A 144,179-nucleotide genomic window follows, 5' to 3' on the forward strand; every position below is an offset into this window, starting at 1 on the left:
CACATATGCACGTGAATACTTCTATAGAGATATGTACCCAGCACATCTCACTGCACCAGTGCAGAGCATCTGAGTTTCACATAGACTATGCGATGAACAAATGACAAATATCCTGCCCGCTATCAACATCACCTATGTGCCTCCAAACCCAGAGTCCACATCCTTACACCAACATTCACATATGCACACTCCAAATCAAAAATGTGCTTTACACACACACACCACACCAGCACACATACTTGAGTTTTATACAGAACTTTCCCACGTTACTCTCATCACTCATATACATTCATCTACAAAAGCACAATAAATGCACATTTACATCTTGCAGATGAGGGACCTTCTTGTGTTCATCATGACCCCACATCTCCCACACATTCACACTCCACTCCCTGGCCCCCGTGCCCCATTGCCCCCATCCCTCACACACTGTACAAATCTATACAGTCTATGCCTCACGTCTCATTGCTCCCTGTGATGCACATACACACGCATTTATGCCAGTGAACACATACACACCCTTGTTTACCCACAGGGACACTGCTGGCTGGTTGGCTGCAATGAAGAGAAGCCCTTTGATGCTATAGCAAGCAAGATTTGAAAACGATGGTTTTGAACAGCCACCTGCTTGAAACCAGGTGTGTGAAGCATTCACACCCGACTGAAGCTTTTCTGCTGCTAGGAGCTCCTAGAAACACAGAGGACAGCATACGGTAGGCATCTTTGTGGTCATCAAAACTGTCACTTGGTCATGTGTTAAAATTCACTGAACATGTTCAAACACATTATTACATTCAATCTTTTGATGAGTATTCAAGAAGGGACCTGGGTGTCTGAGGAAAAAAGTGACTTGTCATGTGATACCATCTGCCCCATGATGGGGCCAGAATCAGGGGATAAGGTGACTGTCTACCTCCATGTTCCAAAGACCAGTGATGGTTAGTTGGGGAGAGAAGGCACTTTGCTGACCAGGAAATGTGTGGCAATGTCTGAGGACATCTTTGGTCGTCACAACTTTGAGGGCTTCCCCAGTGGCACAGTGGTAAAGAACCTACCTGCCAATGCAGGAAGCACAGCTTCAGTCCCTGGGTCAGGAAGATCCTCTAGAGAAGGACATGGAAATCCACTCCAGTGTTCTTGCTTGGAAAATTCCATGGACAAAGGAGCCTGGTGGGCTACAGTCCATGGGGTTGCAAAGAGTCAGACATGGTTTTGTGACTGAGCACACACGTCAGAGGTGCTCTGGAGGTCTTGCTGTGCCCAGGACAGCTCCATCCCGCAGAGGCTCATGGGCCCCCAAATGTCAATAGTGCAGAGGCTTGATCTGGGGAGCTCCCTGACACCGTGTGCAGGTGCTGGGTGGGAGCTGGCTGGCCAACACTGGTGGGCCCTTCAGATGACAACTGAGGAGGGACACTTTGCTTTTCTCAGTGGGCCACGCAGACATACACCCTGGCTGAGGACAAAAGCCAGGGAGACAGCAGATACAGAAACGGCTTCTCTCTGCTGACATTATTTCTACACGTGCCTTCCAGAGCCTTCTCTTTAAGAAACAGGACTTTTATTAAAGTAGAAACCTTCTGAACAAGAGCCATTGTTGAGCTGATGAATGACTCTCTTTCCTCTTAACGCGATACACCTTCCTTCCCTTCAGTAGCAATTACAAAAGGGACCGGGAAGAGCGGAGTTTCTCCTGTGTTACATAAATCAGGCGGATGGGCCCCTGTGGAGCTGGAATACCTACATCAGTGTCTCCATTAAATCAATTAGCCAGTATGAAGGAGGGCAGAGGGGCCAGCCACGTTCCTGGCAGCCTTCCTAACAAAAGAGCCCACCATGCTGGAGGCCCATCCTCCCCTTGCCCTTCTTTCCCTGGGCGCAGAAACTCCGGGGAGTCAGGGGAAATGAATTACTTTACAGGGGCAAACACAGAAGGCAACTTTCATTAGAAAGTTTCTGCACTATCAGAATTGTACTCTGACTCATGCTTAAACCCAGGGCCTTCTATGGTTTGCCGTGAAGATGGTAGGGGCCCTCCTTGTCAGAAGATAAGTAGCTTGTTTATGTGTTTATTTCTGGAAACAGCAGTTCTTTGCTTCAAATCACCCCCATTCTTTCCTCTGGGCCTTCTGCTGAATGAGGAATCTCAGCAGGTGGGTTTTAATAGCACCTTAAGATGTACACGGCAGTATCCTGTTCATAGAGACCATCCAGGTTTGTCTCATAGGAATCCGATAAGGTAGGTGACATGACTGCTATTATTCTTGCTTCATAGGTGATGAAATGAACTCAGGCTGTGAGGTATCAAGTGACTTGGACTCGGCTCCTCAGAGTGACAGAAGATGGATTAGAATGTAAGGATATTAAGGTTTTGAGGAGAGACCAGTTAATATCTTACATTCATGGCCTAAATCAGAGGTTCTTGGGGTTACCTGCAAACTGCAAATAGAGGACCCCTGTCTGGGTCCCACTTCCAATTGCCGTTGTTTAGTTACCAAGTCATGTCCAATTTTTTTTGTGATGCCATGGACTATAAGCCCTCCAGGCTCCCCTGTCCATGGCATTTCTCAGGCAAGAGTACTAGAGTGGGTTGCTATTTCCTTCTCCAGGGGATCTTCCCAACCCAGGGATTGAATCTCTTATGTCTCCTGCATTGGCAGGCGGAATTGTTACCACTGTGCCACCTAGGGCTTCCCTGATAGCTCAGTTGGTAAAGAATCTGCCTGCAATGCAGGAGACCCCAGTTCAATTCCTGGGTCAGGAAGATCCCCTGGAGAAAAGATAGGATATCTACCCCAGTATTCTTGGGCTTCCCTTGTGGCTCAGCTGGTGAAGAATCCACCTGCAATTTGGGAGACCTGGGTTCGATTCCTGGGCTGAGAAGAGCCCATGAAGAAGGGAAAGGCCACCCTCTCCCGTATTCTGGCCTAAAGAATTCCATGGACTATACAGTCCATGGGGTTGCAAAAAGAGTCAGACACGACTGAGTGACCGTTACTTTCACCAGGAAGCCCTGTGCGTTTCCTTAAAAAGCAAAGTTTGGGATAAACTTTCTATTTTTGTTATTATTTTTTTTTTGATTGACCCGTATTTAGCTGCAACAATCAAGTACATTGTTTAGTGCCTTTTACTGTCTAAGGAACTAAGAACAGTTCCTGGGCCACTGTTGTCAGAGCAAGGGACCTTGGGCAGTTGTGACACATCTGTCGTCAATTCGAGGGAGTGTTCCTCAGCAGGGTCATCTCAGAAAGATGGATCAGAGGGTCAGGAGCCGTGTCACTGCAGCCACGTTTCTATTATATAAAGCCAAAGGCTGCAGAAAACGGGCTTTTAGATGAAGCAGCAATAATTAAAATGTATCTCTGGCCAGATGCAAGGCCCAGTGCTGTGGAACTTGTCACTGCACTGATGCTACATTAAGCCATTTCTGTTCATCCAACTGGAAATGATCAGAGCAATTTTTCTTTAAAAAAAAAATCTTATTACTTCATTGTTTATGATCCCTCAGTGATTCCTAAATGATCCAGGATTAAGTTAAGGGGTCTTCAAGATCTCATGAAACACCTACCTGCCTTCTCCAGTTTTAGCATCCTCTGCCCTGGCTGAATTATTGCAGTCCTTTGCAGGATTGCACGTGTTCTTACCTGCACGATGCTTGTACTTTCAACCTACTCCTATGGTCTTAAAAGTGAAATAACAACAAAGGTTTGCTAATACTTAATATGGACAAGTCTCTCTTGTAAGCTCCTTACAATCATTTATTCATTTAATCCTCACAATATCCTCACACTTTAGAGCAGAGGAAACTGAAACAAAGGGTGAATAAAGTAGCATATTCAGGAGACAAACCCACACTTAACTGATAGACTTTACCGCTTCTCTAAGAAGAGACAAAATACCAGTTGGTCCCATCAACCCAAGCCAGATGTGCTGTGCATGAGACTTTCCCTTAATGTGTCAAGTGCAGACACTGGGTCACTCTGATCTCAGCTGATGCTAACTTCCAACCAAAATAAAAATGAAATACATATACTAGTCTTCAGACTCTGAGATCATGGGTTCTGTGAGCCAACCCAAGTGTTTTCACTTTTCTGTGACTCAGTTATTTTACCTACAAAATGGATGTACTACTTATATGATCGGGGGCTTCCCTGGTAGCTCAGACGGTCAAGCGTCTGCTTACAATGCGGGAGACCTGGGTTCGATCCCTGGGTCGGGAAGACCCCCTGGAGAAGGGAATGGCAACCCACTCCAGTATTCATGCCTGGAAAATCCCATGGACCAAGGAGCCTGGTGGGCTACAGTCCATGGGGTCGCAAAGAGTCAGACACAACTGAGTGACTTCACTTCACTTATATGATCACTTTGTTTTGAAGTGGAAATTGGTTACTACATATAAGGTATTTAGAATGGTGCCTGGAGCATATTTAGTATGTATTATTTCTTTGGTAACACTTTCTACCCTTATTAATATTGTTTGTGTTAGGATATTAACATGATATGAACAAATGTAAGGCCACCTGAAGCAGAGTAGAGTGAAAACCATGCAGTATGGAGGAGAGACCAGTGGCTTTTCAGTTATGAACCAGACCCTAGCTCAGCTCTCTCCCTGGATTTTTGGAGAATGTTATCCCAGGCTGGACAAGAAGCTAACCTCTCCCCACACCTGAAAGTGAGACATTCAGACCGACGACCTTTGCAAAGGCACTGTGGATACTTCCCTCTGCCCACATTGGGTGCTGTAGAGGTGCTAGGTGAGAGGAAGAGGTGGAGAGTGGCTGGAACAGGTGGGGGCATGGGCTTCACTTGGAGACAGACTGTGGTGTAGGTGCCTCCTCAGTGTTTGGGGACAAAAGGCTGGAGCTTCCGTATTCATGCTAAGGTGTCACTGTTTTGTATGCTATGAACAGCTTTGGTTCTAGAAACCTTCTCCCCCAACTCTTTTCAGTCCTACACGAGGGTGAGGGTGCAGAGTGGAGCACAGGGAGACAGGGACTTGTAAGTTCTTAAAATTTGAGAATCGAGCTCTTTAAATATTTTGTCTTTTATTTAATAAGAGATGAGGCTAGTGATATTTTACGTCAGATGGTCCCTCTATGATCTGGGGCCCTTTCCAAGCCATCACGAACATTCACGGAAAACCAAGGAAGCAATTATGGTCCTTGCTCTGTCGGGTGCTTTTAATATGTGATTTATTATTGTCAGCTGAGCCCAAGTTTGCTTCCCCTCATCTTCCACCCACAAGAACAGGGGCCGTAAGCAGTTCTGAGCCAGTCCTTCTGTGGGGTTTTATGTTGAAGTATCATTCGTGCTTCATTTGTACCTGGTGCTGGTCCTAGGAGGGTTTCAGTTGGGAGGACACAACAAGGCAATAGTCCTAAACACGGCATCCCAAGCAGCTCCGATGCCATTCCAACTTGGGGGGACTGCGTACTGAGCAATCCCTTGTGCTGGACTCTGTGCTTAGAGCGTGATGAGCCTCACTGCACTGATCCCTCCTGACACCCATGGGAGGTAGGTCTTCTCCATCCTGTACTATGTACAAAGAAACTAAGGCTCAAAGGGACGTGTTGGCGGGCTCAACTTCCTGTCTTGGATTTCTCTCTGAGTCCGTTAACTGCTCTTAACTGCTGCTTGGTTATATTGGATAAAGTGATATAGACATGGGCTTGACTTCGGGCAACTTACATGCCAATTCTACGCCTCCGTTTCTTTGTCTTTCAGTAACCATCCCAAAGTTTATGGTGAGAACTAAATAAGTTTTAATAAAATGTAAGATATTTGGCACATACAAATACTGAATAATTTCCTTTTATCTCTGTCCTTTCTTGCCTCCTCCAGCCCCCTTGTCTTCCTTCTTTTCATCCACATGTATGGAGCCCTTATCCATATAAATCAGATTCCCCACGCTACAAAGGCATCCTTTCTTCAGCACTTGCCCTAGGACAGAGAAGCTCTTATTAGCCAGAAATCTGAGCAATTTAGCCTCTTCTGCTTGAGAAATAGCAGCATTGACTGCATTAAACCTAACACACAGAACTCAGTTTTAAAAATAGTAATAGCATATCATGACGTTGGTCCAATCAGCCTTGTTGCAGAATCAGGTGATCACCTGTCTCTTTCCTGCAAACAAATCTGTTGCATTACCTTGGATAATTTTAGCAACAGAATTAACTTTCAATTTGTTGACACTTTACCCAGGAGAAAAAGTAGAGAAAAATGAGACATCAAAATTAAATTAGTTCCAACGCTGATATTCTAACCTTAATATCAGGTACACAGTGTCCTCACACCTACGGAGCCAAGAGTTAATCAAATTCCTAATAATAAAATATTTTTCTTCAGGTCAAATGGATTACTCATCAGCAGATGAAACTGGGTGGGAGAAAAACCCACCCAGTGTCTTCTGATGCAGACATGAAAATAGACATATGCCAGCTGTTACTCTCCATCGGCTTTAGGAGAGGCTCCATTGAGGGGGAGCATGTTCTCTGCAGGCAAAGTCCTTGGACCTCTGAAGATGTAACCTGGTACCTGCCCTCAGGGTCTACACAGTATGTTCCAGAAACCAATAAAAGAAAAATTCCATCCCTGAATGGGCAAGCTGGGACTGGAGGTCAAGGGAATGGGGACACGTGTATGTCCTGGGCAGGCAGGAAGTCTTCTTAGTGGAGGGGACGATGCTGTGAGCAAGAGACCAGTTCAGGCAGTGAGCAGTGTTAGCTAGCTCACTTTCCTAAAATCTAAGAGGGTGGAAGGCAAAGGGTTTTCCCTGCGCATGACAAGTCTCCAAGGCTGGCTGCCTCCACTCTGTCCCAACACCAGGAAAAGGAAGATTTTCTTCTTCTTATTGTTGTTGGTCAGTCTCTCAGTGGTGTTTGACTCTTTGAGACCCCATGGACTGCAGCTCCCCTGGCTTCCCTGTCCTTCATTATCTCCCGTAGCTTGCTCAAACTCACATCCATTGAGTCGGTGATGCTATCCAACAATCTCATCCTCGATTGCTCCCTTCTATTCCTGTCCTCAATCTTTCCCAGCATCCGGATCTTTTCCAATGATTGGTTCTTCACATCAGGTGGCCAAAGTATTGGAGCTTCAGCTTCAGCATCAATCCTTCCAATGAAGCATCTGAATTTATTTCCTTTAGGATTGACTGGTTTGATCTCCTTGCTGTCAAAGGAACTCTCAAGAGTCTTCTCCAGCTGGATAACCAAGAATTTCTTATCTCAAAATAAAATTTCTGCTTACATTTTTGTGATCTAAAAATCAATTTCCTTAGGACATGCTCTTTTGTTCTGCAACATCGATGTCTCCTTAAACCTTAAATCACCAGAGTGAGACCCTCCTAGACCTCCTGGATGTTTCTGTATCAGTAGGCTTTTCTTCCCAAACTAATTCCTTGATCCTGACTCAAGTTGCTGCTGTCTCGAGGTTTTCAGCTCAACTGATATCCTGAGATTCACTATCACCCATCTGAATATTGACTTCCCCAGGGGCTCAGCTGTAAAGAATCTGCCTGCCAAGCATGATATGCGAGTTCAGTCCCTAGGTGGAGAAGATCCCCTGGAGAAGGGAATAGCAACCCACTCCTGTATTCTTCCCTGGAAAATCCCATGGACAGAGGAGCCTGGTGCGCTACAGTTCATGGGATTACAAAGAATCAGATATGACTTAGCTGCTAAACAACAAGACCATCTGAATATTATACTTTCCCTCAAAAATTCCTACTTCCTGGATTTTCATGTCATCTGGACTCCAACCATATTCATTCAAATAAAGCCTTTCTGCTTTCTGAGCTCACTTAATTGCCCCATGCTGTCTGTCATATTGTTTTATATTGCAAATTAGGTTCTCAGTGCCTCCAGGAAACAAGAGAACTCACCTATTGAGTCTTTGAACGCTGATCATTTTTGACACGTCTGATTTCATCTCCCTTTCTGAGGCTCAGAGTCTTGACCTCTGAAAGTCCAGTCCACTCCTGCATTTGGAAATAGAAGATGATAATTAATGAGCAGAAAGACTGGTCAAATGAATGAACTGATCACCTGAGGAGGTTTTAATAGGGACGTCCCAGGTGTCTTAGTGGCTGAGACTCCACACTCCCAATGCACGGGACCCAGATTCCATCCTTGATCCAACCTAGATCCCATATACTGCAGCTAAAGATCCTGCATGCTGAAAATAAGACCTGGTGCAGCCAAGTAAATAAATAAATTAAATACATAAATAAATATTTTAAAAAGACGGCTTTAATAAAATGACTAACTGCCACCAAAATATTAGAGAATTGTTCAGGAAATCTGAATGCTCATTCTTAGTTTGTGTCCTAATTCACTAGTCACACTTTTTAGGTTAAAATTGTCTCTACTGAGACTGTCACCCCAGTCCCATACCACGTATTTAGACTTTTACAGGTAGCATTTTGAGCTGTATCATAGTCAATAATTCATTTCCAGGAATAAGGGAAATCATCAATCAACTATTGACACATTCATTTTAGACCTAAGAAATAGGTGCCACAATAATACATTGCCCCAACGATGTTAAATTCTGAACTTCACAATAATCCTTTTTATTTCAAATGGATCTGTTTGTAAAAATACAGGTTCAAAGCCATGTGTTTAAACTCCTTGGAGCCAGATATATTTTGAAATGCTTTTTTTTAAAGTTTTTTGAAGTAACAAATGGGTATACTATGTCACATATTTTCCAAGGGACCTGGGAGAACACTTTGCTGTTAAGCACAGCAATCTTCTTGACATGGACTTAGGGATGTTGACAACAAGTAGGATGAATAAAGGTTATAAAGAGCCTCTTGCCAGGCTGCAGTAGTTAATGCCACTAGATAGGCTCAGGTTGGGTTAAATTGTTCCATTAAATAGTCTGACCAAAAGCTTCAGATTTCAGAAATGTCGCCATGGGATTTTGGACTGTTTTATCATCATCGTCACTACTGAAGCAATTTATGTTGTAGTGAGCTCTTTACAGTGAACCTGTATTGTGCCACTGATTCCTCATGAAGTGGAGGTGTTGCCACGGTACTGATGAGCATACTAAAACTTAAAGAATGTGAATTTCCTCATGCATGTGGTAATAGGCAGAGCCAAGATTTGAACTCTGGACTAAATATTTGACTTCAAAGCCAGTAGTCTAGTGATGGTGCCACAGATAACCTATATTCTGTAATTCTATAATAACCTATATTCTGGGACTGTCAGTTTTCAGTATTTCTCATTTCAGAGGATCTTTTGTCCTTGGCTAGAGATATTTCTTTTTTGTTTGTTTGTTTGTTTTATTTTTTTTAAATTTTATTTTATTTTTAAACTTTACATAATTGTATTAGTTTTGCCAAATATCGAAATGAATCCACCACAGGTATACCTGTGTTCCCCATCCTGAACCCTCCTCCCTCCTCCCTCCCCATACCCTCCCTCTGGGTCGTCCCAGTGCACCAGCCCCAAGCATCCAGTATCGTGCATCGAACCTGGACTGGTGACTCGTTTCATACATGATATTATACATGTTTCAATGCCATTCTCCGAAATCTCCCCACCCTCTCCCTCTCCCACAGAGTCCATAAGACTGATCTATACATCAGTGTCTCTTTTGCTGTCTGGTATACAGGGTTATTGTTACCATCTTTCTAAATTCCATATATATGTGTTAGTATATTGTATTGGTGTTTTTCTTTCTGGCTTACTTCACTCTGTATAAAAGGTTCCAGTTTCATCCATCTCATTAGAACTGATTCAAATGTATTCTTTTTAATGGCTGAGTAATACTCCATTGTGTATATGTAGCATAGCTTTCTTATCCATTCATCTGCTGATGGGCATCTAGGTTGCTTCCATGTCTTGGCTATTATAGAGATATTTCTTTAAGATAAGAGGATTGTGGTTTTCTCTTCTGACAAAGAAAGAGAAGTGAAAGTTTTCTCTAAACAATCACACTATCACAACACTTTCAAATATGTCATTCACAACTCAAAATCTGACCACCCAAACCTCATTTAATTAGTTCCTTATCTGCCCAACTTATAGGATCTGCCAGAATAGTCTTTAATATTTAGATAACCCCTCCTGGTTGGCATGTCAATTATTTATTAAGTATCTAATCTATGACAGACATCATTTGAGACACTAGGGATACCGTAGTAAACAAAACAGGCAGAATCTCTGCCTTCATGGAATTTATAGTGGGAAGAAGGATAATCATTAAAATTAAATAAATGTGTGTATGCCTGCATATATAGATATGTGTGATTAGATGCTGAAGTGTCAGAAAAACTTAAAGCAGGGAGAAGGATGGGATGCAGAGGGGCTGTAATTGTAAATAATATATTCTTAGAAAGCCTCATTGAAAAGACAGCATTTGTAAGACAAGCAAGTTGTTGGTGTTTAGTCGCTAAGTTGTGTCTGACTCTTTTGGAGACCCCATGGACTCTATAGCCTGCCAGGTTCCTCTGTCCATGGAATTTCCCAGGCAAGAATACTGGAGTAGGTTGTCATTTCCTTTTCCAGGAGATCTTTGAGACCTGGGATCGAACCCGTGTCTCCTACTTGGCAGACAGATTCTTTACCACTGAGCTGCCTGGGAATCCCAGAGTAGCAAGCGCTGAGCCCCAAAGAGAGAAGTGTACTTGTAGAGTTTGTGAAATAGTAAGAGGGTCAATGGCTGAATAAAATGAGAAGAATATAAGAGGTATGGTCAGAGAGCTGAGGAAGGCAATGGGACCTGGTCAAATTTGTGTTTCTACTCAAAATGAAATGTGCACATTTAGATGGTTTTCTCAGAACGGTATCTGCCTTTGGTGTTAAGAAGAAACTGGAGGAAACTGAGGGCAGAATCAGAAAGGCAGTGGGGGACCCCCACCTCATCCACCTGCCTGAATCTTCATCCTGCAGATGGAGCATGGATGTAGCTAGATTTAAGTCTGAATCTCAAGTGAATGTTTCCTACCTGAAGCTCCCCAGATATTCACAGTTGTGGAGATCAGAGAAGTCAAAGCAACAGAGGAGAATTAGGATTTAAATTACAGGAAAATCACTCATCACAGGAACATGACTCAGAAACCCCCATGCCCCCAAGTCTCGGTCCATAAACAGAACCAAACTTGGATTTCCAAGCTGGGACCCAGAGTCAAGTTTCAATGAGATGAGATGAGGTCTTGTGAAGACTTTGCATTGTCAAAAAGAAAAAGAAGGTAAATTAGAAACTAAGGGAAAATCTTCGTTTTATAGATTAAAATGAAGAAGCCTTAACATGCAAAGGATATGAATAGAGAGTTTGCATAAAAAGGTTCTTAAACATGAAAAGATGCTTTAGTATTGCTTACAGTGAGACACATGGGAGTTAAAATTATACTTACTATTTTTACTCACCATTTTGTCAAAGATGGAAAAGGTAAGTTAATGGACTCTTTGGCAAAACTGTGGGCAAACAGGCACTTTCACGTATTGCTTGTAGAAATACAGAACCCCATACGAAGGGCAGTGTCAATCAGAATTATAAATTCATATGCTGTTTCTTCCAGAAATTATACTTCTGGGAATTTATCTTATAGCATTACTTACTTATGTGCAAGATAATTAAAGCATAGGATTATTCACTGTGACATTGTTATGTTGCACAACATCATTGTACAACAATTAATCATGATACTTTGATGCAACCAAATTCTAAGTTGCTATAAAAGAGGATGAGAAAATGTCCATGTGGAAATATCTCTAAAATATAGTAGTACATTTGAGAAAACAAATTATGTAGCATTGCATCTTTTTGTGGAAAGTTGAAAAAATCAAGAATATATTTTCATTTGCTTTTTTATGCATAGGGAAACTCTGGAGAAAAGTTAAGACACTGTATTAATTAGGGTCACTTGTCGGGGAAGGGGGGACATGGAAGAGAGATTTTTCACTGTAATACTTTTATACATTTGATTTTGAACAAACTTAATGGATGACTTATTCAAAACTAATTAACTGTATAATTAAGTTTGAAATGCTGCACTCAATTCATATGTTATTATAATTATTAATATTAAAATTGATATTAATATTAGATACCCTGAGTTCTAGTCAGACTCTGATACAAACTGACTGTTAGATTCTGGCACACTCTCCTAATTTCTCTAAACTTTCCTAATTCATAAAATGTTAATTTTTGAGGGCCCTTGGGCATTTAATATCATAGTGACAAGAAGCGAATTGATACTTGAAGAACAAGATGGAACGTGCTGGGGCTTTGAAAATGAGCTCTATGGGAATGTGAAGTGTTTTGTTTCCTTCATTTTAGAGATGAGAAAATTACAACGCAGAGAAGTTAAGGAGCTTGCGGGGTGCTCCAAAGCCACCGGGCGGCAGGACAGGGCTATGGACCCACACTCTGAGTGAGTGCAAACCTGCTGAAGGTACCGCTGCCTAGGCGATGTTCTCTATCCTGAAAGGTCTGGCCAGGCATCAGAGGCCGGCGCCAAGTAAAAGAAGCACTGCAGTTCCAGGTTTCCTTCCTGCCTTGTGGTTGCTCAGTCGCTCAGTCGTGTCCAATGCACTGTGACCCCATGGACTGCAGCACGCCAGGCTCCCCGCCCTCACTGTCTCCCGGAGCCTGCTCAAACTCTTGTCCATTGAGTTGGTGGTGCTATCCAACCATCTCATCCTGTCGCCCCCTTCTCCTCCTGCCCTCAATTTTTCCCAGCATCAGGGTCTTTTCAAATGAGTCAGCTCTTCACATCAAGTGGCCAAAGTGTTGGAGCTTCAGCTTCAGCATCAGTCCTTCCAATGAATATTCAGGACTGATTTCCTTTAGAATGGACTGGTTGGATCTCCTTGCAGTCCAAGGGACTCTCAAGAATCTTCTTCAACACCACAGTTCGAGAGCATCAATTCTTTGGTGCTCAGCTTTCTTTATAGTCCAACTCTCACATCCATACATGACCACTGGAAAAACCACAGCTTTGAATACATGTACCTTTGTCCACAAAGTGATGTCTCTAGGTTTATTGCCCTGGTCCCACTCAGACTGGAAGACTGACAACCAGTCATTGTCAGGAAGAGCCCTCTTAGGTGTCTGTGTTTTCCTATTAGTCACAGCAATTTATTGACCATGTCATCTAGGGCAATAGGGCTCTTACTTGAATGGAATGTGGATTTAGTCGGGGAGGGGGGTGTTCCCCCTTAAATTGAAGACCTACATTTTAAGCGGCTCCCTGTTTCAGAATCAGACAAAACATTCCTAGAACTTAAATGACGCCTGAACCGTGCCGGACAATTTAGATACACTTAGAAGTGACAGCACCTGTGTGTCCAGCTGTCTCTGAAAAGGAGGTTTCATTTATCAGAATGGCTTCCAAATTGCTCTGTTTTGTGCAACCGTGACCCACAGGTTCCCATCAGTGTGGAAGCTGAGTGGTGTGGGGAATGCTTCCTGGAGTGGCTTGGTTTCCACTGGAAACTCCAGAATAATTTTCTGGTGGTGAGCGGAGGCCCTTATATGCTATGATCCTTTGAGGGGGGCAGTGGTTGCTGATGTTTTTTAATCTCAGCCTCAAGCATGTTTTGGAAACCAGCATACGATTAATTTCCCGATTGCTGCAGGGTTGTTTTAGGACTTTTTTTTTTTTCTATTTTAATTTTATTTTAAAGCTGGAACACTGCAAAGCTCTGTAAACAAAGTAATCGATCAGTTGCTATCAGCAGTTCTTGTGAGAGGGCAGAATAATTTGATGGATTCCGGACAATAGGAAAAGAATAGTGCAAGCAGCTTGAATAAATTAATGGACATGATTATAAGTGGAGACTGGGGTCCCCACAGGTGTTCTTAAAGGAGAACATTCATTCTGGCTCCGAGGTGCCTGCATCCCTCAGGCCACATGGAGTCAATTGTGGGTGGATGCTTCTCATTTACAGCCTCCAGTCCATTTTTGAATCTTCTTGCTTTTGCAATCTGATGCTTTACCTGGACTGCAGGTAGCAGAGATTTAAAATGGTTCCTTGTTTACTTTTAATTTGCATCAAGCTACTAAATGTTAGTGCAGGGAGAGACGCTTGGGTTTTTTGTGTGTGTGTGTGCCCTGACTCCCTTGTGTGAGAAAGCAAGACTCTGGATCCCAGAAAGGAGACGTGATTTATTCAAGGTTACGACTGCTTGTTGTCAGAACCAAGCCTCAAGTTCAAGTTCTCTGCCTTCAGGTTCAGCGCTCCTTTCTTCATCGCATCACCTTGCCCCCAGGTGCCATTCAGGTAATTGTAACAAGAACAACATTGTGGTTGTGACCGCTTCCGGCACCTCCTTCTTCCTCCCTCTTCACTTTCTCTTCCACCTTTCGTAGCACCTCCTGTTTACATTCCCCCAGACACAGTTTCCGAACCAGAATTCTTTGCTATCTATGTATTGTTGACTATTTTAAATGCTATTTATACTTAGGCTTTTAAATACTACCTACGCCCCTGCGTGGTTGTTCCAGTATCCAAGTATTGATCATGTGTTTTCTCAGCTCCAGCCAGGACTTTCTGCTCCCGTGCAGAGTGTTAGGTTGGCTCACGCTCTTACTGTTGCTCTCCCTAATGTGGATGGGCCTTGTGTAATCAGTTGAAGGTCGGAGTAGAACAAAACCACTTGTGTGCTTGAACAGGAGATCATTCTCCCCCAGACTGACTTCAGACTTTGTCTGCACTGTTGACGCTCCTCTGGTCAGGTCACCAGCCCACCCTGCAGGTTTGGGGCTTGCTGGCACCCGTACGCCATGTCTTTATCACTTTCAGGAATCCTCTTTCATCTGCCTCTTCTTTCCCAACCGAGGAACTCCAGTTCTTCATGTAACACCCAATTCAGCTTTCATCATCTCTCAACTCCTGGCAAAATGTCCCCTCCGTCTCTCACTTCCTGCTGTTTTCTCTAAGACACATACATTTTTACTTCTCTTTGAAAAATTCATTCTCTCCTGCTCATCTTTCATAAAAGTCAGTGTCTTTTCTCCACTGTAAACACCCTGAGGGCAGAGGATGTGTCTTTAGCATTTTTCTTTCCCTGAGTCCTACTGTGTGTTGTTCCAGGTGCATGCCACATGCTTACTGTTAATAAAAGCTCACTTAGTCAATGAGTCAGCAGATGCTAGAGCTTGAACATCTCCACTGAACCCCGTACGGACATGCCCAGTGACTCCTGCCAGCTCTCAGGGGTGTTTAGTCAGTTTCCTTCTCACGTCATCTGTTCAAAACAGGCATCTTGAGTTGCAGCTTGCATCCCTGCTCTCCGAAACCCATTCTTCCTCTAATCTCCCTCATCTCAGGAAACGGTGTCACCGTCCATGCTATGGCTCAGACAAAACTGTTCTGCCTTTATTTTCTCTTACCTCTAGTCTGGCTGCAAATCTTCTGACTCTAGTCATCCCAAATGTGGGCACATCTTCTTTGTGACCCTTGCCTGGCACTGTCATCTCTGGCTAATAGCACCTGACCTGTCCTCATCATATTTATTTCCTTCCCTGTGTATCAGCCCATCTGAGTGTTCCGTCTGATTGTTTGTAATGTAAAGCTGTTCCCTGAGCACCTTCTATGGTTCCTCTTTTTTTTTTTCTGCTGTTATCTTATTCTTTTTGCCGGGGGGCATGCCTCATAGTATGCAGTTCCCCAACCAGGGATTGGACCCCCTGAAGTGGGAGGGCAGAGCCTTAACCACTGGACCACCAGGGAAGTCCCCTGGTTCCTCTTAAATTATCCATTCATCTCTCTTAGGATAAAAGTGATTCTTACCATGGCCTAGGAGGTGCTGTGTGACCTTCCCTTGCTCCTCTCCAGGGTCACCACCTACCCCTGTGTTCTTTCTCATTCTTGTGCAATGTAAGGATTGCTGTTCTTCAGAGACCCCCAACAGGTTCTAATATTGGGAGCTTCACTGCTTTCTCTCTACCTGAACTGCCCTTCCAAGAGCTTCCTATGGCTTTTTTTTTTTTTTTTTTGACTGCACTGGGTATTAGCAGGACTCAGGATCTTCTATCTTTGTCTCTGCTTACAGGATCTTTAGTTGTGGGGTTGGGATCTAGTTCCTGGACCAGGGTTCATACCCTGGTACCCTTCATTGGGAGCTCAGAATCTTAGACACTGGACCTCCAGGCAAGTCCCTCCTGTGGCTTGCTTTCTGAGCTCATCAAGTTTAAACTCAAAGACCACTTCTGCAGAAAAGGCTTTCCTATTCTCTCCCTGTCTCAGGAAGCTCCACTCTCTTCCCATCAGTCTTTGCCATTAATACTTCTGGTATGAATAGCCTTCAGTATTGGGCTGCAGGGTTGGACACGACTGAGTGACTTCACTTTCACTTTTCACTTTCATGCATTGGAGAAGGAAATGGCAACCCACTCCAGTGTTCTTGCCTGGAGAATCCCAGGGACAGGGGAGCCTGGTGAGCTACAGTCCATGGGGTCACAAAGAGTCAGACACCACTGAGCATTCAGGCTAGCATGTAGTGGCTCAGATGGTAAAGAATCTGCCTTCAATGCAGGATACGCGGGCTTGATCCCTGGGTTGGGAAGATCCCCTGGAGAAGGGAATGGCTACCCACTCCAGTCTTCTTGCCTGGAGAATCCCATGGACAGAGGAGCCTGGTGGGCTACAGTTCGTGGGGTTGCAAAGAGTCAGACATGACTGAGCACGCATGCGTACATGTAGTGGCTCAAGTGGTAAAGAATCTGCCTCCAATGCAGGTCCCCGGGTTCAATCCCTGGATGGGAAAGATCCCCTGGAGAAAGGAATAGCTACCCACTTCAGTATTCTGCTAGTTGAAATCATATTGCTTATTTGTTTGCTTGTGTCCCTCCCGGACTCAAGTAGGAGCTCCATTAGAGCAGAGACTTTAAAAAAACAAGATGTGTTTCCTGAATGCCCAGAACATACCCAACACGTAGTAGGTAGACAATGATTATTTGCTGTATAAATAAATAAGAGACCCAATGTTTATTAGATTTGGATGCTTTGAGTGGTTATTTTTCCCTCTTTAAATGTACTCAGCATGTTCTTGGCAAGAGAACACAGGAGGGTGAATATAAGTCAGATGATATACGGGGAAATGAGAAAATAAAAAGGCAAAACTGCTGAGCTACTGAATAGCGAATCTTAAGGGGAACTTTCTTATTTTCAATATCTTTATTTCCTGGAATAGAAATAGAATATCTTCGTTGGGAAAGGAAATCCCAGCGGAACTTGCAAAACATGAAAGAGAATTGCTTTGCCTTTTTGGACTTTGTTTTGCTTTACTTTGCTTCGATGTATGAAACGAGGTTTCTGTGCAACTTTATTAGGTCAATGTTTACAATAACATGATCCTCAGGGCATAGGAGAGAGATCGGAAGCATTAGAGAAAGGTACTGGGCAAGAAAACTACCAGGCTTTCAGACCTACTCTGTGCTTTATGGTAATTATAATAGTAGCTGAAACTGATTGAGGATTCATTGTTGTCCTCTGATACATGCACTGTCTGATTTGATGCTGTTCAATCTTTATGGCATCTGGATAAATTAGTACCATTGTCATGATTTTGTTGATGGTGAAACTGACTCAAAATTATTTCCCTTTCCAAGCCACATGGTTCATGCCTGATGAAGGCATCCCTTCCCCTCCCAGGGACTGTAACATCTTCATTAGCTGATTTCCTTGATCCAGTCCCTCTTCCTCTAAGGCTTTCTCAAGACTGGACTGTCAGGCTGTCACTGGGTGGTCGGGTGTGTTCTCTGATTCCTTCTGACCCACCAGCTTCAGGACATGGGATCCTGCTGGTGTCCAAGCACCCATGGGATGTCTGTGGCGTGGTGGAGAGAGCGTGAGCCCTTTGTTTAGAGTTCAGAGGGAACTCGGCAGGCTTGGGACAGGGCACGGGCTTTGTTCATCTCTAGACTCCCAACGCTTGACATGGTGCCAAGAACAGAGAACATAGTCCATGATTTCAACTTTCCCATGAACCTGCTATTTTACTTGATCTCTCAGAAAGCCTCTTATAACTCTGGTGGATGGATCTGTCAGGCAAGTAATGGCCATCTGGGACAAGGCTGGTAATGGTGCATATTGTGGCTAAAAATAGCGTGTCATCTCTATAAAGCACTTGGCAGAGCATGGACCAGAGGGCTACAGTCTCTCACTTTCCTTGTGTGGGATATGGAGATAAAAAATATCATAGTGACCATGTGAGATTTCTGTGGGGTTCCATGAATTAATGTGCAGAGCCTCTTAATAGTGCGCCAGGCTTATCATGAATACTTAATAAATGTTAGCAAGAGCTATTGAAGTTCTTATGCAAACCTTATGAGGAGATCATCTTGCATATGCCCATTTCGTGGATGCTATTACTGAGCCTTGGCTGGTTAAGTGACTTTTCCAAGTCCTCACAGGTAGGAAGCAGAAGTCCTTAGGTTTGCCCCAGTATCTGTTTGTCTCCAATCCTAGTATGCTGAGTCCTCCAAAGGATATTTGACAGCAACAGGAGACATTTCTGATCGTCACCCCTGATGGGTGTTGCTCTTGGCACATAGTGTGTTGAGGTGTAGGGTGTCCTGAACATTCTCCAATACACAGGGAAGCCTCTACAACAAAGAATGCGCTCAGTCACTTCAGTCATGTCCAACTCTGTGTGACCCCATAGATGGCAGCCTACCAGGCTCCCCTGTCCCTGGGATTCTCCAGGAAAGAACACTGCAGTGGGTTGCCATTTCCTTCTCCAAGGGTGTCCTGAACATTCTCCAATACACAGGGCAGCCTCTACAACAAAGAATGCGCTCAGTCACTTCAGTCATGTCTGACTCTTTGCCACCTGACTGTAGCCCGCCAGGCTCCTCTATCCATGGGATTCTCCAGGCAAGAATACTGGAGTGGACTGCCATGCCCTCCTCCAGGGGATCTTCCTGATCCAGGGATTGAACCTGCATCTCCTGCATTGCAGGTGGATTCTTTACCCACTGAACCACCTGGGGAGCCCACAACAAAGAATAATCCTGCCCAAATGTCATTAGAGCCACGGTTGAGAAATTGGGCTTTGACCAGTGATCAATTCCATTGATTCACCATAATGCTGTAATCACAATCTAATAACCGCAGAACAGACACCCATAGGCAGTGCTGCCAACCTTATTCCAAGGGATCTGGTTACCTTCAGTTGCCTGGACGCTGGTGTTGTTAGCAGAGATGGGGCACCAGCTCCTCTCTAAGCCATAATGAAACTCCTGGTAACAGTGTTATCGTTGAAGGAAAAAATTCTATTTCGATCACAACCCCAAGATTACCCTTTATGATGTTTGCCACACCTATAGTTAATTAACCCTATAGTTAATTAACCCGTGATATTGTCTCTTTATGTCATCTTCCTTTTTTACAATATAAACTCTCTGATGACAGGGACTGTGCTGGGCTTGTCCACTGCTTCCCCTTAGCTCCTGGCAGAAGGTTCTGGATGATAGTCTAAAATAGGTCCAAGTTGGAGACATACTTGTATAAATAAATAATCCAGGCCAGCAACTGAAAATATAAAAACAGTGTCTAGTGCCCAGGAGAAAAGTTTGTGCTATTTAAGATGTGTTAGACACTATAGAATGTTTGAAGGATTTGAAATCCAATGTTCATTCATTCAAGCATTCATTGACTAGTGCTGTGCTTAGTCACTCAGTTGTGACTAACTCTTTGCGGCCCCATGGACTGTAGCCCACCAGGCTCCTCTGTTCATGAAAATTTCCAGGCAAGAGTAGTGGAGTGGGGTTGCCATTTCCTTCTCCAGGGCATCTTGCTGAGCCAGGGTTTGAACCTATGAACCTGCATTTCCTGCATTGGCAGGAGGATTCTTTACCACCAAGCCAAACCAACTATTGTCTAATATAAAATAAAAATCTTAAAAAAAAAGATCATTACAGGGTTATGTGCAGCTTCTGGGCACAGAGGGTGTTCAGTCAATGGGTGATCATACGTGGTGGCTTTTAAACATGTCCACACATTCTTGGACACACCATCCATTAAGAGGGAGCATTTCTGTCCCTCCCCCTAAACCTAGGCAGGCTTGGGGAGTCCCTTGGCTAATAGAATGTGGCAGAATCGAAGCTATGTGACATCTGAGGCCAGGTTGGAAAGAACCTCCTTTAGCGACCTTGTAGAGAGACCAGAGCATCAGAGAAGGAGAAAGAGACACACGAAGAGACAGAGAGAGAGAGAGAGAGAGAGAGAGAGAGAAAGATCCACAAAGCCTCAGGTATTCTGTCCAGGTGTGTGGGTGAAGATGCCTGGGAGCCAGACACATCCTGACCGCAGACACATCTCCTTCTTCAGGGACATCAAGTAGGGAAGGGTAAGGAGACGGGGAGACATATTTTGGAAGTTGAGTCTTGAATATTTTATTGGAGTCAGATTTTGTAAAAGTCCTATATGGTTTATTCTGAAGACTGGTCCGTAATTGGGATTTTTGTCCAGGGTAGGGGAGATACAGTCAACATTTGAGAAGATTCAAGGCACTGTGAGCCATGACTTCAATATTTTACCCTGCAGTATTCAGACTCATTACAGGTTGTATGGAGTAAAGTATCATTACCTGACCTATATGGAAGAAAGGCGGTTAGATGCCCATCAAAACCATGTACATGCAGTCATTTTGCTGTTATTATTCTAGAAATAGATTATCATTTTAATCGGAATCTTTTCTTTTCATTAAAGTATCTCTGATGTACAATATTATATGTTACAAGTGTACAATATCAGATCAGATCAGTTGCTCAGTCGTGTCCGACTCTTTGCGACCCCATGAATCGCAGCATGCCAGGCCTCCCTGTCCATCACCAACTCCTGGAGTTCACTCGGACTCACGTTCATCGAGTCAGCGATGCCATCCAGCCATCTCATCCTCTGTCATCTCCTTCTCCTCCTGCCTCCAATCCCTCCCAGCATCAGAGTCTTTTCCAATGAGTCAACTCTTCACATGAGGTGGCCAAAGTACTGGAGTTTCAGCTTTAGCATCATTCCTTCCAAAGAAATCCCAGGGCTGATCTCCTTCAGAATGGACTGGTTGCATCTCCTTGCAGTCCAAGGGACTCTCAAGAGTCTTCTCCAGCACCACAGTTCAAAAGCATCAATTCTTCAGCGCTCAGCCTTCTTCACAGTCCAACTCTCACATCCATACATGACCAGAGGAAAAACCATAGCCTTGACTAGACGAACCTTTGTTGGCAAAGTAATGTCTCTGCTTTTGAATATGCTATCTAGGTTGGTCATAACTTTCCTTCCAAAGAGTAAGCGTCTTTTAATTTCATGGCTGCAGTCACCATCTGTAGTGATTTTGGAGCCCAGAAAAATAAAGTCTGACACTGTTTCCAATAAAGTCTGACACTGTTTCCACTGTTTCCCCATCTATTTCCCATGAAGTGATGGGACCGGATGCCATGATCTTCGTTTTCTGAATGTTGAGCTTTAAGCCAACTTTTTCACTCTCCACTTTCACCTTCATCAAGAGGCTTCTGAGTTCCTCTTCACTTTCTGCTATAAGGGTGGTGTCATCTGCATATCTGAGGTTATTGATATTTCTCCTGGCAATCTTGATTCCAGCTTGTGTTTCTTCCAGTCCAGCATTTCTCATGATGTACCCTGCATATAAGTTAAATAAACAGGGTGACAATATACAGCCTTGATGAACTCCTTTTCCTATTTGGAACCAGTCTGTTGTTCCATGCCCGGTTCTAACTGTTGCTTCCTGACCTGCATACAAATTTCTCAAGAGGCAGATCAGGTGGTCTGGTATTCCCATCTCTTTCAGAATTTTCCACAGTTGATCCACACAGTCAAAGGCTTTGGCATAGTCAATAAAGCAGAAATAGATGTTTTTTTGGAACTCTCTTGCTTTTTCTATGATCCAGTGGATGTTGGCAATTTGATCTCTGGTTCCTCTGCATTTTCTAAAACCAGCTTGAACATCAGGAAGTTCACGGTTCACATATTGCTGAAGGCTGGGTTGGAGAATTTTGAGCATTACTTTACTAGCGTGTGAGATGAGTGCAATTGTGCGGTAGTTTGAGCATTCTTTGGCATTGCCTTTCTTTGGGATTGGAATGAAAACTGACCTTTTCCAGTCCTGTGGCCACTGCTGAGTTTTCCAAATTTGCTGGCATATTGAGTGCAGCACTTTCACAGAATCATCTTTCAGGATTTGGAATAGTTCAACTGGAATTCCATCACTTCCACTAGCTTTGTTCGTAGTGATGCTTTCTGAGGCCCACTTGACTTCACATTCCAGAATGTCTGGCTCTAGATCAGTGATCACACCATCGTGATTATCTGGGTCGTGAAGATCTTTTTTTTTTTTTTTTTTTTGTGAAGATCTTTTTTGTACAGTTCTGTGTATTCTTGCCATCTCTTCTTAATATCTTCTGCTTCTGTTAGGTCCATACCACTTCTGTCCTTTATCAAGCTCATCTTTGCATGAGATGTTCCTTTGGTATCTCTGATTTTCTTGAAGAGATCCCTAGTCTTTCCCATTCTGTTGTTTTCCTCTATTTCTTTACATTGATCGCTGAAGAAGGCTTTCTTATCTCTTTTTGCTATTCTTTGGAACTCTGCATTCACATGTTTTTTTGCATTTCTTTTCTATGGGAATGGTCTTGATCCCTGTCTCCTGTACAATGTCATGAACCTCATTCCATATTCATCAGGCACTCTATCTATCAGATCTAGGCCCTTAAATCTATTTCTCACTTCCACTGTATAATCATAAGGGATTTGATTTAGGTCATACCTGAATGGTCTAGTGGTTTTCCCTACTTTCTTCAATTTAAGTCTGAATTTGGCAATAAGGTGTTCATGGTCTGAGCCTCAGTCAGTTCCTGGTCTTGTTTTTGCTGACTGTATAGAGATTCTCCATCTTTGGCTGCAAAGAATATAATCAATCTGATTTCGGTGTTGACCATCTGGTGATGTCCATGTGTAGAGTCTTCTCTTGTGTTGTTGGAATAGGGTGTTTGTTATGACCAGTGCATTTTCTTGGCAAAACTCTATTAGTCTTTTCCCTGCTTCATTCTGTATTCCAAGGCCAAATTTGCCTGTTACTCCAGGTGTTTCTTGACTTCCTACTTTTGCATTCCAGTCCCCTGTAATGAAAAGGACATCTTTTTTGGGTGTTAGTTCTAAAAGGTCTTGTAGGTCTTCATAGAACCATTCAACTTCAGCTTCTTCAGCGTTACTGGTTGGGGCATAGACTTGGATTACTGTGATATTGAATGATTTGCCTTGGAAATGAACAGAGATTATTCTGTCGTTTTGGGGATTGCATCCAAGTACTGCATTTTGGACTCTTTTGTTGACCATGATGGCCACTCCATTTCTTCTGAGGGATTCCTGCCCGCAGTAGTAGATAAAATGGTCATCTGAGTTAAATTCACCCATTCCAGTCCATTTCAGTTCGCTGATTCCTAGAATGTCAACATTCACACTTGCGGTGGCGGGGAGGAGCAATCGCACGACCGAGGCCAGGGGCGGTGGCAGGGAGGACCAACCCCACATCCAAGGAGCCGTGGCTGTGTGGGCGCAGGAGGGCCTAGAGGAGCTATCCCACATTGAAGGTCAGGAAGGGCGGCGGTGAGGAGATACCCCTCGTCCAAGGTAAGGAGCAATGGCTGTGCTTTGCTGGAGCAGCCGTGAAAAGATACCCCACGCCCAAGGTAAGAGAAACCAAAGTAAGATGGTAGGTGTTGCAAGAGGGCATCAGAGGGCAAACACACTGAAACCATACTCACAGAAAACTAGTCAATCTAATCACACTAGGACCACAGCCTTGTCTAACTCAATGAAACTAAGCCATACCCATGGGGCAACCCAAAACGGGCGGGTCATGGTGGAGAGGTCTGACAGAATGTGGTCCACTGGAGAAGGGAATGGCAAATCACTTCAGTATTCTTGCCTTGAGAGCCCCACAAACAGTATGAAAAGGCAAAATGATAGGATACTGAAAGAGAAACTCCCCAGGTCAGTAGGGGCCCAATATGCTACTGGAGATCAGTGGAGAAATAACTCCAGAAAGAATGAAGGGATGGAGCCAAAGCAGAAAGAATACCCAGCTGTGGATATGACTGGTGATAGAAGCAAGGTCTGATGCTGTAAACAGCAATATTGCATAGGAACCTGGAATGTCAGGTCCATGAATCAAGGCAAATTGGAAGTGGTCAAACAAGAGATGGCAAGAGTGTACAATATAGTGAATCACAATTTTTAAAGGTTAGACTCCATTTATAGTTATAAAATTTTGGCTATATACAATGTATCCTTGTAGCTTATTTTATACATAGTTGTTTGTACCTCTTAATCCCCTACCCCTATATTCTTTTGCTTCACTTCATTCTCCCAATAAAGTGTATACAATGCAATTAGACAACATTTCAGAAAGCCCCTTCTCATTCACAGTAAAAACAACTATTTTAATGAATATCCAAAGATTAGGTTTGTTTTTAAAAATTGGAACTTATTTCCCATTTTTTCTCTTACAAAAGAGAACAAGGGGAAAAAAAATGTCAAGAAATGAAGCCAAATAAGATTCTCCTAAGGCCATGATCTTCTCTACAGCAATCAAGCATTTGGCAGCATATGAGGTATCAGGGGAGACCACAGATGTCCACATCCAAAAAGCAATCTTTCCTCCCAGTATTGTGACATTTGGCTCCACCTTCTGCCCTTTGGATAATAATATTCCAGTGTGATCTGATGTCATCTACCATTGACAGTGTTTATTTTTACTTCTTTCTGGTGAGAGAGAAAATGGTATTCCAGGTTTAAGACTGACTGCTTCCCACCTGTTGGGGAAAACAGTTGCCTTGACAAGACTGCAGAGGGTTGAAGGGCTATGAGCCACAGAAAGGGCAGTGTTCTTGCAAAACAGTAGACACTCAGCTTCTCTGGCTACTTAAATTATTGATGGTGATTTCAGCACTGGGCTCACGATGCCTGGAGCAATTAGGGCTCTGGGCTAGAAAAGCTGGAGAAGCTGTGTTTCAGAGTTGAGCCAGAGGGGCTTCTGCCTTGTGGAAACCCTTGCGGCTGAGCCAGGAGGGCTCTCCATCTGACTCTTTTGAAATGTGTGCCATTGTGGTGGGCACCCAGGGGGCTCGGAGAAGCCAAGAGCTCTAGAGCGTGTGTCCAACTCCTTGCAATCCCAGGGACTGTGGCCGGCCGGGCTCCTCTGTCCATGGGGTTCCTCAGGCAAGAGTTCTGGAGTGGTTGCCGTTGTTTCCTCCAGGGTGGATCGGATCTGCGTCTCCTGCGTCTCCTCCACTGGCAGGCAGATTCTTGACCACTGTGCCATGAGGGAAGCCCCAAGAGCTCTGTATGTGCTCATTGCTTCATTGGCTTATTAAGTCCCTGGGGCACAGAGGACAGGTACCGGCTTGATGTCAGTTGTCCCTGGTGAGTTGTGTGACTTGATGGGGGTCCTTGAAGCTCTTTGAAGATTAGAAGTGACTCCCAAATTCCTCGGTCATCATTATATGCCTAGAGTTGGAATTGGCAAGTCAGAGGATGCAATGCCTGTCTTCCCTGAGTTCTAAACAAGCTGAGGAATGAAGAAAAGAAATCCACACTGGGATAGAAAAGTCAGAACATCCCCCTGGCCCTGCATCAGTGCAGGGAGATGGCAGGTCTCAGTCATTGAAGCTTCTAACTCAGATCCAGGGAATGAGTCGGGCTCAGTTCCCTGGTCACCAGACTTCGAGGTCTGGCAGTCTTCTCAGCCTCTACTGCCGAGTTCCCTGGGTCCAAGAACAATCAAGACCTCCAGCTATCTGCTGGCAGCCTGCTCTCAAGAAAAGAAGAGACAGTGCATGAGCTAGGCTGGCTCGAGTTTCTCCTTGTAACTTGCTCATAACGTGTCTCTAGACTTGCCCAAGGAGCAGTGAAGGAGACACTGAAAAGAGAAACCGGCGGTGTGACCTGCCTTCACTTGGAGGAAATGGCAGGTGTGGAAAGCAGCTTTCCTTCCTGCCCACCAGCATCTAGCAACATGCATCTTTATGTCACTGAGAGGATCAAACCGAATAATAGTATCTATATATAAAAACACTGTGCTAACCAGGGACTTCCCTGATGGTGCAGTGTTAAACTCTTCCCTCTCAACGCAGGGGGCACAAGTTCAATACCTGGTCCAGGGAACTGAGATCCCTCTTGCCACATGGCACGGCCTAAAAATAAATAAATAAAAATAAAACAACAGCAACACCATGAAAAAAATAAAGGGGGCAGAGAATGCAAGTAGATACTTAAATAAATGTTGAAAAACAAAACAGGTATTAACCAGGAAACCTTTCATAACTATAAGATGGCACTCTCTTTATTGTCCAAAAAGCCCCAGTTCAACAAGTCTTTGTAAAATAAACAAATGAAAAGCTTCATCCAAACAGATTTATATCCAAATATTTTTACTGACTTTCTGTCTTCACTAAGTAGATGGTTATTGGAGTCAAATTTCAAAGGTTGGGATTTTATTTCTACTATTTCTCAGCTGTGTGACCTTGGGCAAATTGCTTAACCTTTCTGTGTCTCAGATAAGAATAGTTTCTTAGGAGAGTTGTAAGAATTAAAGATGTTAATATAAGCTTAAACCAATATCTGACATGTGGGAAGTATAGAGTAAAAGTTACTAATGATGGTGATTATTAATAAAGTGTAACAGAGCCAGAGTGGTGAACGTTAATCAGATTACAGCATTCTAACGCTTGAAACCCTGCCAGTGCTTCCTGTTGCTCTTAGGATAAAAGCCTCAGTAGAGCCCCTGTGTAACTTAGCATCTGCCTCTTCTTCATCCTCATATCACACTCCTAAACTCCTTGCTCGAGATGCTCTGGCTACATGGCAATCATGTGTGTTCCTTGGTTTCACCAAGCCTGCATCCATCCTAGAGGCATGCTTGCTGCTCCTTCTGTCTGGAAGCCTCTTTCTCTGCTTCTCTTCTGCCTGGCTTTTTCTCATCCTTTGGGTTTCTGCTCAAGGGTCATGCCCTTGAAGAAGAAGTCCCTTTGTAAAGAGGTTCTGCTCAGCTGTGACAGAGCCCAACATCTTTTTTTTTCATAGAACATATCACAGTCTATTTTTTTTTTGCCAGTTTGTTATCTGTTTCCTCCTTGGAACATGGAAAGGGCAAGGACTGAGTCTGTTTTACTTACTTCTCCATCCCCAGCATCTTTCAGAGGGCCTAGCGACAGGAACTAATCCAAAAAGCACGTGTTGGTTAAATGGATGGGAAGGACAGGTTCTCAGGCATCTTGGAGCAGAGCCCAAGTCCTGCTGCCTGAGGCCATTGGAACCAGAGAGTCATTTCATCACGTCGCTCAGACTCGGTCTCCCCACCTGCAAAAATGAGAGACGGGACACCTGTGTTCACAGCAGCATTTTGCACAATGGCCAGAAGATGGAGGCTCCCAGGTGAGCATCGGCAGATGGATGGGGGAAGAAAGGCAGTCCATCCATGCGATGGAGTAGTAGTCAGCCTCAAAAAGGAAAGAAACGCTGACACATGCTACCACCTGGATGAACCCTAAGGATGGCAAACGAAGTGAGGGAAGTCAGTTACAGAAAGCAAATGGGGTAGGGTATGATTCTACTCATATGAGGTGTTTACAAGAGTCTCATTTATAGATACAAAGAGTAAAATGGTGGTTGCTAGGTCTGGAGGGAGAGGAAATGGGGTATTGTGATTCAACAGGCATGAAGCTTCTGTCTTGTAAGATAAAAAATGTTCTGTGGAAGGATGTTGGTGATGGCTGCACAACTGTGTGAATACATCTAACACAGCTGACCAGTGCACTTGGAAATGGTGAGGATGGTTCGCTTTATTCATGTGTGTGTGTGTGTGTATATATATATATATTTTTTTTTTTTACCACAGTTAAAAACAGAAAATAAAGGAAAATTTTAAAAAATAGAAGAGAGGAGAAAATGCTTTGTCTTACTGAAAATAGAACTTGGATAATCAAAAGCCTCACAGGGGCCTATCCAAGCAACCAAGTAAACTCTCTCAAAGACAGAGCAATTGAGTGTAGGATTTGAAATCAGAAAAGTGAGGCATTGAGAGCTGGATTATAAAAACCAGTATTGAAACAGAAATATAAACTTGCAATTAAATACATGACATTAAAAACAATTATAATGGATAAAAATTAAGGACTTAGATTTATTTCTCCTTTTTAGTACATTCTGTATGTATACAAAGCATATTTTATTTAGCTTACTCAACATTTCAGATGATCTTCCTATAGGAAGCTACAGAGGGCATTTGGTGAAATTCCTTCATTGCAAAAAACCTCTTTACTGCACATTTTTAAAAAAGCTTCAGAAAGAAATCATATATATATATACATTTGTTGTTGTTCAGTTGCTCAGTCATGTCCGACGCTTTGCAACCCCATGGACTGCAGCACGTCAGGCTTCCTTGTCTTTTACCATCACCCAGAGCTTGCTCAAACTCACGTCTGTCGAGTCAGTGATGCCATCCAACCATCTTGTCTTCGGTTGTCCCTTTCTCCTCCTGTCTTCGATCAATATCTATCTATATATCTGATTCACTTTGATGTACAGTAGAAACTAACAGAAATTGTAAAGCAACTGTACTTTAATAAAATTTAATACAAAAAAATTAAAAAACCTGAGAGAAGAAAGCCGAACACCTGTTCCAATGAGTTGTTATGTCCCTCAGTTTAATAATTGTTCTGTCTCCCCACCTACATACTGAAGGTTATTTTCATTTTAATGTGCATTTTGGTAATAATATTTATAATGTAACTGTGGCGAGGCTAGTCTTGGCTGCAGTTGCTGCCTTGCTATATTAAACCCACCTGTCACCTCATTTATTTACAGCTAGGACTGCTGCTGTCTGGTCCCTTTCTCTTCATCACTCACCATTTCCTTAGCCTGAGGCCTGTCTGCAGAAAATATCTGGGACTCTAGCTGAGTCCTTTCCTCCCCAAACTGCTGGGCAGAGGCAGCCAGATTGCTGGGGTGCAGCTCCCCTGAGGAAAACCCTCAACTGATGACATTCAGAAGTGGTGGATTTTCACCTCAGTGTCCTTAACTTTGGGTGACATAACTCAACAATAATTATCTCTGGACCTGTTCAGTCCTCAGTGGTATGGACTCCCTCCTGCCCCACCTCCCACTTGCTTGCAGAAGTGACTTGCTCATCAATGCATGATTCACTGTGTTCCTTCCACCCTCACCTCAATTCCCCATTCATTTATGGTGCTTCCTGAGAACTCTCCCCATCTGAATGGAAAGGTGCATGCTCAGTTGCTCAGTTACGTCCAACTCTTTGCGACCCTATGGACTGTAGCCTGCCAGGCTCCTCTATGGAATTTTCCAGGCAAGAATACTGTAGTGGATTCCCATTTTCTCCTCCAGGGGGTCTTCCTGACTCAAGGATCAAACCTGTGTCTCCTGTGTCTCCTGCATTGCAGATGGATTCTTTACCACTGAGCCAATCTTTGTTCAAGGTGTGCTTCTGGGACCACCAAGTTGCAGACATCTGTCTGCATCATCTGACTTTTGCATTATTTTTGGAAGGTTGCTCTTTCATTGCAAGTACTGTTAGGATCTTTCACTTGACTGGAGTAAGGTTGGTGAATATGGATGGTGTGGTTCCAACAGACCCATCCCCTCCAAGAGCATTGTTTCTGCAAGATTCCCCATCTGGCTATCAAGTCAAAAGGTTGTGAGAACAATGAATATGTTGCCTTAATTTCTCTTCTTCTCTTCACATGGATAATTTTATTTAAATTTTTTGGAAGGTTGTACTATCAGAGCTATCAGTTATGGAAACCTGACTCCTCAAAGGAAGAAGAATAAGAATGAATACTTCCTCAGTACATACTGTGAGAAAAAGGCATTGCTTGGTGGTTTAGACTTAATTATTGTAAATTATCATCAGAATTTGGAATATATTATTGCCCTGCCTGATGGTTAATTTTATGTGTCAACTTGACAAGATGAAGGGATACCCAAATAGCTGTTAAGATATTATTTCTTGGTGTGTCTGTGATGGTGTCTCCAGAAGGGATTAGAATTTCACTCTCAGTTGGTAGACTGAGTAAAGATCACCCTTTTCAGTGTAGGTGGGCATCATTTAACCCTCTGAGGACCCAAATAGAACAAAAAGACACAGGGAGCACAAGGTCATCTTCTCTCTTCTTGATCTGGGGCACCCATCTTCTCCTGTTCTTGGTGATCAGTTATCAGAGGTTCAGTTGCTTGAGCCTTGCAATCTGGACTGAATTACATCACTGGTTTCCTGGTTCTCCAGCTCACTGGTGGCAGATTGTGGGACTTAGCTTGTATAATTATGTGAGCCAGTCCCCATAATCAATCTCCTCTTATCTCTCTCTCTATATATATCCTATTGGTTCTGTTTCTCTGGAGAACCCTGACTAATATCCCTTGTTTTATAGGCAATGGCGTTGAGAGAAGGTGTGTTACCCAATGCCTCAATATGTTCCTATGTAAAATGGAGACAGTGTTATGACTTTATTACCTTGTGAGAATTACAGGCAATACCACAAAGGTACTGAGGACAATTCCCAGCAACGAGCATGACATCAGCGCATCTTAACCGCTGACTTTCTTGTTGCTATGACACGACTGGTAAGTGACAAGGGCAAGGATCCCTCTTGGGTCCTCCTAGAAGCCATGCATGTTTCATCATTTCCCACTAGGTACTCTGAAACTCCAACCTTTGGGAAGAGGATGATATTATCTAATAAACATCAAGCCAAGGCTTACAAATAACAAGAAAGCAGTTAAGAGATTTTCCTGGTTAATGAAAATCTTAACCAGAGGTTAAGACTTCACCTTCCAATGCAGGGAATGCAGGTTTGATCCCTGGTCTAGGAGCTAAGATCAAAGCATAAAACAGAACAATATTGTAACAAATTCAATAAAGACTTTAAAAATGCTCTGCATCCAAAAAAAAAAAAAAAACTTTAACAAAAGTGGTTAAAAAATTGTATGTTGCAGATTGTCACTGTTTGTAAGGTACAGCAACATCTACGTCTTGTATAATGTATCCTGAGAGTGGTGTGTGTGTGAGCCAGAAATACCCATGTACAGGATAATCAAGCATTTACATTGCTATGTGGTGGTGCTCTGAATACATTGATTTTATTTTTTGTCATTTTCTCTGCTTTTATATTTTTTGAGAATGAGCAGCTAATTTTTGTACAACTGTAACTATTAAAAATGCTCACCAGATAAAGTTTGCGTGAGGGACAAAATAAAATATTCATTGGTTTCTATGGATGAGACATGCTGGCATTGAGACCCTCTCCTTAAGCCCATCTGCAAATAGATGCTATAAAGGGAAGATCCAAGTCACTATGGGCCTTCATGTTTTTATTAATACTCAGAAATATGCATCCCAGTAGGAGCCATTTCCATAACTATGAATAGAAGCATGATGATGCTTAAGACGCTGTGGAAGTCTCTCAGTAAATAATGCATTGAGCTCAATGACTTATTTCTAGATTCCATCAAATAATTGGCCTCAGGTCACAAAGTACTTTCCATCTTGATCAGGGTTGGCCTGGGCCCTGGAACAGACCTGAACACGTGCATCATGCCATGTGTGTGTCCCAGACAGAGGTCTGACTCTCAATGAGCAGTGGCCTGGAGTGTGTGTGGAGCTTCTCTGCACATCCATTCATCCTGCAGAGTGAGCAGGATGGCCGTTCTGAGATTCCAGAAAACATGGTGAGCCAAGAAGATGTACTAAAATGGAAATAGAGGAAAGAGAGAGGAATCTATAAATGATAATTATTGACAAGGATGTAGGGAAACATCCTTGTTTTCCTAATATGCTATTGGAAGGATAAAATGGTGTAGATAGTAGGGAAAACAAGTTACCATTACCTAGTAATGTTGATCAGACAAGTAATACTTCAACACACATGCACATCACACATACACACACTTGTACCAATTGACATGTGTAAAAGTGTTCATTCTTTATGTCTTCAATTATCTCTTTTCCCAATCTGATTACATGAACCAACATTATAATCACTCCCTTTTGGATACCTCCAACTCTTTAGACCTGGGGCAGGGTCATATGTTTTGTAAATAAAGTTTTATTGGAAACACAGAACCAGGCCATCTGTTTACATATTGCCTGTGGCTGTTTTCATGCTGCTATGGCAGAGTTCAGTGGTCCCTATAGAGACCCTGCGGCACACAAGGCTTAAAACATTTACTGTATCTCCTTTTACAGAAAATGTTTGCTGACTCCTGATACCATCTCCCCTCTTTTCCAAAACAGAACTAAAATAAGCCTGCCTAAATCCAAGTCTTTTCTTCCTATCTCATGCAGCTCAATATCTCTGAAGAAAAACACACAGGCATATTGCCCTGTCTCCCTTTACATTGTTAAGTGTTAATCCCAACTGAGATCTTAAAATAAGTGATTTTTACTGAATTCTTTGTTTTCTCTCTCATCCTTCTAGATGAATAATTTATACCTCCCTTCCCTGGTGGCTCAGATGGTAAAGCATCTGCCTACAATGCAGGAGACCCAGGTTTAATCCCTGGGTCTGGAAGATCTCCTGGAGAAGGAAATGGTAACCCACTCCAGTGTTCTTGCCTGGAAAATCCCATGGACCAAGAAGCCTGGTAGGGTACAGGCCATGGGGTCTTAAAGAGTCAGACACGACTGAGAGACTTCACTTTCACTCACTCAAAAACCTCCTTGAAAGCTTGGTACCTAATCCTCATTCTCAGTCACCTTCCTTATTTTCTGCCTCTAAGAACAAGTAGAAATAAACAGAAAAGGTTCTCACTAACACGTCTGCTCTGTCTTCATACGTAGATCAACTAGCTAATTCTGCTTACCAAACTGATCCAAACCTTAAAACAGTCATGATTTACTATGTTCTCATATGCCTATAGATCAACAGAGCAGTTTTGATTATTTGGATCCGGGTTGGCTTATTTCATTTCATGTATTTGTGGTCAGCTGGTGACCAGCCTTGGTGGCATGGGCTTCAGTGACAGTTCTTTTTCACATCTCTCACATCCCTCAAGCAGGCTCATCCAGACTTTTTGATAGGCTGGTGACCAGGAAGCATAAGTATATAAGCAGTTTTTCGATCTCCTTTAATCTCAACCTGATACTATCCTATTGGCTAAAATAAGTCAAATGTCAACTTCAAAGTCAATGTCAGCATGGACACAGGAAGATATGAAAAGTCAAACCCACTAATACATCAATATCCTACTGTATTTATATAATTGGATTACTTACCACTCTAGTGGTACAAGTCACCATCATCCTTGAAGTTTATTTTCACAATAACCCCCAACCAGACTCCTTGATTCATATCTGGATTTTTGATGTTCACACTCATCACAGCAACCAGAGTGACTTATTAAAGAGTAAATAGCACCATGCCACTCTTCTCATCAAATCTCCCCACGGACTTCCCATTCCATTTAGAGCAAAAGCAAAGATGCTTATCCTAACCATCAAGTTCTGCATGCCTCTACTTCCCTGTAGCATTTTTGACCTCTTTTCTCCACTCTTTCATAGTCTCTCTGATCCAGGCACCATAGCTCACTTACCATGCCTCAAATAGTCCAAAATCCTACTTACTTAGGCCTTTATATTCTGCTTGGAATACTTTTTCCTCCAGAGAGCACCAGATTTAGATTGCTATACAAATGGCCACCTTGTCAATGAAAATTGCCCTGACTATGCTGTGTAACATATGACTACACTACATTTTCTAACTGCAACAATCCTAATCTCCCTTATCCCACTTTGTTTTTTGTCCACACCTGACATACTGAGTATTCACATTTATTTTTGTTTGCTTCTTCACTCAAGAATTTAAGCAGTCTAAGGGCACTGCTCCATTGGTTTACTAGTGTTCCTAAGGGCATAGAAGACTGCTTGTCACTGAATAGGCCCTCAAATACTACCTGTTGGATAGATTAATGGATAAGCAAATTAAAAAAAAAAAGAAGAAAATTAGAAAAACCTGATTATGATTATGCAGTGTCTAGAAATTCATCATGTGGATTAATTCATTATGGTACCCTCTTACAAACGTAACAGTGAAGCAGAGCAAATCACCGCTATGCATATCAACAAGGATGAGTCACATTATATGATGCTGAGCAAAAAAAGTCAATTGCAAGAGATTCCTAGTGGCTCAGTGGTAAAAAATCCACCTGCCAATATAGGAGACGCAGATTCGATCCTTGGGTCTGGAAGAGCCTCTGGAGAAAGAAACAGCAATTGGCTCCAGTATTCTTATGGGGCTTCCTGTAAGTGGCTCAGTGGTAAAGAATCTGTCTGCCAGTGCAGGAGATTCAGAAGATGTGAGTTTGACCCCTGGGTCAGGAAGATGCCCTGGAGAAGGAAATAGCAACCCACTCCGGTACTCTTGCCTGGAGAATCCCATGGACAGAGAAACCTGGGGGGCTACAGTCCATGGGGTCACAAAGAGTCAGACATGACTGAACATGCACACTCCTTGTGGAAATTAACCACACAAACAATCAGGTTGGATTAACAGAAAGTTTTAGACTCCCTTTCTTGACTGTATCCTAGAGGATGAACAATAGATTCATGGCAATTGTACTGCAGCTTCGGTGGTGGGGTGCCTGGGGAAATATAACCCCCTGACTGAGCAGGTTCTGGGATCTTACAGCTGACTGTTGGAGTAGCCAGTCATAAAGTTATCCTTCAAATTAAAAATAATACATTCTCTTGTGTTTAAGCAGCATTCTGCTTTAGCTAGTATCTTTTTTTTAGAACATGCATTAAAAGGAAAAGTCAACAAACAAGGTCAGTACAGGAAACAATTGGTCAAACTCTAAGACCAGGGCATAATTCCTTAACTGTATCAGGCAGTTATGCAGGAGATCTCTGTGTTCCTCTGAGTCATCTAATGGAAGCAATGAGCAATATGTCTAACTACCTATTTAAAAACCACTTTAATAATGTACTACATCATGATCAAAACAAAGCAAACAGGACAATATGTCCCCCAAACACTGTGTAGAATCCACAAACCATGGGCTTTTGGGTCAGAAAGACCTGGGTTAAAATCCTAAATGTACAATTTATAAGCTGCATGCCCTTAAACAAGTTGTCTAAACTCTCTGAGCCTCAGTTTTCAGTTTTTCTTCTGTGAAAATCGAAGCATTGATAAGTGTAACCAAGGTTTCTGCAATGATTAATTGGAAAACAAAATATTAAAATTACCAAGTATAAGGCTGGCATTAAACCTTGAGTCATTGCATGAATAAATAAACTCTACAGTCAAGTGTGCGAGACATGCAATTAACTATAAGTCAAAGTTTGAATGTGATAAAGGTACCTGCATCACACTCGGGAGAGTAGCGCCAATCCCTGTGTTAGGAAATATGTCACTGGGGAGTGAATTTGGGATTTGCAATATGGTGAGACTTTCAGGTTATGGAGAACAAAGGAGGTTTCTATGTTGACAGGGAAGAGAGGAGAGGTTGCCTGGAGACCCAAGACAAAGTTGGGGTTTTTACCAACTTGGCATTTGGTCATCTATCTACCAATGGAACTCAGGGTTTAATATTAATCTATATCCATACAGTACCACCAACATAGAAGCACCGTTTCTCAGTCAATATCTGGACGCTTTCGAGCCTGTGCTTTTGAAGTCCCCCCTCTCTTCTTTCTTTCTTCTTTCCCTCTCTCCCGCTTTCCTTCCTCTTTCTTTCTTTCCTTTATTTTCAGAAAGGTCATGTCCTCAGTGGGGTCAGGGACAAGAAGTATAGATATTTATGCACTAGCCAAAAAACCCATCCACACTAGAGGGATAAAGACTGAAAAAAGCCTCCTGTCGAGTCAGGTAACGTTTTACTGCAAAATGCTTATAAAGAAGCCTTCAGAATTTCAGGTTTCAAAATTGCAGAGCAGTGATAGTCTCTACGGGTGTTGAGAAAGGAGCCTGACCACACAAAAACACACTTGACCACATCTGCGATAAACATCTTATAAAACCACTTAGAGCAAGGGGTCATGCAGAGGAAATGTTAGGTCCATAGCCACTGGCTGCACAGTAGATTTGTTTCTCCTTGCCTTAAATAAGCCATAAGAATTGGAAGGTCCTCTGGAGGAATCCAAGCTGTCACATGCTAATTAACACGAATAGCAATCCTCACAGGGCTGGATTATGTCTGAAAAATCATCCTTGACAGTGCACATCTAAGTATCATAGGAAAGTGATGACAAATAAGTGTTTTCTCTCTCTAATGGCTTGAAATGCAAGATATTTCAAAAACAAGATCAACAGAATACCAATTTGTCTGACAAGGGAGAGAAAATGTGAGGCATGTTTTTCTATTTTTTTATCTCTTGAGATGTCAAAGATTTAACTCAAATCTGCAGCTCTTTGGCTTATTACTAATGTAATTCCAAAAGCAAGGCTTAATGCACCAGGCTCTAATGTGGTTAACGTGATGAGAGCAAAAAGCACCATCCCATCATGCTCATTTCAAGAAGATCTCTTAATTTCTACTAAGAAATCTTTGCAAAGGAATTGGCAGGCAGGCTTGTGCCAGTCGCCAGTTCTGATGGATGGATGTGCCCATCAAGATATTGGATTGTCTGAGCTTCAACCTTTTGTATTAAAATCAAGAGAGTCAGCACTTAGTGTAGACAACAAAAGACCACATGTGGACCCTGAGAGACCATCACTGAATTTGTCTTAATAACTTGATTTCACCAATCCAGTTATACAAACATTCTCATGTTTTCTACTTGGAATGAGAATTAGAGTGGACTTGGGACTCTGTCCAGGGTGGATGAGACCACAGGAGCCAGATGTCAATTCCAAGCCACAGTCCTTGCAGGAAAAAAGAGTAGGATGAAATGTCCTACTCCAAAAGGTCGTGATAAACTGGAATTCTGAAGATGTAGTCAATGGTCACAAAATGAGAAAATCTGGGATAAAACCAGAGAGTAGACTCCTTGTGGAAAGCACTGCCTTTGGGTTCAAGCAGAGCTAGATTTGAAACCCACTCCCTCACATCTCAGCTATGTCCTTTTGAACAACTCATTTGAATTTTCTGAACTCTGAGCTGCTGTCTCTCCATCTGAAAAATAAAGAAAATGGTGTCAACTTGCTCTCATTGTGAAGGTTAAATAAGAAAGTGGCAGAATGTCTGGCACATGAAATGTGTTTGATAGAAGCAGCTATTATTGTAGAATGGTGGTGTTGCTTGTGCTGATAAACATTGCTGGTGGGGATGATGGTCATGATGGTGGAGATGATGGTGACAATGATGTTGGTGATGATGGTGGTGATGGTGATGTTGGTAGTGCTGATGGCGATGGTTAGAAGTAGCAGTAATAGATGAATTCAGATCCAAGAAGGTCTGGAATTTAGACTGATCAGAGCTTCATTGTCTCATAGTCTTGTGGTGCATGAAGGTTTAAGACGAACATAAAGGTGAACAAAACAACCTGGGGACCTAAATGTTGATTAGAAGAATTACCTACTTAGTGGGTAACCAAACTAAAATTTCCTCTCTTATTTGGGCCATAAATTCCTCCACGTGTTGAGGACATGGGGGCAGATGAAACAGAGAAAATTCCCAACATAATTTATCTACCAGAGAGGGAAGACAAATGACAAACAGGTAGACAAATGAATTCAGGGATAGGTCTGGATACTGATAAAATCTCCGAAAATGATACCAGGAATTATATACAGAGGGAAATAAATTTTATTCTGTGGAGATGAAAGATCCAGCATTGTCTTACCTAGAGTTTTCAGAAAAAGTCTCCTTGAGAAACAGGTTTTCAAATGGAAACTGAAAAGGTTAAAAACAAAAAGGAGAATTTAGTTTATTACCTAGGACTGTGTAAAGCAGGGTAAGGATTTTGGAATTTTTTTTTCCTAAATAGAAGGGAAAATGATTCAATGGTTTTATTCAAGGGATGACATAATCTGATCATGCTTTAGAGAGATTACTGTGTTTGCTGAGTGCAGGGCATTAAGCTGGTTGGGGTGGAGGTGTTGAGTAGGAGAAAGCAGTTTCAGAGGTTGGTTTGGAAATCCAAGAAGAAAGTGTGTTAGCTTCATGGTCACGGAGAAAAGGATGTGGTCAAATTTGGGGATACAATTTGGAGATATACTGTCATGCCTTATATGCTTGAGTGACAGAACTCTTGAAACCAGGAATCAGCAGCCTCCTGAGCTTGGAAAAATCCAATCAGATGCCAACTAGATAAGGAAAGTTTATAGCCTTTCAGGGACTTGCCTTGCACAAAGGATACATTCTAAAGTCTGTAACTGAGCCTCAAATTCTCTTCATTACCTTGCCCCTACTTAGCTCTGTGTCTTTCATTTGCACCGATATTTCTGGTGCCTAAGTTATTGTTTATGACATCCTCTCTCCTTGGAGTGCTCTAGGAAACTTGTCCAGAACTCTTCACCTAACTAATCCTCACACTTTCTCCAGGTCTTACTTGATTTTTTTTTTTTTTTACTTTATTTTAGAAAATGTTTATTTTTGGCTGCATTGGGTCTTAGCTGTGGCACAGCGGTTCTGTAGTTGTAGTGTTCAGGCTTAGTTGCTCCACAGCATGTGAGATCTTAGTTCCCTGACCAGGGATTGAACCTGCATCCCCTGCATTGGTTAGGCAGATTCTTAAGTCCCAGCAGATCTTACTTTAAATGCCATTTCCTTGGAAACCTGACTGCACATGCTGGGTCTATCCCCTGGTACACACAAGCCTGGTGCCCTACACTTCCTGGTTATACTAACAGCATGATTACTAGGTAACTTCTCCTGAAGGCTCACTCGGTAGCAGTCTCTATTGGCTGGTTCACATGAAACATCTACCTTCGTTCTCACAGCAGCATGATTAAGTAGATGTATTAATTTCATTTTACATAAAAAGGATCTGCATTTTGGGGATAACACGGGGCTCGAGCAAAGCAGGCTGACTCAAACAGCATAGTGCTATACTTAACTATAATAATTCTGTACTTCACTCTCAGCCCCTTTCACGAGAGATGCTGAGCCATCATCTCCCTGCTGAGCAGTGTGGACATTTTGATCCAGACCCTCTCCTCATGTGTAAGTTTCCTTCCTGTGCACACAGCTGGCACTCCTGATGACCCCAAGTGTTGCTGTGCCACCAACACCTTCTCTCTCTCTCTTTTTTTTTTTGCAGAAGAGTTGGGAATCCACATGGGCTTTAAATGGAAGGGTAGGTTGGGAATCTGGACTCCACCACTTAACTAGCTGCACATGTAGAGTTTTGAACAAGACTCTTAAGTTCTGTGAAGAATAAACTCCTCACCTGCACCGGGAGATGACGTCATTGGAGATGCTCTGAGAATTAAAATAGACGGTGTGGAACACATCAGCAGTTGTATTCATGAAAGAACAGCTCTTCACTTTTACACATGACTTTTCAGCTTCTAAAACTAAATCATGACCGTTCTTCATTTGTCCTTAACATAGCAGTTGATTGTCTGATTTTAGGATTCAAGCAGATACTTATAACACACTTGTTTTGACCTATGTTATTAATAAATAAAATATATGATGGTGGTGGTTTAATTGCTCAGTTATGTCCGATTCTTTGTGACCCGGTGGACTGTAGTTCGTTAGGCTCCTCGGTCCATGGGATTCTCCAGGCAAGAATACTGGAGTGGGTTGTTCCCGGGGTCCAGCCCCGGTGGATCCAGGGAATTCGAAGCGGGGACGGCATCGGTGAGGATCAGGAAACAATTGCTTAATTAAACGTTAATTAAGGATATAAAGAGTGGTTAAATCAGGATAGCTCAGTGAGGAAATTCAGTGGGGAAAAGAGGCTGAATAATTCAGCCAGAAGGTGAGAGAAAGAACGACATGGGGAGATCAAGCTTTGGTGAACAAGGCCCGCACTTTATTTTCCGAAGTACTTTTTATACCTTAAGTTATGCATAGAGGATAATGGGGGAAGGGGTGGAGTCATGCAATAAGCCAGGCTTTCTTCCTGCAAACTTATCATATGCAAAAGTTTAGGTGATTTGCATCATCTTCTGGCCTGGAGGCCTGTTAACATTTTAAGACCCTTTCTTCAGAAAACTTATTTTTCTCTAAAGGTGATTAGTCAGGCGCCACCCTCCAAAAGCATTAGATAAAGTTGCATTCCTACAGGGCAAAGGTGTGGTGGGCTATAACAAGAAAAAGAATTAACTCAAGGGTCCAAGGTTACAAACATTAAAGCTACTACTTACACCAATTATATTAATCAATACACTGCCAGGGACACAGCAGGTAAGGGATATGGAGACGTAGCAGCAAACATTGGTCCAACAAGTGAAAAACCCTTCACCAATACAATTTCTAATCAATCTTTTAACTGCTCACAGGAATCTGTATTCAGACAGTTTAGAACATCTCATGCCTCTCACAGTTGTGAACTAAAACACTCTTGTCACGCCCAGTACAGCCCCCCATAAAGTCAGAGGTGTAGGTGAGAGCACAAAGCAGTAAAGTAGGCAGACTCTGGTTTTGGGGGTAGATGCTCGAGAATTTCCAGGGGGACTCCTGAGGCTCGATCCCGCCTTTGCGTATGCCGAGCCTCCTTCCTCATGACCTTTGCCACGGGTGGAGTTCCTCACGCTGGCTCCCGGCAGGTTGCCATTTCCTTCTTCAGGAGATCTTCCAGAGCCAGGAACTGAACCCACATCTCCTGTGTCTCCTGCATTACAGGTGGATACTTTCATCACTGAGCCACCTGGGAAGCCCAATGGGTATAATAAAGAAAATATAGACTATGGTGTAGTAACAGCAACAACGGTCTGAAGCAACATGAAACCTCAGTGGCTTAACACGGCAAAGGTTTACTTTTGCTTCCCCCATAGTCTTGTGTGGGTTGAATGTGGTGAAGCAGAGACCCAAATTGCGTCTAACTTGCGGACACAACCACCTCAGGGGCCTCATTTCCAGTCTCATGAATGGGAGTGTGGAAAAGTCTAGATTAGCCAGAACCATCTCTCCCTGGAATTGGCCCATCGCTTCTGCTTGTGTTGCACGGGAGGACAGAGTCATGTGACATCCCCTAGCTGTGTGGCTGCTGGGGAAAATGAAGACCAGTGCATGGACCTTTGAGGACATTTACAGCCTCTGCCAACCCTACTACGTGCCAGGTGCTAAGAAGGAAGACTTGCATGAGCAAACCGTGTTTTCTCAGTATAAAGTTACACATTGTTTTCCGTCTTAGTGTTATGAAATTGGAGTGTGTTTTATAATCAATACTTATATTTCTCATGGAAGGATTTTTTTTAATCAGCAAAACATTGTTATTAAACTAAGGTTGTGTTTTACCATCAGCGATATATTAAAATAAAAAATTCCTTCAAGAAACTCCCGTTCTAGTGGCAGGAACAAAATTGAAGATTTTTACAACAGAGTTGTATGGAGTTTGCTGTCCAAGAAAGCAAGATAATATCAAGGCAGTATTCTTACACTTGAACCTCGTTACTTACCAGGACATGTCCAGAAGACCACACCAGACCAGACCAGACTAAGGCTAGAGCCTTGTTTCTGTTTTATTTTTTTAATACAGAACTGAAAGCACTATGAGCCAGTGATGTCTGGTCATTGGTCAGTATCTGGGGCTGTTGCTGAGACAAAGATGCTTGGGCAGCTGCTGGACAGGATCCAAGAGCTGCCATTGACCAGGGGCCCATGAGCCTAAGCAGAATGCCCACTCAGAACTGCTGTCCTTTTGTGTTTCAAGTTTATGGAACAAATCTTAGGTCCAGTTGCATCATATGTGCAAGCTCAGTGACTTCAGTCATGTCTGACTCTTTGCAACCCCATGGACTGTAGCCCACCAGGCTCTTCTGTCCCTGGGATTCTCCAGGCAAGAATACTGGAGTGGGTTGCCATTCCCTTCTTCAGGGGATCTTCCCCACCCAGGGTTCAAACCTGTGTCTCCTGCATTGTAGGCAGATTCTTTACCTCTGAGCCACCAGGGAAGCTCCCTGGGCCCACTTGCCCTTGCACAATAAAATCAATCTACTGACACATGATTGTAGTGAAGGAAAGTGCACCTTTATTTCAGGGCATCAAGCAAAGAGGGGAGTGGTTGACTGTGATCAGCTTGTGGACATTGAGAAATGGAATATTTTCTGCCATATCAGTAAACAAAGATGTCACAGGCATCAGTAATTGCAGCCCTCCACTGTCAAAGGGAATTCAGGAAGGAGAAGAAGACCTGCTGTATAGCAGCCATCAGACTAGAGCCTCTCCCTACAATGAACTCTGAGGAAAGGAAGCTCAGGATTTGAGAACAGGATACTGGTCCCAGATAGCAGAGATACATATGAAAAGAATGATTTCAGATAGCCCAGACTCTTGCATCTTCCTGTACACAGAAAAGGGGGCTTCTCTTTCAGTGGTAAAGAAACTGCCAGCAATGCAAGAGACCTGGGTTTGATCCCTGGGTTGGAAAGATATCCTGGAGATGGGAATGGCAACCCACTGCAGTATTCTTACCTAGAAAATCCCATGGACAGAGGAGCCTGACAGACTACAGTCCATGGGGTCGCAAAGGTTTGGACACGACTGAGTGCAAAGAGTCGGACACGACTGAGCGACTGAACTGAACTGAACTGGAGTGACTAACACACATACATAGAAAAGTGCTAAATTCCTTAACTTGGAATACCTGATTTTCTTTAATTACCAATGATCTTTTGATGTTCAGACTACTCGACCTTTGTTGCAAAGCTTCTATGTAACCTCGGTCTTCCCCTCATCTCCTCGGAGCAGTTCTCTCAGGGTTACCTGACATGCTGCCTCCCAGGCCTGCTGCTGCTGCTGCTAAGTCACTTCAGTCATGTCCGACTCTGGGCGACCCCATAGACAGCAGCCCACCAGGCTCCCCTGGCCCTGGGATTCTCCAGCCAATAACACTGGAGTGGGTCACCATTTCCTTCTCCAATGCATGAAAGTGAAAAGTCAAAGTGAAGTTGCTCAGTCGTATCTGACTCTTAGCGACCTCATGGACTGCAGCCCACCAGGCTCCGCCGTCCCTGGGATTCTCCAGGCAAGAGTACTGGTGTGGGGTGCCGTTGCCTTCTCCGCTCCCAGGCCTAAGCCCTAAAAATTTCTGCCAAATACAGCAAAAGTCTCAACTTCTAGGCTGTGAATATTTTTTAAGTTGACAGCATTCTGATTGGTTGGTGGCAAGGTAAGTGGGCATCAGCGTTGTCAACCCTCTGATTCCAGTTGGTCCAAGTTCTATGTGCTGGTGCTCAGTTAACTTCTTCCACCTGGGGGAGTTTCTGAATCTGAAAAACAGCTCAAAAATATGGCTCAAAATATCATCTATAGTCTTTGAAGGAGAACTAAAGGCCCTTGATTTTATTTAACGGCTAAGCAATTATCATTGTGTGTTGCTTGACTGTTTTCCTTTGTTTCTACATTTTCCTCACTTTTGTGATTAAGTTTATTCTTTGGAACTGAGGGAAGGCCTAGGGGCCTAACCATTTTCAATAAACAAAAGGCAGGCTGAGGAAGTGGAGGTCTGTCCTAGAAAGACTCCATGGGGTCCCACTTGGTTATAAAGGTGCAGTGCAAAGGAGCTAATCCAGCCTGGGAAGGGTCAGAGGGGCTTCCTGGAGGATGTGGTGTCAGATTTAAAGAACAAAAAGCTATGGAAAAGGAGGAAGACTTGATCACCATAAAGTCGGAAAAGAGCATGGCCCTTTTTTAAGAAATGCAAATAATTCTATACTGAGAACAGACATAGACGTGAGGGAATATAAGGGATAGAAAGAGAAACAGACAGACCCAGAGACAGAGAGAGAGACCAGAACCAAAGTGATCCAAGTCATGATTCAAAATGAATAAATTAAGAGCTCTTACTTCAATATTAGGGGCTTCCCAGGTAACTCGGTGGTAAAAAATCCACCTGCCAATGCAGGAGATGTGGGTTTGATTTCTGGGTTAAGAAGATTCCCCTAGAGGAGGGCATGGCAACCCACTCCAGTATTCTTGCCTGGAGAATCCCATGGACAGAGGAGCCTGGTAGGCTACAGTACATGCAGTCACAAAAAATCGAACATGACTGAGTGACTGAGCATGCACTCATGCACATTGCTATTATCTGAGATGAGGTGAGAGATCTTGGCCTCAGTATGGAAAAGATATGCTGCTCCCATCCTAGGAATTAAGTTCTGGATCCTTGTGTGACCTGAATTCCTGCAGCCTCAGATGTGAGTAGGAATAGAGCAGGGCAGCTGTGTTTTGGAGTGTGGGGAGGTGATGGGGAAGGCGTTTCCTTTGTCTCAAGTCATCTCACAAGAGCCAGAAACTCAAACAATTCAGCGTTTAGGGAAGCCGGGCTTGGGTAAGAGCCTTGGTCTCTCCTTCAGGGGACTGTGGTTTGTAGTAATGCTCTTGTCAGCCCCTCAGGAGCTGCCACCATCCCTCTCCTGGATTGTAATCATGTCCTCCACCCTCTCCACTGTGCCTTATTTAGCTGCCTTTGCCAAAGAATCCCTCCACCTCCTTGCTTTTGCTGAAGTCCCCACGAAGCACAAGGAGCCATCTCAAGAGCCAAGAGTGAGCTTGTACCCACATCACAGTAACAACGGCTAGTGACTGAACGTTAACTGAGCCAGACCAGTTCACATCCTTGTTGCACATGCCTGTACACAGATATCCCATGTATTTTTTCTACCATTAGACAGGCTGAGATGCCAGACTCACAAAGCAGCCACACCACGCCCCTCCAGCCTGGGGTTCAGAAGTCACTACCCAAGCCTGTGTGCCGGGGGGCAGTGGGAAGGCCAGACCTCTGATGCCGATGGCAGGCTGTGACATTCGAGGCTGTGATCTGTGAGTCCTCACCAGGGACCTCTTCTCTTCACACATCAACTCTGCTCACACTTAGGGAATCTAAGGCAGGGCTCAAAAAAGGAAATGAGAAAAGTTCGATTTCAATGAGGTTGTACAAAATTATCTGCTTCAGATAAAAACCTAGAAAGACATTTTAATTTCGCCATGGATATAGTTTTTTTCTAATTTATGTCATAATACTGTATTTATATATACCTTTGAATCGTAGCTAAGAGTATGGAGGAATAAGTATTAATAGCCTTTTTAGGGTCTGGGAAGTCTACGGGAAATAACCCTGCTCTGTCCACCCGCACTGACTTGCATCCATCCCAGTGTCTACAGGCCCCCGTTCCTGTCTCACTTGATTCCAACCCACTGTCTCCACTGACACCAGAATCATTTTCCTCTAACTCATGCCTGATGTGGCTGTTCTCCATAAAACCACCAGCTCCAGGCTAACGCTCCAGGTCTTCACCTGGTATGCAGACCACGTGTGCATTCCTCCTTCCTGTGTCTCTCACACACACCTGCACCATCTAACGGGATGTCTCTCCTTCCTGTACCCCTCCTGGTCTTCCTGGTGAGAGTCGAGACCTCCTTTTTCTGAGCTTCTGCCTAGCATGCTGGGCACACCTCTGTTATCAGGCTGTCACTGTGATCATTCGTTTTGATGTACCTGTCTTCCCCAGTTAACTATTGGGAACTCAAGGAGGAGAGGTAAATTTCACTTACCTTTATGCTCTGGCATGAAAGAGGGGAAGAACAGAAGGAAGGAAAGACGGAAGGAAGCAAGGCAGGGAGGGGGAGAGGAAGGAAGCAAGGAAGGCAACATCATAGCCTGTGAGTGTTTAGAAAAAAAGGCTCCACTGTCACCCCCTCTTCCATCAGGAAACCCAGATGACTCCACTTTGGCCAAGGAACCCCAAAAGAAAAAGTCCTCTACACGAAGACAGAGGCGTTTCTGACTGTGGCTCTCACAAATGCCTCTGACCCCAGGGTGAGCATCCGTTCTGACACTGAACGGAAACAAGACAAAAGGCAAAAATAGAAGCATGGTTAATGAAGTGTGGGGAAGCCGGCCACGCTCCCACAGCAGCCTGTGAAGAGAACACCACTGTCAGAGGCACATCCTGGGGCTCTGGGAAGGCTCCGATTGCTCATATCAGAAGCTAATGTTGTCAGCCACAACGCTTCCTGCTGCCTCTCCAGGCTTCAGGGTGCAGAGTCAGACGTTGATTCTACAAAGTCAACTGAGGAAGACGCAGGGCATCCTACAAACCCAACTGTCACTGAGCGTTAAGACACCCTTTCTACACCTTCCTCCAGGTACTTAGTACCTGTGATTTGTTCTTTTTTAATTAATCAAGTAGTTAATTAACTGATTAATTTCACTGCACTGCGCCTTTGTTGGTACACGGGCTTTCTCTAGTTGCAGTGAGCAGAAGCTACCCTCTAGTGTGGTGCATGGGTTTCTCATTGTGGTGGATTCTCTTGGCATGGATCATGGGTTCTAGGGCTCTCGGGCTTCAGTAGTTGCAGCTCCTGGGCTCTCCAGCAAAGGTTCAATAGTTGTGGCTCATGAGCTTAGTCACTCTGGGCATGCGGACTCTCCCTGGACCAGGGACTGAACTTGTCTATTGGCAGGTGGGTTCTATACCACTGAGCTACCAGGGAAGTCCACCACTATTTGTTCTTAATGTAATCTTGGTTATCTACACACAAATGTAGAACAGCACAACAGGCATAATTGCAATTTTCAGTTAGTTTGCATGAACTTTTTCACTAAAAATTATGGAATCAATTTAGACACTGACTCTACCACTTTGATCAGTGATCAATGCAAAGAAATAGAGGGAAACAATAGAATGGGAAATTCTAGAGATCTCTTCAAGAAAACTAATACAATTATGTAAAGTTTAAAAATAAAATAAAATTTAAAAAAAAAAAAAGAAAATTAGAGATACCAAGGGAAAATTTCATGCAAAGATGGGCACAATAAAGGACAGAAATGGTATGGACCTAATACAAGCAGAAGATATTAAGAAGAGGTGGCAAGAATACACAGAAGAACTCTACAAAAAGATCTTCATGACCCAGATAATAATGATGGTGTGATCACTCACCCACCCAGAGCCAGACATCCTAGAATGTGAAGTCAAGTGGGCCTTAGGAAACATCACTACAAACAAAGCTAGTGGAGGTGATGGAATTCCAGTTGAGCTATTTCAAATCCTAAAAGATGATGCTGTGAAAGTGCTGCACTCAATATGCCAGCAAATTTGGAAAACTCAGCAGTGGCCACAGGACAGGAAAAGGTCAGTTTTCATTCCAATCCCAAAGAAAGGCAATGCCAAAGAATGCTCAAACTACTGCACAATTTCACTCATCTCACACGCTAGTAAAGCAATGCTCAAATTTCTCCAAGCCAGGCTTCAACACTACGTGAACCATGAACTTCCAGATGTTCAAGCTGGATTTAGAAAAAGCAGAGGAACCAGAGATCAAATTGCCAACATCCGTTGGATCATGCAAAAAGCAAGAGAGTTTTAGAAAAACATCTGCTTCTGCTACACCAAAGCCTTTCACTGTGTAGATCAAACAAACTCTGGAAAATTCTTCAAGAGGCGGGAACACCAGACCATCTTACCTGCCTCCTGAGAAATCTGTATGCAGGTCAAGAAGCAACATAGAACGGGGGGACAGGGAGCAACAGACTGGTTTCAATCAGGAAAGGAGTATGTCAACGTTGTATATTGTCACCCTGCTTATTTAACTTATATGCAATGTATATCATGCAAAATGCCAGGCTGGATGAAGCACAAGCTGGAATCAAGATTGCTGGGAGAAATATCCATAATCTCAGATATGCAGATGACACCACCCTTGTGGCAGAAAGAACTAAAGAGCCTCTTGATAAAAGTGAAAGAGGAGAGTGAAAAAGCTGGCTTAAAAGTCAGCATTCAAAAAACTAAGATCATGGCATCTGGTCCTATCAGTTCAGTCAGTTCAGTAGCTCAGGCATGTCTGACTCTTTGTGACCCCATGGACTGCAGCATGCCAGGCATCACTGTCCATCACCAACTCCTGGAGTTTACTCACTCTCATGTCCACTGAGTCGGTGATGCCATCAAACCATCTCATTCTCTGTCGTCCCCTTCTCCTCCCACCTTCACTCTTCCCCAGCATCAGGGTCTTTTCAAATGAATCAGTTCTTTGCATTAAGTGGCCAAAATACTGGAGTTTCAGCTTCAGCATCAATGCTTCCAAAGAATATTCAGGACTGATTTCCTTTAGGATGGACTGGATGGATCTCCTTGCCGTCCAAGGGACTCTCAAGAGTCTTTTCCAACACCACAGTTCAAAAGCATCAACACTTCTGCGCTCAGCTTTCTTTATAGTCCTACTCTCATACCCATACAAGACTACTGGAAAAACCATAGCTTTGACTAGACCAACCTTTGTTGGCCAAGTAATGTCTCTGTTTTTTAGTATGCTGTCTAGGTTGGTCATAACTTTTATTCCAAGGAACAAGTGACTTTTAAGTTCATGGCTGCAGTCACCATCTACTGTGATTTTGGAGCCCAAAAAGATAAAGTCTATCACTGTTTCCACATCTATTTGCCATGAAATGATGGGAACAGATGCCATGATCTGTTTTCTGAATGTTGAGTTTTAAGCCAACTTTTTCACTCTTGTCTTTCACTTTCATCAAGAGGCTCTTTAGTTCTTCGCTTTCTGCCATAAGGGTGGTGTCATCTACATATCTGAGGTTATTGATATTTCTCCCGGCAATCTTGATTCCAGCTTGTGCTTCTCCAGCCCAGTGTTTCTCATGATGTACTCTGCGTACAGGTTAAATGAGCAGGGTGACAATATACAGCCTTGATGAACTTCTTTTCCTATTTGGAACCAGTCTGTTGCTTCATGTCCCATTATAACTGTTGCTTCTTGACCTGCATACAGATTTCTCAAGGAGCAGGTCAGGTGGTCTACTATTCCCATGTCTTTAAGAATTTTCCAGAGTTTGTTGTGGTCCACACAGTCAAAGGCTTTGGCATAGTCAATAAAGCAGAAATAGATGTTTTTCTGAAACTCTTTTGCTTTTTCTATGATCCAATAGATGTTGGCAATTTGATCTCTGATTCCTCTGACTTTTCTAAAACCAGCTTGAACATCAGAAAGTTCACGGTTCACATATTGCTGAAGCCTAGCTTGGAGAATTTTGAGTATTACTTTACTATCATGTTAGATGAGTGAAATTGTGCAGTAGTTTGAGCATTCTTTGGCATTGCCTTTCTTTGGTTTTGGAATGAAAACTGACCTTTTCCTGTCCTGTGGCCACTGCTGAGTTTTCCAAATTTGCTGGCATATTGAGTGCAGCACTTTCACAGCATCATCTTTTAGGATTTGAAATAGCTCAACTGGAATTCCATCACCTCCACTAGCTTTGTTTGTAGTGATGTTTCCTAAGGCCCACTTGACTTCACATTCCAGGATGTCTGGCTCTAGGTTGGTGATCACACCATCATTATTATCTGGGTCATGAAGATCTTTTTTATATAGTTCTTCTGTATATTCTTGCCACCTCTTCTTAATATCTTCTGCTTGTATTAGGTCCATATCATTTCTGTTCTTTATTGTACCCATCTTTGCATGAAATGGCCTCTTGGTATCTCTAATTTTCTTGAATAGATCTCTAGAATTTCCCATTCTATTGTTTTCCTCTATTTCTTTGCATTGATTGCTGAAGAAGTCTTTCTTATCTCTCCTTGCTATTCTTTGGAACTCTGCATTCAAATGGGCATATCCCTCCTTTTCGCCTTTGCCTTTTGCTTCTCTTCTATTCATAGCTGTTTGTAAGGCCTCCTCAGACCACCATTTTGCCTTTTTGCTTTTCTTTTCCTTGAGGATGGTCTTGATCCCTGCCTCCTGCATAATGCTAGGAGCCTCCGTCCATAGTTCTTTAGGCCCTCTGTCTATCAGATCTAATCCCTTGAATCTATTTGTCACTTCCACTGTATAATTGTAAGGGATTTGATTTAGGTCATACCTGAATGGTCTAGTGGTTTTCCCTACTTTCTTCAATTTAGGTCTGAATTTGACATTAAGGGGTTCATGATCTGAGCCACAGTCAGCTCCCAGTCTTGTTTTTGTTGACTGTATAGAGCTTCTCCATCTTTGGCTGCAAAGAATATAATCAATCTGATTTTGGTGTTGACCATCTGGTGATGTGCATGTGTAGAGCAGAGTCTTCTCTTGTGTTGTTGGAAGAGAGTGTTTGCTATGACCCATATGTTCTCTTGGCAAAACTCTGTTAGCCTTTGCCCTGCTTCATTCTGTACTCCAAGGCCAAATTTGCCTGTTACTCCAGGTATTTCTTCACTTCCTACTTTTGCATTCCAGTCCCCTATAATGAAAAGGACATCTTTTTTGGGTGTTAGTTCTAGAAAGTTTTTAGGTCTTCATAGCACGTTCAACTTCAGCTTCTTCAGCGTTACTGGTAGGGGCATAGACTTGGATTAGTGTGATATTGAATGGTTTGCCTTGGAAACAAACAGAGATCTTTCTGTTGTTTTTGAGATTACATCCAAATACTACTGCATTTCAGACTTTTTTTGTTGACTATGATGTCTACTCCATTTCTTCTGAGGGATTCTTGCTGGTCCTATCATTTCATGGCAAATAGATGGGGAAACAATAGAAACAGTGAGAGACTTTATCTTTTGGGCTCCAAAATCACTACAGATGGTGACTGTAGCCATGAAATTAAAAGATGACTACTCCTTTGAAGAAAACCTATGACCAACCTAAACAGCATATTAAAAAGCAGAGACATTACTTTGACAACAAAGGTCCGTCTAGTCAAAGCTATGGTTTTTCCGGTGATCATGTATGGATGTGAGAGTTGGACTATAAAGAAAGTTGCGTTTTGAAGAATTGATGCTTTTGAACTGTGGTGTTGGGAAAGACTCTTGAAAGTCCCCTGGACTGCAAGGAGATCCAACCAGTCCATCCTAAAGGAAATCAGTCCTGACTATTCAGTTGGAAGGACTGATGTTGAAGCTGAAACTCCAATATTTTTGGCACCTGATGCGAAGAACTGACTCATTGGAAAAGACCCTGATGCTGGGGAAGAATGAAGCCAGGAGGAGAAGGGGATGACAGAAGATGAGATGGTTGGATGGCATCACCAACTTGATAGATATGAGTGTGAACAAGCTCTGGAAGTTGGTGATGGATAGGGAAGCCTGGTGTGCTGCAGTCCATGGGGTCACACAGAGTTGACGTGACTTAGTGACTGAACTGACCTGAACTAACACTTTAAAGGCCTGCATTCTTGTAAAATTTCTTTCTGCTCTCTAGCTTCTAAAAATAATAATAAAAATAGATTATATTCTCTCTAGTGGTCTTATAAGGTTGTGGTGAGAATCAATATAGCAGGCGTGGGATTGTTCAGTGAACTGTAGATGGTTATTATTCCTGTGTTTACTTTGCATATTTAAAATCAGAGTTGAAACTCATCAGTTCTGACTTCTCCCAAGCACACTGAGAGATGGAGGGAGTGGATTGGGTGCCCACTCTGCTCCAGGAGACTTTCTTCATAAGAACTGTTGCCGACCACAGCTCTGGTGTGGCTCAGTGCTCATTCTCTGGTGCATATTATTATAGATGATCACATGCAATGTTCAGAGCAACACACTTTGTCTAAAATGCTGTAAGTGCTAGAGGAGACTTAAAACTTTAACAGAATTTACCTTCACCTGGAAGTTCTGGTCACAAATCTGCAGAGGAGCCAAAAGTTTCACAGCAAGAGCGCTTTATCACAGAGAAGTTTTGCAAGAGTCGGAGTTGAAAGCTTCACCTTTCCTTGACCCTTCTTCCCTGCCTCCCTCCTCGCCAGTGTATCTCATCATGTGTTTATGAATTCTATGTCCTCAAGGACTGTCAGTACACCTTTCTATTCTGCAAATTGAACCTTTGAACCAAACTGCCGGGCCAGGGTTGGAGGATGTGGTGGTAGTCCTCTTGGAGATCAATCAAGTGTGTTAGTTGCTCAGTCGTGTCTGACTCTGTGCAGCCCCATGGACTGTAACCCACCAGGCTCCTCTGTCCATGGGATTCTCCAGGCAAGAATACTGGAGAGGGTTGCCATGCCTCCTCCAGGGGATCTTCCTGACTCAGGGATAGAACTTGAGTATCCCACATTGCAGGCTGATTCTTTACCAACTGAGCCACCAGGGAAGCCTCCCTTGGTCAAATGGAACCTCTTATTAGCCACCTCAATGGGCTTCTCTGGTAGCTCAGATGGTAAAGCATCTGCCTACAATGCGGGAGACTTGGGTTCGATCCCCGGGTCGGGAAGCTCCCCTGGAGAAGGAAACGGCAACCCACTCCAGCACTCTTGCCTGGAAAATCCCATGGATCGAGGAGCCTGGTAGGCTACAGTCCATGGGGTCGCAAAGAGTCGGACATGACTGAGCGACTTCACTTCACTTCAGGGCTGTTGTCAGCATCCTGAGTAGACAGCACTCAGCCCAATTCCTGGTGCTCAGTAAACACTCAATATATTGAAGGTGAGACGGATTACTGACCCTCTCTGCTGTCTTCGAGGCTGCCTCCCATGTGGCAGTGACATCAAAATTCTCAGATGAAACACTATAGTTACATGGAATAATTTATTTGCTTCTAGTGGCTAAGACAAATTCACACAGGCAGAAGCACCGCCAAAATTGGAAGAGACAAAGGTGGAAGGTGGACCTTTAGTCCTCCTCCCAGAGGGTTTACATGGCAGGTAAGAGAATACATTCTCTTTTACATTGACCCACAAGACAAAGAGTGAGAGAGACCTAGGTGGTGGAATTTATTTTATTTTTTCAGGCAGCCAATGGTAACTTGGTCCAATGGATTAAACGTGCTTTGTTGTCTTGGAGACCGAGGAGAATGGGAATGGAGAGAAAGTAGGGGCACCCGCCTTCTGTCTGCACTTCAACATTCTTCCTAGTACCTCAGCATCCTTTTTGGTATTTTAGTATCTTCTCCTAGTACCTGTGGGAATGTGCAAAGGGACAGAGAAAATCCCTTTTGTATTAACCAAGATGGGGAATGTGAGAGGGAAAACAAAGAGTTACCCTCAGGAAAAAAAAAAAAGCTTGATTTCTGAAACAGAACTGCCAAACGAAAAATACCAGGTAGGCAGAAGTTGTCCAATAAATTGTAGCTATTATTATCTATTTCAACCTTACATTCCAGTGATTTATGGTTTTTTTATTTCCCCTGCTTAAATTTAAATGCCTGCCAACAGGGTATACATGTCTGATTTATCCTTTTATTGTCTATAAAACTTTGCACACAGAAGGAGCTGAGTAAATATTTGTGTAATATGTCATGTGTATGTGCGTGCGTGTGTGTGATCAAAGGAAACCAAGCAGCACTTAGTTACTCATCTCTAAATATGATCTAGAGACTCTGAACTGAGACTTCACGTGCTGGGTGTTGATGGTGGTTATGACAGGTTCAGAATGATGAGCTTTGAGGCAAAATTTTAGATGACCAGAAATCTCAAACCCTAAGATTTGCCACCAACAGTTTTTTTCAGAGTCTGCCAAGATTTACTGAATTCTATGTGTTAAGTGTTACGTTAAAAGATTCTGTATGATATTTACAGTTAAAGAGGCTCTGAAAAAAGACGTCATCACCTCCATCTTCTAGATAAGAAAACGGAGGTTTAGGGAGGTGAAATAATTTGTTCAAGGTCATGTACCTTGTACCAAGTTGAGCGGAGATGCTGAATTCAAACACATATGTTTCTTGGGAAAGACTATGAATTTGACTGCTATAAGGAATTAATTGATTATTTTTAAGTCAGGAAAAAAGTAAATATGCAAATATTATATGTCAAATGTTTATTTTCTATGAAAAAAAGTTTCTTCATTTTCATGAGATAATATTTATAACTGTAGGATTGCTTCACTGATTAGTATTAAAAATTTGGGTTAATATAAGAGTCATAGAATCATATTGATTAAAATAAAGGGATTCATTCAAAGGGACCTAGGTTGAGAAAACTTTAAAAAAAATGAGTATACTGCAGTGGGATTCCCCATAACATGATGAAGAAAGACACATTTCTCTCAGAATATCCTATTAATAATGACAATTGCTTTAAGGTCTGGGGAGCCACTTGTGGCTCAAACGGTAAAGAAACTGCCTGCAATGCAGGAGACCCTGGTTTGATCCCTGGGTCTGGAAGATCCCCTGGAGAAGGGAATGGCCACCCACTCTAGTATTCTTGCCTGGAGAATTCCATGCACTAGTGGGCTACAGTTCTTGGAATCGCAAAGAGTTGGACACAACTGAGAAACTAACACTGTCACTTCATTATATGTGGGTTTTCTTGTCTAATGCAGGAGACCATCTCCTTGAATCAGTTTAAGTTTCTTCTCTCCTCACTTCATCACACTTTGTACCTCCAATAACTCTGAGCATCCTGCCTAACTGTATGCAAGTAAGATATGATGTTTTCTACACACAGACTCTTCAGGAGACACAAAGGCAATATATGTGAAACAGAGGCAGGTTACATGGTTGAGATTAAGTGCTACATTGTAGAAAGCCAATGGAAGTGACCCTTCTGGGCTGTGTATTGAGAATCAAGGTTTTAGGTTTAGATGCTAAACAGACCCAGATATAATCTCCATCTCTCTCTACCTGGGGAATTTGCCCAAGTAGTTTTCCTCATCTGCATGCCTGGCATAATAATATATTAGGAAGAAAGTGCTTGTTGTGGTGATATGAGGACCTTATTAAAATACCTAGCAAGAGTTTGGTTCAAAGGAAGCCCTCAAACATACATGCTTCCTCACTGCTCTGTCCCCTCTGGGCCCATTTTGGGGAAATCTAGTTGGTAGTTGAAGAGGTTTCTCGAAAGGAATCTTACAGACGTTGAAAGAGGCAGGAGAGATTCAAGATTAAATTATGGGAAGATGGTTATTTTGAACACCTAGCCAACCTAGGAACATTAGTGGTTTATTCACAGCTATATGTGATCTATTTAAAAGCAATTAAAAGTATCTGATGGAGAAGGGAATGGCTACCCACTCCAGTATTCTGGCCTGGAGAATTCTAAGGACTGTACAGTCCATGGGCTTGCAAAGAGTTGGACACGACTGAGCGACTTTCACTCACTTACTCATTCAAAAGTATTTGAAACCACATCATACTCGACTCAGCTTAACTAGGTAATGAACTATAATGTCTGCCTTTCTTGTTATTCTAATAACTAGTCCTGCTGCCTCAGACCTAGTAAATATTTGATTATGTGGTCCATCCAGGTCTGGTACCTGGAACTGTAACAGGAGGAGTGTTAGGGAAGCATTTTCGTTATCGGTTAACTCTTAGAGTTAACTGATACAGCAGCAATGGGTGTATCTTGGAAACTGAGATGAAACCCAGCAGGCAGTAAAGTGAGAAGGATGGTGTAGTTCAGTTCCTTATCCCCAAAGAACAGCCGCTGAGTGCTAAGTTGCTGGCGTAATTCAAGTCCCCCGGGAATCAGTAGAGATGGCTCATCAGGGGACGGTGGCCATTCAGCCAACTCAAGAAAATCAAGTTAGATGTGTCAGGTCTGCTGAAAGAAGCAGCAAGCCTTAGAGGGAAGGTGGAGGCAGAGGACACTGCAAACTACTCCTTATTCCTTAAGTGACATCATGAGATAAGAAGTGCTTGACATTTCGCCTCCCTCAGGGATTGGAGAAAAATAAAATTTAGAGTAGGAATGGACCCCAAGAACTTCTAATTCTAGTGCCATTTTCTCGGAGTCCCTTCCTGGCATTTGTGACTATATCAAACCTATTTTTTTATACCATTAAGACAGTGCATGTCTCTTTCATTGCTCTTATCTTCCTCACTAGGAGCTGAATCCGGTTTAATTTCCCACTCTGTTCTTAGCACCCAGAGAAGCACAGGCCCATGGTAGGTGTTATGTATGTGTTTGCAGAAACAAACTTATAAAATTATCTTAGAGGGAGCTCACATGAAGCAGGGTTGTTGTTTTTATTATTATTTTTAATGATTTCCTTGATAAGAACACTTTTTAAGAGTTTATTAAATTTTGTTACAACATAAAGCTTCTGCTTTATGTGTATTTTTTTTTTTTTTTTGGCTGCCAGGCAGGTGGGATTTTTAGCTCCCTGACCAGAGATCAAACCTGTACTCCTTGCATTGGGAGGCAAAATCTTAACCTCTGGGCCACCAGGGAAGTTTCAGCGTGGTTGTTTTTAATCAAATCCAATGACACTTAAAAAAAAACCAAACAGACAAATGTCAGAAAGCAAGCTAAAAATATATTAGGTGAAAGTATAATATCCTAATTATTTTGGATGAATTAATTAAAATCCGGAAAGCAGTGATGCAGTTTAACATTATAAGTAAACTAAACCAGAAAGCCAGTGAGTAGCAGTACATTTCCTTCCTTCAATGCCTTCTGCTTCATCCTGCAGATGAGTGCTGGTTTTCTGAAGATGGTGCATGGAATCCAGGCACCTCTGAGGTTAAGTTGTCTCCATGTTGGACTAGCTCTGATTCAGAAAAATCCCAGGAAGCACTCTGATTGGGAAGCACTGGGTCGTGAGTCAACACACGTCTAAGGCTTAGCCTGCCTTTAACCTTTTCTGCCACAAACCATGAGGTAGGAGGGGGCAGAATTGCTCCCCAAGAGAAGAGGATGCTGTTGTTGAAGAGGCAAAGGGCACCAGGCAGGAATGAAGCAGAATGAGTACCCAAGTCAGCCATAGAAGCACTTCAGCCCTTCCCTGGTGGCTCAGTGGTAAAGAATCTGCCTGCCAGAGCAGGAGACTTGGGTTGGTTCTCTGGGTTAGGATGATCCCCTGGAGAAGGCAATGGCTACCCTCTCCAGTATTCTTGCCTGGAGAATCCCATGGACAGAGAAGCCTGGTGGGCTGCACCAGAAAGAGTTAGACAGGACGGAGCAGCTAAACAACAACAAATTTATCTCCCTCTCAGAAAGAAGCTTCTCTGAAGTCAGGAGAAAAACTCTTTGTCTCCTCAGACCACATTTCCCTTTCTTACAAGTAAGGATTTAGTACTATGGACTCTCTCCTCGGTGCTAACTTTTGGACTGGATAGATTTTATAAACGTATGTTTCTCTGTATATAGCCATATATTGGGTTGGCTAAAAAGTTTGTTCAGGTTTTTCCATAAGCTGTTACAAAAAAGCCTGAATGAACCTTTCGGCCACCCCAATGCCCAGCATGTGTGTATATGTCATATGTCACTTTCTCCCTCCCGTGTGTTCACTCCCTCCGCAGCTCCTTACATTACGGCAGTTCCCCTGGTGACAGGTCATTGGTCCCAATACAACATGTCCTGCCCTACAGGAGTCCACTCTACTACAAGGATAAGGTAACAAAGACTCCGTGGAACCGCTGAGTTACATGCACATCGGGCACCATTGTGTGACCCAAGAATCCTTTTCCAGACTCAGTGGGAATTCCTCCAAGGACTGTGGGTCCTTATCTCTGTCCTTAACATAAAATGTAGAACACAGTAGCTAGATCATTAGCATGTAAATGAATGAATGGGTAAAATCATACAACTAAAAACCACACCCTTCCTAGTTGCACTCATTTAAAGTTTTAGCAATTATCTATATCTGATGTATGACTTTTATTGTCAAATCTGATTATGTTTTATTATAATTAAACTTTTTAGTTTCATAATTAACAAATTTTATTTAAATTTTAATAAAATTTAATAAGCCTAATACCTTTCATAAAGTTGATTAGCTTCTGCCATTCAATTTGCTAATGGAATGTAAAGCCAATGAGTTCCACTTTTCTACAGTATAACATTCAGAGGCGATACTTAGTCTGCAGGAGTTTGTTTCTTACAAAAACATCTATAATAAAGAATAAAGTTTGTTCAGAATAACTGCATATTTGGAATTTATATTGAATCTTAAATTATACATGGACATGTTAATATCCTTTTCCTATGGTTGAGAGTTGCTAGGATTTTGACTTTAGAAAATATATTTCTGCTTTGAATGACCAAACTTTGGTTAAGTTGATTTAGTTGAAATTTTAGGCAGTTTTTGATTGGAGACAAGGTAGTGCAACTTCATATGGAAGTTATTTTTCAGAATAGATGAACTCTGGAGTTGACATTTGTTGGCATGAATGAAGCAACAGACTATGTGAAGGAGACTGGCTGGTTCTGAAGCCTTTAGAAAAGGAGTGTTTTGGGAACAGAGGTGTTTGTCTCAGAAGTAATGGATGGCAAACAGATTCTCGGATATTGGTTTCCGGTTACTTCCTATTCTCGTTGAAAGAAAGAAAACTAGATAGACAGGCAGATGGGGCGGCAGGGTGGGAGAACAATTACCCAAACCCAGCAGCAACTTAAACTGCATGTATGCTCAGTCATGCCTGACTTTGCAACCCCATGGACTGTAGCCCTCCAGGCTCCTCTGCCCATGGGATTTTTCAGGCAAGAATACTAGAGTTGGTTGCCATTTTCTCCTCCAAGGGATCTTCCCAACCCAGGGATCAAACCCACCTGTTCTACATCTTCTGCATTGGCAGGCTGATTTTTTTATTTTTATTTTTTTTAACCACTGAGCCACCTGGGCAGCCCAACTTAAACTGCAGTATTTGCTAATAAAGATGTGTAAGGGTTATGTTTTTCCTTTTTTTTGGCAGAGCAGAACATTGAGGGCATTCCAACTAGCCTTGGGATAAGAGCATGTATACTGACATCTGTTTCTAAGGAAAGCTCACAGGATAGAGATCCACAGGAGGTCAATGAAAGGATGCACATTTGATACACTTTCTCTAAATGGAAAAATTAGTGTTGTCTTCACCAGAATACCCAAAGCCTAGCCCTGAACTCCTGGGATGGTTCTCAGAGAGCAAATGATATGAATCTCCTTCCAAAAATGCACACCAGGATGTCACACCCAAGAGAGGATGGAGAAGGGAACAGTGGAGACTGGCATGATCCAAACACATTGGGAGGTTAGAACCAAGAGTGCAATGTCTCAGGTGCTTGGGGCCTGTAAGAGGCAAGGAACAGGAGGCAAGGACATCCATAAGAGACCAGAGGGTGAGCAGCAATGTGCCATGGAGCAAACCAGGACATTCCTATTTCTTGGATCGGTGGCTTGAATTCTCCCTGGTGGCTCAGTGGTGAAGAATCCACCTTCAATACAGGAACCCCGGGTTTGATCTCTGGGTTGAGAAGATTCCCCTGGAGAAGGGGAATGACAACCCACCCTAGTATTCTTGCCTGGAGAGTCCCATGGTCAGAGGAGCCTGGCAGGCTATAGTCCCTGGGGTTGCAAAGAGTGGGACCCAGCTGAGTGACTAACACTTTAGTCTAATATAAAAGCCAGATTCTACACATGTAGGCTGTTTGATATCATATAAGGAGACAAACAGTACTAGCTTGATTTGCAAACTAGACATTTTACACTCAGAATACTTGGCTTAAAATATTTTCTTTTCACCTTGCTTATAGTTTCCTTTGTTGTGCAGAAGCTTTTTAATTTTAATTAGATCCCATTTGTTTATTTTTGCTTTTATTTCCAATATTCTGGGAGGTAGGTCATAGAGGATCCTGCTGTGATTTATGTCAGAGAGTGTTTTGCCTATGTTCTCCTCTAAGAGTTTTATAGTTTCTGGTCTTACGTTTAGATCTTTAATCCATTTTGAGTTTATTTTTGTGTATGGTGTTAGAAAGTGTTCTAGTTTCATTCTTTTACAAGTGGTTGACCAGTTTTCCCAGCACCACTTGTTAAAGAGATTGTCTTTTCTCCATTGTATATTCTTGCCTCCTTTGTCAAAGATAAGGTGTCCATATGTGCGTGGGTTTATCTCTGGGCTTTCTATTTTGTTCCATTGATCTATATTTCTGTCTTTGTGCCAGTACCATACTGTCTTGATGACTGTGGCTTTGTAGTAGAGCCTGAAGTATTACGCAGCCATTAAAAAGAACACATTTGAATCAGTTTTAATGAGGTAGATGAAACTGGAGCCGATTATACAGAGTGAAGTAAGCCAGAAAGAAAAACACCGATACAGTATACTAACACATATTTATGGAATTTAGAAAGATGGTAATGACAACCCTGTATGCGAGACAGCAAAAGAGACACAGATGTATAGAACAGTCTTTTGGACTCTGTGGGAGAGGGAGGGGGGTGTGATTTGGGAGAATGGCATTGAAACATGTATAATATCATATAAGAAATGAATCGCCAGTCAAGGTTCGAGGCAGGATACAGGATGCTTGGGGCTGGTGCACTGGGATGACCCAGAGGAATGGTATGGGGAGGGAGGTGGGAGGGGGGGTTCAGGATTGGGAACACCTGTACACCCGTGGCAGATTCATGTTGATGTATGGCAAAACCAATACAATATTGTAAAAAAAAATAATAAAAATAAAATATTATTTTCTGTTTAATGCATGAGGAAGGAAAGACTGGGAGAACTAAGCTTGTGCAGGATTCCAAAAGAATCAGCCTTTCAGTTGCAATTAGAGCCCACTTCGGTCTGATTCTTAAATCTTAGTCTGCTGCCTGCTCCGTGTTGCCTTCACAGATGAGGAAATAAGGGGCCATTGGTCAGGGACCAGAGATCATGAATAGAAAATGGGAGGGAAGGGAGGGAAGGAAAGATGAAGATTATAGCTAAGGGAAACTGTGTGTGTGTTTTGGGAGTGGGGTTTAGGAAAGCATGTTGGCTGGCCAAAATCTTGGCTTTCTCTGCCCACTGAAACCAAATAAAAAATACAGAGACAGAGTCTGGAGGAAATAGAAAGTCAGCTTTAATTCTCAGCTGGTAGAGAGTGGGCTCATGCTTTAAGAATGGTGTCCCCCCTCCCTGAGGAGTCTGAATGAATGAAAATGAAGTTGCTCAGTCATGTCCAACTCTTTGCGACCCCATGGACTGTAGCTTACCAGGCTCCTCTGTCCATGGGATTTTCCAGGCAATAGTACTGGAGTGGATTGCCATTTCCTTCTCCAAGGGTTCCCAACCCAGGGATCAAACCCGGGTCTCCTGCATCATAGACAGACGCTTTACCATCTGAGCCACCAGGGAAGTCCAAGTCTAGGGGCTTATATAAGATGAGGGCTTGCAGTCAGGAGTAGGTGATGGGAAACAAAGGTGTTAGGATCTTGATTTCTTCCTCTTGCATTGTTTCAAAGACAGTCATAAACTGGCCTCAGTAACCCAGTAATTGAGTCTGGCAGTTCGGTGGCTCTGTGGCCTTCTTTCTGATATGTAACTACAAGGGGAGGGGTGTTGTAAGGGTAAATACCAGATATAGGATGCATTTAGCATACGTCAAAGGAAAATAGGTGTAAAGTGTAACTCCTGCAGAGTTAGGGGGCTGGAAAGCAAACTCAGTTACAGACATGCAGAGTTAGGAGCAGTTAAAGTAGAAAAACTAGGAATGTTCAGATCTGCTCACTGTTGTCATTATATTTCTTGTTCTCAGGGAAGAAAACAAAAACCAAAAAACTCTTTCCCCTTCTTTCCTTTTCACTGCAACAAACATTCCTTTCCAGTTTCTGGGACATGGTTGTTGTGCCAGGAATCTGTGAATTCTCTGACCTGAATGTAGAAGAGAAGATGGAAATCAGTCTCAGGTTTTATTTTCTCAGAGCCTGGAGTAAGCTGTCTGTCCTCCTGTGACCTAAGTCATCAGAGCTCAAGGTGCTCAGTGGAACTGTGTGAGTGGACCTCACGTCACCAGGAAGTGGAGTCAGGCAGATTTGAGCTCCAGCCTTCGCTCTGCAGCTTGTTGCTTAAGGGAAACTGGACACACTTAAACATTCCTTGAGCCTAAAGTTGCAAAATAAATACGAATGGATATAATTTGTTCCTCAAAGCGTAACTGTGCCAATTCAATTAGGTAGTGTATGCTAATAAGCCTAGTACAATGCCTGGTGCATTGCAGGCTCTTAATATATATTAACTCTTCACTCTCTTAAACTTCTTTTTTGTTGGAGCGTAATGGCTTTACAGTATTATGTTAGTTTCTGCTGTAAGGGGGAGTGAATCTGCAATATGTTTTACATATATTCCCTCCCTCTTAGACCTCCCTCCCCTGTCACCCCCACCCCACCCCTCTGGGTCATCGCAAAGCACAGAGCTGAAATGCAAATCAAAACTACAGTGAAGAATCACCTCTCACTGGTCAGAATGGCCATTATCATAAAATCTACAAAAATAATACATGCTAGAGAGGCCGTGGAGAAAAGGGAACTCTCTTGCACTATTGATGGGAATGTAAATTGATACAGTGAAAGTGAAGTTCGCTCAGTCATGTTCGACTCATTGTGACCCCACGGACTGTATAGTTGCTGGAATTCTCCAGGCCAGAATACTGAAGTGGGTAGCCTTTCCCTTCTCCAGGGGATCTTCCCAACCCAGGGATCGAACCCAGGTCTCTCCACATTGCAGGTGGATTTTTTACCAGCTGAGCCACAAGGGAAGCCCTAAGAATACTGGAGTGGGTAGCCTACCGCTTCTCCAGCTGATGTTCCTGACCCAAGAATTGAACTGGGGTCTCCTGTATTACAGGCAGATTCTTTACCAACTGAGCTATGAGGGAAGTCAAACTAAAAATAGAACTATCATATGACCCAGCAATCCCACTCCTGGGCATATACCCTGAGGAAATAATGCAATGTACCCCACTGTTCATTGCAGTACTATTTACAATAGCCAGGACTTGGAAGCAACCTAAATGTCCATCAACAGATGAACTCTTCACTCTTTTTAACAAAATGATGTCACTCCAACTTCAGTCTTTCCACTACACTCTCAACCATTCACATCACCTAAAGCAGTAGGCCCATGGCAACTATTTGATTGATAGGATAATAAAAAAGATTACCTAGATGAATATCTTGGTGAAGTTGGAGAATGGACAAAGATTGATTTCAGTATAGTAGCATATCTTTCATGAATCATTTTTTCTTTCAAAAAAACTCTCTCGAACCACCTCATCTGAAGAATGTATTTCTATCAGGCTCTGTCTAAACTTCCACCTAACCAAAAACTACTGAAAGACATGCTTTACTATTAGCCCTGCTAAGTCACTTAGGTGGTGTCCGACTCTGTGTGACCCCATAGATGGCAGCCCACCAGGCTCCCCCATCCCTGGGATTCTCCAGGCAAGAACACTGGAGTGGGTTGCCATTTCCTTCTCCAATGCATGAAAGTGAAAAGTGAAAGTGAACTCGCTCAGTCATGTCCGACTTTTAGTGATCCCATGGACTGCAGCCTACCAGGCTCCTCCGTCCATGGGATTTTCCAGGCAAGAGTACTAGACATCTTTTATTGTGATTGTTTTTATTCATAGCATAAATAATGATTGTTCCTAGCAGTATCATTTTCTTCATTCTTATCACCCCTTGGAAAGAGATGCTCTCACTGTAGTTAAACACTTAATATATTTTCGTGCAAATTAGGGAACCCTTGTGGGGGATGGCCAGAGCACTTTCCTTACAATTATGACACACAAGGGATACAGCACTAAATGCTAACCCATTCTGAATGAATGGATTTTCTTTCTGCACTGCTCTCTGGACCATTCATTGGCCTTTAAGACTGAGCAAGCTTGAGGATCAGAATTGTGTCACGGTGATAATGCTTTGACTATCCCACTCCAGTAAAGAGAGCAGATTACCTCTCGTTTGAAATGAGGACAATGACATCTTCCATAAATTGATATTGAATAGTTCGTGTAATAGCACTTTGCACAATTGGATACTTTACAAAACCTATGAAGAACGGGTTTTTTCTTGATGGGGCGATTATTTGTCCCTAGACTGACTTCTAATTCTTGGACATTTGCTTAACAATGACTTCCTTCTGCATTTATTGGCAGGGAGGAGAAGTTAGGTATCATTGCCTGTCTAGTTATTCTTATCACTATTTGATTAAATAGCTGTTTGAGGACTCTCTATAAAACTGCCTTGACATTGGGAGGGTGGAGGATCCCTTGAGGGAATTTTCAAAACCTAAAGGACCCAAATAACTCATTGTAGAAACATGTTAAGTATCCATTTTATTTTTATAAAGAAACTGGAGGACAGCAAGGATTCACAAAATCTTCCTGAGGCATGGGCCAGTGCACCACATAGAGGGCTAAAGCATTGTTGAGAGGGTGGGTTTTAAAAGGTTTAAATTAGACTATTGCAATGATTTTAAAAAATACTGCATTCAGTGATTCTCGAAATCCAAGATAGCTCTCATTCATTTATTTACTCCTTCAACAATTCATTACTGAGTGTCTACTATATTCTCCTCATTGTTTACCAATTGTTTAATGTGCGCGTGTGCTCATTCACTTATGTCCGTCTCTTTGTGACCTCACGGACTGTAGCCCACCAGCATCCTCTGCCATGGGATTCTCCAGGTAAGAATGCTGGAGTGGGGTGCCATTTCCGTTTCCAGGGGATCTTCCCAATCAGGGACTGAACCTGTGTCTCTCAGGTCTTCTGCATTGGTAGGCGGGTTCTTTACCACTGCGCCACCTGGGAAGCCCTAAGGAACAGACTAGAGTGACTGCAAACTAGGCTCCCGAGGTACCCCGCCCCAAAATATTCACGTTCCCAGTTCCTCAGTGAAAGCATTAGTCGCTCAGTCCTATCCGACGCTTAGTGACCCCTGGACTGTAGCCCGCCAGACTCCTCTGTCCATGGGATTTCCCAGGCAAGAATACTGGAGTGGGTTGCCATTTCCTTTTCCAGGAGGTCTTCCTGACCCAGTGATGGAACCCATGTCTCCTGCCTCTCCTGCATTGTTAGGCAGATTCTTTACCACTGAGTCACCTGGGAAGCCCAGTATTTTTGGGGTCAATATCAAATTCATTGTTTTGGTTGAAACCTGATTTCCCTGTCATTCTAGGGCTTATTTGGACAAGTAATTGTGTCTTTTGTGTAGAGATAACTAGTTCTCAGGAAGACTGTGGTCTCCAGTGCTGCAACTGAGCCAATCATGATGCACTCAGAGCAGCTGAGTGATTGATGTGTTGTATAAATAGAAAGTTGAAAACACAATATGGGAATAGGAAGAGCCAAATGTCGAAAAAACAGCCCAGAGAATAACCATTCAAATACATGCAAATTGCCTAATTAATTGACCTCATTTGTGCATGCAGATCTCCTCTGCCTTTCCCTTTGTGAATTGGTTATTTTTCCTTGTGCTCCAAAACAATATTCCAAGGCTAATTAAACCTTTTCAAGCTATAGGTTAATATTCAGTTCATATGTAAACACATTTATAAACAGTCATCAAGTTCAAATTACTCATTTCATAAGTACTATTTTCTTCATTTTTCACTGATAAGGTGTTCTCTGCATTTATTCAGTGTTGGTCTTGAGCAGTTTGTGTAGGGAAATGATGGTTATTTAAATGGCAAGCCAGTGTTTACTTCCAATTTGATGAAGACTTTTGCTAGTTCCCAACTGTTTGTTTCTGTAAATATTTAGCACAAAGTCTTCATCTGGAGTGTTGGTGGGGTGAGTAAAATGTAATGATGATTATCATTCATCCCAGAGCATTTGCTTTAAAGAGATGTCAAAGGGAAGACTCGCCATCTATTTAGACTGAACTCAGGGAAGAGTAAAATGAATCTTAATGGGGTCAACATCATCTCAGATCTAGCCTGAGCTCAACATTATGTTTCTTTGTTCATTCATTAATTAGATGGCTAATGGATGTAGTATGAGCACCAGGAGATGCTGAAAGACAGGGAGGCCTGGCGCGCTGCATTCCGTGGGGTCGCAAAGAGTCAGACACAACTTAGTGACTAAACAACAACAATAATAACAACGGATGTAATTGAGCTAGCCAAAAATTCATTCAGGTTTTTCTGTAAAATGTTACAAAAAACCTGAATGAATCTTTAGGCCAATACAATATTTATTCATTGTTATCAGCCTACCCATCCATCCACTTAAACATTAACTCACTCAATAAACACATGCAAACTATCTTCCAGCCTTGAAATTTGAAAAATGATTGACCCAATGCAAATTCCTGGATTGTGTCACAAATCCACAGAATCCAACACATCTACTTTTAAAATAAACTTCCAGAACAATTATGTGCATCAAAATACTTCTGTCTTACATAAATACATATCATGCATATGCTAGTGCAAGGTGCTGAAATAGGGTTTGGGCACTGGGCTGCAGCTGTGAGTGGGGAAGACACTCCCTTCTGTCATGGGGATGTGGCTCAGACAGGAAAGAATCTGCCTGCAATTCGGGAGACTTGAGTTCGATCCCTGGATTAGGAAGATCCCTTGGAGAAGAAAACGTCAATGCACATGGAGAGAAGAGCCTGGTGGACTGCCATCCAGGGGGTTGCAAAGAGTTGAGTTGGCCACGCCTTAGCGACTAAACCACCAGCACCGTATACAATGAAATACGCTGAGTACTATGACAGTGGATGTAAGGAGTTGTTAGTTGCAGCGTATGGGATCTAGTTCCCTGACCAGGGATTGAACCTGGGTCCTCTATATTAGGAGCACGGAACCTTAGCCACTGAACCACCGAGGAATTCTCTGACTGCCTTCTCTTTTGCTCCCTTTTCTCTTCTTCATTCTTTTTGTCCCTATTTCCTTTTCTCCACTCGGCTGAGATCTTTCTTCAGCTCCTTGCAATGTGCATGAGTGAATTCCTTGATGAATCCATGTGAGGTATGAAGAAGGGAGAAGTGTCTGCTACCAAGACAGACCTCTTTACCCATCCTGAAGTGTTTTCATTGTCTTTTTGTTTTTCTTTTAAGTTGTGGAAAGACTAGAATGTGGTCACACCCAATTTCTGGGTGAAGCCAACTTCTGTCACTTCCAGTGTTGAGATTTCTAAGAGCCAAGGCTTTTTAACTCTGCAGACTTCAATGGGTCAGCAATAAACATGTAATTATTTGTTCATGTATTGGACAAAGAGGCGGGCCCAGCAGGGGACAAAAAAAGAAGAAAGCACAGAATTCCTGTGTGAGAAGGGCTTAGCAGCTGAGGCTGGGAGAGAGTGAAGGTTGGCACCACTGGTATCATTAAACATGGCAGAAAACCCAGTGTGCATGGGTGGATTGTATCTGCATGTGTGCATGTACACATGTGTGTACATATGTGTGAGTAAGCCTTTGTCATTGTGTGTTTTCCTGTATTGGCACACGAGTGTCCCAGAGTGCACCTCAGTGTGTGTTTGTGTGAGAGTGTGTGTGTGTGTGCGCCTGCAGAGTGCCTCCAGGAGTTGCTGAGTATGTAGTGAAAATAGAACTCCTTGGGAATTCCCTGGAAGTCCAGGGTTTAGGACTTGGAGCTTTTAGTGCCATGGTTGGATCTGACCCCTAGTCAGGGAACTAAAATCCTGCAAGCAGAGAGCATGGGGCGGCAGGGGTGGGGGGGAATTAGGTCTCCAAATTACATTTTGAGGCAGGAGAAGACATTTCAATTTTTTTTTCCCCATAGTGAAGTACAATATAACAGAAGTCTAGTATAGTCCACAAATAATTAATGTGAATTTTCACAGGTTAAACACATTTGTGTAACTGACACCAAGATGAAGAAACACAACATTACCAGAATGTTAGAAGGCCCTCCCATCTCCATCCAATCACACTTCTTCCTAAAGATAACTATTCCCCTGACTTGTACCATCACTTATGTGGTTGGTTGTTCAGTTGCTGTCGTGTCTGCCTCTTTGTGACCTGAGGGATGGCAGCATGCCCTGCTTCCTTGTCCTTCACAACCTCCTGGAGCTTGCTCAAATTCATGTCCATTGAGTTGGTGATACCAGCCAACCATCTCATCCTCTGTGGTCCCCTTTTCCTCCTGCCTTCAAACTTTCCTAGCATCAGGATCTTTCCTAATGAGTCGGCTCTTCACAACAGGTAGCCAAAGTATTGGAGCTTCAGCTTTAACATAGTCCTTCTAATCAATATTCAGTATTGATTTCTTTTAGGATTGACTGGTTTGATCTCCTTGCAGTCTAAGGGACTCTCAACTCTTTTCCAGCACCACAGTTTGAAAGCATCAATTCTTCAGTGCTCAGCCTTCTTTATGGTCCAGCTCTTACCACCGTACATATGTGATTTACCTGTTTTTAACTTGGTATAAAATATATACGTATATCCTATGTTTTTTCATGCCTGGGATCTTTCACTCAGTATACCTCTACATTTTTTTGTGGAAGTCATCAAGGATTTGAGAAAATTTACAGGTTCTTTTTTTTTTTTAATTTTTAATACCTGATATTCTATTTAAAGCTTTCAGTTAGTCATGTTCCTATGGATGGTCTTGTCCCTCATCTTTAGTGAATGAGTGTGTATTTGTTGGGTGTTAAGTCTCATCTGTACATCCTCACCCTTAATATATGCTGCTACAGAGCTGGCCCATGTTGTGGTACCAACTTATATTTCCATCAAGAATGTATGAGTGTTCCAGGTGCAAGACAAACCCACCAGCATTTCAAATCTAGTATCGAGTAGTAGTAGTAGTAATTGCCAGGTGAGTTCCAAGGCTTGGTTTAAAATCATGCTCCTAGCACTAACTCAATGTCACTCCCCATCAGTCTGCCTCAGTTCCCACAACGGTCAAACAGGGTTAATACTTCCCTCATAGGATTATGTGAGAATCAAAAGTCTGCAAATACGTACAAGTCATTTAGAACAGTGCCTGGAAAGTAAGACTTCAATAGAAACTCAAATGCACTCGTGAGTAACTATTATTCCTTCGTTCTGTAAATGAGGAAACTGTGCCTCCGAGTGCTCAAGGAATTTTTAAGACATTGCCTTAATAAACTTCCAAATCAGGTCATATCAGATCTTTATATATACCTTGGATTGGTATATTTGGAAGATCTAAATTATTCACTACTATTGACACAAGGATTGTAATTCCAGCCAATGTGTTTCATTAATAGTGCATAATTTATTTCTAGCTTTTTAATTCATACTAAATTTAGTTATCCAATATGCTCATTTGTATCACAGTTTATTTTTGGTTACATGTATAATGAAAGTTCACATCTACATATGTACATTTTACCCATTTTGGAATATGGTTATAATGCATATTCATTGATAAATAATTGGTGTGTTTGTGGCTGTGTGTTTATGTGTGTGTATGTACATATGTGTGTATTTAGCATAGAAATGTGGAGTTGCAATTACTGAAATTATTTCTTGCAGGGTTGTGCTGAGTGGAAAAATAGTTAGATATATTCAGAGGTTCTGTGAAACATAAAGTATTTAGTATTTTACACTTGTTTTATTTCCTGGTTTGTGATTCAAAGTGCAATGTTAGAGATGTGACTTGCATTAATAGATGAATGTTAGGGGCAGGGTAGTGCCACTGGATTCTTATGGGATTGTTCATGTAATATCCTAGAACCCCATCAGGACTTGTAAAGATATGGGGGATCAAGGAAAACAAGATTGCTTGGGAAATTTACTGGCCTTGAAGATTCACTTTCATGGCAGTTCTGTCCTTGTGTAGGAAATCCTATGATTTAGCTCCTGTGATTCTGGCTTGGTCTGTAATACTCAACTACTGATGTTTTAGTTGGAGAAGCAAGACTAGGTTGAGGTATGGAAGGAAAAATGTGGTGAGTTTGGGGGCAGAAGTCAGGATTAATTTCTTACATAATCCAGGTACACAAAAGTTCTATCTTTTCTCCAATAACAAACTGTTTTAATTACTGTAACTTTATACAACATCTTGCAATGAAGAATCAGGTGGTGTGAGTTCTGCAAATGTGTCATTTTTCAAAATTGTTTGGCTCTTCTTATTCCTTTGCTTTCTATACAAATTTCAGAATCAACTTGTCAATAGGAGATAATAACTGGGATTGCATTGACTCTGTAGATGAATTTAAGAGTTCCAACATGGAGTCTTACAATCCACAAAGCAGTATTTTTCTCTCTGTTTACTTAGATCATATTTGGTTATTTCACTAGGGGTTTGTAGTTTTCAACCTTTGGATCCTGCCCATATTTTATTAAGTATGTATCTATTAAGATACGTATTTAATACAAACTTTATTAAGTATGTATCTGTATGTATATTTCCTTTTTGGATGCTATAGTGAGTACTACTTGAAAATTTTCTGATCTCCAATTGTTTATTTCTAGTTTATAGAAATATTTTATATTACCTTTGTAAAGTGTGACCTTGCGGAACTCAATCATTCATTTTAGGAGCCTTTTCGTAGATTCCTTTGGATTTTTCCTGCATGGGCAATCATGCCATCTGTAAACAAAGACGATTTTCTCTCATTACTCCCTCACTCTTTATTGCTTTCGCAAGGGCCATTGTTGTTCATCTGGATATATGTCATCGTCTGGCCTTAACCCGTCCCTCATAAATCTCAGATTATATTTGTGAATTTGTCCATTTCTCCTTTTAGTTCTACCAGTTTTTGCTCCATGTAGCTTGAAAATTTGAATTTATATTCATGGACATTTTAGTGTTACAATGTTTTTTGATATTATGAATCAAATTGTGTCCCTCTCAAATCTGTGTGTTGAAATCCTAGCCCTCAGTATCTCAGAATGTTACATTATCTGGGGAATGGTTGCAGATGTAGTTAGATGAGGACATAATTCAGCAGACTGTGCTTCTAACCCAGTACAAGTGGCTGGTTTGTAAAAGGAGGAAACTTGGACCCAGATATGTATACAAGCAGAAGCCTGTGTGGAGATGAAGACAGGGATTGGGCTGATCCTTCTACAAGTCAAGAACACCAAAGACTGCCAGCAAAGCAACGGGAGCCAGGGAAAAGGCAGGAAGCAGATTCTTTCTCGACTCTCAGAAGGAGTCAGCCTTCTGAGACTGAGTCTTAGCTTCTGGCTCCCAGAACTGGGAGACAATAAATTTCTGTTGTTTAAGTCATTCAGTTTGTGGTACCTAGCTATGGCAGCCTGCACAAACCAACATACTTGGCAAATTGTCCATATTATCAATGATATCTGTTTTGATGCCTGGTAAGGTTTCTTTTTTGCCCTAAGAAATAATAACCACTTTAAATTTTATTTTTCTACTTTTTTTTTTTTTTCTGTTGTTGTGCCTTGTGGCATTTGGGATCTTAGTTCCTTAACCAAGGACTGAACCTGTGCCCCCTGCAGTGGATGTGCAGAGTCTTAACCACGAGAGCACCAGGGAACTCCCACTAGGGAAAACCACATCAAGTCTTCTTGATCTAATACTAATAACCACTCCATTTTTTTCTTTTAAAATTAACATTTGCTTAATACATCATTTTCATCTTTTTGCTTGCAATTTATCTGTATTATTTTATTTAACAATGGTATTTTATAGATAGAAATAGGTCTTTCCCCCACCAATTTAATTTGACATCTATTAATTGGTGTGTTTTGACTATTTACATTTAACGTAAATATTGATATGACTGCATTTAAGTATATCACTTAATGACTTGCTTTCTACCTGTCTCCTTTGGTTTTTGTTCTTTCATCCCTCATTTACTTCCTTCTTTAGGATTACTTTAATATGAAATGATAGCATTTCATTTTAATTAATCTATAGGCTTTTGAGTTATACTTTTGGGGGGCCTTCTTATTGGTTCTTTTAGGTAATACAGCATCTATACCTGTCATATCTTTCACAGTCAGTTTGGAATGAATATTTCATATAAATTAATATTTTTACCTTTCCTCCTTAGGTTATATTTCTCACATGTATTACATTTACATACATCAAAAGCAGACTAAAAATGACTGGAGTTCCATTCTGTTCCAAAGGCAGCCTTTCACCGAAACTGACCAGGTGGTATTGTAGGTCTTGCTGGCTGTGCCCTGGTGCTCACTTGCTCTGTCTGTGCCAAGCCTCCTCATGGACATCTACTCCAAGACCAAGGGTCGTCTATCCAGTCAACAATTGTCCTTAGCACAGTCACACGTGTTGTTAAAGAAGTCACAAGCAAGTGAAGTTTCCAGATTAAAACAGAACTTCAGCAGTACCATTTTCTAGATTCCATATACTTGCGTTAATGTAGGATATTTGTTTTTCTCTTTCTGACTTACTCTGCTCTGTATGACAGACTCTAGGTTCATCCACATCACTACAAGTGACCCAACTTCATTCCTTTTCAAGGCTGAATAATATGGAGTCTAGAAAAACAGTACCGATGAACCTGTTTGCCGGGCAGGAATAGAGACACGGATGTAGAGACTTGAGGACACCGTGAGGGAAGGACAGGATGGGCCAACCTGTGAGAGTAGCGCTGATGTGTATACACTGCTGCTGCTGCTGCTAAGTCGCTTCAGTCGTGTCTGACTCTGTGCGACTCCATAGACAGAAGGCCACCAGGCTCCCCCGTCCCTGGGATTCTCCAGGCAAGAACACTGGAGTGGGTTGCCATTTCCTTCTCCAATGCATGAAAGTGAAAAGGGAAAGGGAAGTCGCTCAGTCATGTCTGACTCTTAGCGACCCCATGGACTACAGCCTACCAGGCTCCTCCATCCATGGGATTTGAAATAGACAGCTAGTGGGGAGCTTCTGGACAGCACAAGGGGCTCAGCTCTGTGATGACCTAGAGGGGTGAGATGCGGGAGCTGGGAGGGAGGCTCAAGAGGGAGCAAACCAGAGTGGGAAGCTGCTTGCAGACTCCAGGCTTGTAAGTCAGGCAATTACCTATTTAAATGAAATCTTGACTCTCAGCCAGGCAATCATGGACAAGTCACGGAATATTTCTGAGCATCTGCTTCATTATTTGTAACATTTGCCTGCTGATAATCATGCCCAATACAGGGTTGTTATGAAGCTTAAATTAGTATATATTGGTAATGTGTTTAAAGTCTCAAGAAAGCCTCAAAACCCACGGTTTTGGTCATTTCCCGAGACATGGTGCCCCTAATTTGAGGTCATGGCAAGTTGCCAGTGCCATTTCTCGCCCATCTTGTCCACTTGAATGACTGTCTCTCTGGCTCTAAGGCTGTGCTCTCATGCCTCTTGTCCCTGTGGTTTTCACTGACCCCCAGCTCAAACACCAAATTGATAATGTCCTCATCTGTTTTCCCAGAATACCCGACATGTATCTCTCCTGTTAAATCTGCCTCCTGATCTCCATACTCTGAATTCCTCAAGGACAGAGATCTGATCCTTTTCATCTTTGTTTTGTTAGACAACCTCAGTAAAATTTGATGTTTTTTGTATTATCGATTATATATATGAAATATTCCTACAGATTATTATCTTATCAAGGGCCCAACTTGCCTTGCAGCTAATGGTGCTAACGTACATAAAACAGGCATGGCCTTTAGTCATGCACATGGTTTCCTTTATTTATTCTACTCCCCCATTCGCACCTTGGAGCCGTTTTATTTTAATGTTATTCTTTTCTTTTCCAATCCTACATTTTCTCCAATTCTATATGTGACAAGAAATCACTCAACAAGGCTAGCTTCTGTGGTCTTCTCTGTTAAATGGTTAAATCATTGTCTCTTTTGAGTTTTGATATACAGCTGTTTCCATAGATACCTGATCATAATAGCTAATTAGCCAAGCATGTTTTCCAAAGCCTTTTGAATGACATTTTTACAATAAACATCCAGCTTTTATTCAATTAGTACATTTTTCTCTTTTCTCTTTGGAAACGTTCAGCAATGCTCCATGATGTTTCCACAGATATAAGGTAAAAGGACTCAGCTAAGTTTCTGGTCCCTATGTGGGAGCCATTTCTGTTCATTGCACCATCTGGAAGTCATCTTTTTCTGCTTAATCAATTCCCAGAGCAGAAGACTTAACAACAATGATGCATACTTTAAAACCACTTTTTTAGTTTAAAAAAGTGCTTTAGTTTAAAAAAGGCTGTTTCACTAATGCCTCACAAAGAGCCAAGGAATTCAGTGTAGCCAGCACCCTCATTTTATAGACGGGGATGTCAGGGACCTTCCGTTAAGAAGTCTGGTAGATTTCTGGTGCATCATGGATGTTCAATAAACACTGATTAGAACTGACTAACTTTCTCGAGGTTGTACAGGCAGAGACGAGATGTTTTATAAATCTCCCCCTCTTCCTCCTGATCCATCACACTTTTGGTATTATCCCATCTCTCTTCTCCAGTATCAAACTTGGAGCAATTACCACTCTCTGCACTGCCTTATCGTTATTTGCACACTTGTTTTAAAAAATAAATAATAAGAATCAAGTTGAAGCCTTTTCTAGTCCCTTCATTTGGAGAGTGTTTATTTACCATCTATTATCTTACAGATAATAATGAATAAACACAATCCATGCTCTTAAGGCATCAGTTCACCCTTGTGTTCCCCGAAGTGGTCTGAGCAGTATTTGCTAATGGCAAAGACCTGAAGCTGTTTCTGGAAACAACACCATTTGCAGAACACATCATCTGAATCAGCATTAGGTGAAAATTCTCCACCCCTGGCTTTTCATCAAAGACATTCCAATTGGAATTTACAACATTACTTCTCCTCCTGTTGAGGTTGGCTTCATTCTTTGATCATGAGAATATCCTCCAATTTTTCAAACACTAACCATGCTTAACTTGCTCTAAGGATAAATTTCTACAATTGAGATGAACATTTACATAAGAAAAACTATTAGCAAAAGCCCTCCTCACCATAGACTCTCAAGTTTCATTCTCATGCTATGAGGGGAAACAGTATCAGGCAGGTTAAATAACACAGCCAAGTTCACAGTGATTGGCATGGCCAGGGGGTGAACTCCTTTATTGCTGACACCGAAACCTATGTTCCTGAACCGTAGCAGCTGGCACACCTGTGCTGGTGCTCTCTGCTCACCTCTTGCTCTGATAAAACCACATCGTCCTCTCCCGTGGATGTGAATATGTGAATGAAATAGCTAAAGGGAGCTCCTCATCTATATTTCCTTTTCTGGAACCACGTAGTCTGGAAGCTGGAGAGACGATGGATTCTTGATTAAACCTGGCAGGTCCAAAAGAAAGTTGTTCCTCACCTCTTTTGCTTTCCCACTGAAATTTCAGTTGCTTGTGTTGGAAAGAGGTGTGCCTTCAGGGAGAGACAGACAGCATGGCCGAGGGAAAACGTTGTGTAGGTCTAAAGATGCCTAGAGCAACATTCTCAAAGGTGAGAAAAGCAAGCGTCAGGCCAACTGGGATCAAAGATCATCTCTGAGCATCAGAACCATGGATGTCAAATCTTCCTAAGATTTCCTAATGCTACCCCAGGTACTTGATACCTAAACCCTTATTCAGTGGTGTCTAGAGACACTCTCCCTTATTTGGAAAGCTGGTATTATGTAAGCAAACATTTGTAGCCAGATTTTAGCCATTCCTGGATGTTCACTAGAATAAAGAACTGGCAAAAACAAAGAACAGGAGTCCCCTTTTCTGCAAGGCCACTTTGACCCAGCCCTCTCCCCTGGGGCTGGGGACTGAGCATCTCGGTTCTCTCTCAGTTCTTTACGAACATCTCTCTCACAGCGCATTCACGCCTGCGTTATTCCCTGTTTTTCTTTCCCTGTACCTGCCAACTCACTGTATTATCAACACTTAGTACCAGGGGTGCTTACTCAATTTACAAATCTGGTGTGTAACACAGGACACGGCTTAAGATCACTGCCTAACTGTTTGCTGTGTGAATAGGTGTGCTCCCGTATCAACAATACTGGAAGAGACAAAGGGCTTCCCTGGCAGCCTGGTGGTTAAGGCTCCACACTTCCGATGCAAGGGCCATGAGTTCAATCGCTAGTTAGGAACTAAGATCCTTCATGCCTTGTGGTGAGGTCCAAAAAATATTTCTCAAAAATACTACTGGGAGAAATCAGCAAGAAATGCAGATCTCTGTTCAGTGTGACACGTCAGAATGTACTAATACAAGTGAAACAAAGGCAAAGTAGACATGAATATTAAACTGCAAAGAATGAATCAGAAACAATGATTTTAAAGCTTTGGGGGGTTTTCCCAACATGGGCAAGGAGGAGAGAGAGCAGTCCAGTGAAGACCTGTCCTGACAAAGGCAGAAGCCGTGCAGTTACATAAAGATAAGTGATTGGTTTTAAAAAAAAAAAAAATTACCAGTCGCCTGCTCTGGATCGATTGGTTAGAGTGGAGCCTGTGTTGCCAATGGCTGAGTCCAAAATCCATTTGTTGAGTCCAGAGAGCACAGACAATGAGTTTGCAGTCTGTTTTTCTGCTCTTTCTGGATGATTTAATGAAAGTCTTAGGTTTCTTTTTCCAGGGTCATTTGGCCTATACCTGTGTGAATAATAGTCCTCTGAAGTACTTGTGCTTGCTTGCATGGAGTGCTCTGAAATCCGATACTTCTAAAGGGAAAGGCCAAGGCTAACCATTAGCAGGTCACTCGCCAGAACTACCACCCCTCCACCGTGTATTAGTGACCTGCCGATGACCAGTTTCTGCTCTCAGACCCTCTGAGTGATGCTTCACATTGTTCTATTAAAACAGTGAGCCCCTCACTTCACATGGAGCCGATGAAGCTGAGTGGAGGCAGGGCGAGAGGTGCCCGAGTCATGCCAGCTCTGTGCCTCCTTTTGCCTGGTTCCTGGGTCCCAGGACCCTGGAAGCCCCTGGCTCTGTCCAGCACACCCTCCCAGTGCAGTTCCTTCCCCATCTCTGGCGTTCTGTATGGCTCTGTTGATTTGACTGGAAAATAATCCCAGGTCAAAATCTAAGACGTACTACGTTCAGTTGTGCATGGCTTGGTGGTTTTCAACAAACTGCTTTCTTTTTTTCTGATAATTTTATTGTTTAATAGATTGCATTTGAAAAATTTGACATAGCGCAAAGAAGGCACATTTGGAAATGATCTAATATATGCGTACAGGCAACAAAGATAGGACAAAGCAGAGAGGAAGCATAACACGTCCCTTAGAACAGGTACTAAGATACTGGGAAATTGAGAAGCAGCAGTCTTCTTCCAGAGCAGAATTTTGGAAACAAGATCCAGTTTTTACATAGGTGTCCACGATGAATTTACCATGGGTTCCTTGCATTTAGCTAAGCTGGTCCTCACCTTAGTGTCTGTACCAGCTGCCCCCTCCAACTAAAGACTTTTCCTACTGACTTTCTCAGGAACCAGGGCTGACCCCTGCTTATCTCAATTCAAATGCCCCTGCTCAGAGGGGCCGCCCTAAACACTCTCTCCCACTGCCCTTTATCTCTTTTTTAAAACTGAAGTATAGATGATTGACAATGTTGTCTTAGTTTTTTAGTTTTATATATATATATATATATATATTTACACACATTCTATTTTATATTCTTTTCCATTATGGTCTCTCTCAGGATATTGAATACAATGTCCTGTGTTATGCAGTAAGACTTAATTGTTTATCCATTCTAAATAAAATAGTTTCCATCTGCTAATCCCCAATTCCCATTCCATCCCTCCCCTCCTCCCTCTCCCCTGGCAATCCATAGATTTAATGTAAATAGATTTAATGTATCGAATTACCCATGACCTTTATCACAAGAAAAAATATTCCTAAAATTTAATATGGAACGATAAAGACTCAGAATTGCCAAAACCCTTTATCTCTTCAGGCTGTTTTATTTTCGTCATAAAACTTAGCACTAAGTGAATTTTTTGTTTGCTCATGTCCCTCTCCTGTCTACTAAAATTTTGACTCCACAGCCAAAAAGAAACCTCTTCCTTCTTCTCTCCCTTCTGCATCTCTGACCCCTTGAACAGTATCTGGTACATAGCACAGGCATGGAATGTATGTTGAAGAAACCACACTGGTTGTGAGGATTCAGGTACCACCTGTGAGCCAGACATTGTTATTTGGCCCTCCTGGTGCCTCATCCACGAGGCACGTGTGCACTCTGTGAGCATCAATTTTCCTTCACCTTTAGGGAGCAAAGCAACAACCAGAGCCATGGTCGACTGTGGGCCTTACCAGGACAGCTGAGAAATTAGGTCCTGAAACCTTCCCTCTGAGCTACGTGGTCTCCAAGAGAAGTGGCTGCCCCATAGTCTTCAGGGAAGATAGAGCAAACACAAGGCCATTTGGGACATAAATACAGTGCAGAGTCACTCAGCTGAGCCTAGGAAGCTGGCTGGCAAGCTGGGATCAGTTACCCCTGGATCCTGAGTGCTGGCTAGATAGGACATTTCATCCGATGCAATTCAAAACAGGCAGAATGGGTTATCCCACCCGTGGTCACTGGGGAGAGGCAGAGGCAGAGGGCAGAGGATGGAAGCAACCACCAAGGCTGAGAAGATGGGATGAGATGGGGACCATGAGACAGCCCAGGATCAGGAAGCTGCTGTGGGACCCCAGATCTATGGATGAGTAGATTGTGAGCAAGTGCAGAGGGTCATTGTGATTGGCTGTGTTGCTGGCCCGATTTGGTTGCTATGCACAACCTGGCCAGTGCAGGGCAGAGGTCAACAGACACTGGTAGGTCGGTCCTGACATTTGCATGCAACTTGCTTTGTTACCAGAGAAATGAGTGCTGGGCTGAGAAGCAGTAAGTTACGGTTCGACACGTGGCACAAACCATGAACTACGTTGCCCTGGATGCTCTCTCAACACTCTTCAACCCAATATTATCTTTAATTAACAAGATCAACCTCTTAGAATGTTCAAATTTCTTTCCCAAGTCTCCACTGTCTCTGTCTTGGCCAGACCTGCCCTCCTGGATTGCTGCAAAAGTCCGTTAATTTCTTTCTCCTATTAAGCCTCCTCCAACAGTCTTACAGTTTTCAGAGAGATAGTCTCTAAAAACTTTGACCTTATTCCTCTGTAACCCTGCAAAAATGCCTTCAGCAGCTTACCACTGCCCACGGAATGAAAACTAAGCCTCTTACTTTGGCATAAAAGATCCTTTATGACCCTTTATGGTCAGGATTCTCCCACTTGTGCCATGCACCTCTCCCCACTGAGTAGTAAATTGCTCGCGGTTCTGTGAGCACATTGTAGTTTGCCCTTGAGATTTTTCTACTCACTGTTTCTTCTGTGAGATACGCACTTCCCTCCGCCTTGTAAATTTCCAGCACTCATCTGGCTTGGTACAGTCATCACTTCCTCTTGGGTGTCTTATTGAAGATCTTCCCTCACCTCCCAGTTTATCGGTTCCTGCCTGGTCTTTCCAGAGCCATCTATGCATTTCTCCATTCTCAGCCCTCCTCACTTTCTGGCATTAATGTTCTTTTCCATGTTAGTGGACCTCATCAGCTTGTTTGTAGTCCACAGCTGCCAAGAAGCAGAGGCTCAAAAGGGTGTGGTTGAATAAATGGGTACTTATTCCAGTTGAGAGAGTGGGGAAGACACGGAAGTTATGAGGAAGATCTCAACTGGAGGCTCCCCGAGTTCCAGGTTCTCCACAGGGACTCGAACTGTTAGCAGGAGAAAGGGCACTTGGAAATCCCACATGAGGGAATCTCATTAGTTTCATTAATTCAGTGTCATCAGTTTCATTAGTCAATAGCCATACTGTTTAAAAGGCTGCTGGTTCCAGGACCATGATGGGAGCCTGAGTCTATGCCAACATCCATGCCATGCACAGCCTCCTTGATCGACCAAGCCTTGCCATGAAAAAAATATGCCACCCCAATGTGACGAATGCATTCAAGCACAAACCCCTTTCCTCACTGCAGAATGAAAACACACTTTTTGTGGCTGGCAGAGGTCCTTGGGCCATGCTTCTGGAGTCTCTTCTGACTGAGTTTAGGAGAACAGGCAGGATCTTAGAAGGAGTCAGTTTTCACCTGGTATGACTGCTTGGCATAAAACTATCATTTGTTGACTTTATTTCTCCCCATGGCCCAAATTAATATCTACCTCCAGGCTTTAAAAAAGGAAAAGGAGAGACCATGCCTAGAAATAAAACTAAATAGCACAGAGTTTCAGCCAGCTCTGTCCCTCCTTGTCTTCGTGACCTTGGCCAAATCACATCCTTTCCTTTTGCATTAGAAGGACTGATTAATCCCTGTCCCGTGTTCTTTCGTGGCATTTGTGAAGATTAAATGTGATAAATGGTTGGAAAAGTGCTTGAAGACTGTAAATTGATGTACAAATGGAAGGGATTAAGGGATTAGCTTCAATCCGGTAAAGATTTTCTCTTTTATAGAACAACCCGCTAAACATCAGTCCCTACGAGTTGCCAGCACACACACATACATACCACAAGTGTGTGCCCTAATGTTCCTTCTTGTCTCCCCACGTGGTTTTTTCATCCTTCCTCCTGCAACACTCTTGCTCAACATAAAGATCTTTATGCATCCTGACTTTAGGGAAACTGTATTATGTTAGACTTCTCATGCCTGAGGGCAACATGTTAATGATGATGATGATGGTGGTGTGTGTGCCTGTATGTGTCTGCAAAGTGAAAGGGAAAGTCGCTCAGTCATGTCTGACTCTTTGCGACCCCATGGACGATACAGTCCATGGGATTCTCCAGGCCAGAATACTGGAGTGGGTAGCCTTTGCCTTCTCCAGGGGATCTTCCCAACCCAGGGATCAAACCCAGGTCTCCCGCATTGCAGGCAGTTTCTTTACCAGCTGAGCCACCAGGGAAGCCCTTGTGTCTACAAGTGCTTGTGTTTTCCTTCATTTCTTGGTCGTTTAGATTGTTCAGGAGGAAAAAGAAACTCCAAAAGGAAAAGTCTGAGAGAAACAAGAAACGTTGCTCTTTTATTCTTGTTGCCTAGGATTGGTTGGACTTCCCAGCTGGTGCTAGCGGTAAACAATCCACCCGCCAATTAGGAGACAAAAAAGACCTTGATCCTTGATTCGGGAAGATCCCCTGGAGGAGGGCATGGCAGCCTGCTCCAGTATTCTGGCCTGGAGAATCCCATGGCCAGAGGAGCCTGGCGGGCTACAGTCCATGGGGTCACAAGAGTCGGACACGACTGAGCGACTTCACACACATGCACTAGAATTGTTTATAAACAGAAGCTGATAACAAAATAGCATTCCCATCCTAAATTATTTTGTCATATTCCTCATTTTTTTCAGAGGATAATTACTGTCTGACTCTCTAAAAAATGTTAACAATTTTCCCCCAAGCATCTTGCCAGTGATCCCTCTTGAGAGAGGAATGCTAACTCCTACTCATGCATCTGACAACTGTAGAACAGATGACTTTTCTACGGGTCAGTTGTTTGACATCAGATGTGAACTAGTCTAATATTTTCAAGAAACCTGGAGGCCCTGATGTACTTGCAGACACTCTGAGATTACTCTTAAAATAGTTTCCATGTTATATGTGTCCATATGTTTGTTTATCTCCCTTCATCAAAGTGAGCTTCTTGAGGGCAGGGATGTGTCTCCTCATTTCTGCATCCCACACGTAATCCTGCCTGACATGCTGTTGTTGTTCAGTGGCTAAGTCATGTTGAACTCTTTGTGACCCCATGAACTGCAGCACGCCAGGCTCTTCTGTCCACTATCTCCATAAGTTTGCTCAGATTCATGTCCATTGTGTCAGTGATGCTATCTAACCTGCTTATCCTCTGCCACCCTCTTCTCCTCCTGCCCTCAATCTTATTCAGCATCAGGGTCTTTCCCAATGAGTCAGCTCTTTGAAGTAGGTGGCCAAAGTATTGGAGCTTTGGCTTCAGCAACAATCCTTTCAATGAGTGAATAATTCAGGGTTGATTTCCTTTAGGATCGAATGGCTTGATCTCCTTGTAGTCCAAGGGACTCTCAAGAGTCTTCTCTAGCATCCTCCTGACATAGAAGCCCTCATATTTATTAAGTGATTGAAGCAATATATGTACCTGTATATTTACATACATCTAGTCTGTCCTTGTTCTCACATTTTCAGTGTTTATTTTTTATATTATATATGAAGAATTCACTCCTTTGTAATAAATAATTCTACCAGTATTTTTCTATAGAAATGCATACTCCATGCATAATTTAGAGATTATTCCTATTTACCCACATATGTATCTTTGAATTTTTATAGCAAAATATGCATTAGCGACAAGAAATGAAAAGCCAGAACAATGCAATTGCATTTTCATATGTTTTCAATTGAACTCCCATGGAGCAGACATGGATTGATTGCAAAGCAGATCCCGAGAAAGAAAGCACTTTGTGATTCTGTATGACTTGATGTTCTGTCTGCCCCAGTTGGGCTGGGCAGGATAGAGGAGGCTAGAGGTGGGAGGAGGAGAAATATTTGAAGGCAGTAGATAGGAAATAAGCAAAATGAAAAGGTACATTAGTTATGGGGTATGCATTCTGGGCAGTAGTCAGTCAGGAAAATAATTTTTTTTTTCCTTGAAAACCCGGGGAGGGTAATTAAACTCCTCCCATTACAGCTCTGTAGCATTTCATAGAGGTTATTGTGATGTTTTTACATTCAAGGAGAGCCACGCTTGTTGAATTTTGTCATTTTCATAGATTTACAAAATAGCTATTTGGGATGAAAACAAAGACCTAGGGAGACAGTTTATGAATTCTGGGTAATTAAAGCACAATTCCTTTAAAAGCTAACATTTGAGGAAATGTATCCCCCAAAGACTAGTACTTTATTTAATGCTAAGCCCAACTAATGTGCAGTATAAATAAATAAATATGACATTAGTATTGGCTGACATAGATGCTACCTTTAGCTTTCTAAGGGCTCATCCAAAGTCCCAGTGAGGTAAAATTGGTAAATACCATGAGACCCACAGTTAGGTGATTCTTATATTACATTTTTATGAAGTTTTTTTTTTAAATCCTAGATTAATAGTTTTATATTTATTCATCGATTTACTTGGAGGTGTTGGGTCTTGGTTGTGACATGCAGGATCTTCGCTGCGGCACCACGTGTGATCTCTTGTTGAGGCACTCGGATTCTCTGGCTGCAGCTTGCAGGCTTAGCTGCTCCTTGGCATGCACCATCTTAGTTCTCTGACCAGGGATGGAACCCGTGTTCCCTGCATTGCAAGGCAGATTCTTCACCCCAGACCAGCAGGGAAGCTTCTATATGACTTTTAAACAACAAAGATTTGACCTAATATTTATTAAAGCCTATATAGACAGACACTTTATTACATTGGTGTGTGTCTATGGACATCATTTGGAGAAAGCAATGGCACCCCACTCAAGTACTCTTGCCTGGAAAATCCCATGGACAGAGGAGCATGGTAGGCTGCAGTTCATGGGGTCGCTAAGAGTCGGACATGACTGAGCGACTTCACTTTCACTTTTCACTTTCATGCATTGGAGAAGGAAATGGTAACCCACTCCAGTGTTCTTGCCTGGAGAATCCCAGGGATGGGGTAGCCTGGTGGGCTGCCGTCTATGGGGTCGCACAGAGTCGGACATGACTGAAGCGACTTAGCAGCAGCAGCAGCAGCAGCATGGACATCATTCGTATTCAGTAAATGGTTAAGTGGTGTGTGGAAGGTACTAATAAATGTTTGTTGAAAACATCCATAAATCACAAGTTTAGGCAGAATATAGTTTGTCCTATAGACTGAATTCACTCTTCTTATATTTACAATTTTTCAAGTAAAAAAACAACTTAAGTGAGGCAATGCTGTTGACATTTGTTCACACTGTTTTCCAGAGTCTCTAGAAGAGTTGAGAAAACAATTCTACTCTCAGGTTGAGTACAGGGGCAATTTCTTCATTTGATTCACAGGTCTGAGCCCAGGTCTCACCTCATTACCAGCTGTGTGAGGTTGGCCAAGTCACAAATTTCTTTAGCCTTTATTTTCTCACACATGTAAAACGAACAAGATCACGCCTTTACAAGGGCTTCCCTGTTGGCTCAGTCAGTAAAGAATCTGCCTGCAATGCAAGAGACACAGGAGACTTGGGTTCGATCCCTGGGTCGGGAAGATCCCTTGGAGAAGGAAAAGGCAAACCACTCCAGTACTCTTGCCTGGAGAACCCCATGGACAGAGGAGCCTGGTGGGCTGCCATGGGGTCATAAGAGCTAAACATGACTTAGTGACTAAACTACCACCACACTCTCACAAAGTGGTGAGGATTACATTCAGAAAGTTTTACACTAAGAACACTTTAAGCATTTTGTCTCATTCCTTATACATGACAGAGATTATTGATTCAAAGCACCAGCCAACCTAACACTTGAACTCTCTTGCTTCTAAGCCACTTCAGTCATGTCTGACTCTTGTGACCTTGTGGATGGTAGCCAGCCAGGCTTCTCTGTCCATGGGATTCTCCAGGCAAGACAACTAGAGTGGGTTGCCATCTTCTCCTCCAGGGGATCTTCCTGACCCAGGGATCAAACCTGTGTTTCTTATGACTCCTGCACTCGCAGGCGGGTTCTTCACCACTAGCACCGCCTGGGAAGCCCAAGAATTGTCTTACACACCAGTGAGTACTTTATATGTCACCCTTGCAGACACTAAGAGAGAGACATTATTTCTCCCACGTATGAGAGAGGAAGCTAAAAATTAGGAAGGTTAAATGATTGACCCACTCTTAGGCAGTTATTAAGGGACATACTTTAGATGTACAGTAATATCTTTCAGGACCATAGGAAATGAACACTGAGCCATATGATTTCTACCTTCTTCACTTGATTTCTACCTTCCACTTTCCTAGGTAGTACATATAGCTGTCATATCACCTTCAGAGTGCTCCCTGAAGGACAAACACACAATGTCTCCGTTTCAGATGATCAAGCAGAGAGAAAGCCAGTGCTGTAGAAGAGCATCTGTCCTCCACTTCACTAGTCTGTGCAGTCTCATCAGAGGAAGCTTGACCTGCATGGGGAGGGACGGCTGTGTTCCTTGAAGTCTCCAGAAAAGTATTCTTTTCTGCTTATGTTACTGTCACATTCAGGGTCACTGACTCAGGCACATGATTTGTGTGTTTCAAGTCAGAGAAGCCAATAGAAACACAAGTAGGAAAAATCACAGATCATTTGTACACATGTATATTTTTAAAGTCCTAAGAGTTGTTCACTGATTATGTGCAAACTACCATTCTTCAGACCTTCAGAGTTCATCTGCTCGATACATCGGCGATCTCAGCCAAAGTCTATTTTTAGAAATGCATTGTCATTCTCCTCCCGTTGTGACTTTGTGTTTGCCACGGGCAATTAGACACAACCTAAACTTATTGCAAGCATAAATTAAAAGCAGGATTACATAAGTTTGTTGTTTTCTCATACTGTGCAGTTGCTTCTATACCCAATAATTAGGAGGCGAAATGGGCCACTGGAGATTGGTTTTGCAAAGGCCCGCCTGTTCTGGCCAATCTTACCTGGGGCAAGACGCTCTTCTGGGGACAAAGGAAGCAAATGCAAGAATAACAGTTGGTATTTAAATTCATGGGGCTTCCCTGGTGGCTCAGCTGGTAAAGAATCTGCCTGCAATGTGGGAGACCTGGGTTTGATACCTGGATTGGAAAGATCCCTTGGAGAAGGGAACAGCTACCCATTGCAGTATTCTGACATGGAGAAGCGAAGAAGAACTAAAGAGCCTTTTGATGAAAATGAAAAAGAGTGAAAAATCTGGCTTAAAACTCAACATTCAGAAAACTAAGATCATGGCATGTGGTCCCATCACTTCATGGCAGATAGATGGGGAAACAACAGAAACAGTGAGACTTTATTTTCTTGGGCTCCAAATTCACTGCAGATGGTGATTGCAGCCATGAAATTAAAAGACACTTGCTCCTTGGAAGAAAAGCTATGACCAAACTAGATAGCCTATTAAAAAGCTGATAAAGGTCTGTCTAATCAAAGCTATGGTTTTTCCAGTAGTCATGTATGGATGTGAGAGTTGAACCATAAAGAAAGTTGGGCACCAAAGAATTGATGCTTTTGAACTGTGGTGTTGGAGAAGACTCTCGAGAGTCCCTTGGACTGCAAGGAGATCAAACCAGTCAGTCCTCAAGGAAATAAGTCCTGAATATTCATTGGAAGGACTGATGCTGAAGCTGAAACTCCAATCCTTTGGCCACCTGATGTGAAGAACTGACTCATTGGAAAAGATCCTGATGCTGGGAAAGATTGAAGGCAGGAGGAGAAGGGAACGACAGAGGATGAGATGGTTAGATGGCATCACCGACTTGGTAGTCATGAATGTAAGCAATCTCCAAGAACTGGTGATGGACAGGGAAGCCTAGCATGCAACATCCATGACGTTGCAAAAAGTCAGACGCAACTGAGTGGCTAAACTGAACTGATTTAAATTCATAAGTCAGGAGAGAGCTAGGTAAAAATTGTAAACAGTATAATAAGCTTACTCTGTCTTCAGTGTTTCACCCCTAAATTTTTGGCACTACTCTGTAGCATGGATGTATCCTTAGTATTTTTTGTTTACTTGATTTATAATTTTCTTACCAAGATGTGTTAACATCTTTCTATTGAGTATTCTTTAAGTTAATCAAATGCCCTTTCTACTTCAACTTTTAGCATCTATGTTTTACGTACTCATAGATGCAGGATTATATTATCTTTCTGGTGAATTATTCATTTTATCATTTATAAAGGTCACCTTTATCCATATTAATGCTTTCTGCATTTGCTTAATTAGTATCTTTCTGGCCTATGTTAAAAGAATGTAGTAGTAATATTAGTCTTTCAGTCATGTCCAACTCTTTGTGACCCCATGGATGGTAACCTGGCAGGCTTCTCTGTCCATGGGATTTTCCAGGCAAGAATAGTGGAATGCATTGCCATTTCCTACTCCAGGGGATCTTCCTGGATCAGTGATCGAACTCATGTCTTCTGCATTGGCAGGCAGATTCTTTACCACTGCTCCACTTGGGAGGTATCCAAATATTGATATCAAAGATAGTATCCTCATAAGGGGTATTTTATTTGGGGTATTGATGGGAGACGCTTAGATTTTGGAAATGTAGCCTCAGAAAAAAATTGATTTTCCTTCCCCTGGATGTCCCAGGAGTGTTCCAGGTTTGAGTTGGGTTAATTTGCTAATTTATTGGTTTAGAGATTACTGAGCATTTCAGATGAGACTTCCCTGATGGCTCAGCAGGTAAAGAATCCACCTGTAAGGCAGAAGACACAGGAGACTCGGGTTTGATACCCGAGTCGGGAAGAGCACCCTGAGAGGGAAATGGCAATCCACTCCAGTGTTCTTGCCTGGAAAACCTCATGGACAGAGAAACCTGCCAGGCTATAGTTCATGAGGTTGCTAAGAGTCAGATATGACTGACTAGAATGGATGCACTCACGAGCATTTCAGATAGAGCAAAACCAACATACCCCACAGACTTGTATGTTTAAGAATTCCTCATGAATGGCCTTCTTCATTTTTTTCATTCTCAGCCAGAGGTCTAGCTGGAGACAAACTGTTCCCTCTTTCCTTGGCCCCTCCTTGACTTAGGCATTTAAGTAGCAAACTCATTTCAACATCTTTGGATATTCATTTCAAACTCTCTGGATGTTATGGCCAAATAACAAATCTTCTTCCCTTCTCTGGGGTTAACACCCCTTAAGCCTCTAGAATGTCTGTTTTAATTTGTATCTTTAGGCTTCAAAGACTTCAAGAGTAGGTCATAAACTGATAGCATTGATTTTGAGCACCTGGGTATTCCTGGTCCTCGTTGGATTTTATGTTCACATATATATCTAATCTTTAAAGAATTTATTTTATCCATTATTTCTATGGAAGATGCAAGAGGGACATCGATGTTACAGTGTTAGCTCAATCCACCATATGTCAGAACTAGAATCCAGCAATCTCATTTCTTCATCCCAGAAACCCTGTACATGGTTATATTTTTATCCACACAACTTATAATGGGACATTTGAACTTAGCAACATTAGGTAATATAGCCGTGGTCACACAGCTATTAAATAACAAATTAAAAGAACTGTGTTCTTTCCATTTTGCTATGTTGTGACTCTGACATATCACAAGACAAGGAATCATATTATAAGGATTTTTGAATAAACACAATACATGTGAACTCATGTGAAATCACTCAGTCGTGTCCGACTCTTTGTGAACCCATGGACTGTAACCTGCCAGGCTCCTCTGTCCATGAGATTTTCCAGGCAAGAGTACTGGAGTGGGTTGCCATTTCCTTCTCCAGGGGATTTTCCCAACCCAGGGATGGAACCCTGACCTCCCACATTGTAGGCAGACGCCTTACTGTCTGAGCCACCAGGGAAGTTAAACATAATACATAGATACAGTTATAGTCATCAGAAGTCTCTAGACAGCATATGATAGAAATAGCTCAAACTGGGGAATTCCCTGTCGATCCATTAATATTCTATGCTTCCAGTGCAAGGGGCATGAGTTTGATCCGTGTTTGAAAACTAAGATCCTATATGCCACAGGGTAGGGCCAAAAAAACCCAAAAAACAAAAAACCAGAAATGGCTGAAACAGTTTAGTGGGAAAAAAAATGGCTTATGCTCGTGAAAAATCCATTATGAAGTTGCTGCCTCTGTTCACCTCTTAGCTAGTCCTGATTTTCTATGCAGGGGCTTTGCTCTTGGGTGAGCTGGTCTAATGAAGTGAAAGGATGACCATAAACTGATCTCAGTCTGGATCGTACAGCTAAATAGCTGGAAAGAGTTTCTTTCTCAACATTTCCAGCAAATTCCAAGGGATGTCCTTTGTAAGACTGACTTTGGCCAATGGGTGATTTGATGGGTGATAGTGGTGAGAGTAGCTTTTTCCATGGATTTATTTGGAAACCAGACTAGAGGAGGATCCAACAGCATGAAATTTTGGTTTTCAAGTTTACATTGATTATTAACATTCATCTGGCAGGTGAATGAAGAAGTGAGAAAACAGGATCATCCAGAAGGGTGTTGAGTGGGGTCAAGCCAAGATGTGATATAAATTGCTCCCACTGTTGGCAAGAACACAATGATAAGTTTCTCCCTGCAACAGTATCTGTGTCCCAGAAACACCTCTATATCATGGAACAGAAACATAGATTCTTGTCAAAGAGGAACTGATCTTTGTCATAATAAACTTTGTTGTCTGCATTCATAATCTCAGCACACTTTGTTTCAAGTAAGATTGAGATATGGGAAGCTCTAGAGCAAATTCTAGTTCCTGCTTTTATTTTTGGCTTCTTTTTGGTTATTATTCTCAGAATGAAAATTCAGTTTATATTCTTGGATGTGGAGGAACCTGGGAGTTTGGGAAAATGTCACAAAGAACCAGGCACTGCCAGGGCCTGTCTGAAGAATTTAAAAACCGTCTTAGGGTTGCTATAGTAGCTGACACTTTTCTGGAATGCTGTATTTCATCTCTCTATCTTTGACATACCTTTCTACTTCCTGGAAGATTTCAGAAGATAAGTGAAAGGAAGAGAAAGAAATAGAAGTAGCTTATTCTGAGCTTCTACAATGTGTCTAGTCCCATAGTGCTTACAATGCATAGATTATCTCATTCAGTTGCTTCAATGGCTCCATGGAGATGCATTAGAAAATTGATTTACTTATAAAATAAAATATGATAAAAACGGCAACAATAATGAAGTGGCATTTAAAGGGTTCTTACCACATACCAGCATTTTACATGGATGTTCTTCTTTAATCTTCTTGATAACCCAATGAATTTGGATGAACAAGATGTTAAGAGACATGTTCAAAATCATTCGTGTGGTAAAAAGAACAGGGATCTCCCTGTTGGTCCAGTGGTTAGAATTCCAGACTTCTACAGCAGGGGGCATGGGTTCAGTTCCTGGTTGGGGATCTAAGATCCTGCTTGCCCTTGTGGTGCAGACAAAAAAATAAAAATAAGAATAGAGAACAGACAGAAATGTAGGCATGTCTTTGAGTTAAAACCAGGCCTGGGATTCAGCCAGCTTCTGCGTTCTCCAACCAGACTGGTGTCTTTGGTCTTCAGTAAGCACACATTGTTACTTGCATGCCCCCAAGTGGAGGAAAACCAAAAGTCATATGACACCTGAGTGGAATGAGCTGTGGCAAAAAGGAATAAACAGCAAGAAGGAGGCATGAGCAATGCAGGGCAGTGTGCTGGCGGGGAGGTCCCTGAGAGGAGGCTGCCAAATGTGAGACGAGAAGACACAACGCTTCCACTCAGTGCACTGTGCCATGTGGTGTGGGAGCTCTCAGGTGACATATGTCTTTGTTTGACTATAATTCCACAACGTCTGTTAGAACTTGTCGGTGCCCTGGTTCCAGGGTGATAAATCCATGCAGACAGCTCTCTAGGCAGGTAGCTTCTGTGTGTTTAAAGAAAAAACACACATCCTTAGGCAATGCAACATAGTCCCTCTCTAGTTTGATTTCAGGGCCTTATGTGTGTGTTTACACATAAGACACAGATACATACAGATCTGTACATACAAATATGGATGTGTATATACATATGTGTATGTATCTGTGCACATATATTTGCACGTGTATACATATACACGTGTATACACGTATATATGTGTACATATATTTACAAATGTGTACATGCATATTCACATATCTTGCATCTTTCTCTCAGCTACTTCACGGGGAAAAAAGGTTTTCTTAGTCTCAGGAATAACATACTTGCTGAGGATTGAGAGGTTTGGGTGGCTACTTTTGGCTCAATCTTATTTTTCCCATTGCTCTCTATTTTCTGACCTAAAAGAGATAAATATCAGATGACAGACTTTTTCAGTCCTTAATGGAGATGCAATAAACTTACACTCCCCAGGCTTTCTTCTCTAGCAGCGTTGCCCCGGTGAGTATTAACATACTGTGTGAATCAGCGTTCTCTAGAGAGACAGAACCAACAGGAGGCAGACAGGTAGACTGATAGATAAATAGATAGATAGATAGACAGATTTAAAAGGAAATTTATTCTAGGAATTGGCTCATAGTGTTTTGGAGGTCAAGAAGTCCCACAGTCTACTGTCTCTAAGCTGGAGAAAGAGGAAAGCAGGTGGTATAATTCAGTTCAAGTTGAAGGCCAAGAATCTAATGGTTTACGTGTCTGTCAGTCAGTAGGAAAGTTATGACAAACCTAGACAGCATATTAAAAAGCAGAGACATCACTTTGTCAACAAATGTCCATATAGTCAAGGTATGATATTTTCAGTAGTCATATATGGATGTGAGAGTTGGACCGTAAAGAAGGCTGAGTGCCAAAGAATTGATACCTTTGAGTTGTGGTTGGGGAAGACTCTTGAGAGTCCCTTGGACAGCAAGGAGATCAAACAAGTCAATCCTAAAAGAAATTGAATTGACACTGAATATTCATTGGAAGGACTGATGATGAAGCTAAAGCCCCAATTCTTTGGCCACCCAATGCAAAGAGCTGACTCATTGGAAAAAACCCTGATGCTGGGAAAGATTGAGGACAGGAGGAGAAGGGGGCGGAAGAGGATGAGATGGTTGGATGGCATCACCGACTCAATGGACATGAATTTGAGCAGGCTCTGGGAGATGGTGAAGGACAGGGAAGCCTAGAGTGCTACAGTCCATGTGGTCACAAAGAGTCAGACGTGACTTAGAGACTAAACGATAACAATAGGAACAATTGCGTCAGTAACCAGAGAATCTGGAGTACCGATGATATCAATGCCTGAGGGCAGGAGAAGATGGGGATCTCAGCTGAAGCGGAGAGAGAATTCCTCTGCCTTTTTGTTCTGCTTAGACCCTCTAAGGATTGAGTGATGCCCACCCACACTGGGGAGGATCTTCTGCTTTACTCAGTTCACCAAATGCTGATTTTTCCTGGAAGGACTCTCACACACAAACCCAGAGATAATATGTTACCAGGTGGCCAGGCATTGCTGAGCCCAGTCAAGTAGACACCATGAAATTAACCATCATGCATATGCAGTCCTGGTCTGAGGCCAAACTCAGGGGACCAGGGAGAAAATGAAATTTTGCTGGGTCCTTACTATGTGCCAAACACCAGTCCTTGCAGCTCCCTTATGTTTATCTGTTCCGCCAATAACTTTGAGAGGGTGATAGACTTCTTCCCATTTATATATTTAGGGAATGAAACTCCAACAACTTAAACAAATAATGTTGGAAGTAATGTTACTTCTAGTATATGATGGACCTAGGGTTGAACCCAACTCTTAGTGTCCCAAAGGCTAGGACATTTCCACTGAAACTATGGATTTCAAACTTTGGTTACCTTCAAAATCACCCATGTAGCCCTTTGAAAATGAAAATATCTGAGTCCTGCCTTAATCTGGCTGAATCTTACTCTCTTCACAAGACACCATGTCCTTTTTAGAAAAAATAAGCAAATGAACCAAAGAAATATCAACCATTAAAAATGCCAATATATTAGGATGGTCAGCTTATATACTCTTGAAAAGTCCTTGCAGTCTTCAAAATTTGTATGAGTTACCTATCGCTGTATAACAAAATGCCCCAGACTTACCAACTTCCAACAACAAGCTTCTATGATCTGGTGTGTAATGTGGGTCACAGCTCTTGGAAAACTTTGTTGAGTGTCTCTGGCTCAAAGCCTTTCGTGAGGTTTCAGTCAAGCTGTCAAGCAAGTCTGTGGTCTCATTTGAAGTCTTGATTTAGAGAAGAACATTCACTTCCAAGCTCATGTATGTGGCTGTTTGCAAGCCTTGATCTCTTACCCTATGGACTTCTCCACAGGGCACCCCAAAACCATGGTACACAGAGAAATTTCAAAGAGTGAAAGAAAGTGTCCAAGTCAGAAGCCACCATCTTTAAAACCTAATCAGGAGTGGCATGCTGTTGGTTCAGCTTTGTTCCCTTTGTTAGAAACGAGTTAGTAATTCCAGCCCACAGGGAGGAGAGGGCGTATTGTACAAAGTCATGAATGCAGGGATGATTGGGGGTCACCTTGGGGGCTGCCCACCACAACACATCTCAGGCTTCCTCTGGTGGAGCAGGTCAAGAAGGATACAGGTGGGGAGGGGTTTGGCCTCCTCTGGAGATGACCCATGAGCATGAAAATAATGTCTGATCCAAGTTGTTTTTCTTTGCCAAAGTAGATTTGCAACAGAATTGGAACTGATAGTCTCTGCTTCAAATATTAATGAAATAGTGAAATATTGATTGTTAACTACCTACATGTTACATTCTAGACTGTCTAGAGAAACACTAAAGATGTCACATGATGTGGTTACGACCACTCCTTCAGCCTATTTCATTACTGGTCCAATTTGCTGGTCTATAGCACAGCAGAAAGCAACAGATTTGAGGGTAGAAAGCTTTCCAGCTTTGGCTCTGCTATTTTTGGCTCATTTTCCTAAGCCTCAGTTTCCTCATATGTAAAAGGAGAATCAAATCCTATGTTTTACTCATCTCACAGGATTGTGAAGAGGATAATAAAGTAAAATACATTATATGAAGTGTTTTGTGAAGAATGCCTTGTAACAGAGAGTGGTATGCAGTGGTTGTAGTAAGAGAATCATATATATTCTCTCTTGTGGCAAAAATATCCTTCAGATATGTATACATCTTTCTATCCAGGAGATGTGTGCTGGTTCCTTTACCTGAGGTCACTTTTCTTTGTTTTACTCCCTATTGAAATGCTGGCTGCAAAAGGATCACTCAGTTACATCCTGTTCCTTGGATCAGAATTAATCTCTGACCAACTTTGCTTTGTGAAGAAGTCTTGCACTGCTTTTTTTCTGGCAGGCTTGCATTCTGGTGTCATGTGTTACATCTACCTGATTATACGCATCACCAGTGCAGGGGCTGTCTTTTACTTATCTCAGTATATCCGTAATCCCTCATAAAATTAAGTATACTCTACTCCATCTCAATAAGCTTTGGGAGTGGATAATAAAAATGCGTTCTTGGGAGAAGTTAAAAGAGTCATATTAATTTCTGAATTTCCTAGCATCTAACAGAGGTGTGTACACAGGAGGCACACAGTCTCTTTTACCATCTTGTACAAACAAAGTAACAGTCAAGACAGTTTGTGTTTGGGGAACCCCATGTTATCCTCTCTCCTTTCATCAATGCCTAGCATCTTCTTTTTTCGATTTTTTAAAAAGTTTTTATGTTATTCTGGAGAACAGTTGATTAACAATGTTGTGTTAGTTTCTGGTGTACAGCAAAGTGATTGAGTTATACGTACCAGTTCAGTTCAGTCGCTCAGTCGTGTCTGACTCTTAGCGACCCCATGGACCGCAGCACGCCAGGCTTCCCTGTCCTTCACCATCTCCGGAGCCTGCTCAAACTCATGTCCATTGAGTCAGTGATGCCATCCAACCATCTCATCCTCCGTCATCCCCGTCTCCTCCTGCCTTCTATCTTTTCACAATCTTTATACATAGAAATGCAGGGTTTTTTTTTTTTTATTTTTTTCAAATTCTTTCCCATTCTGGTTACTACAGAATATTGAGTAGAGTTCCCTGGGCTATACAGTAGGTCCTTGGTGGTTATCTATTTTGTATATAGCAGTGTGTGCATGTCAGGTCCAAACTCCCAATTTGTCACTGCCCCTCCGCCTTTCCCCTTTGGTAACCGGAAGTTTGTTTTCTATGTCTATGAGTCTGTTTCTTTTTTGTATATAAGTTCATTTGTATTTTTAAAAATTCCACATATAAGTGATATCATGTGATATTTATCTTTGTCTGATTCACTTAGTATGATGATCTCTAGATCCATCTATGTTACTGCAAATTATTTTCATTATTATTAATGAAAAGAGTAAAAATAGCACATTATTTCATTCTTTTTAATAGTTGAGTAGTATTTCATTGTATCTATGTCCCACATCTTTATTCATTCGTTTGTTGATAAACATTTAGATTGCTTGGTTGTTTAACAGCTCTGCAATGAACATTCAGGTGGCCTCACATCTTCACTTTGTCTAATGCCCCAGCTTCCGTGAACTGATTCTGGCAAGTGCCTGGCAGTGACGTCTAGATGTACATCGGATCATCTGTGTTTCTGGTACTCCAGGGAAGACAGCTGCACTTGCTTCTTCATTTCAGATTTTCTTAGGTTTGTTAATATGACTTGGGCTGTTTTCATTGATTTTTGCCTTTGGAAATGCAGCCTCTGTTAATTCTCCTTTGATTTGCATTTCCCAATCTTCAGTTTGGAGCATCATCTTATTCCCACCATGTAATTTCTCCACCAGTTCAGGTCCTAGTCCATGGAGGCAAGGAGATTCAACTACATAGTATCGATTTTATAGAAGTACTTCTTATTAATTTGTTCTCTTTCTTCTCAACCCAGCCCTAGGAGTGGATGGAACTATTAGACTGTGAATGTTTTGAATTAACTTAACTAATTATGAAGAATCCCTTAAACTTTCTCTTTAAATCTAATTCAGGCTTCTCTTTCCAGACTGATTCAATTAAGATTCATTTTAACTGCGGAACCCTGTCTTTGTAATTGTTCTTTTTAAGTCCTTTAAAAGACATGTATCAAATTCCCAAATGCTGTCTGGCTTCTCAGTTTTACCTCCAATTCCTTACTTAATGAAGCTGAAAAGAGTGGGTGATTACATTGTTCTTTTCTTTTTATTGGACCTGCCCAGGAGAATTTGTCCAATTCTGCTGAAATACTACTAATTTGAAATTTTCACAAGGACTTAAAACACATTCTGCATGTGTATAGAATGTGGAACAGTTATTTCCCATGATTTTCTATTCAACTTATATTAATAGAAAAGAATATACCAAAGAGTGTATATATGTGTATAACCGAGTACAGCAGAAATTAGTATGACATTGTAAATCAACTATGTATCAATTAAAAAAAAAAGCATGCCATGTAAAAAGAAAAACAGCACATAAATAAAAATTCCATAGCAAGCATTTTAGCAGTCTTAATACAAAAACAAAAAACAAAAACCCCCCAAATACAGTAAGTGTCCATTATATGCCAGACACTTTTCAACATGCTGCTGTTTCAGTGGTGAAAAGACAGTTGTGTGCTTGCTTTTGGCCCTCACTTCAGTCCAGTGAGAAAGATGCTGGGTCAGGCTGTGATTCTGTGATGTGATATGTGTTGTGGCAGAGATACATTCAGAAGATCATGTTGACAAAGAGAAAAGACACTTATTTCTGCTTAGGGAAGAAGTATCACAGCAGACTTCCTGGAGGAGGAGACACTTCAGCTCTTCCAGAAAGATGACTATGAATATAGAACATCCAGAAGAATTAATCTGATATTATTCAGATTTTGAGTAGGAATACCAAAAAGCATAAGCTTAAACACACAAAACGGAGAATGCAGTGCACCCCACTCCAGCACTCTTGCCTGGAAAATCCCATGGATGGAGGAGCCTGGTGGGCTGCAGTCCATGGGGTCGCTAAGAGTCAGACACAACTGAGCGACTTCTCTTTCACTTTTCACTTTCATGCATTGGAGAAGGAAATGGCAATCCACTCCAGTGTTCTTGCCTGGAGAATCCCAGGCACACAGAGTCGGACATGACTGAAGTGACTTAGCAGTAGCAGTAGCAAACACACAAAAAATAACCTATTGGCTGTGCTAAGTGAGGGGTTCAAGGGAGTGTCTTGGTATGGATGGAAACCTGATCGAGACAATGTCTTCAGTTCTCTTGTTCTTAAACATATAACATATATTTTATTTTCTTGTTTATCTCTTTTGGATTTTTTCTTATTTAGGCAAGTGGAGGACCCTAAACTGATCCAGGCTTGCATGGTCCTTATACAAGTGATTCCTCTGTCAGGATCCATATCAGTTCCCCGAGAAAGCACACCGAGAGGTCCAGGCTGGGTCATGTTCCTGCTCTCTTGCTCACTCATGTATTCCCTCAGCCATGGCGGGTGATTAGAAGCACTGTTCTGGAGTTTGTCTCTGGACTCTGCAGTTTATGCACCCAGGTCAGCCTGAATCACGAGATGCCCTTAAGATGGGGGAGATCAGCCATGTATTAGTAATTAACATCCACATCATGTTGGGAACCCCTTTAGGATTATTTCTGGACTAAGGCAAGTGCGTCCCCTATGAAGTCCTGGAGTTCTTGCGGGCATGGTCCATGAGGGCAGCACCCCCTATGCTTCCCTGGGCACAGGAATCATCTAGAGATGTCGATTCACAGTGAATCTGGACTCAGCAGATGTGAGATGGAGCCTGAAACTCTGCAGCTCCCTGAGGATGCTGATACCGCTGGTCTGTGAACCCTGCTTTGAGCAGCAAGGCATCAGTGACCCAAGTCACTTAACATGGTTGGAGTTTAGTTGACAGGAGAGAGTCAAGTGCTAAAGGAGGCTGAAGCAATGAGAAATATTGCAAGGTGAAAAATAAGGGCTGAACCCCAAAAGCCCTGGACCGTCAAGTCCCGTGTTCAGTTCTTCTCCATCTGCCTGATAGATCCATTTTTACCTGAGTTGGTGCCCCAGGAGGCTGTCCTTGTGTACTACATCATCTAAGCAGCACTTCTAGGGTCTTGTTACTGGAGGGAGGCCCCAGCAGAAGAAGACTGGCATGAAAGTGGCCGCCGTCTTTGCTCTCACTGCTCTGTCCCCGTTGAACCAGAGTCTGGGTGGCAGCTGGTGCTTCTGCCCAAGGCCACAGCTCCCAGGGGGAAGTTTCAGCTCCCACCAGGTCCCAGAACACCACACCCTTGCCCTGACCCTGGGTGCGGGGGTGGCAGTAGATACCCACTGAAGCTGATTCCTGGGTCAACATCGTCCCTTGATGTTGTCTGAGCCCAGCTGGAGTGTGCCATCTGTTCTCTGCTGGACTCTGTCTGCCGCATCTCTCAGTCCTCATCTGTAAAATGGGCTAACAGTGGCTAAGCTGCCTGGTTCTTGTGAGAATTATATACAACAGTTTATCCAGTGCACCCACCATGGTGCCTGGATGCACGGACTCTTCACAGTCTAACACTAGAAATTCTCATTGCTTCTCAGTGTTCACGCACTCCTTAAGCATCACTTACCTTCTCCTAAGAATGTGTTCTGGGGTCCCTTAGACTCCGCCCCCAGCCACTGCTGGTCTGGCCAGTGCAGACTGAGTGCCCAAATGAAGCCAACTGGCTTCTGCCTACAAGGAATCTGGAGTTCAGAACACGGAGCCTTGTATGTCTGTGTTGTGCCCTTTATCTGGGCAAAACTGTAAAACTGTGGGATGTGGGGCTAGATTTGTTTTCAGACCAAGTAAGGAAGTTGGGAGGGCTTCCTAGGTGGTGCAGAGGTAAAGAATCCGCCTGCTGATGAGGGAGACACAAGAGTTGTGGGTCTGATCCCTGGGTCGGGAAGATCCCCTGGAGGAGAGGGGGGCAACCTGCTCCAATATTCTTGCCTGGGAAATCCTGGAAAGAGATCCTGGGACCTGCCTGGGTTGCAAAGAGTTGGACACAACTTAGCGACTGAGCACTCTCTCACACAAGGAAGTTGAGAAGAATGAGGATGAGAGATTGAAAGGTGAGGAGAAAGATGGGTAGAGAGGGGGAGAGGCCGTGAGGTGCTTGGCATTTGATTGACTTATTGTGTCTATTTCTAATCCCACATGAGGCTCAGCTTCCTTTGCAGGACTTGAGACTTTCCCAACATCCTCCAGTCTTCGTGAGTGACCATCTACACAGACAAGCAGGTAATGTGAAATCCTGTGGCCAAGGAGTAGCCCTGAACAGATCTGTTGGGTTAGGATGGAAGAAGGGGTAGCTGGCAAAGCAGAGACCCAGACAGTTCTAGTGAATGAGCACTTGATTCAGTGTCATTCACTGAATGAAGCAGTGCAGCAGGGAGCCCTCAAATCACACTCCCCTTGGGGTTTTCCCTTGGCTTCCCTGGTGGCTCAGATGGTGAAGAATCTGCCTGCCATGCAGGAGACCTGGGTTCAAGCCCTGAGTCAGGAAGATCCCCTGGAGAAGGGAATGGCTACCCACTGCAGTATTATTGCCTGGAGAATCCCGTGGACAGAGGAGCTTGGCAAGCTAGAGTCCATGGGGTCTCAAAGAGTCTGACAGGTCTGAAGCAACTTAGCATGCACGCACTGCTTTCCACATAACTTTCAGAAGCTGCTGTCCACTCTCTGTCTTGCTTGTTTTCCAAATGGAGAATACTCACCCGACTTACACTTTCCAAAATTACTAACATGAAGCCACTGTGTACCACAGACTTCCTGAGCACCGAGGATGATGGAGCAGGACCATGTCTCAGGACAGAACAGGTGAGACATTACTATAGGATGCACCGTGACTTAAAAGCTCCCTTGGGCCGACTCTCATTGGCTGTCTTTCCCCACATGACCTGGCCAATCATCCTGCGACTGGTGCCAGCCCTTCACCCTTCATCCTTTACCGACAGCCCTTACTTATCCCGAACCCCTCTGGTCCAACTGCCCCAGGGATCCTCAAAATCCTCTATTTGGAGGACTGACAGAGGCCCTGTTCATTTGTTATGTAGAGAAGAGTCCCTCCTAGTGTATACCTCAGCTCAGCTTCTGGCTCTCAATCTGTTTTGAAGGAGATCTATTCATGAATCTTCCTAAACCAAGAACAGCTGTCTTCCTAAGAGAAGTCTTCCATTTTGCTAAAGCGCAGTGTCTAAGCTGCAGCCAGCTTGAAAAGCCCAGCACATCCAGGGCACACAGACACACGGGCTCAGGGCATCACACTTTTTGCTTCGTGTATGTGAGTGGGTTCTGGTCACTTCCTTTCCAGCTTTAGTTTCTCTTAAACTGATGAGTGAAAAACAAAGGTCCTGCCAACAAGCAGTAACTATGCTCCATTCACCAACAAGATGGCGTAATGTGTCGATCAAGCCATTACCTTATGCCCAGACTAGGATATATCATCACCTAGGCCCTCATATTTTAAGGGAAATTAAACAATATTTGGTGGGTGGATTCTTCTGAAGGAAGGAAGAAATGCCTTCATATTCCTGGGATTCATTAGCTTGCTTGCTTGTTTTTTTTTGTCAGGCCCTAAATTTTCCCAGGTTTTTACATCAAGACATATTCGTGTCTCTGCTGTGAGCCAATTATGAACCAATCAATGCGACAGAATCGGGTAAACCACGTATGAACAACTGCAGCCTCACCACCCTCCAGGGCCAGGAATGGGTCTCGAAGTGACCTGAGGACCTTTATCTGGGATTCCAGGGCTTGCCTTAGACAGAGGTGGTTCTCTGCTAGGTGTGGGGTTCTCTGCCTTCTGCTTCTCTGCTCCTCCCTCCCTAGGACTAGAACCCGGCCTCACTCTCCCCTGGGTCCTCACAAAGGCCAAATGTTCTCTCTGAACCGAAGAATGGAGCCTGGAGACCAGGCTTCTACTATCAGGACTCCTCCGATCTCTATGCTGCCTGCCTGTCCCTCTTTTCAGGAGACACACACGCCAAGGGCCGTGTGAAAGGGAACGTATGTCCTCTCTGTGTTGACTCTCTTCGTGTGATAAGTTGGCTTTGTTGTTCAGTCGCTAGGTCATGTCCAACCCTTTGGGGTGCAGCATGCCAGACCTCCCTGTCCCTTACCATCTCTTGGAATTAGTGTCAAAGTCGGCCTTGATCCCTTCCTTATATGGGATCCGGCTCTCCATCCCCTTCTCTTTACTCTCAGCACACTTTAGTCTGGATCACAAGCGTTGACACATAGTCTGGTTGCAGCTTTGACTGTTTTCCACCCTAATCTGAATTCTCGATTTGCCAACATCTCCTGAGCCTATAGCGGAGGTTGATTCATCCCCAGCACCCTCTTACTTGGTGCTTCCATCCTTCCAACATGGTTTTCTCCATCTATAGGGTCAGAACTGGGCAGAGCTAGCCAGATGAGCTAGCCAGATGTTCCGGACTAGCCAGAGAGTCCTTTGCCCCAATTGGAGAGATTATTAGAATAGACGTCAGCTTTCCTTCCGACTTCAGGTGTTACCTGTGACCTGGCCTTCTGTCACTGCCCATCTAAGTCTGCCAGAGCACCCTTGTCTCTGCTTTAACCTCTAATGGAGTCACGCCTTGCACTAAAGTCTATGCTAATATCACATTGTGAGCTATAGTTAATGTGGATTATGATACTTATTGCAATTCAAAAACATACCTTTTTAGTACTTGGTAGGATGATAGGTCCCTTCTCCCTTTGAAGTTAAACATGTGGAGTCTTTTAGCCAACAAAATGAAGCAGAGGTGACAAGCTTTGCTTTATCAAAGAAAGTTTAAGACCCTGGGTACAGGGGCTTCCCTGGTGGTCCAGTGGTTAAGATGTTGTACTTTCATGGTGGGGGCATGGATTCAATCCCTGGTCAAGGCCCTAGATCCTGCATGCCATTTTTGGTGTTGCCAAAAAATAGAAAGAAGAATCCCCAGGGTACATTTTGCATTGTGCTCATCTCACTGTGATGACAGGGAATGCCCACGTGGGAGGAGGGCCTCTTACAGCCTGTGTACCTGGTTGACTGATTTCAGTCATGTAGCATAGACAGAAATACCCCCTGCCTCCTCCACCTTTTTTTTAATTTGGCCATGCTGCATGGCATGCTGAATCTTAGTTCCCCAACCAGGGATTGAACCCATATCCACTGCAGTGGAAGCTCGGGGACCCTAATCACTGAACCACCAGGGAATTTCCACTCCCTCTACCCCTGGCTTTTGTTTTTTAAAGCACTGACATGAGATTGCTTGCTGCTGCAATCTAACCTTGCCTTATTGTGACAAATACAGTGATCACAGCCTCTCTGTAGGCCCTGGTTTATTCATTTGTAATAGGGTGTAGTTGGACAAATTATCACTCAAGTTCTTTCATCTCAGACATCCAAGGCCTCTACACCTTATCTGACAACATTCAAGAAAGAAGGGTGGCCCCGTTATTTGCTCCTCCTGGCATGTGGCCACAAAACTCATGAATGATTAAGATATGTGTCTGAATGACACCCAGTGGCAAAAGAAATGAGACAGCTGGCTAAACAATTGTAAACTATAATCAGGGTGTGTGTTCCAGATGTTCAAATATTCTTGTCAAATGTCCAAATAAATGTCCATCACAATTTGGATGCTGAGATTTTTATTTTTCTTAACATGATTTTTACTGGCTGTCAAACTAATTTATGGAAAGCCCATAATGCAAGTGCCACATTGTTTTATTAAGGACATACGAGCATTGTGGAAAGTGTTTATGAAACCAAGCATGCAGTATAGATAAATAATACACCAATAAAATACCAGAATAGCAAGAGTAATTTTTCAAGTGGAAGCATCTTATTATTGAAACATCTTTTTTCATAATATTTACAAATATGGTTGACTATGTTTTCTTTTCGTTTAATATCATTATTATTATTTTTTGACTGAGGAAGAGTAACATGGAGAAAATCTATTTACAGACTTCCTTGATTTGATTATTTTACAGCAGATTCCATGCAGAAGTTTTGGAATCAGACTGACTGACTTGGAATTTTTATTTTGCCATTGTTCAAAATGTGACTTAAGCTCTCTGAGTCTTAGTTTGTTGAACTGTAAAATGAAGATATCATTACAGCCCCAATATTTGGTCATTGTTGTGCTATACTGAGTCTTTGTGGTTCCATGGACTGTAGTCCATGGAATTTTCAGGCAAGAATACTGGGTTGGAGTGCTGTTTTCTACTCCAGCAGATCTTCCTGATTCCGGTATCAAACCTGTGTCTCTTACATTGGCAGGCGGATTCTTTACCACTAGCGTCACCTTGGAAATCCCATATATAGTCATTAGCCGAGCAATATTGCCAGCATCCTCGCTGTCGTCATTGTCCCATAGAAAAGGCACTGCTGGTGGCCTTTGTGACTTCACCGGGCATTGATAACACACCTGAACATTATCAGATGCTACCGACATCAAACAGCCACAAGGTAAGATTAACTGCCCTTGATGCTGCACTCCGTCATTTTCAGCACGGCTTCAAGCACAGATATCACAGGGGCTTTCTCATAAAACCCAGCTTAGTGAGTTAATCAACCTTCTGGAGGTATTAGAGGACAGAAGGGATGTACATTTCCAAGGAGCTTTATCCCTAAATCGTTCCAAATCGCATGTCTGAACACTCTTCTTCTCTATCACAGTTAACCTGTTGGTTAAAATTGATTGAACAGCTTTTACTTACTGCGGTTCTGGAATAATCCTCACCATCCATCCCTCATCAATGTAACAAATGCTTCGCTCTCTTCCTGAGTTTATCTGTCTGTGAAAGGAGACAGATATCATTTCCCTAGAGTTCCAAAGATTTAAAGGTTTCAATGGTGGTATCTTCCAGAATTTAAAATAATCCCATCTTTTGAAAAAAGAATCAAAATGTATCAATGCTTATCATGGGTTGGTTTTCTCTGGCATCAAAATAGCATTGTTGTTGCTGTTTAGTCTCTAAATTGTGTCTGACTCTTGTGACTCCACAAACTTGAGCCTGCCAGGCTCCTCTGTCCATGGGATTTTCCCGGCAAGAATACTAGACCAGGTTGCCATTTCCTTCTCCAGGGGATCTTCCTGCGTCTTCCAACCCAGGGATCAAACTTGCGTCTCCTGCATTGGCAGGCAGATTCTGTACCACTGAGCCACCAGGGAAACCCCAAAATAGTATAATAACAGCTAACAGTTGTTAGATTCTTACTATTTGTCAAGTACTTTAGGGAGTTTTGTTCTCTACCTGGGTTCGATCCCTGGGTGGAGAAGATTCCCTGGAGTAGGAAATGGCAACCCACTCTAACATTCTTGCCTGGACACAACTGATCGACCGAACACAGCCACATAGAGCATGGACATTCGTGCCTTGGGGTCTCTATCAGGCAGCTCTGGTGTGCACAGCAACCCTGGCTGGTACCTCACCACCTTTCCTGATGCTAAAGATGTCTCCTCCAGGCATAGAATTTCATATTTGCTGCAGATTCTCCCATAAATCCTTTAGGTTTGTCATCTTGTTACCAATGTGTTTGCTCTTCATCCCTTTATTGGATTAACCTCACTTTATGTATGAAAAAATAAGAAACTTTGGTTAGGTTTTATCCAGCATTCTATTTGTTTTAGCTTGGAGATAGAGAATTCGTATGTCAGCTCAGTCTCTTATATTGAATAAGAATCCTCAGCAGCTCTGTGCATAATAAAAATCTTGCTGGGGATAACAGTATTAGAATTGACAGTTTTCTTATTCATTACCACCTCACTTCAGCTCTGTTCTTATGATGGCTGGTGCTGAGCTTTGTCCCTGGAGCACGGGACTGCCCTCCACATGTTATAGATCACAGGAAATGCTGACAATTGGATGAGTTAGCATTCCTCCACTCATTTCCTTCCAAGCTTTACCCATTTGCTGATTTCCTATGTCTCCCTCCATTGTAACCCTAGTGCCTGCTGCCCCTCCCTCAAGCCTAGCAAACTCTGGAATATGTTCCAAGGCGCTGAGTAATTTTATTCAAAATTTTCTGTTTTCCCCAAACTAATATTCAAGAACCATCTACTCCTGCTAATGACTGTGGCTCCCTAAAATTTCTGGACCCACAACTTGGGTTCTTTTCTAGCATAACCCATGACTTGGAATGACCTCCTATTTTCATTGCTTTATTGCTATATCTTGAGATATCACTGCTCAGGTGCTCATGATACCCAGGCCTGGTACTTTCATGATGGATGGAAGCAAGCTGGATTCTGAAGAAGGCAGGATGCAGAGAGTACAGTGTTGTGGTTGTACGGGACATTAAGTGAAAGTGAAAGCTGCTCAGTCATGTCTGACTCTTTGCGACCCCAGGACTGTACAGTCCATGGAATTCTCCAGGCCAGAATTCTGGAGTGGGTTGCCGTTTCCTTCTCCAGGGCATCTTCCCAACTCAGAGATCGAACCCAGGTCTCCCACATTGCAGGCAGATTCTTTACCATCTGAGTCACCAGGGAAGCCCAAGAACACTGGAGTGGGTATCCTATCCTTTCTCCAGGGGATCTTCCTGACCCAGGAATCAAACTGGGGTCTCCTGTATTGCATGCAGATTCTTTACCAGGTGAGCTACCGGGGAAGCCCCTGCGATTATTAAGGGGGAATGGCAAAAGGTGAGTCCAGAAAACAGTTAAGAATATACAAACCATGCCTGGGATGGAAATCCTAAGGGTAAGGTATATGTATCTTGAGGGCACTGGGAAATTGGAGCACATGCACAGAGAAGGAAACTAGAATATAGCTATTAGAACGGGGTATAAGGTTAAGGCTAATGTGTCAGAGAATGAGTTGACAACAGAGGTAACTAGTGTGTGTGTGTGTGTGTGTGTGTGTGTGTGTGTGTGTTAACTTCCTGACTGAAACAGACCATATGCACACACACACACATACTACATAAGGGCTTCCTTATGGTGGTGCTAGTGGTAAAGAACATGCCTGCTGATGCTGGACACTTAAGGGACACAGATTTGATCCCTGGGTTGGGAAGATCCCCTGGAGGAGGGCATGGCAACCCACTTCAGTATCCTTGCCTGGAAAATCCCATGGATAGAGGAGACTGACAGGCTACCATCCATAGAGTTGGACATGATTGAAGTGACTTAGCACGCATGAATATATACATAAATATACTTCTTTCTTTTGCGATTTGGACGGCCAGACCTTCAGATGATGGTGCATCAGTCCCATCAGTGGGTGCAGAAGGATGTGAAACCTGGGAACCCGGGGGCCTGTTTGCACCATGTGCCCCGGAGAACTGAGCAACGTAGGAGCATGGTTTCTGCCCTTCTCACCTCCAATCAAAGGTAGTTAGAGCCACTTACGTGTGACCAGAGGAGGCCTGGATGGAGACAAGTAGGAACTGTGGGCTGAAAACAAGAAATGGAGTGTGTTTTTTTCCTCCCTGCACCCCTGACTTTGCTGGGGAAACCTTATTAGGTTGTTACAGTCTCAGCAGATAAATCTGAGAATTCATTTTTATTTATATGTGTTTTCTTGGCATTTCCTGTGATAGACTTCAGTTGTAAAGAGAGTTATAAATGCTGTTTCTGCAGGCTGTTTTTACTGCACTGTATCTGTGTTATTTCAGAAGGACCCGCTGAGACTTGATTCCAAAAGGTCTTGTTGTTGGATAGAGGTCTGCTCCTTGTTAGCTGCAGCCCAGAGGCTTCTTGATTGGCATTCTGGAGCAGCTCCAATTACCCAGAGTGGTCAGGGAAAGCAACGCACTGTGGACACAGCTCAGCTTGTTCACTTCTACACACTCAAGTGTCTGTGAAGTTATTCCTTTATTCATTTAACAGTATGAATGCAAATTAAATAGAAATGGATTGTGTATGTGTCCATATACACATAGTATACATATAGGTATACATATATGCATGGAGCATGTTATGATCCAAACTGTTTCATGATCAGGACTGTTTTAAGCATGTGGGGCTTAAAATATAGAACAAAAACAAAGACTCTATCCTCTTGGAGCTTACATTATTACAGAAGTTGGGTGAAGAAGTAATACACTATCATAAACTATTATATCAATTGATCAATACATAATATAACTTCAGATAGTGATTATTGCAAAAAAAATTATCGCAGAGAGTTAGCTTGATGTGATGAGGAGGAGGAGGGGGAGGGAGGAAACAGGAGTTGAGGTGGCCAGAGTAGGCTTCCCTGAGGACATGAAATTTCCCTGGAGAATGGGGAACTGAGAGAGCAAGCTGTGCAAAATATGGGAGAACAAGTAGAGAGGCTGTGGGGACAGTCTTGACATTTTTTAATCAAAGCAGGATGGCACCACAGCAATAGTGCAGTGACTACCAGGTGGGATTGCAGGAGGTGAGTGAGAGGAGACGGGGACAAGATTATGTAGGATGTTACGAGACCTTGTAACAAATTTTATGGAGTTTGAATTTTATTTTAATGATAAATGTTCTAAGCAGAAAAATGACATAAAATGATTTATGACTTTAAAGAATGCTCTGGAACTTGGCTGTAGGGAAGAAAAGGGCCAACAAAGAACCAATTCAGAGACAATGACACTGATGTGCCTGAGAGATGAGGGCAGCTTGGGGCCAGGTGAGCAGCAATGGGCATGATGAGTAGTTTTTTTTTTTTTGGTCATAATTGTTTGTTTCTGCTTTACTGGATGTTTTAAAGGTATAAATGGAAGACATTGTTGGTAGACTGTGATTAGCAGATAAATGGAGGTGCCAAGGATAATTTTCTTTTCTTCTCTGGAATGCCTCGGTGAAAGGTTGCCACCTGTGAAAGTGGTAAACTAGAGAGCATAGCTGACCACCATCTCTGTACATATGTTACTTTAAAGACACCTGATGGAGTAGTGTCGTCAAGAGTGCAAATATAAAGAGAGCAAAGAAGAGTCTCAAGGACTGAGCTCTTGGGATCTCTACTTTGTAGAGATCAGGAAGGGGAAAAGGACCCAGAAAAGGAGACAGTGAGATAAACAGCCAGCCAGGGGAGTGTGTTGTCCTGGAAATCAAGTGCCGGAGGTGTCTCAAGGAGTAGAGAGATCAGTGATGTGGAAATGTACTGGTGGACCAAGTTAAGGAAAAAGAAAGACTTGGCCATTAGATATGGCAAGATAGACATCATCGCTGATGTTGAAAAGCCTATTTCAGTGAAATAATGGCTGTGAAAACCTGAATGAATAGGTCAGGTGCGACTGGGAGGTAAGAAAGTTGAAACAGTGAGCACATCAACTCTTTCAAATGTGTGTCTATGAATCAAAGTAGAAAATAGGAAAGAAACTTTCTGGTTTTGAGTACCTAAATTATAGAACAATTTAATCTCATTTATTAGATAATCTTCATTTATTATTTATTGATGAGGACAATTAGACTCAAGTTCTCAACCCAAGATCTTAAGGTGAGAAGCTGGTGGAACAGGATGCAAAGCCAGTCTACTGGACTATTTTATTTCTACTGCTACATCCTTGGAAGCCTGCTTCACCACACAGGAGATGCTTACACGAGCAAAGAGCAAGCATCCTATCAGTGTGGGCCTCTACAACAAAGCATCACAGATCAGATGTCTTATAAACAAGAGGAATTTATTTATCACAGTGCTGGGGGCTGGAAATCTGAGATCAAGGTGCCATCATGTAAGGTTCTGGTGGGGTCTCTCTGCCAGTCTGCAGACTACTGATGCCTCCCTGCATTCTCACATGGTAGAAAGAAGAGAGACAGAGCTTTTTGGGCCCTTCTATAAGGCAGTGATTCCATTCATGAGGCTCCGCCCTTGCGACCCACTCAGCTCCCAAAGGCCTCACCTCTTCATACCATCACACTGCATGTTAGGATTTCACTATGAATCTGGGGAGCAAAAATGCCAGTCTGTACCCCAAGGAGGATATTCTTTCTAGATATCATTTCATATCTCATTCATCCTAAAGGCCTAATAGCCACCTGTGGGCTGATTGACCTGACAGCGATATAGGTCTGGGTGGATATTTTTGATGTTTTTAATTGCTTGAATAGAATTTTATTCATTCCCCCTCTTTTTTCTCCATCTGCTCCCACCCCATGAAGAAACAGTGTCATAATTTGTCTGGAAAACCTCTTCCACATCAGCTTTAACTTTGTGTCTCAGGAATGGAGCCCTCAGTATTAGCAGGCAGAAGTCAACTCTTCTGGGAGCTGTGACTTACTAGTATTGGGCACACTGGCAAGCTGTACCTTAATGTTTCCTCATAGCGCACTATGCCAACAGCTCAAGCATCAAGGGCTCCCTGTACAGCAGTATTCCCTGACATGATGGATCACTATAATTTCATTACAGTCTTGTGAGTCAATGATGTGGGAAGAATGGGCCATCATTTTTAGCCCCTTGGGAAAGAAGCTATTTTGCTTCCCAGTGGAACCACTTGCCATTTTATCCATGTCCACCATTTTAGAATTTCTGCCTCAGGCTCTCATACCAGCATTGGGCAATCACATCTGGAGAACCACAATTTTTATGATTTTCAATGATATAACCATTCAGTTCAGTTCAATTCAGTTCAGTTGCTCAGTCATGTCTGACTCTGTGACCCCATAGACTGCAGTATGCCAGACTTCCCTGTCCATCACCAACTCCCGGAGCTTTCTCAAACTCATGTCCATCTAGTCGGTGATGCCATCCAACCGTCTCATCCTCCATTGGCTCCTTCTCCTCCTGCCTTCAATCTTCCCCAGCATCAGGGTCTGTTCCAGTGAGTCAGTTCTTCACATCAGGTGGCCAAAGTATTGGAGTTTCAGCTTAGTATCAGTCCTTCCAATGAATATTCAGGAATTATTTCCTTTAGGATAGACTGGTTTGATTTCCTAGCAATCAACAGTTCAAAAGCATCAATTCTTCAGTGCTCAGCTTTCTTTATAGTCAAACTCACATCCATACATGATTACTGGAAAAATCATAGATTTGACTGCACAGACCTTTGTTGGCAAAGTAATGTCTCTGCTTTTTATTATGCTGTCTAGGTTGGTCATAACTTTTCTTCCAAGGAGTAAGCCTCTTTTAATTTCATGGCTGCAGTCACAATCTGCAGTGATTTTGAAGCCCAAAATATAGTCTCTCACATCTCACTGTTTCCTTTTGATGAAAGTAAAAGAGGAGAGTGAAAAAGATGGCTTAGGTTCAACATTCAGAAAACTAAGATCATGGTATCTGGTCCCATCACTTTATGGCAAAAAGATGGGGAAACAGTGGAAACAGTGACATAGTTTATTTTGGGGGGCTCCAAAATCACTGCTATGGTTTTTCCTGTGGTCATGTATGGATGTGAGAGTTGGACTGTGAAGAAGGCTGAGCACCGAAGAATTGATGCCTTTGAACTGTGGTGTTGGAGAAGAAACTTGAGAGTCCCTTGGACTGCAAGGAGATCCAACCAGTCCATTCTGAAGGAGCTCAGCCCTGGGATTTCTTTGGAAGGACTGATGCTAAAGCTGAAACTCCAGTACTTTGGCCACGTCATGCCATGAGTTGACTCATTGGAAAAGACTCTGATGCTGGGAGGGATTGGGGGCAAGAGGAGAAGGGGACGACAGAGGATGAGATGGCTGGATGGCATCATTGACTCGATGGACGTGAGTCTGAGTGAACTCCGGGAGTTGGTGATGGACAGGGAGGCCTGGCGTGCTGCGATTCATGGGGTTGCAAAGAGTCGGACGTGACTGAGCGACTGAACTGACCTGATCTGATCTGAAAATCACTACAGATGGTGACTGAAGCCATGAAATTAAAAGACACTTACTCCTTGGAAGAAAAGTTTTGACCAACCTAGATGGCATATTAAAAAGCAGAGACATTATTTTGCCAACAAAGGTCCGTCTAGTCAAGGCTATGGTTTTTCCAGTAGTCATGTATGGATGTGGGAGAAGGCAATGGCACTCCACTCCAGTACTGTTGCCCGGAAAATCCCATGGATGGAGGAGCCTGGTAGGCTGCAGTCCATGGGGTCACAGAGTTGGACATGACTGAGCGACTGAACTAAACTGAACTGTTTCCATTGTTTCCCCGTCTACTTGTCATGATGTGATGGGACCTGATGGCATGATATTCATTTTCTGAATGTTGAGCTTTAAGCAAACTTTTTCACTCTCCTCTTTTCACTTTCATCAAGAGGCTCTTTAGTTCTTCATTTTCTGCCATAAAGGTGGTCATCTGCATATCTGAGGTTATTGATGTTTCTCCCAGCAATCTTGATTCCAGCTTGTGCTTCACCAGCCTGGCATTTCTCATGATGTACTCTGCATACAAGTTAAACAAGGAGGATGCCGATATATAGCCTTGGTGTACTCCTTTCCCAATTTGGAACCAGTCTGTTGTTCCATGTCTGGTTCTAACTGTTGCTTCTTGGCATTTTCCGTTGTATTTATGGTGTGAAGAAAGAGCACTAAAGTGATATATCAGAATAGCAGTTGGTGGGGAGTCTTTGTGATTTTAGAAAAGTGTGTGCATATGTGCATGGCGCTGCTGTCCAACCCTTTGCGACCCCATGAACTGTAGCCTGTTAGGTTCCTCTGTCCATGGAATTTTCTAGGCAAGAATACTGGAGTGGGTTGCCACTTCCTCCTCCAGGGGATTGGCAGGGTGATTCTTTACCACTGGTGCCACATGGGAAAATAAAGAAAAGTAAGTAATACTTATCGAGTGTCTTATATATAGACAGAGATGGACATATGTACACACAAATGGGTATATGTGTACACATACACGTTCACAAATACATGCATATGTATGTATGTATATTTGTATGTACGTATCTGTCTAACTACGATCTATCTGCAACTTAAATCCTCAAACCACTAGTAGCATGTCTGACTCCTAGCAGGAATATAGTCAGTCTAAGCCTTTTCTGTGTGAAAGTGTTAAGCATGTTGTTGCTCCTGCCTCCTTCACAGTGCTGCTGGAAACCTGACGAAGGCAGCTGTGTGAGAGTGAGAGGAAATGTAAAGACAACAAGCAGATGTGTCAGGCACTGGGCCATTCACTGGAAATACAGCGATTCGATAGAAATGTCTTCAGCACGGCTTCCTGGCAATTTGTCTCCTGCCTGGAAATATGCAGGGCGCTGAAGGTAGGAGTCCATATGCTCAGGTTCTCAAAGTCTAAATGACAGGCGGAAGACTTTTTCCACTGACAAAGGAAGAAAACTTGGTATCTGCAAAGCAAGAGTGGATGCAGCTGAAAGACCCAGAAATTCTGATGACAGAGCCTCTTACTTGCCCTAAGAGGATATGTGGTATTTTAGGGTGGCCTTTGAAATACAGTTGGGTTTCTCCTTTTATTCTCTAGGTAAATATTTGTCTAAGCTTGCTCTTTTAAGAATAAAAATAGAAGCTCTTCACCATTGTAGAGTGTTGCTAACTTACCGCAGTGTTTTCACATAATTAGTTCGTGCAATGCTCATGATAACCCCAAGTTATTTTGCCTTATTTTGATGAAGAAGCAATCTCAGAACCATGAAGAACCTCATCCAAGGCGGGGAAGGCTGTAGTGAAGCTGGGACTTGGACCTGGGCCTATTTGATGGCGCCTTGAAAAGTCACAGCTATTTGTGTCCCTTCCTTGAACTTCCTGGTGGTATCCTCCTTGCCTTATCACCAGACTCTTCAGATGGGATGCTGCTGAATGCTGCTGCTGGAGCTGGAGCTGGGGGTCACGTGCTGAACTGGGCATTTACATATTCCTTACTAGACCTTGAGAAAGTCAGAGGGTTCAGGGAAGTAGGGTGGTTAGGTGAAGAGGAGCTTGAGACTAGCTTATTTACCAAACATGATGCAATTATTTCAATATCTTTATATGTAGTGTAACCACACCAGAGAGAGATGACTGAATCTCAGCTCTTCTTAGGGCAACTGTTAAAAATATACATCTCCAGATACCTGCTGTGAAGGTTTTGATGAAGCAGCCATCCAGGGAAGCTAGGCAATAAATCTGTCTGTGTGTATATTTGAACACAATTCTGGTAGATGCTGGGGAGCAAGCGAATTCTGGAAACAGTGGCATCATGTTGAATGTGGTCAGGTTGAATCAGACTGCCTATATAAATCCCAGGTATGTAACCTTAAGAAAATTGCTTAACCTTTGAAAATCTCATTTCCTCCTCTATTTTCTCTCATCATGTATATTTGCAATAATTAAAGTGAGTACCTCACATGGTTGTTCAAAAGATCAAGGTTAACCAATCTATGTAAAATGCTAAGTACAGTCACCAGTGGGTCCCTGTGAGCAGCCCGTAAATGTTGGCTATAAAGACATCCTTTTAGCTGTATAAGTGCCTGTCTTCTAATGCAGCCTTTATCCACACTTAGAGTGTCTTTGAAGCTGAGTTTCTCATGTGAAGATGGCTTGCTGTCCTTTCATTATTTGAATAATTTAGCAATGATGACAATAATTTAGAGCAGTAGTTCATGGACTTAAATCATCTGGGGAGAAAGTTTACTACTGTCTTCCCACTTCAGAGAAATCTGTACATGCAGCTGCAAACAAAACCCTCTATAAAATAATCTGGGGAGGCCTAAAAATTCCTAGAGCTTCCCTGGTGGCTCAGTGGTAAAGAATCCACCTGCAATGCAGGAGACATAGGTTTGATCCCTGGGTTGGGAAATGGCAACCCACTCCAGTATTCTTGCCTGGGAAATCCCATGGACAGTGGAGCCTGGTGGGCTACCATTGGTGGGGCTGCAAAGAGTCCAACATAACTAAGCAACTAAACAACAACAAAAATTCCTGAGTCTATAATTCATTGGGTCTGAAAGATATTGGAGAAGCTAGTTAACATCTCACATAATTTTAAAGATAAAAAATGTGAAGACTAGAGCAATTGGGAGATTGCTGGGTTCTGTGTGCCACCATCCATGTGGTCACTTCTACCCGAAGCGGATGGCACAGTACCCTGCCCGTGGGGAAGACTTCATCACCGCTGTCTTACAAGATCACCTCTGTGTGAAGCTGTGATGCAGCCGGGGTCAATTTTTGACTTGGAACAACATTCTGAGCTGTACATCTGCTCATCAAGTTCAAATATTTTTCTTGCCCCTTTCACAAGTCACATAGCTATTTTCAGGTATCTCGCTCTTTTGATGATCAGCTTTAGAAGTTTTATCACCATAATTCATCTTTTCAAGTAACTTATAATCGTTGCTTTTTTTTCTGTTTTTATCTAATTTTTATTTCATTAATGTTGACTCATATTTCGATTGCCTTCTTTTTTCTCCTTTGGGTCTAATTTGCTTTGTTTGTGTGTATCTTTATTAAGTTACGGTCTTAGGCCTTTGCCTTTATACCATTCCTCTCTTATACTGCAGCACTTAAAGCCATTCCAACTCTTTTTATTTAATTTTTAAAGTTTTTTGGCCACACCAAGTGGCACCTGAGGATATTAAGTTCCCTGACCAAGGATTGAACTCATGCCCCCTGCAGTAGAAACATAAAGTCTTAACTACTGGACAACCAAGGAAGTCCCTCCTACTCCCTTTAAATGCTGATTTAGAAAAATTCTACAAGCATTGATGTTGTCAGTATTTTTATCTATGTTCTGTTAATTACCAAAAGAGGAATGTTGGAATCTCTGTACTTGATAGTAGATTTGTCTATATGTCCCTCTAGTTTTGTCAATGTTTGGTTTTAAAATTTTTTTAAAAATTTGTTTTAATTGAAGGATAATTGCTTTACAATATTGTGTTGGTTTCTTCTGTACCCCAGGGTGAATCAGCTGTAAGTATACATATGACCCCTCCCTCTTGAACCTCCCTCCCACCTCAGCCCCTGGCCCACCCTTCTAGGTCATCACAGAGCACCAAGCTGAGATCCCTTTGTTATACAGCAGCTTCCTACTGCTGCTGCTGCTAAGTCGCTTCAGTCGTGTCGGACTCTGTTCGACCCCATAGACGGCAGCCCACCAGGCTCCCCCGTCCCTGGGATTCTCCAGGCAAGAGCACTGGAGTGGGTTGCCATTTCCTTCTCCAGTGCATGAAAGTGAAAAGTGAAAGTGAAGTCGCTCAGTCGTGTCCGACCCTCAGCGACCACATGGACTGCAGCCCACAAGGCTCCTCCGTCCATGGGATTTTCTAGGCAAGAGTACTGGAGTGGGGTGCCCTTGCCTTCTCCGAACTTCCCACTAGCTATGTGTTTTACATATGGCAGTGCATATGTTTCAATGTTTGTTTTGTAAAACTTTTTGAAACTCTATTATTAGTTTAGTACAGAGTGTGATCCTGACACCTTCTTGATTAATGTAATCTTTAACCATTGTTAAATGCATTTGCTTAGTAATATTCTTTCTTTTTGAAGTTTACTTTGATGAATATTAATAGAGTTACATCTTTTTCTCTCAAAGTTTGTATAATGTACTGTTTCTATCCTTTTATTATCAGCCTGTTTGAAGTCTCTTGTTAATAACCTGTAACCAGGTCTTGCTTTGTATCCAATTTTAAAGTTTGGCCTTTTAATTGGATTGCTTTGTCTCTTTGTTTTCAATACAAATATATATGTTTTGGTTGAATTCTACTGTAATTCCTATTGGTCTGTTTATCCCATTTACTTTTTGTTTCTCTGCATCTCATTCCTTTCTTCCAGTTTTGAATTTGTAGTATTCTATTTTACCTCATTCACCTATTTGTTATAGCTCAGACTTTTCATTGGTTGCTTTAGATGTTACAAGATGCATGCTAACATTTTACATTTTTCTGCAAATAAAATTATACCATCACATGAAAATGTAAGATTCCTATAATGGTATTTTCCATTTTCCCTCTCCCACTCAGAGTAAGGACCAAGGTGAGATGCATGAGGTGCAAACACGGCCTCAGTCCTTAGATTTTGTGTTTTCAGTGCCTCATTCACCTCACCCTCAGCCCTCCTCCCACTCCGATTATCTGATTGTTTTATGCTATGGACCTGCAGTGCATTGCTATTATGTTCATTTTAAACAGTCAATCATCTTTAAAGAAATTATAAAAACACATACGCATGTGTGTATGTGGGTGTGGGTGAGTACAATAAAAAGGTATATTGACCCTTTTGTTACTTTTATGCTTTCTCCTGCAATCTGACTTTTACATGGTATCTTTTAGCATTCTTTCAGTTTAGGTCAGCAAAATTGTAGACAAATTTTCTCACCCTTTATCCATTTCAAAATGTCTTTATTTTGCATTCCTTTTTGAAGAGTAATTTGGTTATATCAAAAATTCTGAGATAGGACTTCCCTGGAAGGAGAAACTTAAGACTTTGCCTTCCAAGGCAGGGCATGCAGGTTTGAACCGTGGTCAGGGAGCTGGGATCCCACATGCCTCCCGGCCAAAAAAAATAAAACATAAAACAGAAGCAATATTGTAACAGATTCAATGAAGACTTAAACAAATTCTGAGTTGATATTTTTCTTTTTTTTCAGCACTTTAAAGATTTCACTTCAAAAACTATGAACCATGTATGTGTGATTTCCTTTGTATTTATCTTGCTTGTATATTGCTGAACTTTCTTGGTTCTGCGAGTTGATGTCTTTCAAAAATCTTGGAAAATTATTGTAAAGTCTCCAGTTCTCTATATTCTTTCCTCTGGTACCTCAATTACATATATCATTCATTTTGTTCCAAAGGTCTTGAATGCTGAAACTCATTTTTACTGAATCCCTTTTTCTTTTTGTGTTGTATGTTGGGTAACATCTACTCACCTGTCTTCAGGTTCAGGGGACTTCCACGTGGATTAGATGGCAAAGAATCTCCTGTACTGTAGGAGACCTGTGTTTGATCCCTGGTCGGGAAGATCTCCTGGAGAAGGGAATGACAACCCACTCCAGTATTCTTGCCTGGAGAATCCCATGGACAGAGGAGCCTGGTAGGCTACAGTCCCTGGGGTCGAAAAGAGTTAAACACAGCTGAGCGAGTAACACTTTCACTTTCAAGCTCAGTGATCCTTTCCTTGATATATGTACTCAGACTGTTTTGAAGCCCATGAAATAATGTTATATTTTTAATTTCTAGCACTTCACTGAACCTTTTTATTGGTTTCACCTCCCTGCTGAAATTCCCCATCTGTTCCTATGTGTTAACTTTTCCTACTAGATCATTTAATATATTTTTCATACCTGTTTTGAAGTCATAACGTGCTAATTCCAAAATTACATCCAATGTCAGACCTGCTTCTATTGACTAATTTCTCTCTTGATCAGGAGTCATATTTTCTTACATTTTTCATGTGCTCCAAATTTTAATCACTTGCCAGACATCCTCTACAAAATACAACAGATAATGAAATAGGTGGTATTTGCCTCCAGAAAAGGGTACACCCTTTCTTCCTTCAGGCACCTCGTAAGCTGGCTTGAGTCAAACTACTCTGAAGATAAAGTGAATCTGGCTACTGTGTGGAGAAATGAATTTGGGGATTTCAAGATCACGAGGGTAGTATGAGGAGGGCCACGTGGGAGAGTTCTCTGTTCCCCAGAGAAAAGCCATAATGGCTGAAATCAGGGTGTTAGCAGTGGAGAGGACAGTGGTCAAATTTTAGGGGTGAGCAAGTATGGGCAGAAATGAGGCCAAAAATGAGCACATAGTGAGTAAAAAGCATCCGTAACCGGGAGCAGAACCGACGTGCAAGTGAGAAGGATGGAAGGACTGAGGAAGGATGATCTTGGGGTTTGCCAGCTGGCTCTGCCTCTTCGGGACTCCCCACAGGGCAAACATGCCGCCCATTTCTCCCACCAGCCCAGGCACAAAAGGTGGCATGTGGTAGGAGAACAAAAACATCGCTACCAAATAACATATACTCAATCCGATTTGCCATCTCTCTTAAGTCTCCCTCACTGTTCCCTGAGCTCTCTTGGTCTAGTCCTATCTACTAGCCAACTGATATAAATAAAAGATTTAACATTATTTCAGGGGCAGTGGAGACTACAGAGCTAGTGATTTTAATATCCTGTCAAAGAAGCTGCCGCCCGGTGAAATTCTATGGCTTGCTTTGCTTAATTCTGGGAAAAGAAAAGCCACCGTGACCTTGATGAATCTCCACCTGTAATTCTGAGACATCTAAATATTTCAAATTCCTTCTGCACACCATAATCCTGCCCAGTAAGTAGCAAATAGTTTTCAGTATTTTCTTTGCTCAAACTGCATTATACATTTCTGGACTTACAGACCATAACTCTGCAATGACTTGCTACCTAGGCATGACAGGCAGGAAGATTAGCACAGAGAGGAACTGACAAAAATGTTTGCAGAGAGACATGTTCATTCTCAGTGAGACGGAGGGCATTTGGGTCGTGATTTTCAGTGTCCAAAGATGGGGGTCGGCAGGTGGAAACTAGATTGAGTGTGCAGAGTCTGGATTATTGAGCTGCTTTAACTTATATCCTCAGCTTTCCTCTATTTACTGCCTCCTAATTAGTCAGGCTCTCTGAGAATCCCTCAAGCCATAGGGTTCCTCTCCTGATCTTTCTTTCTGGGTATAATATTATTGTCCAAGGGAGGGGAATTAGTGGGCTCCTATAAAGTCTCTGTAAAAGAGGCATTGGCCGATCATAACACAGGTGAGGACCAGAAGCAGAATGGGTTGTTAGTTCTTGCAGGAGATCCTAAAGCCAGAAGCTTTGATTACCAAGCCCAGGTCTTAAGAAAATGTCTTAAAGTCCAGCTAGGGCTGTTCTAGACAGTCAGATGCTTTTTCTTTTATCTTAGTCACAGACTGTTCTACTTGACTGGTGATGTTTATGTAGATGAAGCAAGATGTGTTTCCAGGACAAATTCCTTCTTGGCTGGTTGAAAGAACAAATGACTATGTGATCCTTCATCACAACTTTTGTTTGTCAAGGCCTCAGGGAAGCCCCTGTGTCTTGCATGACTTTTGTTTGGGTCAGATATGACTCCTGAATATTTTCTTTCCAATCGTAGTATCATTCCTATCATGGGAACTTAAGCTCCCTCTCAGTTAGAGTTCAAGGTGAATCCTTCTTGGGCCATGATGTGGTGATGAAGAGGACCAGTTAAGTCAGCTATAGCAGCATGAGTGATCTTATCCAAGAAATCTCTCTAGACTTCTCTAGAAATTTCAATCTGTGCTTGCATAAACACTTTTCCTTTAAAAATACACACCTATCATTCAGTGTAAGCCACAGGACTGATTGATCTTGACAAAGCTATAAACATGAGTTGGCACCTAATCAAAAGCCTTCTGCTTCCTGTTTAAAGAGACAGGAAAGCATGAAACAATGCATTTCTTTTTTCTTTTTTCTTTTTGCATTTCATTTTTAAAGAAAGGAAAGAGAATGGACTTTCTGAACACCTACTCTGTGCTACCTACTGAGTGAGATAATTTGCAGTCACTTATTTTAATTATTCCAACAACTTTATGAGGCTCAATTGCTAGATTTTCAGGAAAAAAAAAATAGGTAGAATGGATTCTGCTGTTTGTGTCTGCCCAGTAAATTATGCCTCCCTTTTTTGGAAGCAGCACTCATAATTCCCTTTGGGAAATTATCCTTCTCCTTGTCCATGGGATTCTGACTGAGTTCATCTCAGCCCTTATTTTGAGGGGTGGGTCTACCACCCAGAACAGAACCATCAGAGCTGTTGGTTTGATGTGACACATGAGACCCAATTTAGTCTAATAAGAGTGAATCTTCATTTCAGTGAGTCGTGTTCAACTCTTTGCGACCCCGTGGACTGCAGCATGCCAGGCTTCCCTGTCCATTACCATCTCCTGAAGTTTGCTCAAACTCATGTCCATCAAGTCGGTGATGCCATCCAACCATCCCATCCTCTGTTGTCCCCTTCTCCTCTTGCCTTCAATCTTTCCTGGCATCAGGGTCTTTTCCAATGAATCAGTTCTTCGCATCAGGGGGGCCAAAGTATTGGAGCTTCAGTTTCAGCATCAGTCCTTCCCATGAATATTCAGGGCTGATTTCCTTTAGTACTGACTGGTTGGATCTCCTTGCAGTCCAATGAACTCTCAAGAGTCTTCTCCAACACCACAATGAAAAGGCATCAATTTTTCAGCGCTCAGCTTTCTTTATGGTCCAACTCTCACATCTACTGGAAAAACCATAGATTTTACTAGATGGCCCTTTGTAGGCAAAGTGAACCTTATAAATGTCTTTTTGAGCAAGTCAGACAGTGAGGACTTTTTTTCCTTGAGGAATTAGAGTCAATAAGGATAATGCACATGTGGAGACATCAGAGGTCACCATCTGAGAAACCCTCTGGAGAAAAAGGAAAGCAAAGAGGTGATGGAGAAAGGGTGACATGGAATCAGCTGCATATAGGTGACTATGAAGACAGCTGTGCTTATTGCCATTGTCCACCAGACGTCCCAGTCCTGCAGTCTAGTGAAGCCTTTCTTTGTCTTCCCTGCAGCACATTGGGTTGGGTATCTTCTCACTAAAAACCTGTAATTATAGACTTGTTATAGGGTGTGGTGGGGAGGGTCATCAAGGTGCAATTTCTTGCCTAAATTGAAGCTAGTATTAGGACAACTCTGGAGGATGAAATGGTGACCCACTCCAGTATTCTTGCCTGGAAAATTCCGTGGATAGAAGAGCCTGGCCCATGGGGTCACACAGTCAGACACGACCAAGCACACACACATTAGGGCAACTAGGGTCAGATTAGTTTGGCTCTGATGTCCCTGGTGACACAGAGAATGGGGTGGATGCTCTGAAAACAAAGAAAGCTTCGTGAAGAAGACATGCAGGACTAGTAAAGCTTTGATAAACTATGGTGAGTAGAATGTCCTCTGGCATTTTTTATAATGCTACACTGTCCCTGGTGATCACAATTAAATTTGTCTCTTTCTGTGACAGGAACACCATTCTGAGGACAAAGGCAAGCATTATCAATAACATGGGAGGCAAGCCACATTACTCATGTGTTTTGAAACTCTTGGATTTTGAGATGTTCAAACCTATTCAAGAGCCATTTTTTTTTTAACTGAATCATCCCAAGGAGAAACACAGTTAACAGAGACTCACAAGCTTCCCAATGATTGCATTAATTTTATTTTATAGCCCCAGTACTTAGCATGGTGTCTGACATACAGAGTATTACCAATAAATATTTGTCTAGTGAATGTATAGATTAATTAATTCTACTCGGGCATAACTGCCAACAACCTGTTTCTCAGCCATTTGCTATCAATTTCCTGAGTTCAGATAGAAGCAGCTCCTTTCACTGATAAATGGCCTCATTGTTTCTTCAACTGTGGATCAGAGAACATCTGTCTTACAGGAAAGCAAAGTTAGTTTCGTAACTGTCCAGGTTTCCATTACGCTCCTGAGAGCAAGTTTGGATCACTCCCTAAAAGGCTGTGGATAACAATACTCTTTCTGTTCCTGATGCAAACAGGGAGGGCAGCAGACTTAAAATACTGATATAAATAATGACCCGAAAGCCAGGTAATTTGGAACTGTTTCATAGCTGATGAGCCATTATTCCTCCCTATCATCAATGCATCTAAAACAGGCTCTCCTCTCACCTTGTTCAACCTCCATCATAAAATTAATTACCTCTGGATAGATCCCATTTAATTGCTCATAAAATTGATCTTACTTTCCAGATTTTATGGCAACTAGTATGTCATCAACAGAAGTGCCTAGCATAAATGGGATGCTCATTATCTACCTGGAAATAAAATAAAAGAGACCCATGATGGATGTAGGGGCCTTTGACACCTGCGTCTCTTGTACCATAATGGATAAACCGCACACAACACCCCAAAGATCTCCCCTAGGATGCGTCTACCTTCTCAAAAGAGAGTTGAAAGGTGTTTTCTTTCATTTAGGAAATTCAATGGATTTCATTTTTTTAAAGTGCTTTTGTGAATGCATTTTGCTTGTCCCTGTTCATTCAGTTATTCCATCTGGAAGGAGCACAGTTACAGAACCTGAATTTTAACCTGACTTCCTCCATATAATAACCATATACCTCAGAGAAATTACACTTTCTCTACTATAGGTTTATCCTCAGTAAATTAAGCATCATGATATTTATTTCATAGGCCGCTGTTGGGTTTAAGGGCGATGGTGAATATGAAACAGCTAATAAAGGCCCTCATCCAAAGAAGACATTTAATCAATGTTAGGTGCTATTATCTGACTCCCGTTGCTATTAATAAACCAACCAGGAAACAAACATGTGTTCGTGGAGGCAGTGTGATAGAAAGAGGCCGGGTTTTGGTAGACCAGTGTTTAGATCCTGTGATTTATAATCTATATATCCTTAGGCGAGCTACTTAATCTCTTCTAACATCCACATCCTCAGATAGAAGCGGGATCAGATGAGGAGAATACTGCAGAGGCCCCAGGTGGACAGTAGTCCTGGCCTCAGCCCCGTGCGCCTCCTCTGTGGCCCATTCTGAGTGGCACTGCAGGGCCTCCTGACGTAAGCCCAGAGCTTAACTTGTTGAAGATCTGGGCAAAGGGCAGGACTCTGACCTGCAGCAAAGATGATCAATGCCTGCAGCTGAACAGAGCTCTTGAATCTGACGATTCCTCTCCATTCTCAGTGAGGACTGGCCTGGGAGCCTGGCCTGGCCACGTGTCCACCCCTAGGTTGCTGACCCAGGGAACATTTTCTTTCCTTTCCTCTGAGGCCTTGTGCCCTGTTACTCCTTAAATGCCATATTTCAGTTACTGGAAATCATTTCAGTTTCAATATCATCTTCTCTCTTTTAGCTCAAGCTCTTTCCCATGTGGCTCTATCCGTCTGGAACACTTATGCCCTGCTTCCACATCTGTGTTCTTTCACTTCTGTTATAGATTCCTATTTACCCCCCATTCTTTAGAGTCTGTGCCGTTTCCTCCTCAGAATCTATCTCCTAATCCCCAGGTCTGTGTTAGAAGCTCTTCTTCATCAGCACATTCCTTCCTTCCCATAATGCTTTGCGGCACTGCCTTGGGAGTGCCTGTTTGTCTAGCTCTCAGTTATAAACAAACTGTGCGGACGTACCTGTCTGTCCTGTTCATCTCTCTTGGTTCAGTGTGGACTCTCAGTAAAGCCTTGTTGACTGTTGGATGAACAATAGGCCAAATGTGAAGTTCTTAGGTCAGAGACCAGGTAATGGGTTTTTGAAGGGTACCTCACTCAGCTCAGCCCGAACCAGATAATCCAAAAATCCTGGTCCAGTGAATGAAGGGAAGTATCCCAGCTGAAGAGCAAGAAGTCAGAGAAGCTAGAGAGAAGTCCAGCGGGAGACGCGGTGGAAGCAGCCTGGCGGAGATGGGATGGGGACCTCTGCTGCCCGCGCTGCGAAGTCTTCTGTTGGTTGTGGTGCTCGGCCAGGTGGGGCAAGGCTTAGAACTGTCACATGAAGGGCTTGCGCTGAGGAAGAGAAAGAAAGAACTTCCTGTGGTGTGCATGTGTGTGTGTGTGTGTGTGTGTGCATGCTCAGTCGTGTCCGACTCATTGTGACCCCATGGATTGTAGCCCACCAGGATCCTCAGTCCATGGGACTCTCCAGGCAAGAATACTGGAGTGGGTTGCCATTTCCTCCTCCAGGGGATCTTCCCCACCCAGGGTTTGAAACTGAATCTCTTTTATCTCCTTCACTGGCAGACAGATTCTTTACCCCTGAGCCATTTGGGAAGACCCAGCTTCCCATTGGCATTTTCCACACAGTTCCACATGTGTGGAAAGTCCGTACACTATATATTTTATATCAAGGGCATTCATTGTAGAGAAAAGATGGTTTTATAACTAAATGCATTTGAAATTCTCATTGACAGAATTAATCCAGGTTAACTATACTATTGCCAGATGTCTCAGAATCTTTACAATGCCAACATGAATTTTTAAGTGCAGATCATTTTCCAAACTACATAACCATATCGTCTTTTTTAAAAAGATACTTTTATTGAGCCTGTGTCCCATGAGGTGTTAGTTTAGAAAACATGGCTTTATACTGTTTCTGGTGGGTTCTATTATTTTTACAGCTTCTATCATTTCAGGTATTTATTTATAGCTTGCCTTGTTTTAGAAAAGATCTAAAGCAATCAGTGCACTAAAGATCATTATAGTTTTGCTTTGTTTGGGGCTTTTTACAGTAATGGATTTGTTTGACCTGGAATTAAAATCTTCCTTCATGAATTCTACGAATGAATCAGAGGTTATTACTTCCCTCCGGCAAAAAGAAGGTGGGGAGATGAATGGACATTTGCAGAATCCGGTGTGGGAGCTTTTGAGCAAGGATGCAACACAGAGGGAACCTCATATGGCAGGGGAGGAGAGAGGACATAACATGTGAGGTCTTGAGTCACAGTGACTTTGAAAACCTTGCTGAACCTTGTGGGGGTCTAAATTCTACTGAGCGCATGGCTTCAGATAACAATATCTACAGCGAAATGTTGTTAGAACATTAAATGAAGTGAAGTGAATGGATACCCGAGCACAGAGAAACTCCATGAAAAGTGGGGAACGAAGATAATGTTATTAGCTCCTGTCTATCTTGGTCAGTCTCGTATTTCTCCCTGACTATTCTTTTCTCCACTTACATTTTCCTAACTTACATTTTCCTAACTTTTCTCATAGTTGTCCTTCAAACCCTGAAGAAAGTATGAATTTTGTCTGTACCTGTTCTGTGAAGGTAGTGCTCCCGATTCTTCAGCTAAGACAGTGAAGTGCAAGGAGAGATTTAACCAAGTTGCTCCAGGAAATACCTGTGCAATGCTCTGATGGACATAGACAGCTCTGTGTCTGATCCCTGGTGTGGTGGGGAGAGGGGGGAAGAGGAAGGGACGAGAAGCTTTCTGCACAGAAATGAAAGTAAAAGAAATACGGGATTTTCCTGATGTTCTAGTGGCTAGGACTCTGTGCTCCCAGTACAGGGTGCTCAGGTTCAATCCCTGGTCAGGGAACTAGATCCATCATACCATACCTAAGACCCAGTGCAACCAAATAAATAAAAATAAATACGAAAAAAACATATTTTAAAAAATAAATTCCTTCTATGCGCTGCACACACTCAACAGTTCTCAAGCCAGTCATAGAAGGACAAATACTGCCTAATTCTACTTAAAAGAGATATCTGAAATAGTCAAACTGATGAAGCAGAGAACACAATGGTGGTTGTCATGGTCTAGGAAGAGGGAGAAATGGATATGCCATTTTATTGTTGTTGTTCAGTCGCTAAGTCTCAGAATGGAAGTTGCTAAGTTGTGTCCGGCTCTTTGCTGCCCCATGGACTGCAGCATGCCAGGCTTCCCTGTCTATCACCAACTCCCAGAGCTTGCTCAAACTCATGTCCATCGAGTCGGTCATGCCATCCAACCATCTCATCCTCTGTCATCTCCTTCTCCTCCTGCCTTCAATCTTTCCCAGCATCAGGGTCTTTTCCAATAAGTCAGTTCTTCACATCAGGTGGCCAAAGTACTGGAGCTTCAGCTTCAGCATCAGTCCTTCCAATGAATAGTGAAGGTTGATTTCCTTTGTTATGCAAGATGAAAAAGTTTCAGACATCTGCTGTACAACATAGAACCTATGGTTATGGACAGAATAGTGTGCATTTCAAATTCTGTTAACTGGATAGCTCCCTTGTTAAGTATTCTCACCAAAGGAAGCAAAACACACAAAAGAATAAAAGGACATTTTAGGAGGTAATGAATATTCTTATTACTGTAGCTGTGGTGAGAGTATGCATATGCCCAAACTCATTGAAAGGTACACACTAAATGTGTATATTTTTTGTATATTATATTTCAATAAAGCTTAAAAATCCAAAGATATTCTCACATTAATTCTAATATAAAACAATATTCTCAATTTTGTATTTTGTGCTAGTGATGTTGTCTACCCACTCTTTGAGTAAAAATGTTGATCAAGGAAATTATGACCCTGTGTATCTGTCACACTCTGTAGAATTTTCTCCATTTACCCCCTCATGGAACCATGGAACCACCCACTGGAGGCCTGTGAAGAAGTGTTGGCAAAGCATCTGGCATATAGTAGATGCAAGAGAAACGGCAGGTGTTGCTGTTATAGAAACAGGATCATATAGGATATTATTTTCTATCTCATCAGGAGTAGAAAGGTACAGGAACTTTACTTGTACATACAAAAGAGAAAGAAATAGGGAGATGGTCCTGTGGTACCCATTCTGTGTAACTCAGTGTACCCAGGGCTTTATGTCTATTACCAGAAAGTTGGACTTGTAGACCTTGTGGAGTCTAATGAAAACTGCTTTACTGTTTTGCATCTAACAGTGGAAACAGTGTCAGACTTTATTTTTGGGGGCTCCAAAATCACTGCAGATGGTGACTGCAGCCATGAAATTAAAAGACGCTTACTCCTTGGAAGAAAAGTTATGACCAACCTAGATAACATATTGAAAAGCAGAGACATTACTTTGCCAACAAAGGTCCGTCTGGTCAAGGCTATGGTTTTTCCAGTAGTCATGTATGGATGTGAGAGTTGGACTGTGAAGAAAGCTGAGTGCTAAAGAATTGATGCTTTTGAACTGTGGTGTTGGAGAAGACTCTTGAGAGTCCCTCGGACTGCAAGGAGATCCAGCCAGTCCATTCTGAAGGAGATCAGCCCTGGGATTTCTTTGGAAGGAATGATGCTAAAGCTGAAACTCCAGTACTTTGGCCACCTGATGTGAAGAGTTGAGTCATTGGAAAAGACTCTGATGCTGGGAGGGATTGTGGGCAGGAGGAGAAGGGGACGAGGATGAGATGGCTTGATGGCATCACTGACTTGATGGACGTGAGTCTGAGTGAAGTCCAGGAGTTGGTGATGGACAGGGAGGCCTGGCATGCTGCAGTTCATGGGGTTGCAAAGAGTCAGATATGACTGAGCGACTGAACTGAATTGAACTGATCTCTTTTTACCCTATTTAGCTTTCCTCTGCTCTTCCATGGAAACTCAGTTTCTCGGTTTAATTAAAAATGGCTCGTACAAGTGGATTATAACTTAGAAGGTTGAAAGGGGTCTAGTGCTCAATCATATCCAGCTCTCTCATTCTCTGGCACATAGGAAGGCAACATTTCCTGCTTCTGGTACAATTGGGTTTGCTACAATAGTGCTTATTTCTGGCCACTGGGATATGGAGAAAAGTCATTTATGCCATGTATACTGTTCCAGGTCATTTTATAAAAGTCCATGTGTGACACTCCAGATATTTCTTGCTGTGCTTCAGAAACCTTGGAAGTCATTTGTTGAGATAGTAATGAGGAGATGGAACCGCAATCAGTGAGATTCCCTCAATTGAGTGAGATTTCACTCAATCAGTGAAATAGAGCTCTGGAGCCCCCAGATATAGTTGAGACATGTAGATGAGAAACACAAACCTACTATCATAATTGAGACACGTAGATGAGAAGATATAAAAAAAAATATTGCTGTGTGAATTAATTGGAATCATGGGCTTATTTGTTACCTCATCATAGCCTATCCTATTCTTATCAATTTTCTGAAATTGAATTACTTTTAAATCTTTCACTCTCTGCAAGAAGACAGTGGGTTTACGCTGCTCATTTAAAACAAGAGAGGTTAGTATAACCCTCCTACTCTTTCTTCTACCTGGAATTTCTCCTCCTTCAGACATGTGAAATAATTTTCTGACCCCACCAAGCAGAATGTAGGGAAGAGAGATAAGGGGAACAAGAAAGTTCTTATCTAGTGTTGTCCTAAAATTTTCTTATTTGGCATATAAATAGAGTTGCCCTTTCTTTCGTGAATGTCACGGTGAATTCTTCAGAATCTCCCCTGCTCAGACCCTATGAAGTGACTTCCTTCAGTTGCCTCTTCCCAAATCTCCTCTGGGCTTCTGTCCTCAAAGAAAGCTCCATATCTCATTAGTGCTGGGTCTTATCAGCCTGGAAGGTGGCCCACTGGGGCAGGAGTCCTTTGGAAATTGTTGCAAGCTCCCATCCTACCTCATTCAGTGCGAAGTTCCATGCCTGTTTGATTGACACTCAGGAGTGCAATTACTTCCAAGATGCTTCACTCCATCCTTGAAGCCCAAAGTTACAGCTTCTCCAGCTCAAATCAGCATCCGTCCCTGGGTACATATTAAATCTGACTGTGTTCTTATCAGGCTCCTCCCTTCACGTTCTCACTGGACCCAAAGCGAAAGTGAAAGTGAAGTTGCTCAGTCCTGTCCGACTCTTAGCGACCCCATGAACTGCAGCCTACCAGGCTCCTCCATCCATGGGATTTTCTGGGCAAGAGTACTGGAGTGGTGTGCCATCGCCTTCTCCAAGGACCTCCCCTAATCCCCCGTTGCAGAACCCTCCTGGATCACTCCTTCATCCGCTCGTATATCCACATTTTGTGTAGTCATATAACACCAGTTATTTTCCATGGTGTTCTGTCTCCAGGTCACTTTGGACTGTAACATCTGTTGAATTCATGCCTCATGAAGCGTGAAGAACACCATTTTAGCATCCTGTTACACATGCATTGTCTCATTTAAACTCCGTACCTGTCATATGAGTCATATTCATAAGTGAGCCTACTTCATAAGTGAGAAACATAACTTCCAGGAAGATTAATCGGTTCACATATGTAATAAGCCAGAATGTAGGTGCCTAGGGAAAGGAAGCTGTCTCATTTACTTTTGCATCATTGAATATAGAATAGTGCCCAGCACATAGTATATGCTAAAGAAGTGTTCCTGTAGGAATACAAAGTATCAAGGATTTACAAATCTGTTGCTATTTACTGTACACCAGGTTACTCAATCTTGTCCCTGGTTGTACTGTGGGGGGAGTTAATTTCTCTTGTGGGGCATGGGGAGGGCTGTCCCATGTATCATAGGGTACTCAGCAGTATCCCTGGCCTCCACCCAGGAGATGTCAATAGCAGCCCTCCTCCTAATGTGATAACCAAAAGCCTTCAGACACTGGCAACTGTCACCTGGGCCAACAGAGTTTCCTGGAGAGTATCCATTGTTAGAATGTTTCACCGGTAGAAATACACTTTTATCCTAAGCCAATGCTATTTGAGGATTTGTCACTTATAGCAGCTGCTGTCACCATAACTAATACATTCTTCACATAAATTTACATAAGTAAAAATGTAAATCTGCACTGAGATGTACAAAGAAAATACATTTATTTAATTTTATCTCAGATGATGCTCCAAGGTGGTAAAGCCATGGTAGTGGTAATAATGGTAATGTTAATACCATTAATGTATCAGTTAGACTCAATACAGACAAGGATGTGACCAAGACCATCTTACCCATCAGGGGTTCTTTTCTACTGAAAGCTATCCTGGTTGCCTTCAGAAAATAAGGGCCATTATAGAGAACAGTATGGAGATCCCTTAACAAACTAGGAACAAATCTACCATATGACTCAGCATATACTGGGCATATACCCTGAGAAAACCACAATTCTAAATGACACATAGTTCATGGCTGCACCATTTACAATAGCCAGTATACGGAAGCAATCTAGACATCCATTGATTGATGAATGGATAAATACAGTGGAATATTACTCAGGCATAAAAAGGAATGTGTTTGAGTCAGTTGAGTGAGGTGGATGATCTTAGAGCCTGTACACCAAGTAAAGTAAGCCACAAAGAGAAAAAAACAAATATCATATATTAACATCTATCTATCTATCTATATACATAAATGAAATCTAAAAAGAAAAAATGAAACTGATGTACCTATTTGCAGGGAAGGAATGGAGACAAAGATGTAGAAAATGAACTTGTGGATACAGCAGGGGAAGGAGAGATGAACTGAGACAGTAGCATTGACATATACACTATTTGTATATATATAACTAGATATATCTATATCTATATATCTATATCTATATAACTAGATAAATAGATAACTAGGGGGAAGCTGCTGCATAACACAAGGAGCTCAGTGGAGCTCTATGATTACCTAGAGGGGTGGGGTGGAGGGAGGGAAGGGAGGCTTAAGAGGGAGGGGATACGTGTATAATTATGACTGATTTGCATTGTTGCATGACAGAAACCAACAACATTTTCAAGCAATTTTCCTCCAATTAAAAAAATAAATTAAAAAAAAGAAATGCAAAAATAAATTAATAAGGGAAAATACAATAAAACTCTTTTCTCTGACAAAATTCTAGAGATATGTTTTTGCCACAAAATAATTAAGATGTATGTTATGCAAAGTAGCTGTATTCTATTTTCTATTGCTATGCAACAAAGTACCACAAATTAGCAACTTAGCACAACATACAGCCATTACCTAACAATTTCTGTAGGTCAGAAGTCTTGGCATAACTTAAATATACCCTCTCTCAGGGTCTCCCAAGGCTGAAATGCAGGTGTCAGCACAACTAGACTAGAATCTACTTCCAAGCTCCATCCGGCTGCGGGCAGCCTCGTCTCCTGGTGTCTATAGAATTCATGGCAGCCTGTGTCTTCAAAGCCAATGGTAGAAAGTCTGCTGCTTCAAGACTCTGACATCTACACCCCTTTATAAAGGATTAATGCGATTAGGTCACTTCCACCCAGAATAAAGTTCCTTTTGATTAACTCAAAGCCAACTGATTAGAGACTTTAATAATTACATCTGCAAAATTTCTTCACTTTGCCAAATAGCAAAAATCACAGTAAGAGAACTGTGTGTGGCTTAAGATGTTTGGGTTCCAAATTCTTTCCATTTTCGGCTCCACTTATATCCAGCTTCAAGATTTCTATATTAAGCTAACAGATGGAAACAGAGAATTGCAAATTATCTATGAAAAAAATTATATTTAATGGGTCAGGTCTAAATGTAGGAGTCAATTACTTCAATTCCTATTCTACTGGTTAATTGATTGGAGGGTAAAAAATGTCATCTAGTTATATGCCCAAGGAGAAGTGAAAGTGTGGAATTGTTTTTAGTCTCTTGGTCACCGCCCAAAAAAATGTTTCATTCTCCTCTCACACAGAAGTCTCTTGTGCCCTCCCCAGGGAAGCCAAGCCAGGTCTCTTCCATCCCACTGCATTCTGCTCAAAGTCTGGTGGATGTTCAGAGTCTCAAGGGTTCCCCATGGATATGTCTGCTCATGGTTCAATAAGTTACAAATAAAGAGTGAACTGTCTGCTTCCCCATCCTTCTCCTTTGCAAGGAAATCCTCAGTCAGAAAGTAGAAGAACAGGAGGCCACAGCAGGCTCTGGTCTGTATCAATTCTGAAGTTCTGCTGGGCAGCCTTTATGAAGATCCTCCAACTTGGAAATGGGGATGTTTCTGAATTAAACCCTGCTCTGCTGTTTGGGAGAACCCTCCTTGTCCTTTACTCTCCACAGACCTTTGCTCTGTTCTTTGGGAGTTCTCTTCTATTCATTAACCTCCAGGGTGCATATTATAGGTCTGCAAAGTTTCTATAAATCTGTAAAGCCCACTTCTGCTGACCCAAGTGTGGAGTTTCAAGAGCCATTTTAGGTCTCAAAGTCAAAGGATCTTTGGTAACATTTTGATAATGAAATTTACCCTCAAACATAGGACGCTTAGGAAGATCTATTTCTCTCCAGTCAGTTACATGTGCCAGTCGTCACAATCGAGACACAGTTCTTAAGCTTGATTTATTGCTTCCTTGTTTTAATGTCACCTATTCCCCACTTAATGGGTTGGCAGTTTGAGGGAGGTTGTGCAAAACTTCTCAGAAAGTCATGTGGTGTCTGGGCACATGACACCTACACGTGTGGTCCATATTCCCAGAATGGATTTTCCTCCTTCCCTGCATGTCTCTCCTGATCTTCATTCCTACTCAGATAAGACTCCTGGACATAAAACTTTGTCTCTTGCTCTGCTTTTAAGACAGCTAGCCTGAGACAGTAATACTTTTCACAGAAAGGCTGTCTTGATGTGTCTTTGTCAATCCAAGCTTTTCCAACCTCATTTCCTATGGTGAGAGTCCAGAAATACTCATTTTTCCAACTTTTCAATATCTCAAATTTCTGAACTGACTCATCTCTTTCTTTTTCCTCTTAAATATCAGCCAATCTTGACCAAGTTCATCACTTTTTTTCCCCAAGATTTTTTTGATGAGGCCCATTTTTAAAGTCTTTGTTAAATTTGTTACAATATTGCTTCTGTTTTATATTTTGGTGTTTTGGCCTTTGAGGTGTGTGGGATCTTAGCCCCCTGAACAAGGATCAAACCCATACTCCCTGCATTGGAAAGCAAGGTCTTAACCATGAGATGACCAGGGAAGTTCCTCACCACTTTCTTTTAAACCTTTCCTAATGTCAGCTGGGAGGGATTGGGGGCAGGAGAAGAAGGGGATGACAGAGGATGAGATGGCTGGATGGCATCACTGACTCGATGGACGTGAGTCTGAGTGAATTCCGGGAGTTGGTGATGGACAGGGAGGCCTGGCGTGCTGTGATTCATGGGGTCGCAAAGAGTCGGACACGACTGAGCGACTGAACTGAACTGAATGTCAGCTAATAGAAGCCAATGCACATTCACACTGCTGCCTTCTAGCTACTTCCTCTAGAGCTTACAGGCTTAGCCAGCCCATGGTCTGCCCCAAGTTAGAGCAAACAATATTTCTCCTTGAAAGTTTTATTGAGATAAATGCAGATTCACATACAATTGTGAATGAACTGCAGTGTTGGAGAGGACTCCTGAGAATCCCTTGGACAGCAAGGTGATCAAATCAGTCAATCTTAAAGGAAATCAACCCTGAAAATTCATTGGAAGGACTGACGCTGAAGTTGAAGCTCCAACACTTTGGCCACCTGATGTGAAGAGCTGACTCATTGGAAAAAGACCCTGAAGCTGGGAAAGACAGACAGCAGAAGGAGAAGGGGGCTACAGAGGATGAGATAGTTGGATAGCATCACTGACTCAATGGCCATGAATTAGAGCAAGCTGGAGGAGATAGTGAAGGACAGGGCTGCCTGGCATGCTGCAGTCCATGGGGTCACAAAGATTGGGAAATGATTTATGGACTGAACAATGATACAACTGTAATAAATACTACCTATATATCCATTGACCATTTTTCTCTCTCTGTAGGAAAACTTTGCCAAACTATATTAAACATCAACAGACAATGACTTTCACACAATCCTCTGATCTCACTCCAATTTCCCCAGTTCTGCTTCATGCACTGTGTGTGTGTGAAGTTCCATACAATTTTATTATCTTTGTAGGTTCCTGTATCCACCACCACAGTCAAGACATTAAACAGTTCCAGTAATCCCCTCATGGTCCACCTCTCACGTTGTGCCTTTTTATCTGTCCCCATCTCCTGTCATAGCCCCCGACTCAGCTCTGTTCTCAAATCTTGGCCACTAAAATGTGATCATTTAAAAATGCTATGAAAATGGAATAATACAAAAGGTAATCTGCTAGGCATTCAGTATAATTCCCTGGAGATGCATCCAAGTCGTTCGTTCCTTTTTACTGATGAGCAGGAATCTGTGAAACTTACATACCATCCTTTGTTAACCATTCGCCTGCTGCAGGACAGCCTAGCTGATCCGTTGTTGGTTTATTTTTTTCTTACTGTGAATAAGACTACTGTGAATACTCATGTCAGGCTTTTGTGTGTGTCTTGGTCTGTATGTCGGTTGGAAAAGAATTCCCAGACATGGGGCAGAATGAGAGGATCAGATCAGATCAGATCACACTCAGACTGTCTGACTCTTTGTGACCCCATGAATCGCAGCACGCCAGGCCTCTCTGTTCATCACCAACTCCTGGAGTTCACTCAGACTCATGTCCATCGAGTCAGTAATGCCATCCAGCCATCTCATCCTCTGTCGTCCCCTTCTCCTCCTGCCCCCAATCCCTCCCAGCATCAGAGTCTTTTCCAATGACTCAACTCTTCACATCAGATGGCCAAAGTACTAGAGTTTCAGCTTTAGCATCATTCCTTCCAAAGAAATCCCAGGGCTGATCTCCTTCAGAATGGACTGGTTGGATCTCCTTGCAGTCCAAGGGACTCTCAAGAGTCTTCTCCAGCACCACAGTTCAAAAGCATCAATTCTTCGGCGCTCAGCCTTCTTCACAGTGCAACTCTCATCCATACATGACCACTGGAAAAACCATAGCCTTGACTAGACAGACCTTTGTTGGCAAAGTAATGTCTCTGCTTTTGAATATGCTATCTAGGTTGGTCATAACTGTCCTTCCAAGGAGTAAGCGTCCTTTAATTTCATGGCTGCAGTCACCATCTGTAGTGATTTTGGAGCCCCCCAAAATAAAGTCTGACACTGTTTCCACTGTTTCCCCATCTATTTCCCATGAAGTGATGGGACCAGATGCCATGATCTTCATTTTCTGAATGTTGAGCTTTAAGCCAGCTTTTTCACTTTCCACTTTCACTTTCATCAAGAGGCTTTTTAGTTCCTCTTCACTTTCTGCCATAAGGGTGGTGTCATCTGCATAACTGAGTTTATTGATATTTCTCCCGGCAATCTTGATTCCAGCTTGTGTTTCTTCCAGCCCAGCATTTCTCATGATGTACTCTGCATATAAGTTAAATAAACAGGGTGACAATATACAGCCTTAGAGTAGGAGATGCTGTTTAGAAGAGCAGGCCAGTTAAAGGGAGAGTCACCTTATGTGGGCTAGTAGCCAATTTTTATAGCCTCAAGACAGAGAAAATTCCTGCTAGACGGGTGGCAGCAGGTGATTGGTTAGGGTGCTATAGGATGAGTAATAGGGTGGATATTTGTACCTATATGGGGTCAGGGAGCTGGGTGGTTTAGACTGGGGAGAGGGGGAGCTCATGGCAACAGTTGCTATGAGGTTTAGTCAGTTGAGATATTTCCTTCATATAGGGCTCCACCTGGCAACCTGTGACCTTGGTACAGGGCTCCACAGCATGAACATAAATTTTCCTTACTCTGGGATTAATGCCCAGGCATTCGATTGCCTGGCCATATGGTGATTTTTATGTTTAGTTTTGCAAGAAACTGCTAACTTTTAATGAGTGGCTATACTATTTTACATTTCCAGCTGCATTGTGTGAGTGATTCTTTTTCTTTGCATCATCACCAGCATCGGATGTTGTTGGTATTTTTTGCTTTTAATTTAATTAATTCTCATAGGTATATAGTGATATCTTATTGCCATTTTAGTTTGCATTTCTCTGTTGGGTAATGATGTTGAAAATTTGTTTTCATGTGCCATTTGTTATCTGTATATCTTCAGTGAAATGTCTCATTTTTTTTAAAGTGTTGAGTTTAGAGAGTTCATTATATATTCTAAAGACCAACTATGAGGTTTGAAAATATTTTTTTCTAGTTTATAAACTGTCTTTTCTTCCTCTTCACATGGATTGTCAAAAGAAAAATCATTTAAAATTTTGATGAAGTCCAATTTATGAATTTTTGGACATATTTTTGATGTCAAGAACTCTGCAATCAGCTCTAGACCCTGAAGACTTTCTCTTTTGTTGTTGTTGTTTAAAGTTTTGTATTTTTGTATTTTATATTTGTCTATAATTAGCTGAGCGCTAAAGAATTGATGCTTTTGAACTGTGGGGTTGGAGAAGACTCTTGAGAGTCCCTTGGACTGCAAGGAGATCCAACCAGTCCATTCTGAAGGAGATCAGCCCTGGGATTTCTTTGGAAGGAATGATGCTAAAGCTGAAACTCCAGTACTTTGGCCACCTGATGTGAAGAGTTGAGTCATTGGAAAAGACTCTGATGCTGGGAGGGATTGGGGGCAGGAGGAGAAGGGGACGACAGAGGATGAGATGGCTGGATGGCATCACTGACTCGATGGACGTGAGTCTGAGTGAACTCCGGGAGTTGGTGATGGACAGAGAGGCCTGGCGTGCTGCGATTTATGGGGTCGCAAAGAGTCGGACACGACTGAGCGACTGAACTGAACTGATAATTAATTTTGAGTTAATTTTTATGCTGTGTTGCCTATGGGGGTCCAAATGTTCCAGCACCACATGTTTAAAAAGCTATCTTTCCTCCCTTAGGCAACACAGGTCCAGTGGGGAGTGAGTTGTTTGCTTATCTTCTGGGCATTCAGGGTGTCTGAATAATCTGCTTGTTCAGAGAGACTCCTGTGTGACCCAGGGACAGAAAACCAGTCTGCCTGTGCGTTCCTCGGTTGGTGGGTCAGGGATTGGTGAAGGCCAGGCTTGGGTGACTTTCTTTTATTGGCTGAGAGAAGACAAGATGCTCTCCCCCTGAGCCGTTCATCCAGTCCTGGAGCCAGAGCCTGCTGGCCTTCCTCCTACACCTCTCAGAGTTCTCCTTGGTTGTCTCTTGCACCCTTTCCAGAGCTTATAGTGATGCTTAGTGCAGAGGGAATAGGAAAACACCTCTATGCCATCCTTCACACCAGAATATTCTTGGCTGCAGTGCATGGGGTCGCAAAGAATCAGACACGATTGAGCAACTGAACAACAACAGCGAGTTCACACCAGAAGACCGAGAGACATTATACCAAGACATCTCAGTATAAGACCTTCGTTTCCCTATTTTATTATTAATTCCTCCACGTATGTGTCATATGGAGTCACTGGGTTGCTAAGTTTAACTGACTTCCTTGCATTTATTTAAATTGTTCCCTGGTGGTCCAGTAATGGAGAATCCGCCTGCCAGTGCAGGGGCATAGGTCTGCTCCCTGGTCCAGGAAGCTGCACATGCCAAGGGGCAGCTAAGCCCGAGCTCCACAACTGCTGCAGCCTGAGTGCTCTAGAGCCTGTGCTCCACGACGAGTGAAGCCACTGCAGTGAGAAGCCGGCCACCACAGCCGAAGAGGAGTCCCGGCTCTCACTGAAAATAAAGAAAACCTGCCTGCAGAAACAGAGACTCGAAGCAGCCAAAAACAGATCAATAAATGAATAAATAAAATTTAAAAAAAGAATAGAAATTACAAAAAAAATTAACTGTTCCTTCAACTGGGAATGTCCTGTCCCCTTCGCTTTTTTAGAAATGCTCGTGGGATTTCACTGAGTGTCTTCAATGCCTGGGGAGGTCAGGACTGACTTATTTAGGGCAATGGGTGCTAAGGTAAGGTGTTTGGACTTTTACTATGGGGAAAAACAATTCTACTGGCCTCCATTCTCTGAGAACCCTTATTAGCGGTTACCCAGGCTGCACGCTTGTGGGTTACTTGATCTGTAGAGAGGGAAGCATGCCTCACTGCTTTGTTGTAGGAGGTGGTTGACATTCGGTTATTGGACTAATCCAAACTGTGTTTTCCAATGAATGTCTCAAGGGAAGGTTTCCAATTCACTTTGGCTACTTAAAAGTAGTTGTCAGAGTAAATTAAGGGCTCAGTTCTTACGCAGGCAGTGACTGTCTCTACATTAAGACCCGCTGTCCTCTCTTGATAAGCATGGCACTCTTGTTTGCAGTCAGACTTGGCCACATGACTATAGAGACAGTGAATCTTTTGTAGGAAAACAAGTCTCCCCCCTAATAAAGCACAGCCATACATTTCTGTACCTATTATATTTAAGACACTAAATGCTAGAAAGTGTATGAGAATGCTCACAAAAAAGCTGTGTGCAGCAAGTGTAAAATGTTTATTCATTCACTCACATACTCTCATTCAATTCACTCACAAAAACTTTGTGTTTATTGATTCACTGTTTACAGCTATATGTCAATTATTTGGCTAAGTTGTGGTATCATAATGAATAAGACCTTCCATTCTTCTAAAGAGATTCTTACAAAACCATGTGGTCAGGGTAGTGGCTTTCTGCCCCTCCCCCTGCCCTCATCACTGTAAGCTCATGGAACCCCTATTCCTAATATTCCTATTTATTTGTTATTATTCCTTAGTTGCTAAGTCGTGTCTGACTCTTTTGTGATCCCAGACCCGAAGGCTCCTCTGTCCATGGGATTTCCCAGGCAAGGATACTGGAGGGAGTTGCCATTTCTTCCTCCAAGGGATCTTCCCAACACAGAGATTGAACTCGCATCTCCTGCATTGGCAGGTAGATTCATTACCACCCGGTAGGTAACTCCTAACTCATAATGCAGGAAAACAGGGTGGCATGGAAAAGTCCTAGAGGAAGTTTTAAAGGGTGAACAGGAATAAAGGCAGAACAGAAAGGCCTCAGAGCAGAAGGAAGGAAGCAGCTCCAAGTATGTCTAGGTACCCAGAGCAGAAGCCACTGCTGGGGCAGAGGTGGCAGGAAGAGCCATTGACAAGCCCTAGTGGCTCTGATGTGCAGTTTTACAACTTGCATTCTTTGATAATCACACAAAAAATCCTTGATAATTAATTCCACTCAGGAGTCCCAATACAGGAGAGTAACGTGAGGCTCTGTTAAATCGGGTGCCTAACTGACTTCTTTTCTTTACTCTTTTGCTCCATCTCATTCCCTCTCATTTGTCCATTAGTTTATTTGTCCTCCCCTCTCTTCTTCCCTCCCACCCACCCCACTTTCCTTCCTTCCTTCCTCGTTTCCCCATCTTTGTTGTTGTTTCTCCCAAGCACATGTTTATTGATTACCTTCTAAGCATCATGGACAATGTTATGTAATGAGGTCAAAACTGAATAACAACAATGAAAAAAAAACAAACCCAAATCAGACTTGATAAATTTTGCATTTTACTCTAGAAAAAACATATTCAAGCAAGCGGGCATATATTTACAAATCATTGTGAACTAAATCACTGTAAGCTAAATATTTAAAAATCATTGTGAGCTAAAATACATATTACGAAGGAAAAAATAGAGGCTGAAATTATGTTCAAAAGGATCAGCTTTATTTTGATTAGTCTGGATAAGAAATCTTCCAAAGAAAGGGACATTTAAATCAAGACTCAAAGGAAAAAAGGGGGCCCCCATGGCCACGGCTGTGGAATGTGGGGATGTAGGGTAAGATGATCTGGATGAGACTGGGGCAAACCCATAAGGAAAGTGACGAATGGAAGCCTGACCATCAGGTTCACAATGTTATTCTGTGAAACGTACACCCAGGTGTATTGACGGCATAGTCCTGACTATTGGCTTCATTTCAGGATAATCATCTGTTACTGAGACTCTCCTGGATACTCAGAACTCTCCGGTATAGTCACAAACCAACAATTCAACTTACACTAATCTCAACTACTATGGAAGAAGAAATCCCTCAGAATTCCTTCTCTCTCTCTCTTTTTCACAAACACACACATACACACACTTGAGGGGCAGGGAGCGGAGAGGGGGAAGGAGAAAGAAAGGAGAGGAATGAAAAATATAGATGCATTTATTCAGTTGTATTATAGATGAAGCTCTAGTAGGTATCAGCTTTGCTAAATCAATCATTTTGTCACTATTCCTTGGATAAACATCTGCTATACAAGAAGTTGTGAGCTTCCCTGGTGACTCAGTCAGTAAAGAGTCTGCCTGCAAAGCGGGAGACTGGCTGCAGCACAAGAGACCTGGGTTTGATCCCTGGGTCTGGAAGATCCCCTGGAGAAGAAAATGACAACCCACTTCAGTATTCTTGCTTGGGAAATACCATGGGCAGAGGAGCCTTGTGGGCTACAGTCTATGGGGTTGCAAGAGTCGGACATGACTTAGAGACCAAACCGCAACCATACAAAAGGCTGGGTAGGAGGAAGGGCAGGAGTCCTGGTCTGGAAGAGACACGGAGGCACAGATCTGCATGATGTGCTGAGATGCTTGGTTGTTGCTGTTCAGTCTATTTGCAGCCCCATGGGCTGCAGCATGCCTGGCTTCCCTGTCCTTTACTATCTCCTGGAGTTTGCTCAAACTCATGTCCATTGAATCAGTGATCCCATCCAATCATCTAATCCTCTGTTGCCCTCTTCTCCTTTTTCCTTCAATCTTTCCCAGCATCAGGGTCTTTTTCAATGAGTTTTTTTTTTTTTTTTGCATAAAAAGTTTTGGCATAAAAATCTGCATAAAAAAGTTTTTTTTTTTAATTTTTTAATTTGCATCAGGTGGCCAAAGTACAAAAGGGATGCATATGTGTGTGCTAAGTCACTTCTTTGTGACCCTATGGACTTTAGCCTGCCAGGCTCCTCCGTCCATGGGATTCTCCAGGCAAGAATACTGGAGTGGGTGGGCATGCCCTCCTCCAGGGGATCTTCCCAACCCAGGGATCGAACCCATATCTCTTACATCTCCTGCATTGGAAGGTGGGTTCTTTAACAGTAGTGTCACCTGGGAAGCCTACTCAAGGGCTACCAAGATTCAACGCAGGAGGAATCTGGGGCTGAGGACAGGAGAGAGACTGATCGGAAGAATCCATGTGTTTATTAAATTTTGGGCGTTCTTCTCCTAGAGGCTGCCCAACTTTTGGATTTCCACTTATGTGAGATTATAAATTCCTTTATTGTTCATATGCACTTGAATTTGAGGTTTCTGTTATTTGCCTCTAAAGCATTATGACTGAAGGCAGTCATCCTCAGTCTCATTTGTCTCTCCACCTCTCTACACACAGCCACCAGAACTGTGACAGAGGACCTGTAAGCATCTCCTGACTAGAGAACCCAGCTGGTCACCTGACTCCCTCCACCTCATTCTCCTGTCCTTTCCTAAACATCACTTCCTCGGGAAGACATCTTTTGACTTTAAAACTGGATGAGAGCCTCTGATTATACATTCTTTCCACATTCTGTCTTTTCCTTCCTTGTATTTATCAGATCTTGACTGACTATTTACTGCGTGGATCATTCACTACATCGTGAGCTTCCTCGAGGTAGGGCGATGTTGGTTAAGCTCTATCCTGTTTCTATGGCACCCAGCCTACTTCTGGGCACACAAAGCATTTGTACAATGAGTGGTGAATGAATAAATAAATGAAGAGCCAGCCTTTAATAAATGTGTGTTGAGTTGGAATTGAGATTCAATATATCTGCACGTAATGTGGACTCGGGAGTGACATTGCCAATTAATAGACCCTGAGCACCTGCGATGTCTCCTATGAACTTAATATAATGGTTTCACTCTGGTGTCTTTGAAGGTGGTGGCTGGAGTTCATTTGAAATGGTGTATTTGCCAATTTCACTTTATTTCCTCAGCCCAGATTTCAGAGGCAAGCAGCATGCCTTTCATTTATCCAACTTATCCAGAACCTATTCAATAGAATAATCAACTCCCAGCATGTTCCACACTTGTTGCTTGTCAAAGCCTCTTACAGTCAAGGAACATAAGTAATCGGAGAAGTATACTTGGCAACACATGGACTGAGAGGTTCAGAATTCTAATTTTGTGCTGCCTTTAAGGATGAGTCTCTGTCCGGGCCAGCCCGAGTAGCCTTTCTGCTTTCATCTATACAAGGATGAGTGAGCACAGGGCCAGCCTGGAGTGGAGCCTCCCTCCACACTCACCTCACCTTCTTCCCTTTCCTTCCTCAACTTCTCAGTGCCAGATGTTACGATGCTCAATGATGAAATCTGTGACTTATTCACCTTGGTCCCCAGAACTCCAGACAGGTTACAGTCCAACTCACTATCACATAGCAATATTTCTTGGAGGCCTGCAATGGAACAGACACTGTGGTGGGCGTGATAAAAACACAACCAAGAGAGGGAGCCTGTAGCAATTGTGATCAGAGAGTTGTCCTAAAGGAAATGTCTGAGGGAATGAAGGAGAGTTATGCAGAAGACAATGTAGAGAACTCAAGACATATTTGTGAATCAAGATATATATGTGGTGTGAATCAGGAAGTGAATTACATGGAAGGAAGGACAGAGGGGCCGATGAATGTGAAAGAACTTTGAACAAAAATGACTCATCTGTCAAGTCACAACATGTGTCTATTAAAAAGAAACACCAGTCCAACATCTAAAAAAGAGACAGAAGTAATTAAGAATTTACAAGTTCTCTCAGTAAAATGGAAAAGGAAAATTTGGCACAATCTGAAATACAGTCTATTCATCTTGTCAAAGTCGTGCATACAGCATGGTGATGACCCCCCTCCAGCCTCCCACCCTCAATCTAACCAAATTTCTTTTTGTCTTTTGCTCTCAAACTCTCCTTGGACTCTGTCTGTTGTGGCTCTTATGGATCCTTTTCCCCTTTCCATAAATCCTGGATTAATTTATTTCTTCCAGGGGTGGCTTGATGACCTTTCTCATTAAACAAATGTAACCCCTTCTATTAGCTTCTGACATATTGATTCTTTATGAATCAATATTTCCTACAGCAAAATAAAAGACCTCTGTATCTAACTGGTGAACACAGAGTATTCTTCAGCAAAATGGAAAAGAACTATAGGCTCCATTGTTAGCTGTAGTTACCTATTGTCCCAGTGATGCTAGAGAGAAAACTAGGCTTGGAACCTGAAATTTAGTTTCTCTAACCTCAGTAGTTAGTCGCTCTGGCATTTGGTACCAGTTATTTTTGGTTTCCTTTAGACTTCATGTTTCTCATCTGAATAATGGAACAGTGGAAAAGTTGGATTAGGAATAGTCCAGATTATGTCAAAAGTCCTTTCTTAATTATTCTACTTTTCCCTTGCAAAATGTAAGTTTAATTTCCTAGGGACTTTTTTTTTTTTTTCAGTGACACTTCTCACAATCCTGGAGGAGATTCCTGATGAAGAGTTCTGAGTCTAAGCTGAAATTCACCTTTATAAATGATGACTTGGACAGCATCCGGCTCAACCCTAATCTGAAAGGGAATGATTGGATGAATAGTTCTCACTTATTCAGCAAAGGCATGCCTCCAGCATGCTAGGCTCCTGTGCTCCAGAGCTGGTGACAGCACTGAAATCCCCTAGGGACAGGAAATGAAGCATCAGTTATGAGAAGAGGTGGGCTTCACAATGCAGTTTCCAGTCTCTGGAAAATAGAGCTAGAGAGAATTGAGGCATTTAAAAGAACATTTCCTCTGGACTCAGACAGACCTGGTTTGAGTCCCGCATTAGCTGGCTATTAGCTGTGCATTCTTAGACAAGTTACTAAGCTTCACTGAAGCTGAATATCCCCTCTGTGAAAGGAAAACAATTACTTGCCTCATATCTTTATAAGGATTAAGCAGGGTAACTTGGACGAATGTTGGTGTTGCTCAGTTGTTCAGTCATGTCTGACTCTTTGTGACCCCATGAACTGCAGCATGCCAGGCTTGCCTGTCCTTCACTATCTCCCAAAGCTTGCTCAAACTCAAGTCCATTGAGTTAGTGATGCCATCCAATGATCTCATCCTCTGTCATCCTCGTCTCCTCCTGCCCTCAGTCTTTCCCAGCATCAGGGTCTTTTCCAATGAGCCAGCTCTTCACATCAGGTGGCCAAAGTATTGGAGCTTCAGCCTCAGCATCAGTCCTTCCAATGAGTATTCAGAACTGATTTCCTTTAGGATGGACTATTTTGATCTCTTCACAGTCCAAGAGACTCTCAAGAAGCTTCTCCAATACCACAGTTAGAAAGCATCTATTCTTTGGTGCTCAGTCTTCTTTATGGTCTAACTCTCACATCCATACATGACTACTGGAAAAACCACAGCTTTGACTATACGAACCTTTGTTGGAAAAGTAACGTCTCTGCCTTTTAATATGCTGTCTAGGTCTGACAGTGTATTGAGTAGGTACTTAGAAGTGAACAGAATAATAGCAGATTAAAGTTATTTTTAGTCTCAGTTTCATATAGGTCCCAATAATTGTTGTTTCTTACTTGATAAGTGGTGTCCAACTCTTTGTGACCCCACAGACTGTAGCCCACCAGGCTCCTCTGACCCTGGGATTTCCCAGGCAAGGATACTGGATTGGGTTGCACTTCCTTCTCCAGGAGACCTTCTGGACCCCTTGGCAGGCAGGTTCTTTATCACTGACCCTCAGGGAAACCCCGCAGTATAGTGGATGCTACCTTCTAAACAGAGAAGCAAAAGAGGATCATGCCATCCCTGAAAGAGAAGGGAGAAGAAGATCAGTTTTGCACCCTTGATGGGCCAGAGTTCACCAACTTTTCTGTGAAGCCATGACAGTAAACGGTGTGAGCTTGTGGACCATAGTTTTTGGTGAATCTATCTATTCAGCTCCGCTGTTGAAGAGCAGATGCAGTCAGAGACATTATGTAAGTGTGAATGAGCCTGGCTATGCTGCAATATTATTTTGTTTATAATCACAGGTAGTGGGCAGAGTTTTCTGGAAGGTTATACATTATTGACCCCTGCTCTGAACTACAAAAGATGTCAGAGCAACAGAAAAAAAAATGTTGGCGAGTAAAGGGGATTTTGGGATAAAGCCACTTATTTACCTTAATATCTTACCTGATTCTCTCCATAACCAGCCTCAGGGTGGGTGGGGTAGGGAGCATCTTCCTTCTACCTTAGGTGAAAGAGGGGGCTTGAAGAGATCACTCGGAGAAGGGCTGTCAGTGAACTAGTGTCAGACTCACACCTGAGACACTTAAATGGCAAGAGACCAGCTGACTCAAGGCTCTAAGAAAGGAGGAACTGAGTCAGGACTTACTTAAACTACCAGAATTTCTAAGGATGAAGGATGGGTCATGGTCTCCTATAAAGTGGGCTCCTTGCAAGAGAGTTGCTTTAGATTTTGCTTGAGAGGGAAGAGTGGACTTGAAAGAAACCAGAGGCATACCATGGGTGGCTCAAGTTTCAAAGAGAAGCCCTGCATGATCCACTGAAATGGAGATGCATTGACACACATGGAGGGAAGGGAGAAGAGGGAAGGGAAAGCCACGGAGAAGAGGTGGCAAAACTAAGAAATTCACAGCTGTTTCCTGAGAGAGGTGATTTTAACACACCAGCCCCAAGGAGAACCTGAGTCTTTCCTCTTCAGTTCAATCAAGGAAGACATCTCTTACCTTTTCCCTCTCTCCTTTTTTTGCGTCCCTATTCCTGAGCCCTAAGGGGCCTGGCCTCAGGACTAGGAAGACAGGATAGTACCAGAGCATGTGGAGAAAGAAAAAGGGAGTCAGTATGAATGTCTCCCTGAGGACAGGTGGCCAGTGGACAGTAAGCCAGGTCCAGGAAAGAGAAGTAGCTGCAACTTGGTTGAAGTTTAAGTCTTGATTATTTCACTGTAACAGACAAGCTGCTTCTTGATTAGCTGAATGTTAATTACTCATATCTGACCTGAAGGAGTATAACAATGGCCCTAAATATAACCCAGGAACAGAGCATAACTATCCTCACAGGGTATATGTAGAAAGACAAAACCAGACCAGCAATAAAGTTACCTTAAGACTATAGCCCACAAGTACATTTTTTTTTTCAGCATAATGCACACAAATTTTAGTATCCTTTTTATATCCAAGAGTCTGCGACCTAGTCAGAACTGAGCCAGGAGCTCTATGTAGCATTGTGGGTA

Source organism: Bos grunniens, chromosome 14, assembly GCF_055505025.1.
Source record: "Bos grunniens cultivar Pamir isolate PY7600 chromosome 14, Bosgru_T2T1.0, whole genome shotgun sequence".
NCBI classification, from domain to species: Eukaryota; Metazoa; Chordata; class Mammalia; order Artiodactyla; family Bovidae; genus Bos; species Bos grunniens.